Source organism: Macaca nemestrina, chromosome 16, assembly GCF_043159975.1.
Source record: "Macaca nemestrina isolate mMacNem1 chromosome 16, mMacNem.hap1, whole genome shotgun sequence".
In the NCBI taxonomy this organism is placed as follows: domain Eukaryota; kingdom Metazoa; phylum Chordata; class Mammalia; order Primates; family Cercopithecidae; genus Macaca; species Macaca nemestrina.
The window spans coordinates 84,375,377-84,519,555 of record NC_092140.1 but is presented as its reverse complement, the minus strand read 5'-3'; the positions used below and the strand labels follow the sequence as shown (position 1 = coordinate 84,519,555).

The window sequence follows — 144,179 nt, the reverse complement described above, 5'->3', positions numbered from 1 at the left end:
TGCTCGCACTTCCTGCTCGCACTTCCTGCTCGCACTTCCTGCTCTTCCATCTGCCCCAGTTTTCTTTAGAACTCACACCATTCCCTGTATTCCATTTCTTGCAATCTTTTTTGAACAGTTATTCAAATATTGTGCTAGACAGTGTGAAGGCAGTGGGGCAAATAATGGACAGATATTGTTCTTGTTCCCCTGGGACCTACATTTTGAGGGAGAGGTTAGGTCGGCGTTTTCACAATCTTCATTTTCTTCGTATTCTTTATTTGTGTTTGCCTTTCTATCGAGTGGACCGTTAAAGAAGCCCCAGAGGAGGGAGAGAAGAGCTTTGACGTAGATGACCAGGAGATTGTTCTTGTGGAAGGTGGAATTTGGTCGTGACCTTGAAGGACATCTAAGACTGTGATTGGCAGGAATGCTAGCTGGAAAGAACAGTTCTAACACAACAGAGCACAGGAGTGGGACCTGTCAGGGCTGGACCTCGGGGTCCCTGAGTAGTTCCACTGGAGAGCTGTGGCACCCGTGGGGAGGTGTGGAAATAGGAACGGGAAGGGACCTAGGGGTGATGCTGTTGGAGGCTTTTGCAGTAGGGGAGTGTTTTTCCAGTTATTACGGTGTTAACTATATAAAAAGTACTTTGTCTATATACATTAAAAATACCCAGCATAGTTCTTTTTCCAGTACAGCTGTCACTCACCACTATACTGCTCTTTCAATTTTAAGCTTTAAAGATGATGTGAGAAAAAAATAGTATCCTAGTACCTGTGTGGATTTTTTGTTCCTTCCTAAAATCAATAATTTCTTTCATTTTTAAAGTCAACTTTGCCTTTGTAAATGGCTTTATGCCCTTTATTTTTGTTTTGTGCTTGTAGCTTGTATATTTTGGAACTTTAAAAACAAACTCTGGGGCCAATCCACCTAGGTTTAAATCTCAGCTCTGTCGCTTCGCAGAAGTGCAATTTGGGCAAATTACTTAACTTGCCTGTTTTTCAGTTTTTTTATCCATAGAATGGAGATAATATTTGTATGTAACTTTCACAGAAAATAATCTGTGAGGATGAAGTGGAATTATATGTTACAAGCTCTCACTGCCTCGCATGGAGTAAACAGTGAGTGTTCACTATTGTTATTATGCTTTTAAAAATTAAATGAATTCATGTCGGTGTTGAAACAGGGTGATACGTACACATGGAGATGTGACAATCACAGTTACAGCCCTCTATTAATAACCAAGGGTGAATCGTAAATGAAACTCCCACCTGTAGCCTCCCAAGGCCTCCTCAGGCTAAGGCAGTCTCTGTTATGTTTCTTGAGTATCCTGCCAGAATCACTTTGAGTTTCTAGGGTGTATATATGTATATGCCTTCCTGTCTCTGAATCTGAAATTGTGTGTCAATCTGTGTGTGTGTGTATATATATATCTGCACACATATACATATATACATGTATATGTATAGTTTCACACCTCGTATTTTCCTATCTTAACATATCATAGTGATTATTTCATATCTGCAATATAGCTCTATATAATTCTTTTAAATGGCAGCATGGTATCTCATTTCGTAGATATGTAAAACCAGTCCCTTATAAACGGGCTATTAAGATGCTTCTAGCCTTTGCCTTACAAACGATGTTGCAATGATCCTTTCAGTACATTTTCATTTCGATGGGTATTACTCAGTTGTAAATTATGAAGTGAATTCTTCCCTGTCTTTCCATAAAATCAGTGCAATCTACATTTTTCCCTCATGCTTTATGAAGTGGATTTACTATAAGATGTGTATGCTGCTTCAAGGTGGTATGGAAAAATCAGAGGTTACTTACATGTGAGTTATAATAAGAACTATTTAAGTGAAGAAAATTCCTCTGCAGGAATACTACATTGCCCTTCAGATGTCTCTTTTGAAGAAAAAAAATATTTACCACTTTAGGCACAAAAAGCAGAATACACATCACTATTTATTACTGCAGCTATTGCCTTCCTCAGTATATTTTTTAAAATTCATAAGTTAAAAAAAGACAAAGGTGGAGTATCTGTGTATGAGTAGGTGAATATTCTTAAACTTTCCATATTTTTCAAGTCTTAGGGAATGGGCATGTGTTGTTTTCATAATTGAAAATAAAAAGGAAGAAGACACTTTTAAGAGTATCAAATTAAAAGAGGGAAATGAGTGCTGGAGGAAGACCTGGGGACAATTCTAAGAAAAAGGGACAAAAAGTGGAAAGGGACATATAAGAATCAAGAAACCCTGATAGTGGGGTCTACAGCTGAAATCCTAGGGACTCCAGGCAACTCTTGGATAAAACTGTACTACAGCTACCATGATAGATATTAATATTTGGGGATCTTGAGTCATTGAAATAAAGGCTTAGCAAAAACATATTGGCTCAAGTAAGCTAGCCAATAGCTACTTACATATTACACACATATACATATATATGTATAGATGTGTATAGCTAAGGGTGAATCGTAAATGAAACTCACACCCATGGCCTCCCAAGGCCTCCTCAGGCTGAATGTTAGGTTTCTTGAGTATCCTGCCAGAATCACTTTGAGTTTCCAGGGTGTATATATGTGTATGCCTTCCTGTCTCTGAATCTGAAATGTGTGTGTGTCAATCTGTGTGTTCAAAGAATTATATAGCTCTATATTGCAGATATGAAATAATCACTATGATATGTTAAGATAGGAAAATACAAGGTGTGAAACTATACATATACATGTATATATGTATATGTGTGCAGATATATAAGATATATATAAGATATACATCAGATATGTGTAATACATCTTAATCTCCATCAAGATAATTTCGAAGTGTTGTCATTTAAAGGGTAAATCAGCTGCTCTCTGGACAATGCACTTATACGGACAACCTCATTGCTTAACAATGCTGGATAAATGAGGCCTTTACCATATTTCGTTTTCTTAAAATTATACTGTTACTCTTAAAAATGCTATCTTCAGACAAATCTCTTTGCCGATTATTTGGTTAGCTATCTTTGATTATACTAGTCCCTCCTTGTTCAAGTTGTTTAAGAAAGTGTCACTATAAAATATTGAAAGTGGCCGTGGCATGACTCGGAAAAATGACCCACAGGTCTAATTCCATTCCAAAGAATTCAAGGGACTTTCCAGATACATTCATTTGGAGTCTACATGGAATTTGCAGCTCAGAAAGGAGCTGATAGAAGCTTATACTTTAACCATCTCTAAAGACAGGGTTTACAAAGCAGCTAACATGTTTAACTTTCAGGAAACAAACTCCTTAAGTATCATCAGGTTTTGTTGCAGATGTCTGTTCACAAACAAATGGTGTGTGGTATATGACATTCCTGATCAACCTCATTTTAAAATTTAACTTCCAAGAGATTTACTCGACAGCAATCTATGAATCTACTTGTAACAATGATATGTTTCATTTTGGGTTTTTTTGAGTCAGATTTCCCTCCCTAGCCCTCTGTCATTCCTTAAATGGCTTTGAATTATGAGGTTAATATCTCATTTTACTAACCTATTTTGTAAATTTATTGTATTGAATATTCTTGAAATTATGGGCCTTGAATTTCCATTTTTTTCAACTTTTATTTTAGAATTAGGGGGAACCTGTACAAGTTTGTTCCATGGACATATTGCATCATGCTGAGATTTGAAGTACAAATGAATCCATTACCCAGCTGGTGAGCATATACCCCAAAGGTAGCTTTTCAGCCCTTGCCCTTCTTCTTCTCCCCTCATCTAGTAGTCTCCAGAATCTACTGTTCCCATCTTTACATCCATGAGTACCTAATGTTTAGCTCACACTTATAAGTGAGAACGTGTGGTATTTTGTTTTGTTTCTGTGTTAGTTTGCTTAGGATAATGGCCTCCAGCTGCAGCCATGTTGCAGCAAAGGACAAGATTTCATTCTTTTTGAGGGCTGCATAGTATTCCACGGTATACAGGTACTACATTTTCTTTATCCATTCTACAGTTGATGGGCACCTTGATTGATTCCATGTTGTTGCTATTGTGACTAGCACTATGATGAAGATATGGGTACGTGTGTCTTTTGGTGGAACAATGTATTTTCAACTGGGTGCATACCCAGTAATGAGATTGCTGGGTCAAATGGGAGCTCAACTCTTGGTCCTTTGAGAAGTCTCCCAACTGCTCTCCACAGTGGCTGGACTTTTTTTTATGTGGAGAGTTTGTCACAATGATTTCTACTTTGATCTAAAAGGAGAATGTTATCCTTTTCTCCTTGTTCCCAATTTGTTTTTATCCCCAGTCTTAATGAAGGTTCTATTAGCCTTCCCCTACCCTACCATTTGTCCCCATTTTCCTAAAACCAGATACATAAGCTACTCAAGGAAAGAAAACCACTCTTGTCTCTCATAGAAATACATTTCTTACAATCTGCCAGTGAATGCCAAACAACTCCTTGAGGCTCTGATTCTTGTGATTCAAGTGATCCCTTCCAGATGTTGATGCCTCTGACATCAGGGCAGGTGATTCTTGCCTGAGTTGATGGGCCAGCCCAGCTGAGCAGCCAGTTGAGCCCTCCGTGCTGGATGACTACATTCCTCACTGAGACAGAGCTGAGCTTAATGAGCCATAGACTGGAGGCTGGGACTCCTGGATTTTTTGCCAACTCTTGACCTTAGGAAATACTTCACCTCTCTGGTCTTCAATTGCACCCTCTTTGATATAGGAGTGTGAACATTTTAGAAAGTCATTTCTGGATCTGAAATTCTTGATTCTAATGAAAGGAAAAGAAAAGCAATCACACGTTCCTCGCTACAGCTTAAATCAGGAGGTATTGTTCTCACTTACCAAGACTTTCTCTCTTTTCCCTCACCCATGCTCTGGGGTTCATCATTCCCTCCACTGGATTCCCACTGTGGTTTGCCCTTGAAGACTCGGTCCAAGAGTTTATCGCGTGATATTATAATTATCTGTTTGTATTATCTGTTCCTTTATGGGATTAAGACCTGCTAGAAGGCAGGAACTGTATCTCACTCCTCTTCCCATCTCCAGTCCCACACCCAGGACCTCTCACATCACAGTTATCCAAGAATGACTGTTGAACAATAAAACTAGAACAGTAGAGGTAAAAAGCAACAACTCTGAGATCCTGAGAGGGATTTTTTTCCTTATCAGAGCACTGGACTGGCAGGCAAGAGACACTGGTTTGGCACCTGATGGGCCCTTGGACAGCTCACTTAACCTGTAGTTTGCCAAAATCAACTTGAAGAATAGAGTCATTAATTGTCACAATTTATTGAACCCACATTAAGCCTATCATTACCATCCCCATTACCACTGATGAAAAAATCAAGTCCCAGAGAGTATTAGATGACTTGTTCAAGGCATGCCGGTTAATAAGTGGATGGGCTGGCATTCAAAGCTTACGCTCTTCTTACTACACCACACTGCCTCCTATTATGCAGTGTATATCACTAGATTGATATGTCAGCACTTAATGAATTCATAATATGTACAGTGTGCAGTGTATGTGCTTGGTGGTAGAGAGGAAGTTGTAAGAAACAATACTTAGTTGCTATATTCGTACCCAACGTGTAGTTTTTAGCCCTTATGCTATTTAATCTGTTCCCACTGTTTGATCCTATTGGCCACTTCTTCCTTGAAACGCATTTTTATCTTGGCTTTTGTGTCATATCCTTCTTTTTGTAGCTTTTTAGTCTCTTTTGAAGATTCTTCCTTCAAAGCCATTAAATATTGATGTTTCTTAAAGCTTGGCCCTAGACTCTCTGCTCTGTTCATTCCTTCTCCCTCCCAAGCATCCAGGGCTTTGGTGACTGCCTCTGTACTGATGACTCCTTAGTCATATCTCTGGGCTCCAGACTAGTATGCCTGCTAGACATCTCCACTTGAATGTCTCTAGGGCACTGAAAATTGAGGTCCAGCTAAATTCATGCTGTCCGTCCTCTTTCCAATGCCCCCTTCTGGTTTTCTTCCAGTTTTTCTGAATGCCCCATCATTTACGTAAGCCAGAACCCAGGAGCTATCCTTTGGACTGCCTTCTCCTTCACTTTTCTCCAGAAGCAAATTCATTACCAACCCCTGTTGGTGCTACCAATAAATGAGTTCTCATATCTGTCTCCTTCTATTTCCACTGCCACTGCTGTAGTTCAAGCCACCACAACCTCTCACTGAGATGCCTGCATTAGCAGCCTAATCCGGTCTTCCTCTATCCTCAGTGGCTCTCCTCCTTCTGTTTCTTTTTCACTCTGCAGAGTGACCTTTTAAAAATGCAAATGCATCCCTTTGCCCCTTCCCAACAGATTTGCATTTCTCTTCAGGAAAAGACCCAAATCTCTCACATGGCATTGGCTGAGTGCTCGGGTTCTCACTCATCCTCTGGCCCCGTCTCATCTGCCCCTCTGAGCTCTGTATGCTTCAGTCTCAGTGGCCTTGCAGCTCTCAGGTGTGCCTTCTCCAACAGGCAGTTGAGCTGTAACAGGCTGTTCCGTCTGTTTGGAGAGCTCATTCCACCCCAACACCTCTGTGGTAGGCTGAATTATGGTCCCCAAAGATATCCAGGTCCTAATCTCTGAGACCTGTGAATGTTACCTTAAATGATACCTTAAAGGGATTTTGCAGATATGGATCAAAGGACTCTCCTGAAATGGGGAGACTGTGCTGGATTATCTGGGTAGGCCCTGAGTGTAATCACCTTATAAGAGGGAAGCAGAGGGGGTCTGACTCAGAAGGCAGAAGGCGATGTGACAGTGGAAGCAGAGAGACTTGAGAATGCCATGACATTGGCTTTGAAGACAGAGGAAGGGGCTGTGGGCAAGGAATGCTCTCTAGAAGCTGGAAAAGGTAAAGGAACAAATTTTCCTCAGGAACTTCTGAGTGGATGTCGCCCTGCCTATATCTTGGTTTCTGCCCAGTGAAACCCATTTTGGACTTCTGGCCTCCAGTAAGAGAGCAGGTTTCTGGTGTTTTAACCCATGAAGTTTGTGGTAATTTGTTATCGCCCCCAAAGGAAACCAATACCATGACTTCACGTTTGGGCAAATGCTTTGCACTCCCCAGAGTAAAAGAGGAGAGCCCCGGCCCAGGGTCTAGAACAGTACTGCCCTTGGCCATTGGCCACAGGGGACTGCTGAGCACTTGAAAGCTGCACATTAACTAGGGCAACTGGGGTGAAGCTGTAAAAAATTTGGGTGATTTAGAAACGAGTCATGTAAATCCACTGGGGCTAGGGGAGAGCAATGCATTTGCATTTGGTGGGCCCTCCTTGCCCCAGCTTCAGTAATGGATGCATGATCCAGGTCTGGCCAATCATGTTATCCTATCCTTAGGGCCACCGCAATTGGCCTGATGGTCTAGTCCTGAGCCAGACCAATCAGGGTCCTCTCCAGAGATTTGATATGACCGCTGGGATGGCGGGCTACCACTCTCTCACCCGGAGTTGCTGAGCTGGGGATTAGAAAGACTGGAACCCTCTGTGACCTTGTGCTCCCTTTCCCTCTGCATAGGGGATGTGTGCTACAGCAGGGAGGGTAAGGCTGACACGCAGAGATAAGACTGAGACTGGCAGGCATGGGTATAGGGAGAGACACTGCCCTGATTACATTTTGGGAGTTGCTGGTGTCCCTAAGGCCAGATTTACCCCCAAGATCACAAGGGTAAAGGATCACCAGACCTGGAGTTGTAGGAGCCACTTTAGCCACCACATGGAGTGAGCTTGCTGGGAATGGAGCACGCAGAGTAAAGTGAGGCCGGGAGACTGGGAGAAAGAGCTGACATCCTGAAGGCGGCTTTCAAAATTCCAGGATCCAATGTGCCTGAGGCTAGCCTGACCTCTTTGCTGTCCCAATCATGGGAGCAAATAAGGTCCCCCTTTTTTTCTTACATATTTTGAGTTTGGCTTCTTCACTGGACCAGTCGAATTTTATTCATACAACTAGCAAAGCTACTGTGCATTATTTGAAATAAGATTTTTAAAAATTTACATTTGCACTAGGAAGAGAAAAAGAAATTATTCAGAGATTCTTGATTAGGCAGTAGGATAAAGAACCTATTTTGCAGAAGTCCTGTTAATTGCTGCAATAAATCCAGGCCCCAGAAAACCAATTGCCTCCTGTTAAGTTCCATTTCATCCGTCCTCCCCACCCTCCCATTCCTAGGGTTCAGTTGTGGTGACAAAGAAGGCACAGGGTCTGTGATCTCAGTGACTTTTTCTCCGTTATTATTTAATTGACAAATAAAAATTGTATTGTGAACACAGATTTTTTCTTTTTTTAGATGGAGTCTTGCTCTTGCCGCCCAGGCTGCGGTGCAGTGGCACAATCTCAGCTCACTGCAACCTCCGCCTCCCAGCTTCAAGCTGTTCTCCTGCCTCACTCTCCCAAGTAGCTGGGATTACAGGCCCCTGCCACCACGTCCGGCTAATTTTTTTGTATTTTTAGTAAAGACGGAGTTGCACCATGTTGGCCAGGCTGATCTTCAACTCCTGACCTCAGGTGATCCGCCCATCTTGGCCCCCCAAACTGTTGGGATTACAGGTGTGAGCCACCGCACCCGGCCACAACTTGATGTTTTGAAATATGTATACATTGTGGAATGGCTCAATCCGGGTAATTAATATAATCATTATCTCACATACTTAATTTTGTGATGAGAATACTTAAAATCTACTCTTAGCAATTTTCTAAAATACAATACTTTAACTATAGTCTCCATGTTGTACAATAGACTATTGAATTTATCTCTCCTGTCTACTTACATGTTGTATCCTTTGACCACCATCTACCCCTACCCCCACCTCTCCAGTGTCTGGTAACTAGCATTCTACTCTCTACTTCTATGGGTTCAACCTTTTTAAATTTCACACATAAGTGAACTCACGTAGTATTTGTCTTCCTGTACCTGGCTTATTTCACTTAACATAGTGTCCTCCAGGTTCAGCCATGTTGTTGTGGACGACAGGAGTTCCTTCTTTCTTAAAGCTGCATAGTATTCTGTTGTGTGTATATAGCACATTTCCTTTTTTTGAGGTATATACATTTAAAATATCTTTTTTATATTACAATAGTAAAATATACTCATTGAAAAAAAGATACCCAAACAACATAGGAGGAAATAAAGTGAAAAGTAAAAATAACCCCCTTCCCCAAGGCTTCTAAGCTTCTTTCAGAGTTCAAGGTCTATATGTTTAGACTTTTGTATATAGCATGTTTTCTTTATCTATTTATTCATTGATGAAGGTTGATTCCATGTCTTGGCTATTGTGAATAATGCTGCAGTGAACTTGGGAGTATAGATAACTCTTTGACGCGCTGATTTTATTTCCTTTGGCAATATACCCAGAAAGGGGATTGCTGGATAATACCGTAGTTCTATTTTCAATTTTTTAAGGGATCTCCACATTGTTTTTCATAGTGGCTGTCCTAATTTACACTCCCACCAACAGTGTGTAAGGATTCTGTTTTCTCCGCATTCTTGCCAGCCTCTGTTATGTTTTGTCTTTTGAGTACTAGCCATTCCAACAGTGCAAGGTGATAGCTCATTGTGGTTTTGATTTGCATTTCCCTTGTAAGTAGTAATATTGAGCATTTTTTCATATGCCTGTTGGCCACTTGTATGTCTTCTTTTGAGAAAAGTCTATTCGGGGATCTCAGTGACTTTATTGTTTTTTATTTGTCCTGCTGATGATCATTTGGAAAGTTTTAAAATAGGAAACCTATAAGGTGGGGAATTTTTTTTTTTTGTCTGTTTTGCTCCCTGTTATATCTATAGTGCCTAAAAGTGCTTGGCTTATAATAAGCACTCAAAAAACATTTTTGAATGAATGAATGAAGGCATAGCACCAACACTTATTTGCACCTGTTGTGTTAAGTATGTTAACAGATGCAAGGGAATCATTCCTGGGTCCTCACAGAAAGTATGGATTAGTTTTTATTCAAATCCTTTATTTTTAAATTTATTAAAGACTGATAGACTGAAAATCATTGAATTTGTTCTTTTATATTTGGAAAATATGCTTCCAAGAGCATTGGTGTTCTTAGAGAATCTCACATTATCTGGTTCAGGGATTTCCTTGGATACTGCGAATTTGTAAGGATCAAATGCTTTAAAATTATAGACTCCTTGGAAAGCCCCAAGCTGATGTTATAAAGTACAACCACCTTTTTGTTTTTAAGCATAGGAAGTATATGACTGAGAGAATAGGATGATTTAATTACACATCTGGGGTGAAAACATGGCAGTGTATTCTGTGTTACTCATGGAGCAAATGTAACTCATTCAAGCAAGCCATGGAAATTGTGAATACCATTACCATAATGACTTGGCGATGACGGTTTTCTGAAGGCCACCAGTCAGTCCGCCTTGGGAGACTCATCTGCCAGAGGCCTCTCCTTTCTATCTGTGCTTCTGAACTGGGCTTGAATCAAAGCCAACCTACTGCCACTGCTCTAACTTGACTGCGTTGTTTATGGTAATCCACGTGGACCCTGAAACCTGGTCGTCTGATGCACTACATGCATGCACAGACTGAGGGCAGCCTTCTCAGCATCAGCACACCCTCTGCGGGGAGTACTGCTCATAAGATCAGTGCAGGCAGCAGCAGATGTTTGCTCCAACCTTCTGCAGTACACATAGTAGCAATCGCAGGGCCGAGGCTCTGTAGATGAGCCCACGTGGGCAGTCTCCCAGTTTTCTCCTACGGAGAAATACACACACAGGCTTAGTACCACAGTTGGGTGCTGTTCACTTCTGTCTAGTTAAGGAGTCATTATTAGCCAGAAAGGAACTATGATGTCAGTCTAGTCTTTGTGGATTTCCTGACTCAGTGTTTATGAAGGAGACACACTAGTAATGGTCTAAGATATCTGGTCCAATTTGTATCAAAAAATAGTCATTTTTCATTTTCCATTGCTGTGGTATTTTAATGCATTCTCCTCTGTGAGGCAGTGGAAATAAATACTATGGAGGAAGATTCAAGAGGTGGTGCTTTTTTAGTCTTTTTTCCCTTCTAGCAACAGGATGAGGGTGTAAAAAAGGTCATGGACCAAGGCAATTTGGAGAATCATTGTTTTCAAAGTCTGTCTTGTAACAACAGAGCTGTGGCTTTGTGTGTCCTGTCTTCCCCAAGGACTCAGTGTCCAGAGTTAGGGGTGTTTCTGAGCCTGAGCACTCTGCAGCTCTCCGAGAGACCTGCACAGGAGCGCTGAGATCCTGCTGGCTTCCCTTTCTGATCTGTGAAGTGAAGATCTGAGAGCTGAGCCCTGCCTCCGTTCAAGGGGTGGGAGAGTATCTGTGAGGCTTTTAGGCCTTTGAAGGCAGGTGCTGTAAGAGTGTGAGATAAAAGTTTCCGGAGATGAAACAGTGATCAGGAGGCCTCTGGAGGGCCGCCACCACTGCAGCTGATTTTCCCCTCTCTCTCACCAAGCCCTTGGCTTTCGGTTTGTTGCCAGATAAGGACTTAAGCTGAGGGGGGAACGTGGTACTGTAATGGCCTATAAGGTCTCCTTCCTCATTCCCCCACTGGGGAAATGGGAAAGAAGAAAGGGGAGAAAGAAGGAAAGTTTGAGGGGGAGAGAAGGGGAGGACTTTGATGACATCTCTTCCTAAGAGCTCAGGAGGAGAGAGGCGTTAAAGCTGCCAAATGCTGGCTGCTTCCAGGATGTCTAACACTCCTTCAAGCCCTCCCGCAGTTGTGGTCCTCTGAGTGAGGGCTGCCCTTGTCTCCTTCTTCACCTGGGGACTGGCAAAGCTCTCACTGGTATCGGCCTGGTGGGGAGTCAGGCGTCTTGGCCTTGGTGAGTACCCCACTGTAGCACACGGTGTCATCCTGCACCATTCATTGTGTGTCTGACTATCCCACTAGGCTGAACCCTCTAAGGATAGGAGGCAGCTGGGATTTATCCATCTTTACACCACCTCCCCCAATTCTGAGTCCCAAGTGCCAAGCACAGAACCTGCCTAAGAAGGGAGATGGATGGTGCAAAAGGAACACCCCCATGTCAAGCCCAAGAGAGCACCTATGCTCCAGAAATGGAAAGTCCTCCTAGCACAGCCATGCTACAGGGCAGAGCTGGAACATGACAACTGTGAATCTGGTCAATTTTATATTTATCCCCCATCCTCCTCATCTCCATGTCTGTCTTTTGTACAGCTTCTGTACTATACATCTCTTTATAGGTGAAGCTACAGTCTCATTTATATTCACAAGCTCCATTTGTGCTTCCTGACATCCACTCCTCTCCTGCAGCCCAATACTCTGCACATAGTAGGTGCATCTAACATGTCTGTATAATCAAAGTTTTCTCAGCCTACATGAGCCGGGGTGGCTGTGATAGGCTGAATAATGGCTCCTAGATATGTTCCCTTCCTGTAAACATCATCTTTCTAAGGATCTTGAGATGGGGAGATTATCTTGGATGATCTGAGTGGGCCTGAGGTAATCTCAACAGTTCTTATAAGAGGAGTGAGTCAGAGGGGAAGGTGATGTGACCATAGACGCCTAGGTTGGAGTGATGAATATGAAGGAAGAGGCCACAAGCCAAAGAATATAGGTGGCCATTAGTAGCTGAAAAAGGCAAGCAAATAGATTCTCCTCTGGAGCCCAGAAGGAACTGATCCTGCCAACACCTTGACTTGCGCCTAGTGAGACTGATTTTGGATTTCTGACCTCCAGACCTGTAAGAGAATAAATGTTTTAAGCCACAAAGTTTGTGGTTAATTTGTTACAGCAGCAATAGGAAGTCATACAGTGGCACACCTGGTACCAGTACTCTAGGGCAACTTCAGGGTGGTACAAAAGTCATGCTGAACTGAGGAATGGAGGAAACAGGTACAGATGGATCTGCTGACTTGCAGCCTTCTTCTAGCTCTGAGGATGAGGGACACTGTGGCCTTCCAGGTTTGTGCCTCCCTAGGACTTAAATGAACCACTCTGGCTGGAGTAGTTCCTTGGTGAGGATGCAGCTGCTGGGAGTAGCCAACAATACTTCATGGTGCCTGGGGCTCCCTACCTTGAGGCTCATCCCGCTCTTCCTTAAAATTGCCCGCCGTGACACAGATCAGGGTCTAGCTTTTGGTTCTTCCCCAACACGTATTTCCAGAAAACAGGAACTAACACTCCTCGGGAAAATGAGCTTCCAGATCATAACTACCTTAAAAATAATAAACTGGACACCTTTAGCATTCAAAACAGTCACTGAACGTTAGAGTGCAATTAATATCCCCAGAGGGATAAGGGGCAATATTAGCGATGTGAAACAAGTTGAGAAGCAAAAAAAAAAAAAAAAAAAAAAAAACCAAAATGGAAATATGTATGAGAAATTTAATAGTTGAAATAAATAGCGCAGTGAAGTGATTAATACTTAGAAGAATACAGCTGAAACTAAGCTTGTGAGTTAGAATATCAGATTGAGACCAGGCATGGTGGCTTATGCTTGTAATCCTAGCACTTTGGGAGGGCAAGGTGGCAGGATCGCTTGAGCCCAGGAGTTAGAGACCATCCTGGGCAACATAGTGAGACCTTGTCCTTACAAAAACATTTAAAAATTAGGTGTGCTGATGTGAGCCTGTGGTCCCAGCAACTGGGGAGGCTGAGTTGGGAGGATCATTGAGCCTAGGAGGGTGAGGCTACAGTGAGCCGTGTTCATACCTAAGTGACCAAGTAAAACTGTGTCAAAAAAAAAAAAAAAAAAGAAAGAAAAGAAAAGAATATCAGATTGAGGGACTCTCCTAAAAGTCTGCAGGAAAGGATTAAGAGGTAGAAAATTGAGAAGAAAAGCCAAAATTAAGGACACAGATAGAAGTAGTAGAAATATTTATTATTCATCTAATAGGAGTCCCAGAAAGAAAAATATAAAAAAAGAAAAGAAGAAATATTTGGAGAAATAATGGAGATTAAATAATGGAGATTAACAGATGCAATTACAGATGGAAAAACATATTAAAAGACCCATAGCAAGATAATGAGAAACCTAGATAGATTACAGTGAAATATGAGAACATCAAAAATAAAGACAATAGACTGTTTATTAAGCCATAAAGGAAGTCACCATAAAGACCAAAGGATGAGTACGTAGAACATAGTATAGACTATGTTTTACAACTACAAAATAATATAGGCCTACTTCACTGTTGGATGTAGATGCATAACCCTTAAATAAAACATTAGCTAACTAAATCCAACAATGTTTTTATAAACCCATCATGATCACACAGGAGTATATTGATAAATGCAATAACAACATTAAATGGATCATAGCATTAAGAATAGATTTTAAAGGTATAAAGCTGGATAAAGTAATAAATAGGTGAGATATTCACAAAATACATTTTACATAAGTCAAAAGCACATGCACATGAAACATCAATATAACTTTTGCAGGAACTTGTAGAAACAAAAAGATGCACAATGAACAAGTCAGAATTGTTGCCTAGGCATAGGATGATAGAAGTGGGGACTGGGGATAAAAAGATATGGAAAAGATTGAAAGGACAATCTGAATGCAGCATGGAATATTGAAACTCAGTTATTCCTCCTCTCCTCTCCTAAGATAGATTTCCTACATGGCCACAGTACTTTGCAATTCCTCTTTTTAAGAGATGGGGTCTACTTTCCGATTTTTTTATTTTTTTATTTTTATTTTTTTTATTTTTTATTTTATTTTATTTTTTTTTGAGACGGAGTCTCGCTCTGCCGCTCAGGCTGGAGTGCAGTGGCCGGATCTCAGCTCACTGCAAGCTCCGCCTCCCGGGTTCACGCCATTCTCCGGCCTCAGCCTCCCGAGTAGCTGGGATTACAGGCGCCCGCCACCTCGCCCGGCTAGTTTTTTATATTTTTTAGTAGAGACGGGGTTTCACCGTGTCAGCCAGGATGGTCTCGATCTCCTGACCTCGTGATCCGCCCGTCTCGGCCTCCCAAAGTGCTGGGATTACAGGCTTGAGCCACCGCGCCCGGCCCGATTTTTTTATATTTCACCCTGTGACTGTCTTTGATCAGTTTTCCTTGTGGAAGTTCTGATACTAAGTCTCAAGAGGCCACATGGCTTCTGCTATTACTGCTGGGAACTCTGAAGCCATCAGATAATCATGCTTGAGCAGCCTTTTGGATGTTGAATAACTATGTGGATGATCATACATGAAACAATTCTCAGCAAATGCAATAGAACTGAAATTATACCAAACACACTCTGAGACCACAGCACAATAAAAATAGGAGTCAAGAATAAGAAAATCGCTCAAAACCATGCAATTACATGGGAATTAAACAACATGCTCCTAAATGACTTTTGGGTAAATAATGAAATTAAGGCAGAAATCAAGAAGTTATTTGAAACGAGTGAGAACAAAGATATAACATACCAGAATCCCTGGGACACAGCTAAGGCAGTATTAAGAGGGAAATTCATAGCATTAAATGTCTACATCAAAAAGTTAGAAGTATCTCAAATTAACACCCTAATGTCATAACTGAAAGAATTAGAGAAACAAGGGCAAATCAACCCCAAAGCTAGCAGAAGAAAAGAAATAACCAAAATCAGAGCCAAACTGATGGAAATAGAGACATGAAGAACCATTCAAAAGATCAACAAATCCAGTTGACTTCTTGAAAAAAATAGTACAATAGATAGGCTGCTAGTTAGACTAACAAAGAAAAGAGAGAAGATCTAAATAAACACACTTAGAAATGATGAAGATAATGTTACCACAGACCCCACAAAAATAAAAATAACTATCAGAAACTACTGTGAACATCTCTATGCACACAAACTAGAAAACCTAGAAACAATGGATAAATTTCTGGACATATACACCCTCCTAAGACTGAAACAGGAAGAAATTGATTCCTTGAACAGACCAATAATGAGCTCTGAAATTGAATCAGTAATAAATAGCCTACCAACCAAAAAAAGCCTAGGACTTGATGGATTTGCAGCCAACTTCTACCAGATGTACAAAGAAGAGTTGGTATAATTCCTACAGAAGCTATTCCAAAAAATTGAGGAGGAGGTACTCCTCCTCAACTTATTCTATGAGGCCTGTATCATCCTGATACCAAAACTTGGCAGAGTCAAAACAAAAAAAACACTTCAGACCAATATACTTGATGAACATTGATGGAAAAATCCCCAACAAATCAAATCCAGCAGCATATCAAGAAGCTAATCTATCACAATCAAGGAGGCTTCATCCCTGGGATGCAAGGTGGGTTCAACATATGCAAATCAATAAATGTGATCCATCACATAAACAGAACTAAAGATAAAAACCACATGACTACCTCAAAAGATGCAGAAAAGGCTTTCTATAAAATTCAGCATGACTTCATATTGAAAACTTTTCAATAAACTAAGTATTGAAGGAACATAACTCAAAATATTAAGAGCCATCTATGACAAACACACGACCAGCTGAATGGGCAAAAGCTAGAAGCATTCCCCTTGAAAACTGGCACAAAACAAGGATACTCTCTCTCACCACTCCTATTCAACATAGTACTGGAAGTCCTAGCCAGAGTGATCAGGTATGAGACAAAAATAAAGGGCATCCAAATAGGAAGAGAGGAAGTCAAACTATCCTTGTTTGCGGATGACATGATTCTATACATAGAAAACCCCATAGTCCTGGCCCACAAGCTCCTTCAACTGATAAACAACTCCAGCAAAGTTGCAGGATACAAAGTCAATTAGAAAAAATCATTAGCATTTCTTTTTTTTAATTTTAATTTTTTACACTTTAAGTTCCAGGATACAAGTGCAGAACGTATAGGTTTGTTACATAGGTATATGTGTGCTGTGGTCGTTTGCTGCACCTATCAACCTGTCATATAAGATTTAAGCCCTGCATGCATTAGCTATTTGCCCTAATGCTCTCCCTCTCCTCACCCCCAGCCCCCGAATGGCCCTGGTTTATGTTCTTCCCCTCCATGTGTCCATGTGTTCTCGTTGTTAACTCCCACTTATAAGTGAGAACATGTGGTGTTTGGTTTTGTGTTCCTGTGTTAGTTTGCTGAGGATGAAAGCTTCCTGCTTCATGAATGTTCCTGCAAAGGACATGATATCATGCCTTTTTATGGCTGCATAGTATTCCATGGTGTATACATATCACATTTTCTTTATTCAGTCTATCATTTATGGGCATTTGGGTTGGTTCCATGTCTTTGCTATTGTAAATAGTGCTGCAATAAATATACATGTGCATGTGTCTTTACAGTAGAATGATTTATGTTCCTTTGGGTATATATCCAGTAATGGGATTGCTGGGTCAAATGGTATTTCTGGTTCTAGATCCTTGAGGAATCACCACACTGTCTTCCACAATGGTTGAACTAATTTACATTCCCATCAACAGTGTAAAAGCATTCTTATTTCTCCACAGCCTCACCAGCATCTATTATTGTTTCTTGGCTTTTTAATAATTGCCATTTTGATTGGCATGAGATGGTATCTCATTGTGAGTTTGATCTGCATTTCTCAAATGATCAGTGATGTTGAGCTTTTTTTCATATCTTTGTTGGCCATGTAAATGTCTTCTTTTGAGAAGTGTCTATTCATATCCTTTGGCCACTTTTTGATGGGGTTGTTTCTTTTTTTCTTGTACATTTGTTTAAGTTCCTTACAGATTCTGGATATTAGGCCTTTGTCAGATGGTAGATTGCAAAAATTTTCTTCCATTTTGTAGGTTGCCTGTTCACTCTGATGATAGTTTCTTTTGCTGTGCAGAAGCTCTTTAGTTTAATTAGATCCCATCTATCAATTTTGGCTTTTGTTGCAATTGCTTTTGACATTTTCATCATGAAGTCTTTGCCCATGCCTATATCTTGAATGGTATTGCCTAGGTTTTCTTCTAGGGTTTTTATGGTTTTTGGGTCTTACATTTAAGTCTTTAATCTATTTTGAGTTGATTTATGTATAAGGTGTAAGGAAGGGGTCCAATTTCAGTTTTCTGCATATGACTAGCCTGTTTTTCCAGCACCACTTATTAAATAGAGAATTATTTCCCTATTGCTTGTTTTTGTCTGGTTTGTCAAAGATCAGATGGTTATAGATGTGTGGTTTTATTTCTGAGATCTCTATGCTGTCCCATTAGTCTATGTGTCTGTTTTCGTACCAGCACCATGCTGTTTTAGTTGCTGTAGTTTTGTAGTATAGTTTGAAGTTGGATAGCGTGATGCCTCCAGCTTTGTTCTTTTTGCTTAGGATTGTCTTAGCTATAAGGGCTCTTTTCTGTTTCCATAGGAATTTTAAAATAGTTTTTTCTAATTCTGTGAAGAATTTCAATGGTAGTTTAATGGGAATAGCATGGAATCTATAAGTTACTTTAGGCAGTATGGCCATTTTTGTTATATTGCTTCTTTCTATCCATGAGCATGGAATGTTTTTCATTTGTTTGTGTCCTCTCCTATTTCCTTGAGCATTGATTTGTAGTTCCCCTTGAAGAGATACTTCACATCCCTTGTTAACTGTATTCCTAAGTATTTTATTCTCTTTGTAGCAATTGTGAGTAGGAGTTCATTCATGATTTGGCTCTCAGCTTGTCTATTCTTGGTGTATAGGAATGCTTAAAATCACTAGCATTTCTAGATTTCAACAACAGCCAACCTGAGGGCCAAATCAGAAAGGCTGTCTTATTCACAATTGCCACAAAAAGATTAAAATACCTAGGAATACAGCTAACCAGATAACCAGGGAGGCAAAAGAGCTCTACAGTCAGAATTACAAAACACTGCTCATATAAATCAGAGGAGGCACAAACAAATGGAAAAAAATCCCATGCTAATGGATAGGAAGAATCAATGTCATTCTATTCCTATCAAACTACCAACAACATTCTTCACAGAACTTAAAAAAACTATTTAGAAATTTGTATGGAAACAAAAAAGAGCCTGAATAGACAAGGCAATCCTAAGCACAATGAACAAAGCTGGAGACATCACATTATATGACCTGAAACTATACTACAGGGCTACAGTAAACAAAACAGCATAGCACTGGCACAAAAACAGGCACATAAACCAATGGAAAAGAATAGAGAGCCCAGAAATAAGGCCATACACCTATGATCATCTGCTTTTTGACAAAGCTGACAAAAAGATGCCATGAAGAAAAGACTTCCCATACAATAAATGATGCTGGGATAACTGGCTAGCCATATGCACAAGATTGAAGCTGGACCTCTCCTTTATGCCATACACAAAAACTAACTCAAGATGGATTAAAGACTTAAATGTAAAACCTAAAACTATAAAAACCCTGGAAGACAACCTAGGCAATATGATCCCTGGCATAGGAGCAGGCAAATATTTCATCATAAAAACACCAAAAGCTATTGCAAAAAAAACAAAAATCGACAAATGGAATCTAATTAAACTTAAGAGCTTCTGCACAGCAAGATAAACTATCAACAGAGAAACAGAAAATCTATAGAATAGGAAAAAAATATTTGCATCTGACAAAGGTCTAATATCCAGCAGCTATAGGGGCCATAAACAAATTTACAAGAGAAAACCAACCCCATTAAAAAGTCATGGCCAAAGGACATGAACAGACAATTTTCAAAAGAAGACACACATGCAGCCACAAACATATATAAAAAGCTTACTATCATTGATCATTAGAGAAAATACAAATCAACCACAAATCTCACACCACTCAGAATTTAAAAGTCAAAAAACAACAGATGCTGGCAAGGTTGTGGAGAAAATGGAACATTTATACACTGTTGGTGGTAGTGTCAAATAGTCCAACCATTGTGGCAAGAAGTATGGTGATTCCTTAAAGAGCTAAAAGCAGAACTACCGTTTGGCCCAGCAATGTATAGACCCAGAGGAATACAAATCATTCTACCACAAAGACACATGCACATGAATGTTCATTGCAACATTATCTGCAATAGCAAAGACATGGAATCAACCTAAATACCTATCAATGACAGACTGGATAAAGACAATGTGGTACATATATACCATGGAATACTATGCAGACATAAAAAAAAGGAGATCATGTCTTCTCTGGAAGCATTGATGGAGCTGGAGGCTATTATCCTTAGCAAACTAACACAGGAACAGAAAACCAAATACAGCATGTTTTCACTTATAAGTGGGAGTTAAATATTGAGAACTCATGAATACAAAGAAAGGAACGACAGACACTGGGGTCTACTTGAAGGTGAAGGCTGGGAGGAGGCAGAGGAGCAGAAAAGGTAACTATTGGGTACTGGGTTTAATACATAGGTGACAAAATGAGCTGTACAACAGACCCCTGTGACACGAGTTCACCTATGTAACAAACCTTCACATATATACCCGAACCTAAAATAATGTTTTTTTAAAGAAAAACCACGTGGAGAGAGGCCCTCTGTGTCCCCACAGGCCTGCCAAGGCTATCATAAACCAGCTGGCCTTAGTCCACACACAGCTCTCAGTAGATGTCTAAATAAGCCCAGCTAAGGTCAGCTGAATCCATCTTAGACCAGAAAAAATGACCCAAATCAGTTCAGCTCAAATTGTGACCTGTAGAGCCATAGGCTAAATAAGTAATTGTTTTAAGTTACTGAGTATTGAAGCAGTTCGTTTCGCAGCCCAAAGTGACTTATACTACCTCCTATTCTTAGCCATTATCTTTGGTATAAGAGGAATACCTTCTCACTTTCACTCCTTATGTATGATTTCTTTCCCTTGATCTATCTATCCATCCATCCATCCATTTATCATTTATTAGGTACCCATTCATTGTGTTAAAAACAGAAGATACAGAGAGAAAAGATAAAGTACCAGCCCCCAAAGATTCAGATGCTGTGGTTGAGGAATTATGATGTGGTATAATGAGGACCCAGCAGGCAAACCTAATCCACACAAAGGGGATAAACTTTAGTTAATCCCCTTAAATTTTGAAGTAGGAGTAGGAGTTAGCTATGTAAAAAGTGATATGTGTGTGTGTATGTGTGTAAAAAAGAATCGAGGTGGTGTGCATTGGTGGAGGAACTGCAAGTAATTATGCAGGAAGCTGGAGAAGTCAATAGAGATCTTTCTTCAGGGGATGGCAGTCCTCATCCCCATTGGGTCTCCTTGTTATTCCCAGGAGGTTCCCTGGCCCTCATGCAAATGACCCATTTGGGTCCTGTCCCACTGGCCCTCAGGCAGGACTGTACACATTTGAATTCCTAGGAGCTATATCCTTGGCTATTTCAGGGTAGCCTTCAGAACAATTGCTAAGTTTAAAAATGTGGCTGGACACAGTGGCTCACTCCTGTAATCCCAGTACTTTGGGAGGCTGAGGTGGGTAGATCACCTAAGGTCAGGAGTTTGAGACCAGCCTGGCCAACATGGTAAAACCCTGTCTTTACTAAAAATACAAAAAATTAGCCAGGCGTGGTGGCGGCGCCTGTAATCCAGCTACTTGGGAGGCTGAGGCAGAAGAATCACTTGAACCCAGGAGGCAGAGATTGCAGTGAGCCGAGATTGTGCCATTGTGCTCCAGCTTGGATGAAAGAGCAAACATCCATCTCCAAAAACAAAAAAACCCAAAACAAACAAACAAAAAAACAAGTACGTAGATCACTGGCATAGACTGGAACTTTCTAAATTTCTATGAATTCACGAATGTATATTGCTTTACAATTATTGCAAACATTTAAAATGTACATCCCTTCTTCCTCCATTAGATAGATAGCTTTGCAGAGAGGCTGTTGGAGTGCTGAACTCAGAGTCTGGAGCTGACTGTTGTAGTCTTAGCTGTGCCGTTAACTTTGGAGGTATCATGGGTGAAGGAAACAGGCTTTGGTGCAAAGCATGCAGCTGGCCAGGGATGCTCTCATCTCTTAATGGCTTGTGATTACTTTGCAGTGCTGAGTACTTTAGAATACACAGAGAACCTCAAATGTATCAGCTGCTATCCACTACAGCAACTTCATGAGCCAGCCTGTTGTAAAAAAAATAAATAAATAAAACCAATGAGTTTGCCACATCCCAGAGGGAGGAGACCCCTTGAGCCTCCTTCACTACTTCCTTACACTCTTGTCTTGTGTTAGGTTGGACAGCCCTTTGTCTGTTGGGATATGATGCGTCGCATGCAGACTTGCCAACTCTCGCTCGATAAAGAGTTATTGAGCACCTCCGACGAGGCGGGCACTCATTGGCATTAGCAATACAGCAGTGAACACGAAAGGCAAGAATTCCTGACCTCATGGGAGAGAGAGAGACAATAAATAAGATGACTAGTTAAAACATACAAAATATGACGATGAGTGCTATGGAGAGAAAGAAAGCATGGAAGGGGAATGGGGATGTTGATGAGGGTGGGAGGAGGTTGTAATTTTGGACAGGATAGTAAGGGAACATGTCAGTTAGAAAGGAAGAATAGCTGGAGAGTTTTGAGCAGAGGAGTGACTTTGGGGGCTGTCTGGAGGAAGAATGTTCCAGGCAGAAGAAACGGCCAGTGCAAAGGCCCTGGGGTGGGGGCATGTGCAGTGAACTCAAAGGAAAAGCAAGGAGGCCAGTGTGGTGGGAGTGGAGAAAATGAAGGGGAGAGTAGGAAGGGGAAGGGAATGGAGGGAGATGAGGTCAGCGAGGGACAGGGAGCCCCACGCTATTGGGCTTTCTGCCTCCTAAGGACTTGGCTTTGACACTGAGCAAAATACAGAGCAAGTGGAAGATTTTAGCAAAGGCATGGTAAGGTTTGATTTATGTTCTAACAGGACGGCTCTGGCTGCTGAGCTGGGCACAGGTTTCTGCCTGCTGTATCTTGAACTCGGCATGCAATAATTTATCAGACCACGTTGGATCCAAAAGCCCTGGAATCTTCTTCATAACTTTGTTCAAACCTCTCCCTTTTGGTTTCCCTGGAATAAGCTTTCCTTTCTGTGCCTCTCCAGGAAGGTTAGCCATTCATTCATTCACTCATTCACTGACTCATTCATTCATTCATCACACATTTTGGGGGCCCCTGCTTTGTGACTGTTTTAGGTGCTAGGAATACAGAGATGCTATTACTGTCACTAAGCAGTCATCACCTATTAGAAGAGACAGCTAAGTGCGCTTGTGGTAGCAGATGACCAGTGCTATAAAACAGGTACATGGAGGGAAGCTGCTGCCAAGCAGAACTTCAGAAAGGACTATCATTTGATCTGGGCATTGAATTGGCTCTCAGATCAGAGGGAGAGAACATTCTAGGCAGAAGGAGCAGTAAGTCCAAAGACAGAGAAGCAGGAAGTGACATGGTTGGTTTGGAGGAAGGAGAAAAAAAGAGAATCTTTAAGGCCTTTGAGTAAAAGGAGTTGAGGCTGGGAAATTAGGTTCAAGTTTATTCCATGAGCAATGGGGAGTTACTGAAGGTTAGGCTTTTCACTTTGAACTGAGGGTCGTTGTTAGCATCAGTTCTCCCAATATGTGGAGGCAACATGCCTGAAACCTCCTAAATGGTGGGTGGATGAGGATGAGGAAACTTGCTGAAATTTGGAGACAGGTATCCCTCAGATACCTCTGAGTCTGCTGGAGAGATCATCCACACACCATCACATTAGATAATGTGCACTGAGAATGTAGCCTTTCCTTTCCTGTGTGTCCAGCTTCTATGTCCAGCTTACATCCAGCTGCCTAGTGCATATTTCTGCTGGGTTAACTGCATAGTTGCTTGAAATTTGACATGTACAAAACTGAGCTCTTCAGAGACTCTCTCAAGCCCCAGCACTTCTCTCTTCTTGTCTGGGTAATGGCATCACCAACCAGCGGCTTACCAAAGCCAGAAGCTGTAGGGTCCTCTTAGACTAGTCCCTTCCCTCTCACCTCCAACCCATCTCTAAGTTGTATGGATCCTAACTCTGCTCTTGCATCATCCCTGCCTCCCCAGTCCTCAGTGTGACTGCCTGATATGGTTTGGATAATTGCTGCTGCCCAAATCACATGGTGAATTGTAATCCCCAGTATTGGAGGTGGGGCCTGGTAGAAGGTGTTTGGATCATGGGACAGATCCCATGAATGGCTTGGGCCATCCCCTTGGTGATAAGTGAGCTCTTGCTCTGAGTTCACATGAGATCTGATCATTTGAAAGTGTGTGGCCCCTCCCCCTACACTCTCTTTCCTGCCTTTGCCATGTGACATGCCTGCTCCCACTTTTGTTCTCCCCGCCATGAGTAAAAAGCTCCCTGAGGCCTCCCCAGAAGCTGAGCAGATGCTGGTGCCATGTTTGTACATCCTGTAGAACCATGAGACGATTAAGTTTCTCTTCTTTGTAAATTACCCACTGTCAGGTATTTCTTTTTAGCAATGCAAGAACCACCTAACGCCCTGCCCTGCGGTCATCCTCATCGCCTCTCACTTGGGCTTCTGATAGACTCTGATCACGCCGCCCCCATCTCCCTTCACTGAATCCTTCTTCCATTGCAGCAGTCAAAGGCATTTTCCTAAAAATACAAATCAGATCCTAACTGGTTCTTGCTTAATATCCTCTTTCCTAATAGGATAAAGTCAACCCTTTTAGCAGGGCTCTCTAAGCCTCCTGTGATCTGGATCCTATCACCTCTCTGCCCTCACTCAGCTCGCCTGGAATCTTTTAACACTGTATACCTCCGTCCCTTTGTACACCTGCCTCCCTTTGTGCTTCTTCTTCTGGTTCTCCCAGCAGATTCCTATTCACTCACCAGGAGTCAGCTCACGTTCATTCCTCTGGCAAGCCTTTCCCACCTCCCCTTACTGAACCATTCTGGTGCCTCCACATGCCTCGAATCTCACATCTGTCATAGTCTCTGTATGATGGTGCTTTTCAACTAGACCTAAGCATCACCTCGTCTGTGCAGCTTTTAACATTTAATGATCCCTGGACCCTATTGCTAGGGAGTAAGTTCAGGGGTTTGCGGAGTAGAAAGTCCTCTGACATGGAATTTCTTTTCTATGTGTTGATTTCTTTTAACATTGGTGAAGAGCGAGGATTCTGGAGCAAGACTGCTTGAATTTGAATTCTGGCTCTGCTATCTGGCTGCTGAGTCATCTCTAGTTTTTTTCACATTGTCTATAAAACGAGAATAATAACACGTCTTAAATGTGGTGAGGATTAAATTAGTAATACATGGAAATCCCTTAGAACAATGCCTGGTAAATATTCAATACATATGAGCTATTATTTGCTGTTACCAAAAGTGTTCAGAGCAGAAACTGGGTTGTTAATTCTTTGAATTCTAAGGCCTAGCACCTTGCCTGACTCATGGGTTGGCATTTAGTAAAAGCTGAGGAGCTGAATTAAAAATTATAATAAATGTGGGAAGAAAATTCGAAGATAAGATGGGGGTAATTTTAGGCCGGTAACTTCCTGCTCTATCAGAAGGTCTTAGCACAGTAAAAGTCGGTAACCCATCTTGTCCAGAGATGAGCATTAGCAGACTGATAGGGAGTGAAAATAGCTCCAGCTAGGTAAGATGCAGAAACACGGAGGAGAAGCTGGGCAGCCTCTGGAAGATTTGTTGGAAAAGTTTTTGTATTTTTCCAAATATATAGGTTGGTAAATGAAACACTGAATAAATACATATTCATGTTAAGTAGTGGTTTTAAAAACTTACATGATTTTATCACCTTGCACGTTAGTGCTGAATGCAGTCTTAGACATCTTGACTCTTCAGATCTCTGTTTTTCCTTATTTATAAATGAAGGAAAATTGAAGTGGCTTCTCTAAAGTTGCAGGCCCACTTGTGCCAAAATCAGGACCCGTGTCGGTGCTGGGCCCACCGCAGCCTGCTGCCGCCGTCGTAATGAACTGTGATTATTATACAATCCAATACATTCCCTTCTGTCAGGCCTGCTCCTCCTCTGGTTATGATCAATGACATCGCCCCGGTCCCAGCTACCTTGAGTTGGTTAGTGTTGACCAGAATGCAAATCTATCATGTGGGAAGAGGAGAACAGAGCGGTTTAGTAGAAAGTATAAGGCAGTGAATCAGGAAAACATACATAGATTAGCACATGAGTGTGGGAGTGCAAACACAAAACCATGGAAGGCTGGTACTCTCTTCAGAGTGAGATTAGCCAAGAGGACTTTTTTTTTTTTTTTTTTCCTCTAGCCTGGTAAGTAGGCTTCAATTCTTCACAAACAGTGGACTTCAGAAATAGTATTTCCAGGTGCCCTCAATTGTGGTAATTTAGTTCATCATAATATGTTGATGTATATTTTAATGAACTGTTTTCAGTTTTATCCTTTGCAAGATTATAAAGCACATTGCCTCATACATAGAAGCAGGCAATAAGTGATATGTTGAATTGAATTCAATTGCACTGCAGAGCTGTGATCCAGCCCCATAAAAAATCAGAGAACTAGATAGTTTCTCTCCATGTCCCTTTCACTCAAATTTATCTGTACAAGTCAGTTGATTTCATTAGTATTAAATTTAATGAAACGACTGGGGGTAGGTGTGCATTTTGCTTTTCTCTGGTTTTTGGAAACTTCCAGGCCATCTCTAGCTGCGTGACCTTAGCCTGTGTGTGTTTTTGTTTGTTTGTTTAACTCTGGAAGCCTCATATTTCTCCTCTTTGAAAAAAGGGTAACAAAATTGGTAGCACAAGAGGGTTGTATATGTATTTTTTTTCTTTTTTTTCTTTTTTTTTTTTTGAGACAAAGTCTTGCTCTGTCACCCAGGCTGGAATGCAGTGGCGTGATCACAGCTCACTGCAACCTCTACTTCCCGGGTTCAAGCGATTCTCCTACCTCAGCCTCCTGAGTAGCTGGGACTATAGATGCAAGCCACCACGCTGCCTAATTTTTGTATTTTTAGTAGGGACAGGCTTTCACCATGTTGGCCAGGCTGGTCTCAAACTCCTAACCTTAAGTGATCCGTCCATCTCAGCCTCCCAAATGTATATGTATTTCTGAGTGTCTGAATGCGCCAGTAAAACATCTAGCATACAGCAAACACTCCAAATATTTTGCTCCCTACTGCTATTTCACCTTTTCCCTTACCTTTCTTTCTTCCTTTCAAGGATAGCAAATTATCCTTGCCTCGGACATTTAGATTATCTAGGGAGTTATTATTTACTTTCCAGGGAAGTAGCTAATCCTGATTAATACTAACTGAGCTAATCCCTCAGTTCCATCTCATCGTTCCTTTTTTTTTTTTTTTTGAGACAGGAGTCTGGCAGTGTTGCCCAGGCTGGAGTGCAGTGGCGCGATGTCGGCTCACTGCAAGCTCTGCCTCCCAGGTTCACACCATTCTCCTGCCTCAGCCTCCTGAGTAGCTGGGACTACAGGTGCCTGCCACCAGGCCCGGCTTATTTTTTTTGTATTTTTAGTAGAGACGGGGTTTCACCGTGTTAACCAGTATGGTCTCGATCTCCTAACCTCGTGATCCGCCCGTCTCGGCCTCCCAAAGTGCTGGGATTACAGGCGTGAGTCACCGCGCCCGGCCCATCTCAATGTTCTTAATGCAAATGGTTACAGGAATGGAAAGAAACGTATAAGTGGTTGGTTGTTGCAGCCTCCAAATAGAAGATGGCTATTGTACAAGTGGACGAGTGTGCCCTTAATGAAGCACTTTGACTATAGGCACCACCTCCTACATATGAGATGAGATCTAGACCCGAGATAGAGCTCTGAAAAAGGAAGTTAGAGTATGTAACAACTAATTTATTTCTGTAGATTTTCCATCCATTGGTCTGTCTGACAAGGCAGCTAGCTGTTCAGAGGCTCCTGCTGCATAAACAAAAGCCAGAGCCTTCCAGAAAGGGGCTGCTCAACTGCACGCCGTGACTTCCTGGATGTATTCCTCAAATTACATAATATTAAAAAAAAAAAACAACATGGCAAGAAATGATGGGGAATGGAAAGTGGAAACATGGCAATAAGGAGTTAAGTCACTGAATTCAGGTGATTCTTATTAGTATTTCTGGTGATTCTCTGTATTTAAATTTTTTCTCCAATTAACATGTATTAGGATTAGAATCACATTTTTTTTTTTTTTTTTTTTTTTTTTTTTTGAGACGGAGTCTAGCTCTGTTGCCCGGGCTGGAGTGCAGTGGCCGGATCTCAGCTCACTGCAAGCTCCGCCTCCCGGGTTCACGCCATTCTTCTGCCTCAGCCTCCCGAGTAGCTGGGACTACAGGCGCCCGCCACCACACCCGGCTAGTTTTTTTGTATTTTTTAGTAGAGACGGAGTTTCACCGTGTTAGCCCCGATGGTGTCGATCTCCTGACCTCGTGATCCACCCGTCTCGGCCTCCCAAAGTTTTTTTTTTTTGAGACAGAATCTCACTCTGTCACCCAGGCTGGAGTGCAAATGGTGCGATTTCAGCTCAATGCATCCTCCACCTCCTGGGTTCAAGCGATTATCCCGCTTCAGCCACCTGAGTAGTTGGGACTACAGGCACATGCCACCACACCCAGTTAATTTTTGTATTTTTAGTAGAGACGGGGTTCCACTATGTTGGCTAGGCTGGTCTCGAACTCCTGACCTCATGATCTGCCCACCTCGGCCTCCCAAAGTGCTGGGATTACAGACATAAGCCACCGCGCCCAGCCAGAATCACACTTTCTTAAGTGATCCTAACAAAGGCCTCATCTGAGAAGGGGTTGAAAGGACAAGTATCCTGCACCTCTAGAGAGAAACAAGTTTGAGTGCGATGGCTAAGCGGGATCTCCAAGAGACTGAGGAGGCAGGCCTGGAGATGGTCGATTGTGGAGGTTAAAGAAATGCCTTGTTTACAAAAAATTCCAAGCTTAAATATTTTTATGTTATACATGCTTAAGGTAAAAATTTAATTCAGGATAGAGGGGAACTTGATATCCAAACCTTTAGGAGTAAAGACTCTTAACAAATTGATAAATGTCCTTCCGGACATCTTTCTGTGTATTATTTAAAATATGTGTATATAATTTTACATAAATGGGATTATCCAACTTGTATTTTTACTCAACAACATCTCTTAGATTTCTGTGGTCAGATGATAGAGGTTTTCGTCATTATTGTTAATGGCCCCATTATTGTTAAACAAGTCTCCTTTGATTGGCTCTGATAAGCAATGCTGTAATGAACATTCTTGGGCGTGTGCTTCTGCATTTGGGTGATAATCACTTTAGGTAAGTTTCTAAAAAGTTAGTTTGTTGGGTCATTTAACATTTTGATACACATTATATAAATTTATGCTTCGATACATATTATATAAATTATACTTCCACAAGTGGTAACATGAATGCCTGTGCCTCACACCCTAATAGGGGTTATAAATTCCTTGTCTTTTGTATATGCTGCAGATATTTTCCTCTAGGTTAATTTTATTTCAGTTCTTTCTAATGATGTGGTGATGATTTAAACTTAAATTTATCAGTCTTAATTTCTGGTTTGGTGGTGGTGGTGGTGGTGTGTGTGTGTGTGAGAGAGAGAGAGAGAGAGAGAGAGAAAGAAAGAGATGCTTACTTTTATTCCCTCAGCTATGGAAATATTCTACCATATCATTTTATGGTACTTACTTAATTTTATTTTTCAGGTCTTCAAATCTTTGAGATATCTGGAATTTATTTTAATATAGAGAAAGGGGTATGGATCTTTTTGTATTTCTCGCCCCACTCCAAATAGCTACCTAAGTTTCCAACAACATCTTTCATTAAATGTATCATATTTTCCCCATCGATATTAAAATTGATCTTTATTTTCTACATGTTTGGACTTATTACGAGATTGTTTATTGTTTCTATTAAGTTTATCATTTGACCCATTCCTGCACTAGTGACTCATTTATAAAATTATTATTGTTATGTATTTTTAAATATATGATGGTAAGTTCCCTATTGCCAACCCCACCTCCAATTTTTCTTCTTTTTTTTTTTTTTGAGACGGAGTCTCGCTCTGTCACCCAGGCTGGAGTGCGGTGGCCGGATCTCAGTTCACTGCAAGCTCCGCTTCCTGGGTTTACGCCATTCTCCTGCCTCAGCCTCCCAAGTAGCTGGGACTACAGACGCCCGCCACCTCGCCCGGCTAGTTTTTTGTATTTTTTAGTAGAGACGGGGTTTCACCATGTTAGCCAGGATGGTCTTGATCTCCTGACCTCGTGATCAGCCCATCTCGGCCTCCCAAAGTGCTGGGATTACAGGCTTGAGCCACCGCACCCGGCCAATTTTTCTTATTTCTAAGATGGATATTTTTTCATGATTTTCTGCCAGCAATCTTTCAGAAGCATTTCTGATTGACTTTTGGATCATACCAAATGTATAGATTAATTAGGAGAGCTGAGATCTCCAAAATATTGATTTTTTTTATCCATCAATAACTTTCTTGTTTATTCATATTCTTTTTATGTCTATCAGTAACGTTTTATGTTGTATATGTTTTTTCCATATAAGTGCCGTGCATTGCTGATGTTTATTTTTAGTTATTCAGCAAAGTGTAATGTTTTGTACCATGTCAAGACAGCTAATCAGGAACCACTTTTTCCAGATTTTTTTCCCCTGTTGACGCAGGTTAGGGTTGGCTACAAGAGAAACTTGTATGAACTTTGAGAGTCAGAAATGAATCAGTAGTTGTCAGTCCGAGGTGGTGAAGGACAGATGCAGAGGTCCTGGTGAGTTTCAGTTTGCCTTGTTTCTCCCAATGCCTTATCTTCCTTCTCCTTCCTCTGCTGACCCCACTGACAAGCAGTGACTCCAGGTGCCTCCAGGTCACCCTACTGGCACTGATTCCAGGTTCACCCACAGATGCTTCCCTGAAGCTCACACAGTGGCAACCATGAGGAGGTACCAGCCTTCCATGGACTTCCACACCAGCCCCCTCTTGGGTTCCTCTGCAGCAGCTGCATGTACCTCACTTCCTGCAAGCTCTGATTCATGTACCCACCTCAGGGATAGGGAGTGACTTTTCTCTGATCCCTTTCAGATCTTCACTTTCCTAGTTTCTCTCGCAATTTTCTAAGGCCCAATTCTGATAATAAATATCTTATTCCTTAATATCTATAGTAGTTCTGCTTCCCTGATCAAATTCTAATTGGTTCACAAAGGGCGGAGAAGATGACACACAGGACAGGCTGATGCAGATCTGTGAGGAAGGCTTCAGACTCAGGGCCAGCAGGAGGCACGGCATCATTCACTCAAGAGCAGGATGCACCGGCTTTGAATCCAGGAGAGGAACCCTGATAATTCTACTGTCTTCTGTGCGTATAGAGGAGTTGGAAGGGGCAGAGTCAAAATCAAGTTAGCAGGACCTAAGTTTTGCAAAGTGAAATCACAGCTTTGATAGTGTGAGAAGAGATTGGTGGCCACTCACTAATTACTTGGGAAGTTGCCTGTAGGGGCTTAGAGCTTTCTGCTGAGCCAGAGTTGCTGATTCCCTGAGGGAGGGCAACTGAAGGCATCTAGGAGCTAACTGGCTCTTCTTCCCAAATAGCTATTTCATGATTTTGTTGCTATTGGAGACAGGCATATGCAACTCATACTAAAATTTTTAACTGTTATTTGTCTATAGGAAAGCAATTGATTTTCCACATATTGATTTAGTAAGCCTCCACTTTACTAAGCTCTGAATATTTCAACTGTAAATATAATTCTCCCACTTTCTTTCCAATATGGACTCATCGTGGGCTTCTGTGCAATTGCATTGATTAGATTGTTCAATGTTAAATGTAAATGGTGACTGAGGAAAACTTTCTGGTTCTTGATTAATTTGAAGCATGTTTGACTCTTGATTACAGGCACATACGTGCACACACACGTACACAGAGAGAGAGAGAGAAAGAAATAAGTATCGTATCTGATAAGGAGGTATTCATCTATTCTTATTTTACTGAATATTTTGATCAATAGAAATATTTATCAAAAGTATTTTTGGAATTTACAGAGATGCCAATTTTTTTTTCTCTTGACCAATTTACATGGTAACTTTTATAAATAGATTTTCTCAGTTTGAACCATCTTGGCATTCTTAAAATAAACCCTTTCAATTATATGCATTATCCTTTTATTGTACCACGAATATTTGCTTTTTTATTTTTGGCTAGTAAAATATTTGCCAATATTAAATTTTTCTCTTGGATAAATATTCAGGAACAAAATTATAAGGCAGTTATTTCTGTTTGTTGTCATGGTCGAATTTTGGGATCAGAGTTATGTAAGTCCTAAAAAAAGGGGAATGTTTCAGATTTTTTCTTTGTCTCTAAAACCAATAAATATCACAGGAATCATCTACTTCTTGAATGTTTGTTGTAACTTTTCTATAAAATTAATCAGGCCTTATCCACTTTCAGGGTGTAAATCTTTACCTAAGTTTTCAATTAAAAAATAGTTTTTCTATATCTTCTTGGATAAATTCTATTAATTTTAATTTCCTACAATTATTATAGTCATAAGTATTTTTACACAGTATTCCTTTACAAAAAAATCTGATCTTTATGTAGGGTTATAAACTCTTAAAAAAATTCCCAACATTGTGCAGCTGTGCTTTCTATTCTCACAGGTTAGTTTATTTTAGCATCTATTCAATGATATATCTTATTCATTCTGATGCTGTTATTTTTTTCTAAATAATTTATTTCTGATTATTTATTTTTACTCCTTTTTAATTTTTTTTGGTTTCTTAGGTTGAATGCTTTTTTGATTTAATTGAAATTTTTCTTATTTAATAACAATGTTAAAAGTAATGGATTTTCTATTGAAAGTGACGTTGGCTATATTTTTTGAGTTTTCTGTGGAGCATTCTTACTGCCATTAATTCTTAAAGAATGTATAATTCAAGTTTTACTTTCTTTTTGATGAAAGAATTATTTATAGATCAAATTTTTATTTCCAGGAAGATACTTTTTACATTTTATTTTGTTGTCAGTTTCTAGTTTTATTGTGTTGTGGTCAGAAAATTAATAAGTATCTCACTGGACTGTGAAAATAAGGTATATTATTTGGTTTGATGTATGTTTTATCAATATCTTGTTTATGCTACTGATATTTGTATTTCTACCCATGTCTTTTCCTGAAGTATATGTATACCTCAATTTCAAACTTTCTTGTCAATGTTGATATATTTCACATGTGTCTTATGAACTGTATACATCACATATATGAATTTTGCTTATATCTATTTTTATTTAAACAATCCTTTTACTTTAGAATAGTTTTAGATTTACAGAAAGCTTGTTAGTACAGAGTTTCCCATATATCCTTACCTAGTTTGCACTATGATCAACATCTTTTGTTGGTTTGGTATGTTTGTCACAAGGAAATTGTGTGGTTTCTTGAAAAAGTCAATAAAGTTGATAAAATTTCTAGCCAGACAAGTGAAGAAAAAGAGAGGAGATACAAAGTCCTTATATCAAAAATGAAAAAAGTGTCAGTACTACCTATCCCATGGACATTCAAATGGTGACAAAGGAATATTATAATTAATTCTATGCCCCTCCCCAAATTTGACACTTAAATATAATGGACCAATTTTTTGAAAGACACACAGTACAAGGGGAAATATATAGGAAACTCACACAAAGGGAAATAGATATTGTGAATATCTATTACAGAAATATATCTATTACAGAAATTAAGTCAATAATTAATAACCTTCCAAAAAAAAGAAAGCACCAACCCTAGATGGTTGTCCTGGTACATCTACCAAACATTTAACAAAGAAATAATAGCAATTTTCTATAATCTCTTGTAGATAATAGAAGCAAATGGAACACTTTCTGACTTATTCTTGAGTGCAGAATCACCCCAATACCAAAACCAGATAAAGACACAACGAGAAAAGAAACTATAGATCAATATCTCTCATGAAAATAGATAATAGATAAAAAATGCTCAACAAAATATCAGCAAATTGAATCCAACAATATATAAAAATTAGTATATGCCACAAGCAAGTGGAATTTATTCCAGGCATGTGAGGTTGGTTTAGCATTTGAAATACAGTTAATGTAATCCATCACATCAAGAGGCTAAAGAGACAGTAAAAAGATTAGTGGTTGCCAAGGGTTGGGAGGGTGGGGGGAAGAAGGATGAATACAGGTGAAACACAGGGGATTTTGAGAGTGGTGAAACTGTTTTATACAATATTATAGGAGTAGACACATGACATTCTGCATCTATCAAAACCCATGGAACTGTATGACATAAGGAGTAAATCTTAATGTAAACCATGAACTTTAGTTAATATGATACATCAATATTGAATCATTAATCGTAACAAAGGTACCACATTAGTGCAAGATGTTAATAATAGGAGAAACTGCATGGGTATGTGGGGGGCGGGGGGTATGTGTAAACTCTCTAAGCTATCTGCTTAAATCATAAACTTTTAAAAAAGGAAGTGCATTAATTTTTTTAAAGGAGCTCACTCTTTTATGATGCAATGTTGCTTTTCTATAGCTTTAACAAGGTGCAGGAAGATGCAAACTGGAATGAATAAGCACCAAGCCCAATGAACTCCTTTACCCTGAAGAGATCTTGGCCCCTTTCACAACCTACCATATCAACATCTTAGCCTATATATATATATTTGTCGGAAGTTTGTCTTTATAATGAAAATACTCAAGCTCTTTTGTTCCTGTGCAATAAAACATTTAGCAGTAGATTGCACTTTTTTCCCCCATACATTATGCCTAAAAACACTTATTGTACTGGGTATATTTGCAATATAAGAAAAAAGGCTATAGGGCTAAAAACCAAGTTAGAATCGCTTTCTGATATTTTTTTGTGTAAATCGCTGAATCACTTTCTGACGTCCTTGCTTTTAAATTAGTCTAAGTCAAGCACACAGGTATACTTGATAAAAGGCTTTAAAAGAGTCCTGACTGATGGGGCTGTGGCCTTTCTGACCTTATTAAGTGGGGTTGGGGACATTTAAGCCTCTTCTCTTTTTTTGATCACCACTGCAGAGTTTGCTGAAATCTGAAAAGCTAACTTGTCTTGCTAGTCATCCATTAGGGGTAATTTATAAGATGAAGGCCAGAAAATACTTTTGCCTTTAAGAATAAAAGAGAATTGGTAATGAGGCTTTTATTTTATTCTGGTACCTAACAATATCTGCGGTGGCCAATTGCAAACTACTGTGATTTTAATGGTACAGAAGCATTAATCTACAATCAGATGACATTAAATACATTACTCCATCCTTGAGTTAACAGTCACTGGTGCCGCTTATGAAGTTAAGGGACACTAAGAACCCTAAATCCTTAAATTATGATTAAATTAAATCCTTAAATTAGTGTGGTAGGTTCTTCTGCCTCAGCAGTTTTCAAAGTGGGATCCTGAAACCTTTTCAGTTGGACCTGAAAAGAGCTTTTGCTGTTTTCATAATAATTTAAAGACATGATTTGCCCATTTCATGAGGTTGGCTTTGCACTGATATTGGACAATTTTTCTTTTTTTTTGACCTTGGCTCTGCTTTGTTGACCTCAGAGCACACATTGAATGCCATTAAAAAACAAACAAACAAACAAACAAACAAACAAAAAAAACCATGTACACGACAGGAACTGGAACTGGATCTGAATTCTTCTGAGGCACGTGACCTCAGAATTCTTCAACAAGGTGGATTTATACAAAATGCAGAGGAAATAAATGAGGCAATGTGGTCCTGAGTCAAAGGGTAGCAGAGGAGCAGTCAGTGACAGCACAGGCAGGTGATACCTCTTTCTCGTAAGTGCAAGTGTAAACCGCAGTGCCCTGGGTGAGTGTCAGGATGAGTTTCCCATCACTTAGCTCTGGCACAAGTGTCCTCTCTTGCCCACTTCTGCAGGTGAACAAGTTTGCCTCCATCCAGTGTCACAATGGACTTGACCTGTTTGTCATCTGCTGTTGTCTCATCAAACTCCATCCCCAGCTGAAAGCTGACCTCTGTGTTCTTGAACGTGCTCTGTGTTTTTAAGGTGATAATGTCCCCATGCTTCTTGATGATTGTGGTAGGCTTTGTCATGCTAGCCACCTGCCTGGTAGCAAAACTCACACCGATTAACTTCATGTAATCATCAAAATTCTTGCTGTCTGAGAGTTTCCAGGTGCACAGGAAGGCATCCACCATGGTGATGCTGGCCTAGACTGAGAAAGAAGCTGTGAGAGAGCAGGTGTGCAAGGACTTGGACTGCCGATATTGGATGCAATTTTTGGTACCTTAGGACCAGTTGAGGCAGGGGCACTAAACTGTACTACTGATCATTGTATTTTTCCCCACCAGACAGTGGCAATATAATTTGTGAGTATCATCTTGCTTCAACCCATCTGTCCTGATTTTCTCAGTGATTAAAACATGTTTTACAAGTGGAAACTTACATTTTAGATGAATAAAGGCAGGCTCCTGAGGAAAGGCACTTTCGTGATTGTTTGAGCTTTGAGCTCAACTATCTGCTTTTCCACGGAACACCATATTTGTTTGAAAGGCCAACTGGTAGACACGCTGTGGCTATTCACACTTGTATATTTGGCAGGCATTTTGTCAAAAATGAGAAATCTGAGTCTGACTTTACAAGGAAAACAAATGACAGTATTTATAGCCAATGATAAAATTTGAGCTCTTAAGTGAAAATTAGAATTTTGGGATACTTGCATATGCCACCATGAGCTTGGCAGCTTTACAATACTTAAAGGCTTTTCTGATGAGAACAGTGGTGATATGAATGGATGTAATGTTTTGAAATTTATACTAGAAGTGTTACTCTTTCAAAGATCTGCTGATATTTTCCCAAAGACCAATGCATGATGTTGCAAAGTGACATGGTTTGGCTGTGTCCTCACCCACATCTCATCTTGAATTGTAACTTCCACAATTCTTGCGTGCCGTGGGAGGAACCCAGTGGGAGGTGATTCAATTACGTATGGGGGCGGGTCTTTCCTGCACTGTTCTTGTAATAGTAAATGAGTCTCGCAAGATCTGATGGTTTTAAAAATGGGAATTTCTCTGCATAAGCTTTCTTCTCTTGTCTGCTGCCATGTGAAACATGCCTTTCACCTTCCACCATGATTGTGAGGCCTCCTCAGTCACATGGAACTGTAAGTTCAATAAACCTCTTTCTTTTGTAAATTGCCCAGTCTCGGGTCTGTCTTTATCAGCAGCATGAAAATGGGCTAATACACAAACAAAATTCAAAATGTAAGGAAGACTACTGGATTTTAATGTGATGGTTTTAGATTCCACGTTGCATCCCATCTTTAAGAAACTTGTTCAGGTTTGGTGCAGTATCAGAGAAGAATATCCCAATGATCTGAAATGGCTATTTTACTACTTCTCCTCCTTTCAGCTGCATATCTGTGTGAGGCTGAATTTTCTTCATATACTTCAACCAAAAGCATACCTTGTAACAGATTGAATGCACAAGTGGATTTGAGAGTTCAGCTGTCCTCTATTAAGCCAGATATTAAGGAAATTTGCAAAAATATAAAGCAATGCCACTTTTCTCACTGATTTTTTAAATTAAAATTTGAAATTTGTGACACATGTCGATTTGCAGAAAATTGTAGAAAATAATGCAGTGTGTTGAGCACTGTGGCTCATGTCTGTAATTCCAGCTATTCAGGAGGCTGTGGCAGGAAGATCAGTTGAGCCCAGGAGTTCGAGGCTGTAGTGAGTTATGATTGCACCACTGCATTCTAGCCTGGGGAGAGAGTGACTCTATCTTTTTGTATGCATGTGTATATTTAGTTCTGTGCAATTTTAATGCGTGTATTGTTTCATGTTTCTTCTGCCACAGTAAAGATATTGAGAAGTTCCCTCTCTACAAAGGTCCCACCTGTTGTCCTTTCATGGCCATATGCACTTCCCTCCTCCCAATCCTTCTCTCTATGATATGTTGTTTTTTCTGTTTATGATTGTTCCATTTTATTATTAGTTGATGTTAATCTCTTTTTAATTTTTAATTGACACATAATAATTATACATCTCTGTGGTGTACAGTGTGATATTTCAATATCTTTATGCCATGTGTAATGATCAAATCAAAGTAATTAGCATATCCATCTCCTCAAACATTGATCATTTCTTTGTGCTGAAACATTCTAGTTATTTGAACACATAGAATAAATTATTATTAACTAGTCACCTTACAGCGCTAAAGAACACTAGAGTTTATTTCTCCTATCCAGCCATAATCCCGTATCCGCTAACCAATCTCTCATCTCTCCCTCCTTCCTCCCCAGCCTCTCCATCCCTCTGTTCTATCCTCTACTTCTATGAGAGCAACTTACTGAACTTCCACGAGTCTCACTATTTATTTTTTTGTTTTGAAAGATATAGTTCTTTTTTTACAAGAATATGCTATATATGTTAACATGCAATGGGTTTATTCTTATTTTATTTTATTTTTTTGAGATGGAATCTTGCTCTGTTGCCCAGGCTGGAGTTCAGTGGTGCCATCTTGGCTCACTGCAACCTCCAACTCCTGGGTTCAAGCGATCCTCCTGCCTCAGCCTCCTGAGTAGCTGCGATCATACCCAGCTAATTTTTTGTGTGTTTTTAGTAGACATGGCATTTCGCCATGTTGGCCAGGCTGGTCTCGAACTCCTGACCTCAAGTGATCCACTTGCCTCGGCCTCCCAAAGTGCTGGAATTGCAGGTGTGAGCCACCACACCTGGTCTATTCTTATTTTAAAATAAATTACTACATATTTAAAAATCTTTTAGTTTTAATTTCTAACCACTAAATATTGATAGATGTAACCACATAAATAGAGATCTTTGGAGTTCTCAGTAGCTTTTAAGAATTTAAAATGGTCCTAAGACTAGAAAGTTGGAAAACCACAAGAAACAAGTCCATAGACACCATTATCTTTTGGGTTAACTCTCTTGAATTGTTAGTAATGTCTTCTTCATAGAGTCTCATTGAATTTTTTTTTTTTTGAGATGGAGTCTCGCTCTCTCACCCAGGCTGGAGTGCAGTGGTGGGATCTCTGCTCACTGCAACCTCCGACTCCTTGCTTCAAGTAATTCTTCTGCCTCAGCCTCCTGAGTAGCTGGGACTACAGGCACATGCCACCACACCGGCTAATCTTTTGTATTTTTAGTAGAGATAGGGTTTCACCCTGTTGGCAAGGCTGGTCTTGAACTCCTGACCTCAGTGATCCACCAGCCTTGGCCTCCCAAAGTGCTGCGATTACAGGTGTGAGCCACTGTGCCCGGCTGAGTTTTTAATATTTCTCACAGTGCCCATGATAGTGCTGGACCTTGTATGCACTCAATAAATATAAACAGAATTGATGTGAATGTCTTCACCAAGTTTATAAGCTTCATCACTGCCGTTGTGGCTTTTTTGGCAACAATGGACCCTGCGTATATAGGCATTGCTCACCAATTCTAGATGTGACTTGGAAACTGTGTGTGACTGAAAATGTGAAGCATCTACCTATATACCTCGGTATTTATCACTTTAAATCATCTTCAGTTTGCTTATCAGCTGATGTGATCACTGACAGGTTCACTTTGGTCCCTGTTTCTTTTCATCAAAGTTAATGATCACTCCTCAAACCTAGAGAAGAAACTTCATAGTCACTAAGGAAAAAAGGATACAAAATCCTTCCCCCTAAGGAATTTATAAATTAAGGTGATTATTCTTTTTAGAAAAACTTGTGGGAATTTACAGGGGCTGTGGTAAAGTGGGTTAAATATAGCAAATCCTAAGACAGACCCTACCCTGTGTCCCCTCGAGTGGGTGGCCAGGCAAGTATGATGACAGACACATGCTGAGACATACAGGCTTAGAGTTAGAAACTGTCAGAATCTCTATTATTTGATTGAGCTTGCCATTGTGAGCTTCTGTAGAAGGGAGACAAAATTCTAATAGCCATTGCAACACTAAAAACTTCTCAGGGTTTAAAAATTGTTTTATTAAAGACATAAGATTCAAGTAAATACTAATACAACTGCTAATAGTAATAATGACAGTAATAAAACCCAGAAAGTTTATTTTAAACTCACTTATATCCAAAGTAATTAATAATAATTTGTGACTTTCATTATGCCTTCCTCCAGCCATTTGTCATGACTTTCTAAAAGCTACTAAAACATATTTTACAAATGGAAGTTTACATTTTAGATGAGTGGATGCAGGCACTTGCAAAAAAAAAACAAAAAACCAAAAACGAAAAACAAAAAACCCAATTTGTCAACAAGAGGGTCCTTATTTCTATCTATTTAATGGAAGAAAATCAAAACAGAAATCTACTGTTTAATCATGCAAGGTAGCATCACCTCAATTTAATCAGCTAACCAAAATCTCTTTGTTCAATTTACTAGTCATCAACCCAATTATTTAAAATTCGGAAAACAGATAAAGTGACCTGCATAGTTAATTCAGTTTTCCCCCTTAAAATACAATCAATTATTTATTGAGCACTGACAATTGGAAAGGCACTGAGCTAGATACTGGAAAGAATTATAAAATGATATGGAATCCCTTCCTGTGGTACTTGGTTCATGCTTCCTTTAATTTTTTCCTCCACTTTAAAGTATTTGAGGTGTCTTAGTCCATTTTGTGCTGCTGTAAGAAAATACCTGAGACTGGGTAATTTATATAGAATAGAAGTTTATTTCTCACAGTTCTGGAGGTTGGGAGTTTCAAGATCAAGGTGACTGCAGGTTCGGGCATCTGAGGGCTGCTGTCTGCTTCCAAGATAGCTCCTTGAATACTGCATCCTTCAGAGGGAGGAGCACCGTGTCCTCACATGGAGGAAGGCAGAAGGCAAAGAGGGACAAACTGCCATTGTCAAGTTATTTTCTAAGGGTGCCTGATCCCATTCTTGAGAAGTGCTCTCATGGCCTAATCACTTCTTAAAGGCCCCACCTCCTAATATTATTTTAAATTTTGGAGGGGACATGTTCAAACTATAGCAGTTGAGTATGGTATTCTGATCACCATTGTATTTATCTGCTTCAGACAAATTTGGAGAATTTGACTTAAAGCACAGCTGTTGATAGCCCCAAATTCCTTTCCAGCATTTCTTTGCTATAGCCTGGCCATCATCCATCCCCCTTAGACCAGATGTAATACATTTTAGGAGGAAGTAGGTGCTTCCTACCCATGTGATGGAATGGGTATTAACCATCCATATGGATTGGATTAATTTTAGAATGTCACATCACTTCAAGACTTGTTGGCATGCTCAGAACTCATGTTTCTGAGGCAACTTGAGTGGCTTCCTACAGCAGGATGAATCTTGTGGCTTGTGACAAACCTGGCTTCTGCCTGTGTCTATGAGACACCATAGCAAAGATGCCATGGCTCTGAATCCCAGCTTCACTGTGCTTAGTACATGGTCTGGAACAGAGAATGCACTTCATGTATCTTCGCTATCACCACTGCCACAACTACCAGATGAGCTTAGTCAACCTATTCACTGAGCCTTCCTGTGATGCCTATTTTATTTACCTTGCAATATTATTGTGAAAATTATAAGAAAGTTTGCATAAAAGTAATTTGCATAGTGTCCAATAAAGAGTAGAATTAAGGAAAATATAACTACTACTATTATTGATGTTGTTGTTACTATTATTATCACTACTGAGGCTGGAAGAATATCTACTTCTGCTATGCCATCAGTACAATACATCATGACAATGGATTATAGCAGTTATTGCTCTAAGGCATTGACATTTTCTAAACAGATAAAACATTGTATCAACTGCTGTTTTGATAATTTGGAACTGACATCATCATATGTTTGTTTGTAGGCACACCATAAAAATCTCTTCATTGACACCCTGATAGCATCTTTTCTTTTCCTTCACTCAATCAGAGGTTTTTTTTTCTGCCAACAATTAGTCATGCTTTCATCAAAAGCAATGACTACCTAAAGGAATATTGACATTCCACAGAACTTTGTCCTTCTTGCATTTTTGTAGTTGTCATGGGAAATTAAGATCGGATCAGAGTCATAGCGTATAGCATAGGAAATATATGGTTCAAAAACAGCACAAGGTATTTGATGTGGTCACCAGATAACTCTGAACTACAGACCGTTGCCAAACTGCAGAAATGCTTTGGGCTGAAGTATTCTTGCTTCACAGATTTCTTCATTTTGTGATTGCCAGAGTCATTGAAAATAAATTTTGGATTGTGCTAAAGGGAAATAACGAAGATACTATCTGGCATCAGTCTCTCAGATTTGACAGACAATATCATGCTTTTAACTGATTCCAATCTTTGCAAAAAAGTGGAAGTAAGTAATAGACAAAAATTAACAACAAAGATGCCAAAATTGACTATCATTGCATGAAACTTTTGCTGTGTTGTTTGCAAATTGTGTTCTAGTACTATATTCTCATTTGTTGAAAGATATTAGAAAAGAATCCAGTCCCCAAGTTGTGTAAAGGTTTTGATGTTGTGGCATAATATTGTAATTATATTCATTTCCCCCTTTATCCTTTTTGTATTATAATCTTCCAGGTTCTAGTTGGGCACACAAACTCCATTTCCTGGGGTAACTTAAGCTAGATATGTGATTAAATTCTGGCCAATGGGATGTGAGTTGCAACTTCTTACTAATACCCTTTAAAAAGAAACTGATTGCTCTGTACTCTCTTTTACCCTTCCTTTGGGGCAGAATAAAGAGGAGGTGCTGCAGATGAGAGCAACGTTCTAGGGAATGTTCCTAGGGCAACAAGTGGAAACACTTGGAAAAGTGTGTATTTGGCTCTATAGAAATTAGATTTAATTTTTTTAAGAAAAGAAGAAGATGATCCTGGGTCCCTGGAGGATCTCATGGAGCAGAGTCAGCTTCTTGGCCCTGTCCTACCCACAACCTATGTGCTCCTCTGTTAAAAGGAAATATGCTTCCATTCTGCTTGAGGCACTGTGTTTTGTGTAACTTTGCTATAGCAACTTGGGCTATGCCCTAATACTAGATGTGCTCTAAATTTTTCACACTAGCTGTTTTCCCATTGGGTGAAGGGCTTGTGAGACACAGCATTATGTTAAAAAAAAAAAAAAAAAAGAATGAAAAAAAAAAAAGACTTCTCTGTTACTCTTTTTCAAGGTGGCAGACAAAGCTCAAATTCACATTATGGGCTCTTTTAGTATATTACATGTCCTCAGCACTGGTACTTGGTTCCCTCTCTCCCTCCCTCCCTTCCTTTCTTCATTCCCTCCTTCCTTCCTTCCTTCCCCCCCCACCCACCTTTGTCTTTCCTTCTTGAGACAGGGTCTAGCTCTGTTACCCAGGCTGGAATAGTCCATCCTTGCTCACTGCAGCCTTGAACATCTGTGCTCAATCAATCCTCCTGCCTCAGTCTCCTGTGTAGCTAGGACTATAGATGCATGCCACCATGCCAAGCTAATTTTCTATTTTTGTAGGAATGGGGTCTTACTATGCTGCCTAAGCTGGTTTTGACCTCTCTTGACCTCCCAAAGTGTTGGGATTACACACGAGAGTCACTGTGCCCAGCCAGTACTCAATTTCATTTTGGAAATTTTATTTCTGTTTTATTTTTGTTAAATGGAATTAAAATGTCTGTTCAGTGTCTATCATAACCTAGTACAAAAGCAATAAAACTATTGTAACCACTAAGCAGTGTGGTCATTATTGACTTCTTTTTCTAGCAAAGGAAAGAGATAGGAAAATGGCTTTTGCATGGGAAATTTAATGTGTCACAGAAAATGATATAGAAGATAAAGTAGATTGTGATGATGTGGACATGAAGTAGTTTGTGTTGAGCATGATGGTCAATGGCAGCTAACTATGCCTTTCTGGAAAGAGATGCACCCCTTTGTGTATATCAAATCTCCAAGCTGCACTGCACCAAAAGAACCCTGTGCATCATGTTGCTTAGCTGGAAGGAAATGGGGAAGCTGTGGGAACCCCTATAAAACTCCCTCTGACATATTTAGCCTGTGGCTTGTGGGTATTCACTCAGACTCCAGGAGTGTGGGTTACCTTTAGTCAAATCCGAAGGAGTTTTGCATCTGTCACCCAATGCAGAGCTGAAGGAGAGGGAGCAGGTGTGAAATACAACCCAGACTTCCTTTTTAGTCCCAGTGGGAGTACATTTTTGTCTCAGTATTGCCCTTGGTACCTCTGGGACGGTAAATAGTGCGATGAGTAATTCAGAAAGTGGAAATGGAAAGTGTTACTATATCTGCTACTAAGCTTTGCTTCAGAAAAGTACTTCCTTTGCTTCTCGAGAGACTTGAAGAGTATCGGGCTTCTTCCTCTTCTCTCTAGGTAGCTCTTTATTATCTCATGTTATAGTTACTTACATAAATGTGTTGCTGGGAATTCTAGTAGCACATGGATTATAGGAGTTTCCTTTGATTTAACTAAATCATGGGTGTCTTCAATACCATGTCCATGCTTCCTCCACAAACATCAGAGAATGACTTCTTGGCATGGGAAGTTTATGAGTCCAGAAATAATCTATATTTATTATTTTTGGCATGGAGTCACTCCATACTCTGGCTCCAGGCTGCCTTATTCCTGATCTCTACCTATTCCCTCCATGTGATGCCATATCAGATGGTAGAGGCATTGGAACCATCAGACTAGATTGTGGTTTTGGGCCACAAAGCATGACCCGTCACTCTTTCAGATTCTTAGTAGACAGGATGACCCCTTGAGCCTCACCACCATAATTTTATTTTTACACCCACGAAAGTCGTGGGTACTAGTTGTTGGTGAGATCCAGAGGTCAATCTTCAGGTCCTGAGATGGTTCTCCAGGAGGGAGGTGGGTAGAAAGTGAGAGGTCACACTGTCCTCCTCACACCAGCCTCAGCCTCAGGGTGCGAGGCCAGCTTCAGAGGGGAGACCACAGTTCTGGGGCCCAGCCGTTTCAGCCACTGCCTTCTTTACTAAGGAAGGTCGTTAACAAGCATACTCATTAGTGGCAATTTCCCTGGTGGTTTTTGTGATGTGGGATTTGTTCGCTATGAAATGGCTGAATCTGCAAATCATTTAAAATAGTCAATCCTACTGGAGATAGAAATAACTCATTGCCTGTGTTGATCCTAGCAGTGACCAGTGTCCAGGAGGTGAAATCTTGGGAAGAAAGGCCTGGGCTTCTGACTCAGCAGAAACCGCTGTCTTGACGTTTTTAGTCTTTTCATTGGTCTTGTCCTACTACAGAGACTGTTCTTCCTACAGACCAAATTTGACAAAATGGCCCTACCAAATCATATTCAGAGATGCATCAGTCAGTCTCCACCAATACATTTGGCCTTATTTCTTGTTACCCTGATGATGCTCAGGATTCATCATACACATCTCTAAGGAATCTCCAGATTTGTATAATACGTGAAACAAAATATCCAAGAAGAGGAGAAAAAGATATGGCTACAATAGACCAGCCCTCCACCAGGAGTGGCTTGAATCTCAGGGGAGGTTTGACAATGTCTGGAGACATTTTTGGTTTTCAAGACAATGGGAAGGGGGTTTGTACTACTGGCGTCTAGTGGGAAGGGTCCCAGGAAGCTGCTAAATGTCTTACAACGTGCAGGACAGTCCCCTACAACAAAGAACTGTTCAGTCCAAAATGTCAATAAGGCTGAAACCCTGAAATAGATGAAGACAAAGAGGTCTTCATATATCCTGCAGTTTAAGAAATGGGTTTTAAATATTTACTGAGCATCTATCATGTATATAAATGGTGATTTTTTTATGAGATGGTCTAAGGAATAAAAGTCACATTCACTAACATCAAAAAGTTTCCAGTTTACTTGGAGATGGTACATACACAATGAAATTTTGTGTTATTTATTACAGCATTAGTTCACTTGCAAGGGAGATTGATACTTACATTGGTTTGCTAGGGCTGCCATAATAAAGTTGGCTTAAATAACAGAAATTTATCTTCTTTCAATTCTGGAGGCTATAAGTCCAAGATCAAGGTGTCAGCTGAGTTATTTTTGTTGAGGCCTCCCTCCTTAGCTTGTAGGTGGCTGTCTTCTCTCTGTGATTTCACATGGTCTTCCTTCTGTCTTTGTCTGTGTCCTTATCTCTTCTTCTTATAAGGATACCAGTTATTTTGGATTAGGGCCCACTCCATGTGCCCTCGTTTTAATGCAATGACCTTTTTAAATACCCTATCTCCAAATGCAATCACATTCCAAGGTACTGGGGATTAGGACTTCAACATGTAAATTTGGGGAAGATGCAATGTAGCCCAGAACAGTACTCTTGGGTTATAACTTGGTAGCCAATGGTAGAAAGATAAGCAGCAGCACAGAAATTCATTTTAGAGTGTTATGTAAGAGCTGTCACACTAAGAAAAATACTTAAATTTTTCTAAAACCAAAAGAAGGAATATGCTTAAGAGATCTGTTGTACAACATGGTGACTGCAAAAGTCACAGCAAGTTAGTAATGGAGTTACTTTATAATTTACTTTCATCCTACCCTCAATTAATTTACTGGAATTCAACTACTTGGTAAAAGAAAACAAACAGAGAGGGCTAGGGGCAGATATCATGGGTTCTGGACCATTAAGCCTGAAACAGTCCAGCCTTGCTGGAAAATTTAGGGGAAGAATTATGTGTTTAAAATAATCCTTAAAAAATTGAAGTATTATGATCATAAAGAAAAGTGCACAGTCACCGGTGTTCAGCTTGATGAATTATGACACAGTAAACACACCTGTATTAACCACAGCCAAGGTCAAGAAACAGAACTCCATCATAACCCCAGAGGTTCCCTTGTCCCACTCACTGCCAGCCTGGGTTTCTCTTCCTCACTCTTGTAAATGATTTTAATGATTTTTCCAGCCTCCAACAGAGAAGAGAAGCACTTTGTTCAGGAGACCTGGCCGAGGCTAGTGGAAGAGTGGAGGAATCAACTGAAGAATTAATTGAAAGTCATAGAGAAACAACGACCAACAAAGAATTGGGAGAGCAGACACAGAATTGTATACGTATAGCCTTTTATTCCAGGCAGTATTCTAAGAACAGTTTAAGATATTTTTAAGGGCATTTTCCACTCTTTACGGTTTTCACTTTAGTACTGTTTAGGTTTTAACCTAACTTCGCATCATCTTAAATCGCCCTGAGAACCGGCAGGGGTTCTCTGCTCAGCGGAGGCTGAGGCTCACAGCGGAGTCTGGGCCTACCGTGGGCGCAGGCTCACAGCTTTAGGGAAGGTGCTACTTCCTCCTACTCACCTGCCCATGAGCGCAGCGTGGGTGGAGGGGAGAGGGCAGAGAGCAAGACGATTGGGCCAACTCAGAGCCTGACAGTCCTACCTCAATTTACTCATTCTGTTTCAGGGATGAGAGATGGGGGAACAAGGTCCCTAGAAAAAGAGCGAGTTGATTCAGCTGCCCTGGGGAAGCAGCTCCATTCTGCTTATGGCCTCAGGCAACTGGAGTCCGCAGTGTCAGAGAACCTGACCCCAGTGTTGGGCTGCAGACCACGCCCCCTCGTGAGAGGTGAAGCCAGCTGGACTTCCTGTATGGAGTGGAACTTGGAGAACTTTTCTGTCTTACAAGAGGATTGTAAAATGCACCACTCAGTAGTCTGTAGCTAGGATTGTAAGATGCTCCAATCAGTGCTCTGTAAAAATGCATCAGTCAACAGTCTGTAGCTAGCTAGAAGTTTGTAAAATGCACCAATCAGTGTGCTGTAAAAAGGCACTAATCAACACTCTGTAGCTGGGTAGAAGTTTGTAAAATGGACCAATCAGCACCCTGCAAAATGGACCAATCAGCACTCTGTAAAATGGGCCAATCAGCAGGACACAGGCAGGAACAAATAAAGGAATAAAAGCCGCCCAACACGCCCCGCGTCGGCCGCGGAAACGTGTTTGGGTGTCTTTCCCAGGTTAGTTCTTTGGCTCTTCAAAGTAAATCTTGCTGCTGCTCCCTCTTTGGGTCCCTGCCACCTTTGAGAGCTGTAACACTCACCGGGAAGGTCCGCGGCTTCATTCTGGGAGTCAGTGAGACCGCGAATCCCCCAGAAGGAACAAACTCCTGGACGCACTCGCTCCTGCATTGGTGATAAAGCCCAATCAGATTAGCAACCTCTCCGCTTGGGGCAGAGCTAGGAGGGGTGTGTCCCTGTTATAGACAAGATTAGGAGCAGTCAAGGGAGAGCCACTGTGCTGAGGAGGGTGTGGTTGGGTTGGCTGGCTGTGGCTGAGCTGGGGAACAGGAGTGTGGGGTGCTGGGAGTTGGGTGGAGTGCTGAGTTCATGTCGAGAAGTGGCGAAAGTAGGAAAGGAGTGGCAGGCCAGTTGTTGAAGGTCTTGAATATTGGGAAACGGATTTTAACTGTGTTGTATCTTGTAGGTTACTGGGAAACCGTTGTTGGATCTTGAGCAGAACAGTGACAAGGTTGTATTTCACGAAAGTGGTAAATCGGTGGGAGGTGGGGGCCAGGGAGGATTGCAGGGGAGAGAATGGATCTAAGAGAGGAAGGGAGACCATTGAAGGACGTGTGATGCATGTTTAGACTAGCATGTGGCCTCGGGCAGTGAAGGGAATTGGATGAGGTTTAGAGAAGTACACAGTCCTAGCATCAGGCTTCAGACAAGGGGCAGGCTGGGGAGCTTCTGACAAATAAAGCCCTGAGAAACTTCTTTTCTTTTGGACCTAGGTGAGTAGAGCGTTGAGTTAATCATACTCTTCTGTGTATAACCACCATCATCATTGGTTCACTGGGCCCTCAGTTAGTTTATGTATTCATTTGCTTATTTATTCATTTTTTTAAATCCGCATTCTGCACTGTTTTTCTCCCGCCTTATATGCAGCTTGTCTAATGTTGGTGCCTTTTTGTTTGTGAGTGTTCTTTCAAACTGTTTGTTGTTTTCTTGTTTGTATGTTATTTTAAAAACTTTTTATTATGGAGGGGAATTTTGAACATATCCAAAAAGACATAGAAGAATATAATAAATCCGCTGTGCCCATCATTCATCCTTAACTACCATCAGGCCATGGCCAGTCCTACTTCATCTACATCCCATCCACTGCCTGCCTTCTACACATCAGATCATTTCTCCCATAAATATTTGAGTGTGTATTTCTGCAAGATAACATAACCACAATATTCTCATCAATAGCTTTAAAAGAACGATTTTTTGTTGAGAACAATATTTTCTTAATGTCAAAAAGCTAATCCTCAAATTTCCAGTCTTCTAATGAGTGTTATTTTTTCCACAGTTTGTTTATATGAATCCAAATTTAAATAAGACCCAAACATATTGATTGGTTTATATTTCTATAAGTCTCTTTTAATTAGTAGGTTTCTTATTGAATCTGCTTTTCCCCCCCTACAGTTTGTTTGTTGAGAAACCCAGGTGTTTTGTCCCATGGAATTTAACAAAGTGTAGATTTTGCTGATTGCATCCCTGTGATGTAGTTTAACGAGTTCCTCTATTCTTTTGTAGTTTTTTTGAGTTGGTAGCTGAATCTAGGGATCTCATCACGTTTGTATTTAATTTTTTTAAAAGACTGTTTCATGATTTGTCTTGTGTTCTTTCGTCAGGATGTGCATAATATGTGGTTGTCTCTTTTTAATGTGACATTAGCAGTCACTGATGACCAAAGCCTAGGACTATTTATTTTTGTATTACTTACCTATTGCTGTGTAACACTATTGATGCAAACTTAGTGGTTTATAGCAAAACGTATAAATTATCTCAGTGTTTGTGGATCAAAATCCAGGCATGAATCAGCTGAGTCCTCTGCTTCCAGATGTCTTAGAAGTCTACAAACAAGGTGTTGACCAGGGCTGGGGTGCCACCTGAGGCTTGACTAATATAGGATCCACTTTCAAGTTTATGTGACTGTTGGCAGGATTTCATTCTTTGGGGGTTGTCTAACTAAGGGCCTCAGTTCCTTGCTGGCTGTTGGTCAGAGGCCACTGTTAGTTGCTTGCCCTGTGAGCCTCCCCATATAGCAGCTTACTTCATCAAAGTCAGCAGGACAGACAATCCATAGAGAAAGTCTGCTAGCAAGAGAGAGGCTACAATTTTATGTAACATAATCATGGAAGTGACACCCATAGTTTTTACATATTGTGTTGGTTAGAAGTAAATCACAGGTCCCATCCACACTCAAGGGGAGGGGATTGCACAATGGTGTAAATATCAGGGATAATTGCAGGCTGTCTTAGAGTCTATTTGCCACAGTTGAGTTTGAAAACTGATGATATTGTAATTCTGGCATTTTTTCTTTGTTTACTAGCTGGAATACTTCTATAAAAAGAAACTTCTCTTTGTATTGTTTGACTATCCATGGTATATTTTAGAAAGGGATCAGAATAAATGCTTGATTCTTCCCTTTTACTTACCAGTTTTAAAAACTAATAAGTTGATTGATTCCCTTGCATTCTCCAATGGTGGTCAATTACATGGGCAGGTATTGTTAATTATATAAATACTATTGTGCTAAATATTGCATTCTGTTTATTTCCCTTTCAGAAACTCAGTACTGTGTTTTAAAGATCTATTCATAATGATGTGTGTACATCTGGTTCTTAGCTTCTGCTTGTTGAAGAGTCTTCATGGTGCGTATAACCCCTTTTACCTATCTACTCAGCCAGTGGACACCAGGACTGCCTCCAAGTTTCTGCCACGACGACCATTCTCATACAGCTTCCCTCGTGGACTCACACACCTGCAGTGGAATTGGTGAGTCATACAGTGTAACTAAGCAGTCAGTTTGCTTAAGTAGTGCCAGATTGCTTTCCGGAATGGCTACACAAAGCCATTCTCTCGTGAAAATGTTTTATTACCATATGTAGCTTAGCTTAAGATGGGAGCAGACACCTTAGTATCTTCATGAATTTTATGCGCTTCACTAAGCTGAACTAAATTTCTTAAGAAAGTTTCCTATCAGAAGCATCCAAGTTACTCCGTATCTCCAAAGCCATAGCCGTGCTGGGTGATGAAGGCTAAGAGACAGAATCTTATACTAGTATATCCCAACCTAGACGATTGCAACCTGGTAAACTATCCAAATTCTATTCCAGGCCTCAGAGATGAGGGAGAGGAAGACAGGAAGAAGAAAGTATGATGTATTAGGCCATTTTTGCATTTCTGTAAAGAAATAACTGAGGCTGGGTAATTTTATAAAGAAATTAGCTCATGGTTCAGCATTGCTCCAGGTGAAGGCCTCAGGAACCTTACAATCATGGCAGAAGGCAAAGGGAGAGCAGGTATCACATGGTGAGAGCAGGTGCAAAAGAGAGAGAGATTTTAAATGAACAGATTTTGTGAGAACTCATTCGCTATCTAGAGGACAGCACCAAGCCATGAGGGATCCACCCTGATAACCCAAACACCTCTTACCAGGCCCCCACCTCCAACATTGGGGATCATATTTCAACATGAGATTTGTTGGGGGACACACACACAAAGTGTACCAAAAAGATAAAGATTGGGAAACAGGTGGGGAAAATTGCTTCACTTATGTAGGAAGGAGCAATGGGGAATCATGCCCTACCATTCATTCACCAACTCAGCATCTTGTTTTATAGACATGGAAACCAAGACCTAGAGATGAAGCCATGTCTCCAAGGGTTATATGGGGAGTGTAAGACTGCTAGGCTAGTCTGCTGGCTTCCAAGTGAGGTCTGGGATGTGGGGAAGGTTACAGGGAGACATATGCAAAGAGTAGAGAAAGATGTACATTGGCTGATGGCTGAAGACTACAGCAAGTTAAGACTGAATCTTGGACAATGTTAATATTTAAAAGAGATGAAAATGTGAAGCAGAGAGGATCAGATCAGTCTACTGTCCCCTCATGGAGACTGTGTATCTTTTAAACACTTTATAAGCAGCTAACTCAGTCTTCACTACAACTCTTACAAAGAAGGGATTATCATTCATTTTTTTACAGATGTGGAAACAGAGACTCAAGAATTTTCAAGTAATTTCTTCAATGTCTTGCAGTTACAAAGCGTTAGACTGCAATTCATATTCAGGTTTTTGATGCCAGAATCTTTGCTCTTGACACACACACGCACACACACACACACAGAGAGAGAGAAAGAGAGATTGATTCAAGGAGGATGTGGTTAATAGAGTCAAATGCTGAAGAGAGATCAAGAAGAGTGAGGAGAGGAAATGGTTTCAGAAATTGTGGTCTTACATGGAGAAAGTCCTTCAGCAATGTCCTTAGGCTGCTGAGTGGGACGGTTAGGAGCTCATATCTACTGATTTGGGGAGCCTCTAAGACAAGTAGAATACTGGGACCACAGACAAGTGGAAATACGTGGTTGGATCTTGAAACCTTAAATTAGATGCAGTTTCAAACAGAATTTTGCTGGCTTAATCATCAACTTAAAGAAACCATAAGTGACCAGACTGACAATAGCTTTTGTCCAAGTCCAGGCAATGAAACGGAGAACATTGAAATGTTATGGATGATGCAGGGGCTATAAAGGAGACTGTAGAAAGACCGTTAAAGCGTTGTTCTCACATGCCTGTGTCAGCAGAAAGCAAAGGGGGTGTCAAGGAACATTTTTTTTTTAGTTTGTCTAACCTGAAGGTTCACTGAAAAATTAATGTGTTTGGTAGTAAGGAGCAATTAATGATCAATGAGCTTTTCCACCTGTGTTCTGTTCATTGGAAAAGGATGTTTCAATTTGGGCATCATAAATAGCAGTCTATTTTTTTTCAAACAGCGTTTTAATGAGTAGAACATAAATAAATTCATTGCTTCCAAAAACAATACAGAGATTGAAGTGGCAGAGCACCAGGCAAGTTGCCTTTTGGGTTTTAAAAAACCCGATGTTTCATGACTACTGCAAGACCACGGCAGGGTTACAGGACAGGCTCTTTATTGAAGCCAGGTGTAAGCTGTCTGCTCTTCCTGGCGGGGAGGCTGTTTGGGCTGAGTATTTCCTGTGGTGGCTGCGCATTCTGGCCCAAGTCCCTGGTGCCACTAGTCTTCCCCACTACTCCCACAATCTCTTCTTGCCTTTTCTCCCTTTCTCCCCTCCTTCCCCGCTTACTCTTTCCCTCCCTTCCCAAGTCTACTTTCTTGAGGCAGTTCCATTCACACACTCTACCCAAAATGTTTAAAAAATTATTCATAATTCCACAATTCACCTCGTGTTATTGGACCCATGGCATGTTATTTATGTTCAGCGTGGCTACAGTAGAACTTGGACCCTGGAGTGATGGCATCTGGAGTGTTTCTGTTCACCCTTAGCTGAAAAGAAGCAGTGTTTGTAATTTTTGTCTGAGAATTCCTTCTTCTGTAAAATGGAACAACAGTTCCTGCCTTACCACAAGCTTGTAAGGAGAAAATTAAATGTGGTGTGTGAAAACCCCTAGGTCAGTGCCTGGCACATGGAAGGTGCTTGGTAAATATTGGCTACTGTGAAGATAAACGTAAGACGGCTGATTCCCTCTACCCCTCCAAAACAAAAGAAGGTGCGTCCCTTCCTTAAAAGAAAAAAGTGAGAAAATCCTGAAACTAGGGGCAGAGAAATCAGGGAACTCAGAGCTCAAATATCTGTTATTGAAGCCAGCTGCTATGAAGCTGATATTATGGAAATTGGGAACTCTTGATTTTTTGGTAACAGCTTTAAGATATCATTGACATATGAAGGTTGTATATATTTAAGGCATACAACTTGATGTTTTGATATGTGTATACATTGTGAAATGATCACTGCTTTCCACGTAATTAACATATATTGCCTCTACAAAGTTATGCTTTTTTTTTTTTTTTTTTTTGCTCTGTTGCCCAGGCAGGAATGCAGTGGTGCAATCCTAGCTCACGCTAACCTCAAACTCCTGGGCTCAAGCAATTTTCCCACCTCAGCCTTATGCGTAGCTGGTACTACAAGTGCATGCCACCTTGACTGGCTAAGTGTGTATGTGTGTGTGTGTGTATGTGGAGATAGGGTCTTGCCCTGTTGCCCAGGCTAGTCTCAAACTCCTGGCTTCAAACAATCCTCCCACCTCGGCCTCCCAAAGTACTGGGACTACAGGTATGAGCCGCTGTGCCTGGGCTGTAGTTACCATTTTTATACTTCATGACCAGCATCGCCCCATTTCACCTTCCCCCAAACCCTTGGCAACCACCATCCTACTATGAATTTGATTATTTTAAGTTCCACATGTAAGTGAAATTGTTCAGTATTTCTCTTTCTATGTCTCAGTTAGCATAATGACCTCCAGCTCCATCCATGTTGTTACAAATGACAGGATTTTATTTATTTTAAAAGGCCGAATAATATTCCATTGTGTATATGTCTATTATGAGAATTTTGAAGAAGTCTCAAGAGTAGTCAAGGAGAATCCTGGCTACAAGAAGATGATGTTTAATTATGGGCATTAAAGGCCGGGCACGGTGGCTCAAGCCTGTAATCCCAGCACTTTGGGAGGCCGAGGCATGCGGATCACGAGGTCAGGAGATCAAGACCATCCTGGTGAACACGGTGAAACCCCGTCTGTACTAAAAATACAAAAAAATTAGCCGGGCGTGGTGGCAGGCGCCTGTAGTCCCAGCTTCCAGGGAGGCTGAGGCAGGAGAATGGCTTGAACCCGGGAGGCGGCGCAACTTGCAGTGAGCCAGGATCGCGCCACTGCACTCCAGCCTGGGCGACAGAGCGAGACTCCATCTCAAAAAAAAAAAAAAAAATTATGGGCATTAAATTGTCTAGTTAATTACCAAGGTCATCTGGAGAAAATCTGTGGGTAGATGGGATCAGGTTTTTGGGATTCAATCTGACACAAGACCCATTAATCAATGAGGCCAAAGCTCCCCAGTGACCTCCATATTGTCAAATCCACTATATGCTTCTTGGTTCTTGCTTTAACTTGACTTCTAGAATTAACTAATGTTGGTGACCCTCTACCCCCTTAAATCAGTGACTGATATGACAAAATTCTCTTTTGATCTTATCTGTTTTGGGGGTTCTTAGTTGAATCCTCTTCTGTATAGTTTTTAAGAGCTGGTGTTGCCAAGGATTTGGGTCTTAGTCCTCTCCCATCTGTGTGGGCAATTGGATCAGTATCTTCACTTTTTTTTTTTTTTTTTTTTTTGAGTTGGAGTCTCTCTCTGTCACCAGGCTGGAGTGCAGTGGTACGATCAAGGCTCACTGCAACCTCTGCCTCCTGGATTCAAGCGATTCTCCTGCCTCAGCCTCCCAAGTAACTGGGACTACAGGCACCCACCACCATGCCCGGTCAATTTTTGTGTTTTTAGTAGAGACGGGGTTTCACCATGTTGTCCAGGATGGTCTCGAACTCCTGACCTCAAGTGATCTGCCCACCTCGGCCTCCCAAAGTGTTGGGATTACAGGTGTGAGCCCCCCACCTGGCCGGTATCTTCACATTTAACCACCACCCATCTGTAGATGTTACCCAGCATAAAACTGTGCTGTCTTTGTAAGGAGGCTCTTTGAACTTAGCTCAGTCCAGTCGGCTGGTATGTCCACCCGTTCTTCCTGCTGTATGTCCTTTCAGCCCTTTCTCTTCTCTCCAGCCCCATGTAAGTGAGCCCCAGAGCTGCCTTAGGTAAGGTCTTCCTCATCTCATGTGTGGCAGAGCCAAGTATCCGTGTCTGAAACCCTGGCATCTACTTCGACTCCCTCTACCGCTTTGCCACCAATGTGCACTTTCTAAAATACGTGAGCTTTTAAAAAAATTCAACCTGATAGATTGTCCTCTAATACATGAATTTAATATGTTGATATTGTGATTATCACCATATTTGGACTTATTGTTAACATCTTAAAAATACATACATTTTAATTTCTTCCCAACTCTTTTTTTCTCTCCATTGCTTTGGAAACTATACATTAAACATTTTGGTAGATTACATCTTTACCATACATGAATTTTCTAATAACATCTAAAATTATTCATTCATTCTCCTTCCTCTATCTTCCTTATTTTTGTCACCTAGAATTTAAAATAAAAGAGTTATTTTTGGCAGTAGTTAAATTATCAATATAATTTACCAGTTTCTTTGCTCACCATTTTAAATAAATTTGTACTCCTTCTTTGTGATCCTTTTTCCTCTTGAGGAACTATTTTTCATTTAGTGAGTGTCCATAGGTGTTAAAAGTTCTTAGACTTCATATGTCTAAAAATATCTACCTCACCTTCTTCTTAACTGATAGTTTGAATAGGTAAAGAATAATTATTTTTCTTTAAGTTTTGATCACATCACTCTTCTGTCTTCTGATATTTATTGTTAATGATTGGAAGTCTGTTGCTGGTCTTACTGCTACTCTTGTGGATTGTCTTTTTCCCTGTTAGGTTTAACATTTTTTTCTCTATAGCAATGTTCTGTGGTTTCATTACAATGCGTCTAGTTAGGAATAGATATATTTGGTGCCCAGTGTTCACTATAAATCTGTGATTTTTTTCAATACTGGAAAATTATGAACTGTTAGTTCCTTCTATATATTTTTTCTTCACCAATTCTTCTATTCTTTCATTTTGGGGCTGCTGTCAGCCTTCTGTTGGGGTTCCTCAGTCTGTCCTCTGGGCTTCTGATGACCCTTTTCATGTCTTCCTTTTTATCTCCTGTGCTGTCTTCTGGGCAGTCTATGAGCTTTCAGTTTCAATGACGATTTATTTTATTTTCAGGACTAGTAGTTGGTTGCTTTTCAGAACCATATATTCTTTATTCATATCTGTTTTTTTTGGTTTGTTTCTCGTAGATGTAATTACTTCATCTCTTTGAGGGTTTTAAGCATGCTTCTTTTAAATAATTTTGAGATTGCTCAGGTGTTTCTATTTGGAGGGAGTAAATATTGCTGGTCTTTGAGATTGTTGTCTAACTTTCTTCCTGTTAAATTTTCTTTAAAATTTAGGTTTATGTGCTCTTCCTGAGCAGCTCACCGCTCCCTATAGCTCTGGGTTGTTTTCCTCCCCAGTTAGTGGTTTTGACATTGCCTCTCTCTGGTTCCCAGGAACTCTGTTCTGGATCCAGGTTGAATGTTGGTGGATGGGCTCTTACTTCATGTAGTGGGGATACATATATGCAGCCTCTCAGCTGGTGGGGGGCTTCCCCTAGGATAGGACTTCAGGACTGTGCCTGCTTCCTGCCGGTCCACTGGCCTATAGAAAGGCCAGTGTTCTAGCTTTTCCACCTCCTTTTACAAAGAAGGAAGCTCAGCACCATGCCTGGCTTCAGGTGGTGATCCTGACTTGGGTCCTCTGCCATATCTGGAAGGTTTTCTCGCTGTTACCCAAAAAGAATCAGACTTTGGCCATCAATGCCTTCTTGACCAAGAGAGCAAGAGGCCCATGGTTTTGACAGTTTATTACTCTTTCTTTTTCATGGAAGTATTTGTCTGATTTTTCAGTGTGATTTTATTTTTATTGCAAACAAAAATATGTTTTACATATTATTGCTGTGTTTGGAGTAGAGATGGGGGGCCCACAACTTGAGCCCACAATGCCATCTTGCCAGGGAATATCTCTCCCCATTAATCTTTGTGTTCCCATGCTTGTCACATAGCAAGAGCTCGATGAATTTTGGTGGTTTGCTGTTACTGAGACATAGGCCTATTGGAGGCACAGAGGCCTGATGGTGAGAAAACCCCAATTACCACAAAGTCAGGGAAAGATCTGTCTGAGGCCCTCTTCTGTGACTTGGAGGCCTATCTCAGAAAGCTCTACTTCCTGGAAAGACTATCAGGGTGTTGAAGTGTCCTTGCTACTAGAGAGAGGACTTAGCCTTTTAGTGCAGAAAAGCATCCTCATCCACTTATGAGCCTTTCGTGTAGTGTTTAAAGAAAGTGTTGTCATTTGAGCTGATTTGTGGCCCATCAGAAGATTCAATATCCCCAAATTTGGATTCCTGGGCCAGTGGGTCAGTGTTTCTCTTCAGCAGGCTGCCTCAGTGGTAGAGACAGGAGCTGCATTGATTGTTGACAGGACACCAACCTGTGTGAAAAGCAGGTCTCACATAATCCGTCCAGATGATAATCTGCTTTAGGATCGACAGATGCCCGCTACGGAGAAAATAAGTCAATAATGTGCTCCCAGCAGGAAACTTTGTCAGCGGGTTGTTAGAAGTAAAGGGTGTGATTACAATCTAACTTCAGTGTAACTCTGACTCTTCCGTGTGTTTTTGTCATTTATCTCATGAGTCATAAAAACATTTTGATGATTGCAGCAAAGTCTGTGGCTATTTAGCTCTACCACACTGGAAACGCTTTATCCAGTAATAGAAAGAGAGTGACACATTGTTATGTTCCAGAGATCCAGCCTCTGCTCTTTCTTTGTCTTTTATTGGAAACTTGTGAGATTTGGAAGACTGTTCCCTGGATGCATTTGGCATTCCAGTTTGCTGAGAGTTTCTACAGTTCTGGTTCACTGCTGGCTCAGGGTGGTGTGGGAGACCTTGGGTGTTTTTGCCTGTCCGGCATCCATTTCCATTCTTCTAGGAACTGGATGTTTCTGTCTGGTGGAGAACGTATTCCACAACAGGAGCCAGACCCACCCTGCCACAGAGGAGGCCACGTGACCCAGGAGTGGTTTAGATAGGGGCACATGACCCAAGCAGAGCCTTCCCAGGACCTTTCTGTTGGAACTGTTGGAAACTACTTTCATTCCACTGGAGTTCTGCGTTGGCAACCACCTTCCCACCTTTTGGAGAGCACCTGTCCAGCAGGTGCAGACAGAGGCACGTGTATGATGACATTGTCTGAGACCTTACGTCAGCCTTGCCCGAGGTCAAATGCATTCCAGTGAATAAACTCATGGATTTCTTTCTTGGTTTAAGCTAATTTGAGTTGAATTTCTGTCACTCAAGACTGAAAGTGTCCTGACCCTTATGTGTAGGAGTTAGGAGAAACCATTTAACAGAATTCTTGAGAGTATGCTCTATGTACCTCTTCACTCATTTCAAGCCCAGGCTACTTATGATGCATGCCTGGCCCTTAGGCACCCACAGGGTAGCTATTTATGTTGGGCAGTAGTTGACTTTTTGGGTGTCTAAGGTTTGAGTTTCTTTGATCAAGTAGTTTTGGAGGAACCAAATAGTCAAGACTGGGGAAAGGAGAGGAGGAAGAAGACCGTGAAGTAGGGCACCTACTGCTCCTAGGAGCCATCCAGGAACTGCAGTATTGTGTGCCTAAATGCAGGAAGGGCCAGCGACTGAGGATGTGCCTTCTGGATGCCTGCCACATTTCCTGCTCATTCACCCAAGCCTGCTGAAATATCAGTTTACCCAGAGAGTCAGCGTGCTTTTTCCAAAGTGACACCAATTGAGAACGCAAGTATCCCATTTTCCAGGCAAGTGCTCTATTTATCAGATCACACTTCCTTCCTGCCTTGAGAACAAAATAACCTAGCAGTCAGAAAGCACAACTGGGCTCAAGATTCTACAAACAACAGGAGAACATATCCTGTAGATAAACAGCACAGTGTGCGTGGTCTGTGTAGCTGGGAGCTCCTGTGGAACAGGTGGGCTTTCAGAAGTTCAAGAGAAGGAAGACAGGACAGAGAACCTCTGAGCTTGCCTCTTACCACCGAAAGTTGTAGAGGTTCTGACTCAGGGCACACAGGTGCAGTAAGACTGTGTGGGGCAGGAGGAACAGCAGGAGGAGAAGACATAGAAATCAGTAGAAGGCAAGGCTGAATGCGGGGACTGATTGCTGATTAGAATCTTGCTCTTCTCTTCTATGTGTTGTGTTCCAAGGGGACCCCTAAGTCTGAATATGGATTGGAATGGAAACCTTGAAACTGTCATTGAGGAGTTCAGCATGGCAGTGTTGGGGTGGGGGTTGCCAGGTGGATGGGATGGGGAGAGGAAGTGGTTTTGTGGGAGAACAAAAGAGAAGCAAGTGAAGATGGTTTCTTCACTAGAAGCTGCCCTCAAGGCGGGTAAGCGAAGCATGGAGCACTGGGCTTCTAGAAAGATCCTGGACCTTAGGCCCTGATCCAGGTGGAGCCCAGAGGGCTGAGATCAGAGGAAAGCTGCTGAGAAAGTGTGGGATTTCTTACCACAAGGCAGTCTCACTGCCCTGACCGGACCTGGCCACGATTGACATTTAGACAGAAAAGAGCACGCAGAGAACGCTGAGGAGCGTGGCCCACCCACGCCGTGTAGGAGGCAGACAGACACCTTTTGTCTGTGAGGCCGGTACACTCTGTGTGTCTTCCTCTAGTCTACAATCAAGTCCCTCAACCATCGCTGGCTTTTAATCCAAAAACTCATCTGTGGGAGATTGGTTCAGCGCCTACGTGCTGCCTGTCAGCTCAGGGCCAGGGCAAAGCCAAGCAGGGCACAGGCGTGGCTTCTGCTCCCACCTTTCTGGCTCCTCCATGCCCTTTAATTCGCTGCATCAGGTTCCCCTTTTTAAGAGCCTAATGACTGAGGTGTGTGCACATCTTGTATTCCTGACCAAGGAAAAACTCTGTGTTCTGTCTGTGGCACGTCAGCATCCTCCCCCGTCTCCTGTTGCCAGCCTCTGCCCTGCCCAGTGCAGTTCAGCTGGCTGGCCGGCGCCGACAGGAAGCCTTCTGGTTGCCCGCGGCTGATCAAGGTCTTCCCTCCACACCCCAGCCCTGCTCCCCAATGGGGAAAGTTTTTGGAGACCCTCAAAATAATTATTCACTCCATTAATTAGATGTGTAAAAAGGGTGGGGAATATTACTCTAGGAACGAGTTAGAGACCCTTGTGGTGTCAGAGAAAGGACTAAATGGACAACGAACCCACATTATAAATTATTTATTTCATCCATTTGGTCTGAACAACAGATATGTCCATGTGGAAACCAGAGCTCAAAAATCAGAATCAAAGGACTGACCACCATAGCCCACAAGTACCCTCTACATTGCTGACCCCCTAGTATGTCATTAAAATAATTAAAAATAAAGAGGCTGGGTGCAGTGGCTCATGCCTGCAGTCCTAGCAGTTTGAGAGGCCAAGGCCGGAGGATGACTTCAGGTCAGGAGTTCAAGACCAGCCTGGTCAACATAGTGAGACTCAAGCCCTATGATTTTTTTTTTTAGAGACAAGAAAATAAAGAAAAGAAAAGCCAGTTGATTCAGGTGCTCTAATGGGATCTGTAGACTTGTTCTTTAAACCCACGTTTATGTTAAACAGGAGCTTCCAGCTCTAGATTCTTGGGCACAGGCTGATGTGAGTTCATTGGGGATTCCTGTGAAATGTGTTACTGCAGGTGACCAAAACTGGACTTGGGCTGAGGTTTGAGGACTCTCCCTGAGATACGAGTGCTTTACTAGCTGCTTTGTTTTGTGTCAGGAGAAAGCTTGGCACCTCCTCCTCTATATTGTAGCCTCTCTCCGAACTGTTGTGTCTTGTCATCAGCCCTTTCTGGGTGGTGCCATCTCCTGCGTGGCCTTGCCATGAAGAGACTTCCTTTTGGATACCTGGGGCCGACGCTGCCACAACCGCAGGCGTCCTTTGCTGAGTGCTAGTTGTGGCGAGGAGCCGAGGCCAGCTGACATGAGTGTGCCAGTGCTCCAGGATTATGCTGGTTGACCAAATTGGTCAGCTGAAAAATTCCTTAAAATACCCCAGGGGCCTGTTTTTATTTTATATTGTTTCTGAAAGGAGAAATATTCGAAAACATGGATGCCAGAAAAGAGAGCTCTGTGACTTTTATGAAATTGGTCATGCTGCAAGTTTAACAAAAAACTAGTTAAAAGACTAGAAATTATGGTTACAAAATATCTTTGCTAATAGTTTACTGTCTGGCTTGGGTGAGTTTAACTTTAAGGTGTGGTAGCTCTGGAAATTTATTGTGAGTCACACATAATAACCGGCTACACCATCAGGCATCAGCCCACACACAATTTTCCAGCCCTGAACTTTGAGTGTTTCATACAAAATGAAAATAATACAGTTTTATATTTTATTCTAGGGATGAGGTGGTTGGCACCATTTTAGGCTTTGCTGAAGACTTGTGAATTTGATGTTTCCTACCAAATTAAAACATATTGAGGAAGTACTTAGTTTCTAGTTGACAAACATCAATCTCCTTTAAGAGAAGACCATGCCAAAAAACCATGGTATATTGTCTGTATGTTGATTTCCTTCTTTGTGGGTTACTTGTTTGACCTGGACCATCAGTTCTAAAAATGGCCAACTCAGCTCTTGAAATCATAATTACACATTTGAAGGAAGCCGAAACCAGCATACACAGATGGTTATCTGCCTGCATGCTTTCTTTTTCTTGCCTTCTGTTCTCTTTCTGAGATTGGAAAACCATTGATATACTTTCTCTTGTACTGAATCAAAGATGCCATCATGCAGGAGATGGTCAGTAGATGTTCTTTCTCTATATGCTGCGATTGGTCTTGAGTTTTAATAGTTATTAAATGCAACTATGCTGGGCCCTTGGAAAACCAACTTTTATTATGTAAATTCATGAGAGACAATTATTTTCCTGAAAGCCTGTCTCTGTCTGGAATGTCTCTCTATTCTGAAAGACTTTCTCCATCTGGGATATTTTCTGGTCTCATCAAAATCCTCCTTAACCTCTGTGGTTCTGCTAAAATATCTCCGTCCTTGACTTACTTTCTTCCCCTTGTCCTTTCTTCTTTGAGATTCCCTTGGCAGTTGTCATGTATATCCATGCTGGATGCTTGGTCATTGTTTTTTAATGTGTTCTCTTGCATGTGTTCATATTGTTCTCTTTTATGTGTTCATATTGTCTGTAAGTTCAGCAAAGGAAAAAAAATGCTTTGCTCATTTTTATAAATGTCACTGTCTAATACACGATAGGCACCCTGGAAATGATTCGTTAATGCAGTTTGTGTGTTCATTAACTTTCATGTAGGGCAAACCATGTGTGAGACCCTCTGTTAGGCATTTTCCCCTCCACTGTCTAATTGAATCTTACTAGGGACTCTAGGAGATAGGCATTATTGTAATTTTTAGGTGACAGAACTGAGCCACAAAGAGCTTCCCTGATGTCCTCACGCCAGGAAATGGCAGAGCCAAATTCAGTATTATTCCCAATCTAATACTTCCTTTGCAATACCATCTTCACATTAAGAATTATCAAGAAGGCTAGGAGGCAGGGATGCTTCCTTTTACAGGTAGGCAAGCCTGCTTAGGAAGTCAGCTCCTCAGGAGCTCTGGGACCTATTGGAGGTGTCCTCAGGGAATGACTATGCGAGCTGCTGGCAAACTCCCACAGCCCTGCTGGGGGCTAGAGACTCTTAAGAGTGTCTCTAAACTCTGCTCAGTTCTTCTGACTATAGCCTTGTTATGCTCACTGATATCCAGGGTCCTAATGACCATAGGCAAGGAGAGTGTCTCTGAAAGCTCTTTTATTTTCCCTGGCATGGGATTCTTTCCCCATGATGCACTCGTGTCCTGTGCATTGTTACGCTGTAAGCTTTCTTCTAGACAGAGCTTGTTGCAGGCAGAAAGGACAAAGAACACCTGGCCCTGAGGATAGGAAGACAGCTCTGCAGACACTGAACAGGGCTTTGAAATCCCTTGAGTCCATGGTGGGTGAGGAGTCTTGCTGCAAATATGCATGTCTGTGCACACAGAGCAACACTAAAGCCATGCAGCTGGGCTGCTGTGCCGTCAACCGAAGCAGTATAGTTTAACAGTCTTGCCTGGATGGGAATCCACATGACTGTACATAAGGAGAAATGTTGGTACCTAGCAAAGAAGCATTGTGACAAAAGAGAAAACTTGGCTAACATATTCTAGTGGTTTTAGATAATTTCCCTTTGTTGGTCAATAAACCAGCCTTTGGGGCAGGGGATGTGAAAAATTTCACCCATACACAGCAGAGTTTCTCAGTGTCAAATGTCTGTCACAAATTTTGCTTGCGGTCATCTCTAAAGCCTACAATTTAAAAAAAAAAAAAACAGCAGCAATTATCTCAACCAAAGTGCTATTGAGTGCACTTCCCAGTGGCTGATCCTCAGACTCCTTTCCCAACAATATTTTCCTCGTGCAAAAAGCCCAAAGGAGCGTGTGCGTGGTTCTGAAGCCGAGAAGTCAACTCTGCGGAAAATTTGCATGCTGTAATTGAGTTGCCAGGAATACTCAAGACATAATTCTTCAGGCTTGTAATGATTGTGATTCCCTGCAGCCTTCCAGGCTGGCAGTGGAAATGGTAGCTGGACTCCTTCGGGCTCTTGTAACCTGGTTGTAAGATTGGGCCTACGCCATCCAGCTCTGATCCCTTTGTTTTCAGGAGGTTGTAGCTGGTCAGCCCTCAGCCTTCCCCTTCTTTAAACTCCTCCAGTGTATTATGCATTTACAACTCCTTTGGACATGGGGTGATGTGGTTGCCAAGTGTGCTGGATTGAAATATTTAGTGTAGAGGCATCTTGTGACTGCAGGGTAAGTTCTTGGAGCACAAGAACCTTCTCATACTTCTTTAGACAAGCACTTAATAGATGCTGAGTACTTTTGAATGAATGAACAGAGATGGATTTTGCATTCCTCTGAAATATTTTGAGTGCCTGTTTGTGATGTGGCCCTGTGGACATGCATAACATAAAGGTGTGATTGGGATGAAGTTGAAGAAGGAACCAGTGTAGAACCCTTGTGGATAACTTTCAAGAAAATTAGTTGGTCAATCATTCCTCGTTGACAGATTGAACTTAATATGGGAATCATTTAATTGATATTGCATCTTTGAGCATTAGGACAGACAAGGAGCAGAGGCTCTTGTCTTTGCCCTAATGCTCAAAGATGCAATCTGAGGATTTGTTTGTGATTGTGTGTGTGTGCGCGTGTGTATATGTGTGGAAGTCTACATTGGATCTTGTCACTGCATTGCAGTGAAGCAGCACACAGTGGATTCCTAACTTGGAGGAAGCTTCCATCACTTCATCATTCCATTATGCTGTATCTTGGGGTACTTTCTTGTATATTGGGGCATCCTTTTCTCTGATTCTATTTTTGAACCCTAAAATACTTCCCTAGTGAAATATTTGACTATCCAAAGTTCAAGTATGCTCAGACAGTAAATCTTGAGATGTAGAGATGAAGAAGGGTTGGGGAACTGTTTCTTGGTATAATTTAGACTAAAACTTTGTTTTGGAGATTTTGGACTGACTGTCTCCATGATCCTGAATCCCGGGGCCAATCAGAGTCAAAACTGAAAAACTAAAATTTACCTCTGAAAGTTTCTCATCTCCCTTTCCATCTCCTGGCTGCTTTTCCCCATGGTGATAGTCTCTCCAAACAGGTGGCTCATTGCACAGATGACCTCCTTCCACAGCCTCCTGTCAAAATCTGTGTCCAAGCTGCTACAACTTTGGACACTTGAGGTTACCCCAAGCTCAGCTAGAGCCACTGGTGAGGCGTAGCTTTAACAACAGGAAGTGCTCTTCCAGAGCACACTATGGAAGTGCATATTGATTAAAGAGGTGGCAGCCCTAGGGTGTTCTTCATCGGTCGGATCACATTTGTTTAGTTCTGAGGAGCACCCTTTAAGAGGGACGTTGGTCAATGAGGGCATGTCTGGTTGAGGGTGGGACAACTAGGCTGATGAAATATGAAGACAGTCTTCTAGGAGTAATGATGGAAGAATTGACCCTTTGAAGCCTGACAGAAGAGGCCAGGATGGTCATAGAGGCTGAAGGTTAGGAGGTAAAGGTGATCCAGTTTAAATACCCTTTCTGGTGTTTGATTTTAAGTTTTACACTTTTCTGCCAGATGATCAACTGACTTGGTCTGAATACCTCTTATGGCAGAAAACTCACTATCCAGAACTCCAGAACGTGGCAGCTACCTTTAAATATTTCACACGGAATGGTGTAAAACCTCCGGAAGGCAGAATATCTGCCAGTGGGAAGGAATAAGAAAAAGTCATTCTTCTGGCTCAGAGTCCAGTGGACTCTGTCTTCTGCAGTATACATCCATATTTTTAAAATTTATATTTATGTATACATAGGTATTTTGAAAGACAGAACATTCAGAATTAGTTTCTGGCATCGTGTTCTATCTTTCAGGATGCATGATGTGCATTTTCTTTCAGCCTGGAGTGAAGAGCATGATGACAAATGAGAAGCAATCATTTCACACATCCTGGTAAAATAAATATTCTTTGTCGGAACAGCAGGTGATTAGATCTTCATTTTGATATATACTGCAGTGTCTTCAGAAATGAACTAGTAAGACCCAATTTCAAAAAGAATGCAAATTTGCAGCCCAGGAATACGTTGAGGAGATTAGAAGCCTGTGTAAAATAGTGTAGAGGTGAACCCACTCAAGGCACATGGTCTTGCATCAGTGAATCCCTTTAGTGCAGATTCAAGTCTGGGGACGTAGACTAAGGTGCCTGATTGAATACTCATTTCTACCACTTGTGGTACCATTATTAGCTGTGACTTTTGTTGAAGCATTAATATGCTCGAGCCATCTCCCAGGTGGAGTCATGGCTTGATTCCTATAAATGATTAATCTTGGGGAAGAAATGCTTGATTCAAAAATTAATTTGAGTAAACTTACTAGTTTACAAAGTAACTTATGTAAGTGGGACATCAGTTGTCATCTGATATGAATAAGAATGAACATAAAGTGCTTTGCCTGGGAAGCTTTTCCCCTGCCTTTCTCAGCAGAGCATTCCTTTCTGGGAGGAGAGGCAGAACAGTGTCTGACTGAGAGCATAGCATCTGGAGCCAGGTGGCTTATGCTTTGATACCAACTTTGCCACTTGTCACCAGCATTGCTTTGGGTGAAGTACTTCATCACTCTTTGCCTTGGCTTCCTAATCTGTAAAATGGGGATGTTGATAATAATACCTAACCTGGAGGATTGTGATGGGGCAAAACATATTCTTACCTTTATGGACAAGAAGACCCAGGCTCAGAAAGTCAAGTGTCTTCCAAGTTCATGGAGCTGGTGAGTGGATGGGTCTGGTTTCAAACTTTAGACTGTCAGCCCCTAATCTGTGCCATTCTTCACTAGCACTGCCTCCCAAACTTGCCAATCATGAGAGTCACCTGGAGGTGCCTGTTAAAAACACAGATTCCTGGGGACCAGGAATCTGAGATATTAACAAGGTCACAGGTGGTAAGATCTGGTGGTGGTGTACCAGAGCTCTCCAGCCTCTGAACTTTTTCAGCTGAATGTGTAGATTTGTGTGCAGAGGTGTTTTGTTCCCCCTTTCCCATTCTTGTGTTTCCACCTTCCCCCTCAACCAGTCTTTTCCTTCCCCACAACGTTCCCTGTGTTCTCCACTGTGCCTTTGAGAGTGCTGATTACTTAAATCATCTTCTCTCTCTCAGATTTTCCAGGCCCTCCGTGTGCCTCATCACTTTGTTCAAGCTGCCTGACAACCCAGCCTTCGCCTTTAAATGTCCTTGTTTCTTCCTCCAGCTGACCTTTTGTTCTTCTTTCATTGCTATTTTACCTCTCACTTTTCCTTTCCTTTAGGTTTCTCAGAACCCTTGAGATGACCGCAGATGGCATTTTGTGTGCCACATTGTAATGAAAGCTGTAGTATAAATTATTTTCAGAGTACAGTATGACATAATAAAGTCTATTATTTATATTAAATGTGTATAATTTTAGTAAAGAGAAAATAATGACTGCTATATATTTGTCTGAAAGTGATTATATTTTAATCTAAAAGCCAAAGTGAGTTCAGTGAGCCCTGCTAATAGCCAGCCGTGCCTGTGTAATTTGTAGAGGGTCACCTCTTTGACATGCTGTTTCAAGGCCTGTACTGTCTTCTTTTGGCAATGCTTGGATTTGGAACACGGAGTCATAGCTGCAAATCCTAATTTCCTACAAGGCCAAATGATGGTTCAAGAAGCAGTGTTCCATGGAGTAACCTTGATTTCCATAATTGTGTAGGTCAGAGTCAAACGCACTCATCTGATGTGACGACAAATTAGTTCAAAGACTTTGGCCCACAAGCTACCACTCAAGGAGCCAACCCTGAATTTGATGCACAAATGAGCAGTTGTGTGTGCTATTGCGGTCTGAATAAATGGCATTCAGAAGCACTAAATTGATTGCATACCCAGGAAAGGAGAAATAATTGGGCGAATGAAGTTTGTAGCTGGTTATTTACACACCAATGTGGATTTTTCAGTTGAGAGGCACATAATTATTACAGGTCCAGTGGAGGATTTCTTGGAGAATAGGAATTATACATATTCATGAATAATCATGTCAGTCTCTTATATTCCATTATCATTACACATTTCTTGCATTTATTATACTTCTCAAGGTATGTGTGAGCAAAGCTTGTAAAACAAACTACTTTCCTCAGGGATCTATAATGTTTTGGTATTTTGAGAATGTATTCATTCAATATTTTTATGGGTCCTAGGCATTGTAAGGAAAGATTCGGTTCAAAATAGTTTTGTTAGAATGACTGAGGAGGTGTAGTTCAAAAATTGAGGTTAAGTCCCATTAACTGTGTGACCTTGAGCAACTGAATCCCTTCAGCTGTCTAAGCACCATTCTCCTCACCTACAAAATGGAATGCTGCCTATCTCATTGGGTTGTTGAGATAATGATGTATCATTGCATCCAGGATTGCCTGGTGAACTTGAAAGCCCACTAGCACCGATTATCATTGTTTTATGTTTGGTGGAAAGGGACAGCCGGTTGTTTAACATCGCTTGATTCCTGTTGACTGTACCTGCACTGGGCTACCTCTGCTAAGGGTGTCTGTTGGGACTTGGGAAATTTTGATGTGATTGAATTGTGAGGTGATATTGTCACATATTGAGAACAGAGAACAGCACAGTCTTTATCACTTGGTGGGGATTGAGGCCCATGAGGGCGCTGGCTAGTTAGAATGTCAAAGCTAGAGTGATCTCCTGGGGCTTCAACCACCTAGCAGATAACTCATAGCCTAATCTTTCCCAAATGGTTTTACAAAGAATTCTAGTCCTTTGGAAGCAGAATTCTATGGCTCAACAAGTTTGGTAAATGCTGTATGTGCTGGCTGCCTCTTAGAGCTAGCATTGTAAATGCGTATGTGTGATGTAAGTTGTGCTTTCTGAAATACAGATACTAGCCCCATCTGGCTATTTAACGACAAACTGATTAATAAGATTAAAAATTCAGTCTCTCCATCACACTAGCTACATTTCAAATGCTTAATAGCCATATGTGGCTCGTGGCTGCCATATAGGAAAGTGCACACATAGAACATTTCCATCATTGCAGAGAGTTATGTTGGACAGTGCAGAAAAGGCTCTGAGACCTCCGGCAACAAAATTACTTATTTAACTTTGTTCATTTCTCAAGCCTTTTAGTACCCAGCACAGTTGCCATTCTGTAAGACACTGTCTAGAAAATATAGTTTGGCATCCTTGGAGAGATGAGTTTTTCTGCCTGAGTATGGTGTTCCTAGGAATCTGCTCTGCAACTCCTGTATCTTTGCAGCTTTTCAAATCCTGCTTCTGTTACAACCAGAGTCGTATTTATTTGTGTTTTGTCCATGTTGAAAGAGAATTATTTTGCTGTTATAGTACATATCCCCCTATGCTTCATATCTCTGTTAAATCTTCCAATAGCCAGTGTTCCCTCGGTTATAGACACAGAACTTCAGGGTTGGGAGAAATCTTAGAAAGCATATAGTTCAATCTTTTTTTAATTCTTATTTTTGAGATAGGGTCTCACTCTGTTGCCCAGGCTGGAGTGCAGTGGCATGATCATGGCTGACTGCAGCCTTGACCTCCTGGGCTCAAGTGATCCTCCCTCCCCAACCTCCCGAGTAGCTAGACCACAAGTATGCATCATCACATCCAGCTAATTGTTTTTTAAAAAAATTTTTGTAGAGACAAAGCCTCACTATTTTATCCAGGCTTATCTCGAACTCCTGGGCTCAAGCGATCCTCCCACCTCAGCTTCCCTATGTGATAGGATTACAGGTGTGAGCCACTGCACCTGGCCTAGTTCAATCTTATTTTACTTATGAAACAACTGAAGCCCAGAAAGATTATATGACTTTCACAAGGTCACTCAGTTAATAGGACAGTTCGTACTCCAGATACCTATTTCTTATTAAGGCTGTTGGTTCATCTTCTCTTCACAATATGAAAAAAAGCAATTGTTAATGGACTAGGATTGTGTCAATGGTTATATGAGTTTTATCTCTAGTTAGAAATCTTACCTATCTTTGTGAGAGTAGGCTCTGAATAAATGTACTCTGTATTTCTTAGCCTAATGTGCATTTGTAAGTTCTGACTCCATAGAACCCATCAGCGAATGCATCACTCTTCATTCAATTCCTTCGCACTGCTTTGTGAGAAAGTCTTTGATGATTTTCTGCAAACAGCTAATAGTATCTGCTTGAGTTTGCATCTACTTTTGCACCCACTTAGTGCTCCTTTGATTACAGATTCTAGCTACAGTGTCTGCTTTTCACTTTTGGGACATGGAATATAAAAGTGGGGGAAATTGCAATCTGCATAATGGAAGAAAAATTGCACTCCTACTAGTATATAGAAAGGTTGACATTTGCTGTGAAGGGTTCAGTTCCAAGGTTCTGGTCAGATATGCATTTCTGTGCTCACCACTATGGAGAGGAAGGTACCACATGGGGGTGTCATGTAGGTTGTAAAAGGAAGATGGTTGTCTGTTAGGGTAATGTCCCAGCAGAAACTGCCCTATTAGGGCTGTGATCTGGAATGAATATGCTTCTGGCACCTTCACTAGGATGTCAGTGGGAAAGTCCCATTAGTCATCTCTGCCAGATGGGGGCTTCCGGACACCTCCGCATGGCTGTACATGTCCGTATTAATAAAAACACGGAAGCCACATGGGTTGTGGCCACACATGTCTCATTCTGTCGACCTTCTGGCCCTGCAAGGATTACAAAGAGGGAAATAAGTCATGGAGCCTGATCTTTGAATGGTTTTACTTTTGAAATGTGGAAGATGTTATGTTCACTATTTCTCTTGGGATAAACCTCCAGAGAATTTTGAGCTTTAAGGGCAGAGCCCACTTTAGGCTACCCTAGGAGCTCTGAAAGAGGTGCCTTTCTGGGTGATTCTGATATGCTCTGATGTTTGAGAATCACTACTTTGAGGAAATCACTCATTTTCTCAGGATGTCATCAGCCCAATAAACAGTGATACAACTTAATTGACATCAAAAAGAATGATGCTGTTATCTTTGTTTTGACTTCACTGAATTCAAATTTTGCTCTTCTTCATATAGAAGCTGGTAAGAACATCCTGGTTAATGACCGCATACCATAGAAAGAAGCCCGTTTTGTTTTTCTGCTGCCTGCTTGTGGTGTCACTTTCTGTTCTACTACACGTAACCAGAGTCAGAGGAAATTCTGGTTCAAGATAGAACCCGGAGAGTAAAGTCCCCTGAACCTTTTCTTCCGCAGGGCACTCCACAGGCAATGAAATGATCAGGTGTTAGAGCAAGCCCTAAAATCATGCCCAGGACCAGACCCCTTGCTCTGTTCTCTCCTGCTCCATAGGAGCTGCTGTAGTTTGCACATGTCCCCCAGAGTTCATGAGTTAAAAACTGAATTGCTGACCGGGCACCGTGGCTCATGCCTGTAATCCCAGCACTTTGGGAGGCTGAGATGGGTGGATCACCTGAGGTCAGGAGTTCGAGACCAGCCTGGCCAACAGGGTGAAACCCCGTCTCTACTAAAAATATAAAAAATTAGCCAGGTGTGGTGGCAGACACCTGTAATCCCAGCTACTCGGGAGGCTGAGGCACGAGAATCGCTTGAACCTAGGAGGCAGAGGTTGCAGTGAGCCGAGATCATGCCATTGTACTCCAGCCTGGGCAACAAGAGTGAAACTCCGTCTCAAAAAAAAAAAAAAAAAAAAAAAAAGGAATTGCCATTTTAACAGCATTAAGAGGTGGAGTCTTTAAGAGGTGATGAAGTCATGAAGGCTGTGTCCTCATTAGTGGATTAATGCTGCTATCTGGGTTAATTATCTCCGGAGTGGGCTCCTGATAAAAACTTAAGTTTAGCCTCCACTATCTCTCTCTGTCTCTTGTGCTCTTACCATATGATGCCCTTCCATCAGTCATGGCATAGCAGAACGTCCTCACCAGATGCAGCCCCTCGATCTTGGACTTTCGGTGTCCAGAACTGTGGCCAAATAAATCTCTTTTCTTTGTAAATTACCCAACCTGTGGTATTTTATTATAGCCACAGACAATGGACTAAGAAAAGAGCCTATCTGATTGCCTGGATCCAGAGCTTTATCTGCAGTGGATGTAATCCTCTTCCAAGAGGAGAAGCTCAGTGTAGAGAAAACAACCCCAGGAAAAGAGCCAGGAGAAAGAGCCCTGCCTCTGACTCTCCAGTCAGCCAACTGGTGGTCCTGGACATGCGTGTTCAAGTCTCTAGGTCTCTGTATCTTTACCTGTAAAATGAAGTTGGTGGTAGTGGTGCAAGTTAAACTGGATTTACTAAATCCAGTGGCCTCTTTGTCACTGTATTCTATTTATCAGTGATAACATTTAATACTGTTGACCATTTTCTTCTTAAAATATTCACCTTTTCGGCTTTTGGGTCACCATTTTCATGTTGATTCATCGAACATTACTGGATTAGGCATTGTCTTGGGGAGTGAGAGTACATGTAAGACAGTTTTTGTCTTTGAGGTGCCCACAAGATATGTAAACATCATCTAACAATTTTTTTTTCTCTTTCTCTGACTGCTCCTTCCTTCAAATCTCTATTTACTTCTTTAATTATGTTTTTGTTCTATAACTATCTTCAACTTCCCTGTATATCCTCCTTGGAAAATGTTACTCATCACTCTGGTTTCAACTACTGTTTAGACGTTGTTGATTAAAAACTATTTATCTTTAACCGTGATTCACCCTCACTCACCCTTGAGTTATGAAGTTTTATTTCTATCTGCATCTTGGTCATTTTTACCTGGGAATCCCTCTGGGATCTCCCATTCAAAAAACCAGAAACCAAACCCATTTTACTTTATCCACTGCTTTCCTTCTGCTGTTAAAACCTACTCCTCCTGAGTTTCCAATCTTTATTCAGGGCATTTCCATCCATTAAGTCACGGAAACCTCCGAGTTGTGTACCTCTTCCCTTTCTCTGCATCTAGTTGGGCACACAACTTTTAGAATCCACCTCTGATGGATTCTGATTGGCCTCTGTCCCCTTCTTCCTGTTACGCCCATTACTGCCCTAGGAGAGGCCCAGGTAAGTGCTCATTGGGGTATCATCCGTTTTAAAATGTCCTTCACATCCCGCACTTGATCATCTGCAAAACCAGGAAGCACCTTACAGAGAGCAGTCATGAGGTGGACGTCATGGTCTGTGCGTGTGCATCCAGACTTGCAGAATGGGCATCTGGCACTTGGAAGAAAATCCCAGAAACAACAGTGGAGCTTTTTAAAAACACAGAGTGCTCCCTCCATTCACATTCTAGATAGCTTTTGAGTGGACAGTGCTTCAGAAGAGTCAGATTCTGAATAGAAAATAAATGTTAGAAATACCTTGACCAAATTATTTTACTTATATTTTCCCATTTATGTATGTGCAAGGGTGATGTATGATAAAAATCTGACAGTGTAAGTATAAAGGAGCCCTTTTAGTAAGCACAAAATACAAATTCCAAGTGATAAGAAACATTATATTATTGTTTAATTGGCAGACGTTTTCTTTCTAGAGGTGAATATAATAGTGGTGTGACATCATCAGTGTCATCTTAGACTTGAAAAAATACAGATAAAATGCAAAAATCTCCGATCAATACTCTCATTACTCTTTTCAGCCCCTCCCACCTTCAGTGTTTTCTCTTCTGATCCATTTTTCACGTTGCCATTGGTATGCCCAGTTCTGATTATAAATTCCAATACTTGGAAATACTCTGTATGGCAGAGGTGCGTCAGAGTCACCTGGGGGGCTTGTGAAAACATAGATGACTGTGCCTCAGCCCCAGAGTTGCTGATTCCGTGGGCCCAGGCTAGGGCTGGGCCATTTGCATTTCTAATAAGCTCCCAGGTGACACTGATGCTGCTGACTGCTCAGTGGCCACACTTCGAGAACCACTGCCCTTTGGTATAAAGTCCAAACTCCTTTATGCGTTCAAGGCTCTTTCCCAAGGGTCCCTGCTGTACATCTGCAGCATCATTTTTTGGAGTTCTCACACACTGTTCTCCATCATGCTTGGAATTCTCCATTCAGAGCATGGAGGGCACTTCTTGATTCTGTGATTTTTTTTTTAATACACTGCCTGATAACTCCTAAAAATTATTTGACTTTTAAGATACAGTCCAATAAACAAATTCTTCAGCAGAAAATATTTCTTTCAGCAGAAAATATTTCTTTTACTTATCTTTCCCAAAGAGGTAAATTTCAGGATGTTTATCTATGAAGATCAACTTCTAAGACAGCTAAGCTTACTGCTCAGGCTTTTCCAGTAATTAGAAAGATATTCTTTGGGGACCATCAGGTCACAAAGTTTGACGGGGTTTTCCAATTTTCTGGATTATCAATTTGGCAATCATCCCTACACTAAACACAGAATTTATTATGAGTCAATGGAGTCATTATTATGACAATTTTAAATATTTATAAGATGTTGTAAATATATATAGTACTGGAAAGCAATTTAAACTGCACCAAGCCAACAAAATCCTCCCTGTTTAAATGTATTTATAGTTCAGGTTCATAAATAATATAACAAGATAAGAACTGTGGGAAGTGCGAGCATAGGCATAGTGGGAACACAGGAGGGTGATGTTAAGGTGTGCTGTGAAGCAGAAACACCCTGAATTATGGCCTGCATTATGTGATGGCTTTTCCAGATGTGTGGCCTTTGACAATGGGCCTACATTTGAAGTCAAATAAGAGTTTAAGGTGTATTTTTTTAGGGGGAGTTTCCACTTTGTTGATTTGTTAAGTCATGGACTATTTCCTGAGTAGGAGTCTTTACCAGTTTTACATGCTGTGCATGTATGTTCATGTACATACATACACAGACACACCCAGACCCACACACACCCAGAGCCACACCCAGACGCAGACATATACACACACGCACGCGTGCGTACATACAAATTCCTAATACAGAACAACTGCAGAAATGCAGAGTTAGTGAAATTGTGATGTAAGTATTGTTCTCTGGTCTGCTCGAGTTTCATGAATACAATTTTCGTCCTTTCATTTATTCATTGAATGAACGCTGGAGTACATAGTGTATGCAAACCTCATGTTGACCCTTAACGTACAACAAAGAACAAGTTTACACAATAATAAATGAATAAACAAATGCCTTTATAGAACTCGGAATACAACAGGAACAACCTAGAATACAATTATTATACCTGTCTACATTTCCAGCATTTCCAGAACCCTTTCCATGTGCCAGGCCCATGCTACAATTTCCACACGTTTTATCAGTTGACACAACCATGTAAAGTTCAGTACAATTATTATTCCTGAGGATATGAATTCTTAGAAAGCCTAAGAACCTCATCCAATATTACATATCTTAACAGTTGTGGAGCCAATATTTAAAGTGAGCACAGCCTTATGCTCTGTAGTTTCCAGTCTACAGTGCTGTAGTCTCATCAGGGAGATAAATTAATAAGAAATTACAGTGCTATATGATAAATGCTATGGTAGGGAAATGCACAGGGTTGTGGGAATACGTAACTGGGGGGCAAGAAAAAACGTTTCAAGAAAATATGGTCGAGTAGCTGGCCAGAACTGGGGGAAGGGCATCTACAAAGGTCTGGAGGTTTGAGAGAGGTCCGCAATATGGGAGATTGGGGGAAGGTCAGCAAAGTTGCAGCAAGAAAGTCCCCTCAGCTAACATCAGCCATGCCTTGTGTGACTTCAGTTGCCAGCTGTGTCAGTCAGGGTTCTCCAAAAAAAACAGAACCAATAGGGCGTATACACAGATATATAAGAGGAGGTTGATTATGGGAATCAGCTCATGTGATTATGGAGCTCGAGAAGTCCCACGATCTGCCGTCTGCTAGCCAGAGAGCCAGGAAAGCTGTGATGTAATTCAGTCCAAACCCGAAGTAAGCAGCTCAGGGGGCTGCTCTTGTAAGTCCTGGAGTCTGAAGCCCCGAGTACTTGTAGTTCTGATGACCAGAAGAAGATGGAGATAGGAGAAGCCTCTGCTTCTCCACAGGAGAAGGAGAGAATTTTGCCCCTCCTGTGCCTTTTTAGAGGATGCCTGCCTACATTGATAAGGGTGACCTTCTTCACTTAGTTTACCAATTGAAATACGTTATCTCCTTCAGAAACATCCTCATAGACACACCCAGAAATATTTTACCAGCTGTTTGGACATTCGTTAGCTCAGTCAAGTTGACCCATAGAACTAATTAATATGCCAGCCGTACACTGATGACTCCCAGTCTATATCTCTTGTAGTTTGCTCATAGCCTGATTGGAGTTTTGATGTCAATGTTTCAGCCTCAACAAGGTTGCAAACATCTTGAGCACTGGGTATATGTCTCATAATGTGTGTACTATTCAATGTAGCCAGCACCATTCTGTGTTTCTGGTAGGCAAATTTCATTGAAATTTGTAGAATAAAGTGCATATTTTCTATTAAAAAGCATGCAAGGTTTAGTGCTCTTTTATATGGTTGCTGAGTTATTCTCTGCCTTTCTCCAAACAGAATTAAGTAGGACTGTAACTTCATTTCAGATTGTCCCTGGAGCAGCTCTGCAGATTTACCTGGGTCTAAGACAGGAGTGAGTTTTGCAAAGAGCTGGCTGCCTGCCTGCATGGTCTTGGATTGCATGCAGCCTGAAGGAACCATTGGAAATAAAGTACGTGAGGAGCTAGGGTGTGCTCATGACAAAAAGAAGAGGGAAGGAAATACCTAGAAAAAGCAGAAGTTTCTCCTATCCCTTTCTTGTCAGGGCCACAGTTACTTTCAGAAGCTGCATGATTGATCCTATTGGGTGTTTTAGCACCACTCCTAGAAGATGGCCAGGTGCATACTTGCACTTTAAATGTTGGCTTTCAAATGTAAATGTCAGAGTACCAAGACTGAATAGCATTCAGGGTCAGTTCCCACAGTTCCAGCCTGGCTTTCTCAAGGTAGTAGTCACTGCCTTAACCATTGCCATCCATGTCCCCACTCTTTCCGTTGGGAGAAATATAACTAAATTTTTTTCATCTACTCCCTGTAGACTTTGAACTGGTTTATGCTTTAAAGACCACCAGTGCCTAAATTTCACCTCATCATTGGCTCTTTTCCCATTTCCCAATGATTTTCATGTCAATGAAGTGTATCAAACATTCTTACATCACACACACACACACACACACACACACACGCACACACACACAACCTATACCCTGCATAAAGATGGCATTTTTTTCAGACTCAGCTCTCCGCGAAACGAAAGCAATAGTAGTACACTAACATTTAAATACATGTCTTTTCCCAACTATTTGGTAGTACTTCACATGAGGTTTCGGTTCTTTTTCTTCAGATATGTAACAATCTGACAAAATATCCATATTTCCTTCAAATATGTAACTACCTCGTTCAGGTGAGACTTAGGTTTTGGGGGTTTTGAAGCACAAATCATCTGTATAACCAAGAGAGAATGGCTTCAGGTGTCCTAAATATTTTTTCAAAATGCACACACAAAACACACAATGAAAGTCCTTTAATAACAATGAAAGATGCAGTTTTGGCCCTAGAAACTCCCTAATGCGTCAATACTTTCACTATGAATCAACTAAAAATAAATTTAAAATTAGTTCTAGGGCCTGCTCAAATTCATTTGAAAAAAGCTAATTTTGCACTCAGAAACCAATGTCCAATAGCTAGGTTTCAGCAGCCTCGATGGTGATTTGTGAATGTCAGTGGCAGCCCCGTAGTTCACTCGTGATGCTGTTCCATGTACTTCCCCTGGAATCCACTGCGGCAGATGAGTTTCATGAAGGTATCAGTGGCCTTGGCATCAGATTTTCATGACGCTTCTTCTGTGGTTGAAAACTGAGGTCACCTATGAAAGATAAATGCAATCACAAAATATAGCAAAAATCTACCCAATAAACGTGCAGCAAGAAGGCAGTCTTTATTTCTTGAATCTGGTGTATATATGACATGCCTATTTTGTTTTTCTCTGTTTGACTAAGCAATCATCTTGAAGTATAGCATTAACATATTGATGGACTGCTGGTAGTATGGAGAATAACTGACAATTTTGATAGATAAAAAAAAATGTTTTTTTTTTTTAAATTTTTGTTGTTGTGGAAGAAACAGATGTCTGAGAAACTTTAAGAAAGTATTTTCTTCTACTAGCCATTGGATTCCAGGAGCTGTAATGAACTCCCTTAAGGATTTCAGAGTCCTTTGTGATAGCCTGGTAACACTTCCGGAGCAGGGCCCAGCAAACTGGAAATGTTCCCATTCTGTGATCACTGAAGAAGCAGCCCTCTTTGTGTATCAGAATTTCTGTAGCTTGCTTTGAATTTATTTTTAAGAATGAAAGCAGCGCCCCAGCTCTTCAGTGAGTACAGATGAAGAAAGCAGACCTCTTTGTGCATATTAGCTGGGTTCTGCCATTGAAGATGAGCTTTTGGGACTTCATCCAGAGGCCAGGAGGTACCCTGTCTACTGCAGCACTCCAGGCCAGATGACAGCAGCCCTGCAAAACCTTAACATGAACTTTACAGATACTTCAGCCAAGCCCTCAAAGGCTCATAGCTCCTATGGATCCCAGCCTGGTTTGCATGGCTCTTACTGCTGGGCTCTTTTCCATCCACTTGGATTGTTTCTCTAAAGAGGCACTCTACTCCCCAAGCTGGCCCTAGCTATAAAGCAAGGTGGTCTAATGTATGGTTGAGAGTATGGCTCTGGGTCACACTATTTAGGTTCACATACCAATATCACAACTTACTAACTGGGCAAGTCAAGTTCTCTGTGCTTTAGTTTTGCATTGATAAGATGGGGGTGGGGAATTATAACACTACCTACCTCATAAGATTTCCAGAAGATGAAATGACTGTATTAGTCAGGGTTCTCCAGAGGGACAGAGCCAATAGAATGTATGTATATATGAAAGGGAGTTTCTTAGAGAGAATTAGCTCACATGATCACGGGTGAAGTTCCACAATAGGCCGTCTGCAAGCTGGGGAAGAAAGAAGCTGGTAGTGGCTCAGTCCAAGTCCAAAAGCCTCAAAACCATGGAAGCCAACAGTGCAGCCTTCAGTGTGTGGCCAAAGGCCTGAGAGATCCCCGCAAGCCACTGGTACAAGTCCCAGAGTCCAAAGGCCAAAGAACTTGGAGCCTGATGTCCAAGGGCAGGGGGAGCAAAAGGGAGCATCCTGCAATGGAAAAAGATGGAATCCAGAAGTCCCAGCAAGCCAGCTTGTCCCTCCTTCTAGCCACGCTGGCAGCTGATTGGATGGTGACCACCCACATTGAGGGTGAGTCTTCCTCTCCCAGTCCACTGACTCAAAGGTCAATCTCTGCTGGCAACACCCTCACAGACACACCCAGAAATAATACTTTACCAGCCCTCCAGGCATCCTTCAATCCAACCGAGTTGACACCTAGTATTAACCATTACATTGACCTAATACATGTTAAGCACTTAGAATGTTGCCTGATATACAGTAGATTCTAAGTAAATATTAGCTGTTACTATCATCACATCATTCACTTCATTTCACTCACAGCATTTACTAAAGCAGTGAAGGTGGAGGTGGGAAGATTGTTTCTCATGCAGATGCCAAGCCCCAGGGCCCTACGCACCTCTTGCCCTGTTGAGCTGTTGAGGCTTCACAGGAGGGAGGCACCTGCAGAATGAGCTTGATGGAGCCCATCCTGCCATATCTCTGAGCCGGGATGAGGCCCTTTCCAGTGGCTGAGCCCCAGAATTTCCCCCTGGGGGTGGCGTCACCTGGAAATGATGGCATTGGTCAGGTGAACTAGGACTTGCGGCTATTTCTGCAGCTTTCATGTACAACAATAGCTTGGGAATAAATTCACACTCAACTTGGCTTCTCAGACTATGCTATAGATTCATTATTTTAAAAGTATCATGAAATTTAAGATACCACTTTTATATTCATTTGGCTATAATATTTTCTTAAAAATTCCATTTGTGTGACCTCCCTGAATTAAAGCCATGTGGAAGCATTAATTCATAGCCCTTTAAACCCGTATTTGTGAACACCTTTGGTCAACAACTCTCTCTTTTGTTTTGACTCCGTGTCCTGGCAGCCAAAATGTGATTGCAGTTCCAAGGCGAACCTCATGTATGTATTCTGATTCTGATGGTGTTCAGCTCTTGAATATCCACTACCAAAATGCTGGTGGGCATGTCTCACTGTTTCAGTGTGATTTAGTTCTTCTGCCTGGCTGCAGCCAGGATAAAGAATAATAGAAAATGAGGCTCTGCATTCCAAATGAAATGTAAACAAATCCCTTTGCCTTTGGTTGTTCTCTGGTTCCTAGTTACAGTTGCTCCAACAATAGTCATCCCTCAGTATCTGCTGGGTATTGATTCTAAGACCCCCTTAGGTACCAAAATCCATGTTTGCTTTTAAGTCCTTTATATAAAATGTCATAATATTTGCATAAAATCCACCCAATCCTCCCGTATACTTTAAATCATCTCCAGATTACTTTTAATACCTAACACAATGTAAATGCTAAGTAAATAGTTGTTATACTATATTTTTATTTGTATTATTTTTTACTGTTTTTTAAAAAATATTTTTGATCCTTGGTTGGTCAAATCTGTGGATGTGGAACCCGTGGATAGGAAGGACTGGCTGTACTGTGAGCCTTTTGGGAATCATGTTTTATCTTTCTTTACATCTCCATGGTGCTCAGTACTTACAAAGTATTTCATAAAAACCTCTGATTGTGCTTTGATAAGTAAATGCTTGTTGAGTGCATGAATAAAAACCAGTAATCTTTTTGTACTCCTTTTTTGGGTGGTCACAAGACAGGTTCTCTGTACTCTGCTGTCCTTTTTCCTATCCAAGCTCATGTTCAACTTTAAACTGGCAAGAGGTTCATAACAATCATAGCTCAACTTTTGCAATTCATGGATAGTAAAGCTTAAAACAAAACAAAACTCCTGGGGACTAACATATGGTTTTCAACTTATTCCAGTAAGAAAGTTCATTAAAAATAACCAGCATTGTGCTATGCTGAATAATGGCCTTCAAAGATGTCCACGTCCTAATCCTTGGAACCTGAGAACATGTTACCCTTATGTAATAAAACTGACTTTGTAGATGCGATTTGGTTCAGGATCTTGAGATAGGGAGATGATCCTTGATTATCCAGATGGGCCCAATATAATCACAAAATATTTTTAAGAGGGAAGAAGGAGGTTGACAATCAGAGAGAGGTTGGAAGATGCTAAGCTGTTGGCTTTGAAAACGGAGGAAGGGTCCGTGAGCCAAGGATGCAGGCTACTTCTGTAGGCTAGGAAGGGTAAGGAAAGGGATTCTCCCCAGAGCCTCCCAAAGGAGCACACTCTTGCCCATCCATTTTGGAATTCTGACCTCCAGACCTGGAAAATAATACATTGTAATTTTTTGAGCTGTCTGTCACATTTGTGGTAATTTGTTGCAGTAGCAGTAGAAAATGAATACAGTCATCTATATGTTCCATCATTCCATTAAATGGAGAGTTTGTTTGTTTGTTTTGAGACAGGGTCTTTCTCTATCACCCAGGCTGGAGTGCAGTGGAATCATGGCTTACTACGCCTTAACCTCTAGGGCTCAAGTGATCCTCCCACCTCAGCCTCCTGAGTAGTTGTGACTACAGATGTGTGCCACTATGCCCAGCTGATTTTAAAATATTTTTTTTGTAGAGACAGGGTTTCACCGTGTTGCCCGGGCTGGTCTTGAACTCCTGGCTCAAGCAATCCTTCCCCTCAGTCTCCCAACGTGCTGGGATTACAGGCGTGAGTCACTGCATCCAGTCAATAAATCTTTAAGGTCAAAAAAGCAGGGAGATGAGATCTCCTAAAAGCACATTGGCAATTTTGCATGATATACAGACGTACAGAGAGGTACATGTATTTGGGGGCTATCAAGGCATGGATCTGTTGTTCTCAGCTGTTCTGAAGACAACAGGGGAAGATACCATTGTGGGTGTGTGAAGGAAGCCCAGAGCTACCAAGTGAATGTCAAGCAACGTAAAAAGTCAGCCCAGCCTCTATCCACAGGTGCAAAGCTGCTTGCCACAGCCTTCTCTCATGTGCGAAGGCATAGCTCTCCTACTTCTGAGCACTTTCCATTGACTTCCAGAAACATGCTTGATCCATCACTGGAGAATATGACTTGCTTTTTCAAGGGGAATTGAATTAGGTAAGTTCCATAAGTTTAATTTAAGTCTATATGAAATCTATTAAGCGTATTCAGATTCTATTCCAACACATTTTAGAGTTCATGGATAACAAGTAAATGTCTAGACTAGCTTTGCAGAAGCCCTCTACTTTCAGAGTCTATTCAGATTCTTTCTTTAAAATACCTACATTTTTCTCTTGCATAAATCTTTTTAAAGAGATTCTAGTGACAGGGCCTGAGTGCTTTGCTATATTCACTGTGAAATATCTTCATTCTTAACTGTCTTTTCAAATTGAAGACTGTAGAGGTGTGATCAACTTAGTGAGCCTAATTCTCCCTGGCAGTTCCTTGCACTGGGTGGAGAAGGGAAAATGAGGCTCATTCTTGTGGCAGGAAATAGTCACGCCTTCACCTAGCACTGCATAAGGCTGCTCCATGCTGATTTCCTCACAATGGCGATATGGACAGACAGCCCAAGAAACATATTATTTCTTTCATAAGCTTCAAGGTCATGGGAACAGTACTGTGCTGATGAACTTCAAAGTCATGGTAACAGTACCGTGCTGATGAGCTTGACCTCTGAAGTCAGACAGACCTGGGTTCCAATTCTGACTCTGCCACTGATTAGCTCTATGATATTGGTAAGTTGATGATCTCTCTAAGCATCAGTTTCCTTATTTGGGATGATATTAGCACGATCTATGTCATTGTGAAAGTTGAATGGACTGGGAGCCGTGGTGGCTCAGGCCAGTTGTCCTGGCACACAAGGAGGCAAGGCTACACGTTCAAGGCCAACCTGGACAACATTAAAAGCCTTACATCCTTAAAAAAAGAAAATTGAATGGAAAGCACTCAGCACAGAGTACTTAATATTAATGGTACTTAATGATCATTCAATAAACATTGCTTTAATATTGTCTAGGTATCATTTATACAAGTTTTGGAGATGTTGGATGGCTAATATTCTCTGTATGCTAAAACTCCAAACCTTTTCCCTTCCTTCTTGCATTGATATCTGAAGATTCATTTGATAGGAGGCAGTTGTTGCTCAAAGGAGTTAGCATCTAATGGATGTTCTCTGGCAACTTGGGTCCCTCTGGAATTACACATTAGATAGCTCGGGTGATGGGGGCATTGGCTGATAGTTTGATGTTTGCTTTAGAATGTGTGTGCTATTTCTGTGGAAATCCCCTTTATGTCTATGAAGCATCCACATGTCAAAAGTGATTTTCCTCTTCGTTCTTTCCCACTTCTCCTGCCATCCTTCTGACCCCCTTACAGGACAGCAGGACAAGAGCTTCATTATTCCTTTTTCTCAGGTTTACTTGAGAGACTTCTGTCTTTGCCACGCTTGGTACCCAGACCATCTGGAGGCTATTGAAAGGGAAGGATCAGTCCATGGTGAGAGTCATTCATTTCTCCCTCCAGCTCATTCCTATCTGGATATTGGCAGTCAGCACTCTACTAGGCTCACAGTTCTTGTTTTGTTTTTCAAACAGGCAGCTTGATGTCATGGGGCCCCATACACCTTTACCCTCACCTGCTGGCAAATGCTACTTGCCCATTAGTTCACCCTTAGATCAGCGTTGCACCATTTAATGAGATTTCTAAAAGTATCTTTTGCAGCAGAAACCTGTCTGTTGGAAACATATCCTGCATTTAGTTCTCTATCTCTCACTCTCACACTTTTTGTGTTCCCTGGATCATGATAGCATCAGCAAGTTGATATCTCGGCATCATCTTTGATCCCCTTCATCCTTACTCCTATAGCCACTCAACCTTCAGATTCTGTTGCATCTGCCTCCACAATCCTCCTTGACTTTACTTTCTTCTTTCCTTCTCCACAGGCATTGTCCTAGTTCAGGCTATCTTATCTTGCCACCCGCAGTGCTTCTGGATTGACCTCTCTGCCTCCAGTCTTTTTCCAGATATTGCAGAGTTATCTTTCTGAAACACACATCTGATCACCAATGATGCCTTGTTGTCCTGTGCGTAAACTGCATGCTCTTCAGTGGAATTTACAGCACTGTGCACCATGGCACAGTGGGTCACGGGGAGAACCTCGAAGTCAGGCATATGGGTTCAAAGGATGGCACCATCACTTACTAGCTATGTGATCTTGAATGAGTTGTTTTACCTTTCTGTGTCTCAAGTTATCTCAAAATAGAGATAATAATAGTACTTCATAAGATTGTTGTGAAGAGTAAATGTGATGATGCATGTAGATTTCTTTGACCGGAGTCTGATATATATTAAGCATTTCAAAATGTTAACTACTGTGACCACAACTGCTGCACTGCTAACTATAGATGCCCTAATAGCCCACTGCTGTTGTGGCTGGGGTACTGGCGAAAGGCTTAGGTTGTCTAGAAATCTTTCTTCCTTCAATATCTGCAATGAAAATGGAACTGAAGGATATTAAAGAACTGCATCATTTCTGATTCCCAATCTAGGAAAAATACTAAGGAGATGATACCAGCATCTGGAGTGGGTGTGCATGGGAGGGAAAGGAGGAGGTGAAGATATGACTTGATGTATCACTTCAGCTAGAGATGTAATGCAGTGGAGTGGTTTTTACCACAGCTGAAACCAAGAGTGAAAGATGAATTTAACGGGTTCTAGATCAGTATAAACCAGGCTGACTTTCTCTAAGTCCAGCAGTGCATAGGGGCACCAAGCCTGTAAAAACTGGCATGGTTTCTGGGCTGTACAGACACTAATATTTCACACATTTGTAGTCGCCACCTTGTTGCATCAAAACCTCATCATTTGGACTCTGCAGCTGTAAACAAAAATTCTATGACTTTAAAAAATGCAATATATAAACTGAGTATAGGGAAAGTAATTACGTTTCAAAGGATAGCTTTCAAAATTTTGTAATGTTTTCCATCTCTAAATTTTCTTAGCCTAAATAAAAGCCTTTATATTCCTAAGAGGGTCCATTATCTTATTCTTTTAAAGTGAGCTTTCTAGAACTATACCATTTTTGTATAAAAGTTAATTAGATAAGGCAGCCTCGACAGTTTTTTCTTATCTATTTATATGAATGAGACCATCCTTTGAAAAATGTGCGTTCTGTAGTGGCCCACTGAAGGGAAATTAGACAAATGCAGCCAAGAGAACCCTTGTCACACCGACCAGCCAAGGTGATAAGAATGCCAATTAAATGCTCACCTGGTTTGTTTCAAGATGGGAGTGTATTTATTTCATTCAAAGATTTCTTGGATTCACCTTCTAGAAGATTCCTGTGTTTGGGATTGCCCTAGATCAGTGGTTCTTAGCCAAGGAGGATTTTGCCTCCAGAAGACATTTGGCAATGTCTGAAGATGTTTTTAGTTTTCACAACTAGAGGGGTGGGTGTTATAGGCATCTACTGGGTAGAGGCCAGGGATGCGCTGAACATCCTACAATGCATGGGACAGGCCACCACAGTAGAGGACTGTCCAGCACCAAATGCAGTTGTGAGACCCTGGAATAGATGTTTTTGGCCTAGCAGGATAGTCTGGGTGAGGCTTCTTCTGGTGCTTATCCTGAATATCCATCCAGAATAGCTCTAGATAGGGCTTAGTCCTAAAAGGTCTCCAGTGAACTCTCGGGGCTAGGGAAATAAGTTTTCTTGTTATTCCCCTAAAATCTCCCTCACTTGTTTACTGAGTTCTAAAATTATATCAAAATTTGAAATGAGGTTTAAATTGTGACTATATCTGAGAAGGAGGACAGGTTGACTTCAGTTAAAAAAAAAATACATGGACAGTTACATTTTTTTTTCTTTTCTTTTCTTTTTTTTTTTTTTTGAGGCAGAATCTGGCTCTCTTAACTGGGCTGGTGCCATCTCACTGCAACCTCTGCCTCCCAGTTCAATTGATTCTCCTCCTGAGTAGCTGGGATTACAAGCACGAGCCACGTGCCTGACTAATTTTTGTACTTCTAGAAGAGATGGGGTTTCACCATGTTGGCCAGGCTGGTCTTGAACTCCTGACCTCAAGTGATCCACCCTCCTCAGCCTCCCAAAGTGCTGAGATTACTTGTGTGAACCACCACGCCCAGCCTATAATTTTCTTGACGAGCAATTTTGATGAGGTAGGGAGAACACAAAGTCCCTAGGCAGGGTTGCCAGATTTAGCAAATAAAAATACAGAACATCCAGGTAATTTGGATTTTAGATAGTCAAGAAATAATACTTTAGTGTATGTCCCAAACATAAGACGTATTTATACTAAAAAGTTATTTGCTGTTTATTGGAGCTTCACATTTAATTGGATATCCTGTGTTTTATCTGGTCACTCTGTGTCTGAGTGATTAGAGAAGGTGAAGGTAATTCTTGAAGAATAGAAAAGAAGCCCAAGAGTTGGGGGCCTATAACATGTATTGCAGCTGTGATCAACTTATTTAATCTCTCTGTTCTTGAGTTTTGTCAGGTGTTAAATGGGGGTAAAAATAGTACTCACTTTATAGAGAAGTTATGAGGATTGTTCGTTAATACATATAAAGTACTCAGAAAAATACCTGACTACGTAAAAACATTTTCCATGTTAGCTATTATTATTATTATTAGGACTGTAAGTATTATTCCAGGGCAACTGGGTGCATCTTGGTCTGGTCTTTTCTCTTTTGGACTACTGAAATTACTTTTATCATTTGGAAGGGTAGCAAGTGAGGAATCCCTTCCCCCAGCTTTTCCAAGGGAGTTATACATGTGGCTATTATTTGGTACTACTATTGGGTAACAGACAACCTCCAAACCAAGGCACCCATTTTGCCTTGAGAAAGATTAATTGCCAAGAAGAACCATCTGCATTTCAGAGTAGCCCCATGTTTGATTTCTGCCAGTTGCCAACCTGACAGTACTTGCTTTAATCCTGTCAGATATCAAAGGTGAGTTACAGTCACTGTGGAGAAAGAATCTGTGTCCGTACAAGATAATTTGTCACGCTGATTCTGCAGTGAAGAATGATTAGAGTTCTGGGTAGAGCAATTTTCCTGTGGATATCTGAATCTATATCTATAGCTGAATGTAGCAAAGAGTTTCTTCGATATAGGGTTTAAAAAAATCCTTTTCACAGAGATGTCTGAAGTATTCTATTCTTCTTTTCAAAAACCTTTAGTAACTTTTTCTTACCTACAGAATAATAGAATTGTATGAGATCACCCAACATCTGAAGGGAGACCAGGGTAAGATTAACCCGGAAGAAACCTAAGAAGGAGTACAGGAGAAGAGGGACAGAGTTTTATCTTGAAGCCAATGGAGAAGAGCATTTCAAAATAGAAGGATGGGTAAACAGTGCCAAATTCTTAGGGTTAGGAACCTGTTGGGAGGGAGTTTAAGAAGACTTTTGATCTAGATGATTACATAAATTGTTACTTTGACACACTTTTATCTGCTCCTAACACACAGTAATGACAGCTAAAATATAAAAGAAGAAAACTCAAAAGATACATTTAAGCTAAAAGATATAGTCACTGAAATGAAAAAAACAAAAGCAAAAATCCTCACTAGGTATAATGAGTTATAGTTTTAACACAGTTAAAAATAGCATTAGAAATTCGGAAGATAGTATAGAATAATTAACCCAGAAAACAGAACAAAAACATAAAGAGATTCAGAAATATGAAAAAGGCGTTAAGAGACACAGCAAGTAGATCTATGATTTTCCATATTTTTAAGAGGAGTTCCAAAGGAAGAGACTGAATAAAATGCTAGATATTTTAAGAGGTATTTTACATTTTTCCTGAATTAAAGACATGACTCCTCATAGCAAGTGTGCACTTATGAACTCAAAATTACAAGTAGGACTAGTAAAGATAAATTCACATTGTTGTGGGTTGAATTGTGTTCCACAAAAGATATGTTGAGGTCTTAACCTTTGGTACCTGTGAATCTATTTTTGCACATAGGATCTTTGGTGATGTAAGCAAATCATACTGGATTAGGATAAGCCCTAATTCTGTGAATGGTGACTTTGTAAGAGGAAGAAGAGGGATATTTGGACACACAGATACAAAGGAAACACAGGGAAGAAGTCCATGTTAAGGGAGAGACAGAGATTGAAGTGATGCAGCTGCAAGTCAATGAACACGAAAAATTGCCAACAACCATAAGAAGTTAGGAAAGAGGCAAGGAAGGATTCTTTTCCACAGCCTTCAGAGAGAGCATGGCCCTTCTGACAATGTGTGCTATAAAACCCTTTGAGAACAGTTTGACAATTTATTAAAAGACTAAAGATACACTTACCATACAACTCAGCCATTTTACTCCTAAGTATTTATGCAAGGTAAATGAAAACATGTACACACAGAGACTTGTACATGAATGTTCATAGCAGCTGTTTGTGTAATATTCAAAACCTCCCAAAGTGCAAATAGCCATCAACTGTTAAAATAAATAAATTATGGTATATCTATGCAGTGAAATAGTACTCAGTGATGAAAAGGAATGAACTATTGATATACACAATTGTCAGGATCCATCTCAAAGTCACTATGCTGAGTGAAAGAAGCTAGGTATAACAAAGAATACATATCAAATTATTCCATGTATTATATGTAACATTTTAAGAAATGCGAACTAATACACAGTGACAGGTAAGTAGTTGTGTGAGGACAGGGGTGGAGGGAGGTATGGATTATTAAAGGGCACCAGGAAATTTTGGGGATGATAGAAATGTTCATTATTTTGATTGTAGTGATGTTTTCAAAGGTGTATGCATGTGTCAAAGTTCATCAAATTGAACCCTTTCAACAGGTACAGTTTATTGTATGTCAATTACACTTCAATAAAAAAGCAAAAAAAAGTATACTCATTAAAAGATATATAAGAAATGAATCAAAACCATAGACTGGTGGGAAATATTTGTGATACCTGTATCTGACAAAATGCTTAGATCTGGACTGTATAAAGAACTCAACTCAAAAATAGAATGATTAGTGACACAAAAACAAATGAGTTATGAAAGGCCAGTAAGCTCATGTAAGGCTGCCCAACGTCATTAGACGTTAGGGAAATATAATAAAAATCACAAGGAAATACCACTTCATACTAAGTAAAATAGATAAAATAAAAAAGATACACAATAAGAAACGTAAGCAAGGATGTGAAGCAACTGTGATTCTCATACATTGCTGCTGAGAAAATAAAATTAGGTAATCTGAAAAACTGTTTTTCAGTTTCTTCTGAACTTTATTATGAAGTTAAGTATATACCTACTCCATGACTTATAGGTATTTACACAAGAGAAATGAACACATATGTCCATAGAAAGGCTTTTATGAGAATATCAATAGCGGCTCTATTCATAATAACCCGAACTTGAAACAAGTAAAATGTCTCTCGACAAGTAGAATAGATAAGCCAATTGTGGCATATTTAGGCATTAGAATAATACTCAGCAGTAAAAACGGAGGAACTACTGATACACGGAACAACATGAACACACTTCTAAGACATTATTTTGATTAAAAGAAGCCAGCTGCAAAAGATTCTATTACTACATTTAAGATGGAAATAAAAACAATGGCTGCCTATGGGATGCTGGCGATGCTGGTGTGGGGGGTAGGATTCAGCAAAGGGGCAGGAGGAAACCTTCTGAGGGATAGAAATGTCCTATATCTTGCTCTTAAAATCTATGTATTTTGTTGTAGGTAAGCTGTACCTCACTGAAAAAATATTTTAAAAAGCAAGGACCAAAGAGCTAATGCAAATGTGATGAAATGTTGGTAATTGTTGAATCTGGGGAATGGGCTTATGGGGATTTATCAAACCATTCTCTTGACATCCTAATCCCCAGAATCTGTGAATATGTTACCTTACATTGCAAAAGGGAATTTGTATTTGTGACAAAGGTTAAGGACCTTGAGATGGGGGAGATAATCCTGAATGAATCCTTAAAAATGGAGAACTTTTCTTGGCTATGGTCAGACGATGTACGACTATGGAAGAATGGTCAGAGATGAAACATTGCTGGGTTTTGAAGACGTAGGAAGGAGCCGCGAGCAGGGAACAGGGGTGGCCTCTAGAAGCTGGAAAAGGCAAGAAGAGGGATTCTTCCTTCTCTGCTCCATAAATGCACCCCAGTCAACACTATGATTTTAGTTCATTAAGACCCATGTCGAACTTCCAATCTACAGCAATGTAAAATAATAAATATGTGTTGTTCAAGCTACTAAGTTGGTCACAATTTGTTACAGTAGCAAAAGAAAAGCAATGTATGCATATAACTGATAAAATATTGATATCAATAATATATGAAATATATGAATAATTCCCACAAATCAATAAGAAAAATGCGCAATACAAAATGAAAACAGGATATAAATAGAACATTAACAAAAAATAAAATGCAGAAATGTCTATTCAATTCCTGTGCCCATTTAAAAATCAAGTTATTTGATTTTTTTTGTTGTTGTAGGAGTTCTTTATATATTTTGGACACCAACCCCTTATCGGATATATAATTTGTAAATATTTTTCCCATTCCATAGGTTGTCTTTTCACTGTGCTGATTGTGTCTACTGATGAACGAAAGTTTTTGAGTTTGAAAGAGTCTCATTTACCTATTTTGCATCTGTTGCCTATTTCATGTCATTTCTAAGAAATCATTGCCAAATTCAATATCATAAAGCTTTCCCCCCTTTTCTTCTAACAGTTTTGTAAGTTTGAGGTCTTACCTTTGGGTCGTTAGCCCAAGTTAATTTTTGAACATGGTGTAAGATAAGGGTTCAATTTCATTCTTTTGCATGAGGATATCTAGTTTTCCCAATACCATTTGTTGAAGGCACTGTCGATTTTTGGTATTTTCAAATAACTAACTCTTAATTTTATGTAGTTTTCTATTGTTTTCCTATTTTCTATTTCATTCGTCTCTGCTCTAATCTTTATTTTCTCCCTTCTGCTAGCATTAGGTTTAGTTTGTTTTCCTTTTTCGGGTTCCTTGAGGTGTACAGTTAGGTTTTTAATTTGAGATCTTTCTTCTTCTTTTAATTGCGTATGTTTATAGCTACAAACTCTCCTCTTAGCACTGCTTTTCCTACATCTCGTAAGCTTTGTTTTTATTTGTCTCAAGATATTTTCTAATTTCCCTTGTGACTTCCTCTTTGATCTATTGGTTGTTTAAGATGGTGTTTTTACTTTTTTTATTTTTTATTTATTTTTATTTTTTAAATTATTATACTTTAAGTTCTAGGGTACACGTGCATAACGTGCAGGTTTGTTACATACGTATGCTTGTGCCACGCTGGTGTGCTGCACCAAGGTGGTGTTTTTAAATTTCCACTTATCTGTGTATTTCCAGTTTTCCTTCTGCTATTGATTTCTAGTTTATTTTTACCACTTTTAGAAAAAGATAGTTTCTGTAATATTGATCTTTTAAAATTCGTTGAGCTTTGTTTTGTGGCTGTATTTTTTTTAAGGAAGGACAGCTTAATTGCTTTTAGGTCCTGCATATGAAAATTCAAATTATAGTTATGTGTGAATTCATGGACACAGCCATTGTTGTTACATCTCTCAATGGGGAATCTGGGAAGTATTACATAATCATGAATCACAAACACAAATCCTAAGTGAAGTCATCTATTTTACAACCATTCACTCAATGAAAATTACGTATGGAACCTACAATCATAGTCTCATAAAGTTATGTATTGGTCAAATTGGCCTTAGTGGTCACTTAATGTGTTCCCTTATGTTGCAGATGCAGAAAGAAGGAGTTCTGCTTCTTCCAAAGGAGTGACTCCCAAAGGAGCAAGAATTGACCATAGGTTATGGCTTGGATTATAACACACTAATGTTGTCTTTGAGGCCATCCACTGACGTCCTCACCCATGGCATAAGCAAGTTTTTCTGAAGGTATTATTGGATGTTTACAATTTCCGTAGTCTAAAATTCAGAACTGTTTTTTAACTAGATTTATTCTTTAGAGAAGTTTTAGGTTCACAGCAAAATTGATCAGAAAGTATGGAGAATTCCTATACCTTCTGCCCCCATACAAGCACAGCTTCCCCAGCTAGCAACATCCTGTACCAGAATGGTGCATTTGTTACAATCAATTAACCTAAACTGAAAAATCATTATCACCCAAAGTCCATAGTTTAAATTAGGGTTCACTCTTGGTGTTGGTATATTGTTTTAAAAAATATGATATTAATACTTATATAAAATTTACCACTTAGCCATCTATAGCATACAGTTCAGTAGTGTTAAGTATGTTCACATTGTCGTGAAACAGATCTCCAGAACTTTTTCATTTTGCAGAATTGAAACTCTATACCCTTTAAATAACAACTCCATTTTTCCTCTTCTCCTCAGCCCCTTAGTAACCACCATTCTACTTTCTGTTTCTATGAATTTGACTACTCTAGGTACCTCATATGAGTGGAATCATACAGTATTCATCTTTTTGTGACTAGATGATTTCATTTAGCGTGTCTTCAAGGTTCACCCATGTTGTAGTATGTGACAGGATTTTCTCCCTTTTTAAGGCTGAATCATATCCCGCTGTATATACAACATTTTGTTTATCCATTCATCCTTTGATGAACACTTGGGTTGCCTCTACCTTTTGGCTATTGTGGGAATAATGCTGCTGTGAGCATGTTGAGACCCTGCTTTCAATTCTTTTGGATATATACCCACAAATGGGATTGCTGGATCATATAGTAGTTCTATTTTTAATTTTTGAGGAATTACCACACTATTTTCCATAGCAATTGCACCATTTTACAGTCCTACCAACACTGGTTCCAATTCCTCCACATCCTTACCAACACTTGTTATTCTTTTTCTTTCTTTTTAAATAACAGACATTCTAACAGGTATGAGGTGTAGAATTTAAAACTTGTGAATCTCTCTCACGGACTTCTTTCTCGTGACTGAACTTCCACAGAATTTTGTTTTTTCATTGTGTTAGGGTTAACTGCCAACTTCCTATTTAGGATTAGGACAAAAATTCTACAGACAAAATATGGGGGAAATGACATGTTTCCTAAGGAAGAGAAATAGACTTGTGAGATATTATGTATCAATGACTTATTCCTAAAAAGCTTTAAATTAGGGCAATTATCCTGGATTAGCCAGGTGGGCCAGATGTAATCATATGAGCCCTTGAAATCATAAGAGGAAGGTACAGAGGAAGTCAGAGGGCTGTGAAGTATGAGAAGTGCTAAATCCACTATTGCTGGCTTCAAGACAGAGGGGAAACATGGGAACCATGAGAAGGAAATAAATTCTGTTGACAACATGAATGGACCAGAGAGTGGAGTCTCCCTTAGAGAGCCCTGATACCCTGAGTTTGGACTTGGGAGATCCTAAGCAGAATCCCAGCCAAGTCTGCTGGACATCTGACCTATAAAACTGTGAAATAATAAATGAGTATTGTTTTAAGCTGCCAGGTTTGTGGTAACTTATTGTGGCAGCAATAGAAAACCAAAGCACTAGATACTCATTATATGTGTTGAAAACAGTAGAATGTTTTCTCCAAATGAAATATTTGGATCACTGCAGAGCTTCTTTGGTCACATCTAGGGAGTGTGTGTGAGACTCCACTGAACATCTCTTCCAGGCATCCCCTGAAAGCATTTGAATAGATTCAGGTGTAGACATCCTATGAGTGGACCTGATCTCAATACTTAACTGCAGTGCACTGTGGCTTCTGTTACTTCATCATTCTCACTGGACTGTATAGTCCATAAGGGCAGGAGCCATTTCTTCTTAATTTTCCTTCCCCAAGAGCAAAACACAGTGCTGGCACAAGGTAGGCACTCAATAAACATTTTTATGAATGAATGTTAAGAGAGTTTGACAACTTATGTCTCCAGAGGACAATATTGGTTATGGGTAGAGGCAGAGCAAAGAACTAGAAGCACAGCAGTGAACAAGATAGGGAAGGATAGAATTTAATGGACAAAGGAATGTACAGTTTAATACATGCATAATTATTGTTTGTTTAAAAAATTTCCATGATATATTTCTCCTACCGCCACCACCAGCGGAATCAATTTCAGGAAGTAGGCTGACCATTGCATAAGTGGCTTGTGAAACATCACATCATAGCTCACATTCCCAACAACTTGAATAAATATGTGTATGTGTGTGTAGTTTACCCCCCAAGGACAATTCTCCTGGCTTCCCTGCAGCTGAAGTCAGATTCGTGTTTAGTAATCTCGTGGTGACTATGTTTTCCCTGCGGGAATAGAATACACCAGGGTTGATGCCCCCCATGTGGAGAGGAGCTGAGACTCCGTGCAGCTTGGTGAGGTGTGGATACCCAGACAGTCCAGGGAACTTGGTTCAAGCTCCAAGAACATGGAGATGGCCTGTGAGGCTGCGGCAGGAGAACACATACTACTAGTTATACCCCAAAGGCAAGCCAGAGGCAGGGGCTGTGAAGATGGCAAGCCACAGAGGTCTGTGAGGAAGGCAAGCCATAGGAGCATGCAGCAACTGGGAGGAACCCTAAGTACACACACCCCCAACTCATTTTTACGAAGACTGACTCTGTATTGAAAACTAATTAAATAAATGCCAGCCCATTCTCTTTTCTCAGTGCACTTCTTACTATTTTAGTCACTGTAATTGAGAGTAGAAACAATCTCCACTGTGCCTGAAAAACAGCTCTTGGCCACTCTATTTTACATGATGTAGAAAAACATGAGGTGAATGTGACAACTGGCCTTCAAGGAATGACAACTGGCTGTATATCCAGTTTCACTGGTTTCACTCTGCAGTTTGTGATTTGTGCAGTTAGTGAAGTAGATCGCCACATGCTTTCAGGGTTTTTGTTGCCCCTGGTGCTGGAGCAGAGAACTATTATCAGGAGTGCATTTTATGACTTCAATCTAGGTTGTGAATTTGGGTCAGCCATTTGACCATTTAAAGTCTCCACTTCTTGTTATTAAACAAAACAAAACAACACAACAAAACAGAATAAGTCAAAGAGGAGATGAGAGGTGGAGGAACTTGAAAGTGCTTGGTTTTAAAGCTAGCTTCTGGACTTTTCTTATTTGATCACTTGATGATTTTGTCTACTTTCCATGAAGTCTAAATTTTATGGTGGGTTTGGAAGAAACATGTCTTTTATATTTGGGCAGATCCACGTTTTGTGGAACTTGAGCCTTAAGCAATGTCAGAAACTGTCTTTAAGAAAAAGAATACAGGCCGGGCATGGTGGCTCATGCCTGTTATCCCAGGTCTTTAGGAAGCCGAGGAGGGAGGATCCCTTGAGGCCAAGAGTTTGAGACCAGCCTGGGAAACATAGAAAGACCTTATCTCTACAAAAATAAAAAGTAAAAAAATTTAACCAGGTATGGCAGAGCACACTTGTAGTCCCAGCTACTTGGGAAGCTGAGGCAGAAGGATGGCTTGAGCCCAGGAGTTAAAGGCTGCAGTGAGCTATGGTCAGGCCACTGCACTCCATCCTGGGTAAGAGAGAGAGCTCCTGTCTCAAAATAATAATAATAATAATAACAACAATAAGAGAAAGAAAGAAATAATTTTAAAAAACACAAAGGTGCCTACATTGGCAAATTTTACAAAAATATATGACCCTGTGAACACATCATCACCTCCAGGGCCCAGGAGTAGTCTGTGCAGTTGAGTGGCCCTGAATCTCGTGCTTTATGAATTCCTGGTCAATCCACATCTGCATCTACACATGAGAATCATGTTGCTTCCCTGAGAAGAATGCAGTGTGGCAAGAACAAAATACTGTATTAGTCCAATCAGACCTAAAATGAATCCCGCGCTTTTACAGATGAACAAAGGAGGAAACTGGGGTTCAGAGAGGACAAGTAACACCCAATATCACATATACAATCAGTATTAGAATCTGCTTCTTTTAACTTCAATTTTCAGACTGGTATTTCTGCTGTTTCCAGGAAAGCTTGTAAAACCAGAGAAAACAATAGGAGTAAATATGTTACAGTCTGTTTTTCCTTATAGAGGTACTGTATACACACAGCCAACAAGGAGGATATAGCCAACCCAGTAGAATCTGAGAAAGGACGAATGAGAGATTTTGCATCATCTGATCCCTTCCCTCTTTCCTGTTTTCAGAGGTTTACAAGGTGTGGCTGCATGCTTTTTTTTTTTTATTTTTTTGTCAAGTTCAAAAGGACATTCATATCCAAATGAATGTTATCTTCTTGTTCCTTTCAAAGAAGATTCTTATTCCAAATTGCTGCCATTTTTAGAAACTTCTTTTTGGACTAACATTTTGTCAGTTTGAGTCACCCAACAAAATCAGTCCTTCAGGCATTTTTGTGTCTTCTTCCTTTCTTCTCTCCCTTCTTTCCTTTTTAATGAAAAAAACATATTATCCAGTTTATTCACCAGGCTTGGTGCTAAAATGATTTTTAGATGTTTCCAAAAAAAATCATGGCCATGATTAAAGGTTTAAAATTTGGTGTCATAAAAATATTAAAAATAATTCGATATAGATTCTGAAGAGGACTATAGTTTTCACCTAAAACCTGCAGCAGGAAGGGAAAAATTTGTTTTAAGTTCAAGGTAGGTAGGATTTATATCTTCTTATATTAAAAAGACCTATGCAAGGTGGAAGAACATCTGACATGTGCCAGGCATTGTTCTAGATGGCTTCATGTGACACTTCTTACAATAATTTGCACTTATTCCTCCAACCTTAGGGAAACTGAGGCACTGAGAAGTTAGAAAACTTTCAGTGGTAGAGATGAGGTTAAAACCTAGTCTGCTAGTTCCCAAATCAGCGCTCTTTCTCCCAGTCAACATACTTTACCTTATGCAGTCATCTACATGAATGTCTGCCTTGAATTCACAGTGGGTCTGCCAGATCCTATGTACTCCCAGCATAGGTTATAACCAGGAAGGGAAGTCACAAAATCATCCTCAAAGAAGTTCAGGCCAAGGCCACCTGCCAGCCTTCAGGGAGAATTCATGAGTTAGAAATTACCCAAGGACAGCTCTGGGAAAAGATGTAAAGCCCTTGTTGGTTTTTTTTCCTCACACAGAATGGCTTGAAACCTGTTTATTTCTCTGATTTGTTTCTGTCTGTCTTTGCCACCACCCCCCTCAGGCATAGTTATTTTCACAATTATCCACATCCCTTCCAGCCCAACAAATCTCTTCTTCCAGAATAATTTTATGTTAACTCCTTTAGTCATTGCTTTGAACCTCATTTCAACATTGACTGTACCCTATTTTCCACCTTCTGCATTCCTAGTATTCTTTGTTTCATGGGAATAAGCAATATAAGCAATTATGTATATATAGCAAATTCGACTGGAGCCTTCTCTCAATAACCAAGCTCTTCCTCATCATACACTGAAGTGTGGTGATGGTGAAATTTAGAGAAAGACATTTGAATGTCAGCATAGTAGTACTGACAGAGATTAAACCCCAGACATTTAGGTCAACTTTTATCTTGAGGAGTAGTCCTTGTGCATTTTGTACATATTTTCTGATATTCACCCACATTATTTATCTTGGAATGACCCATATGCTGAAATAAAGGTCTTTTGAGAGGAGGGCATCTCTTCAACTCCTGCCAAGGGTCAACAAGTAGGAACATAGGACTTTATACCAAGGTGGACCTGAAATTGAGGAAACTAGGTTCATCACCAATTGGCTCTGTGACAAAGAGCAAATTACTTAACTTTTTTGAGTCTCAGTTTCCTCATCTGAAGAATGGGATTATTATAGCTGTCTTAGAGGACTGTGTTAAGGACACAGGTTTTGAAGTTAGATCAAAGTCTGACTCCTACTCTGCCACTGATTAGTTGCATAGTACTAGGCAAGTTAACTTCTCTAGCCTTGTTTCTGCCTAGTAAAATGGAAGATAATACTTATTTTGTAGGATTGTTAGTAGGATTCAAATAAGTAATATATTTAAAGTTCTTAGTCTAGAATATAGCACAAAGCAAGCACTTAACAAATGATAGCTATTCTTAGAACTAATGAGATTGTGAATATCAAGTTTCCAGCATAATAACTAGCCCACAGTTGAGTTTCAATAAATGTTAATTCCTTTTTTTCCTCCCAGGAAGAAGTAGCAAAATAAATTGGATACTTAATGATTATCTTCCCCTTCAAGCTAATGTGCATAAGATTAACACTTCTCCATTTCCCACTACTTTGCATCTGGTGACACTTCTTACAAGGATTCATATGCCATGAGGACTGGCATTATGTTCAGGTGGAATAAAGAGCTGGTTACATCCTATAATTTCAGAAGCACTGCAAGCTTTATTTGCCACAAATGCATATCCTCTAGCAGACTTCTTAGAGTTGGAATAGTGCTTTTTAAGAGGATTTTCTTTGGGTTACAACACTATTTCCAGAAAGTTTTTGTTAAAGTGCAGTTGTCTTACCTGAGTAGGATAACATATACCCTGTCATTCACACATCAGCATGGATTAGTCCAGTAAAGACCATGCAGGACTAGAATATGGGAATGGTGAATTTTAAGGAAGAAGAACTGTAAAATTGGGAGCTGTCTAGAGAAGCAGTAATAGGCTTAAGCAGCCAGGAGTTTCCTAAATCAGCCCAGGGTGGACTTGGTCCACTTCCACAATTTGCCTTGAGGGTTCTCCTGTAGGAAGGAGCAGAGATTGAGAAGACCCAGAGAACCTTTCTCTAGAGGCCTCTAAGGACTCTGTGGATGGTGGAGTTCAGTAACATGGACACTGCTCACTAAGCCTAAGGCAGTAGCAGATTATGATGACAGGTTCTGATGTGGCTCTGTCATGTCTTATCAAATGCAAATTGGAGAGTGCTTAGCTCTGGTGGAAGTTTGTGTGAAATGGGTCACAGAAAGAATAAAGAGCATGACAGAAATACCAAGTATAGCTAGATCAGGTCAAGTAGTCAAATAACTAAAACTCACAGAGACTGGAGTTCACATGTTGGGATTCAGACAACAAAGATAATGATGTAACTCCAATGTCACACTTAGAAGTGGCTGGAAAGTCAGGATGTCTGAGGATAGGTTGTTAGCAAATAAGAAATGGAAATACAAAGTTTTTTTTAAGCCTTAAGAAACACAGGGTTTGAGGAACAGCAAGCTATGCAGAAAGAGCTCTTTTTGTATTTAAACTCTGATGTTGAGCTTAAAGACTGGTCTTTTGAATTAATCCAGTTGGACAAAAATTAAGAAAAAAGAATTTAAGGAAATGGACAAAGTCTTTAAGAAATATGGGATTATGTAAAGCAACCAAATCTATGAATTATTGATATTCCTGAGAGAGAAGGAGAAAAAGTAAACAACCTGGAAAACATATTGAGGGAATAATTCAATGAAATTATCTTAATCTCACCAGAAAGGTAGACATCCAAATGTGAAAAATCCAGAGAACTCCTGTGAGATATTATACAAAACAAATATCACCAAGCCATATGGTCACCAGACTGTCCAGTAAAGAAAAAATCGTAAAAGCAGCTAGAGAAAAAGGTCAGATCTCATACAAAGGGAACCCCATCAGTCTAACAGCAGTCTTCTCTGCAGAAACCTTACAAGCCAGGAGAGATTGAAAACTTATTTTAAACATTCTTTACGGAAAGAAATTCCATTCAGGATTTTCATACCCTTCCAAACTAAGCTTCATAAACAAAGGGGAAATAAAATCTTTTGCAGACAAGCAAGCACTAAGGGAATTTGTTACCATTAGACCAGGCTTACAAGAGATCCTTAATGGCTGGTCCGAGTACAGTGGTGTTTACAACTAATTGATCACAAGAGACCCTTAAGAGTTCTAAACATAGAAATGAAAGAATGATACCTGCCGATACGGTTTGGCTTTGTGTCCCCACCCAAATCTCATCTGAATTGTAATCCCCGCATGTCAAGGGAGAGACCTGATGGGACGTGATTGGATCATAAGGGCTGTTTCCCCCAGGCTGTTTCTGTGGTTGTTAGTGAGTTCTCACAAGATCTGATGGTTTTATAAGAAGCTCTTCCCTCTTCACTCCCCCCTCTCTCTTGTCTGCTGCTATGTAAGATGTGCCTCTTCCCCTTCCAGCATTATTGTGAGTTTCCTGAGGTCTCCCCAGCTATGTGGAACTGTGAATCAATTAAACCTCTTTTCTTTATAAATTACCAAGTCTTGGGTAGTATCTTTATAGCAGTGTGAGAATGGACTAGTACAGTTAATTGCTACTGGTATAGTAGGTTACTGCTATAAAGATACCTGAAAATGTGGACATGACTTTGAAACTGAGAAATGAGCAGAGGTTGGAACAGTTTGGAGGGCTCAGAAGAAGATAAGAAGATGTGGGAAAGTTTGAAACTTCCTAGAGACTTGTTGAATGATTTTGAATAAAATGCTAATAATGATGTGGACAATGATGTTCAGGCTGATGTGGTCTCAGATGGAGATCAGAAACTTCTTGGGAACTGGAGCAAAGGTCATTCTTGCTATGCTTTAGCAAAGAGACTGGTGACATTTTGCCCCTGCCCTAGAGTTCTGGGGAACTTTGAACTTGAGAGAGATGATTTAAGGTATCTGGTGGAAGAAATTTCTAAGAGCAAAGCATTCAAGATGTGACCTGGACTCTTCTGGAATCATTCAGTTTTATGCATTCACAAAGAGATGGTTTGAAATTAGAACTTATGTTTAAAAGAGAAGCAGAGCATAAAAGTTTGAAAAATTTTCAGCCTGATGATGTAATAGAAAAGAAAAATCCATTTTCTGGGGAAAATTCAAGCCAGCTGCAGAAATTTGCATAAGTAATGAGGAGCCAAATGTTAATCACCAAACAATGGGGACGTTGTCTCTAGGGCATGTCAGAGACCTTCATGGCAACACCTCCCATCACAGGCCCAGAGTCCTAGGAGGAATAAATGGTTTCATGGGCTGGGTCCAGGGCCTTTCTGCTATGTGCAAACTTGGGGCTTGTGCCAGTCACCCCAGGCATGGCTAAAAGGGGCCAAGGTACAACTCAGGCCATTGCTTCTGAAGGTGCAAGCCCCAAGCCTTGGTAGCTTCCATGTGGTGTTGGTCCTGTGGGTGCACAGAAGATGAGAATTAAGGTTTGGGAAACTCTGCCTAGATTTCAGAGGATGTATGGAAATGCCCAGATGTCCAGGCAAAGGTGTGCTGCAGGGGTGGAGCCCTAATGGAGAACCTCTGCTAGTGCAGTGTGGAAGGGAAATGTGGGGTTGAAGCCCCCACAATAACTTGCTTTTGAGGACTAACTTGCTTTTGAGTCCCCACTGGAGTGGAGCACTATCTAGTTTAGCTGTGAGAAAAGGACCACCATCCTCAAGATCCCAGAATGGTAGATCCACTGACAGCTTGCATTACATGCCTGGAAAAGCTGCAGATGCTCCATGTCAGCCTTGAAAGTGGCTAGGATGGGGGACTGTATCCTGCAAAGCTACAGAGGCAGAACTGCCCAAGACCATGGGAGCCCACCTCTTGCATCAGCATGATCCAGATGTGAGATATGGAGTTAAAGGAGATAATTTTGGAGTTTTAAGATTTAATGACTTCCCTGTTTGATTTCAGACTTGCATGGGGTCTCTAACCCCTTTGTTTTGGTCAATTTCTCCCATTTGGAATGGGAGAATTTATCCAATGCCTATGTCCCCATTGTATATTACAAGGAACTATCTTGCTTGTGATTTTACAGGCTTCCTTCATCCTTTGGAACAGATTGCTTTACAGTCAAATTCCACAAGATGTGTAAAGAACATCTGGTACCAGTTCTACTGAAACTTTCCAAAAAATTGAGAAGGAGGTACTTCTCCTTAACTCATTCAATAAAGCCAGCATTACCCTGATACCAAAACCTGGCAAAGACGTAATGAAAAAAGGAAACTACAGGTCAATATCCCTGATGAACATGGACACAAAAATTCTCAACAAAATATTAGCAAACTGAATCCAGCAGCATGTTAAAAAAGAATTCACCATGATCAAGTAGGCTTCATTTCTGGGATGCAAGTTTGGTTAAAAATATGCAGAAGGAACTTCCTTGTTTCAGATGAGACTTTAGACTTGGACTTTTGAATTAATGTTGGAATGCATTAAGACATATTGGGAAGGCATGATTGGTTTTGAAATGTGAGGACATGAGATTTGAGAGGGACCAGGGGTGAAATGATATGGTTAGCTTTGTGTCCCCACCCAAATCTCATCTTGAATTATAATCCTCACATGTCAAGGGAGAGACCTAATGGGAGGTGACTGAATCATGGGGGTGGTTTCCTTCGTGCTGTTCTCATGATAGTGAGTGAGTTCTCATAAGATCTGATGGTTTTACAGGGGGCTCTTCCCCCTTCACTCACCCCTCTCTCTCTCCTGCTGCCATGTAAGACGTGCATCTTCCCCTTCTGCCATGATTGTAAGTTTCCTGAGGCCCACCCAACCATACAGAAATGAGTCAATTAAACCTCTTTTCTATATAAATTGCCCAGTCTTGGGTAGTATCTTTATAGCAGTGTGAGAATGGACTAATACACTTGCTTCTACAAAACACGCTTGAGTACATAGCCTACAGACCCTATAAAACAACTACACAGTAGAAACTACAAAAGCAACCAGCTAACGACTTCATGATAGGTTCAGTATCTCATATGTCAATATGAACATTGAATGTAAATGGTCTAAACACCCCACTTAAAAGGAACAGAGTGGCAAGTTGGGTAAGAAAAACAAGAACTATCTTTCTGCTGTTTTCAAGAGACCCACCTCACATGTAACTACACCCATAGGCTCAGCAATAAGGACTAGGGAAAGATCTATCATGCAGACAGAAAACAAAAAGAGGTAAAGATAAAATAGACTTTAAACCAGTAATAGTAAAAAAGGATAGAGAAGGGCATTACATAATGATAAAGAGTTCAATTCAACAAGAAGACTTAACTATCCTAAATATATATGCATCCAATATTGAAGCACACAGTTTCCAAAAGCAAATACTTCTGACCTACAAAAAGGCTTGAACAGCCACACAATAATATTCAGGGGCTGCAACACCCCACTGACAGCATTAGACAGATCATTCAGGCATAAAAGTAACAAAGAAATTTGGGACTTAAACTTGACATATGACTAACTGGACATAATAGACATCTACAGAATTCTCCACCCATCAACCACAGAATATAAATTCTTCTCATCTGCACATGGAACATGCTCCAAGATTGACTACAGGCTTGGCCATAAAAATGTCTGAATAATTTTTTTTAAATCTAAATTATACCAAGCACACTCTTGGATCACAGTGGAATAAAAATAGAAATATATATCAAGATCTTTCAAAATCACACAATTACATGGAAATTAAACAACTTGCTCCTGAATGACTTTTGAATAAACAACAAAATTAGGGCAGAAATCAAAAAATTATTTCAAATAAATAAAAACAGTGACACAACATACCAAAACCTCTGGGATGCAGAAAAAGCAGTGTTAAGAGGAAGGTTTACAGTGATAAGTGCTTACCTTAAAAAGTTAGAAAGATCTCAAAGTAATAATCTACCATCACACCTAGAGGAACTAGGAAAACAAGAACAAGCCAACTCCAAAGCTAGCAGAAGAAAAGAAGTAACAAAAATCAGAGCAGAACAGAATGAAACTGATACCCAAAAATCTGTATAAAGAGTCAATGAAAACAAAAGTCAGATTTTGAAAGGATAAACGAAATTGATAGACCACTAGATAGATTAACAAAGAGAGACAATCCAAATAAGCACAGTTAGAAACAAGAAAAGTGACATCATAACCAATTGCACAGAAATACAAATGATCCACAGTGACTATTATGAGTACCTCTATGCACAAAAACTAGAAAATATAGAGGAAATAGATAAGTTCCTGGAAACATACAGCCTCCCAATATTGAATCAGGAAGAAAATGAAACGCTGAACCCACCAATATTGAGTTCTGAAATTGAATCAGTAAAAAAACTTACCAACCAAAAAAGCCCTAGAACAGATGGATTCACAGTCAAATTCCACAAGATGTATAAAGAAGAGCTGGTACCAATTCTACTGAAACTTTCCAAAAAATTGAGAAAGATGGACTTTTCCCTAACTCATTCAATAAAGCCAGCATCACCATGATAGCAAAACCTGGCAAAGACACAATGAAAAAGGAAACTACAGGTCAACACTCCTGATGAACATAGACACAAAAATTCTCAGCAAAATATTAGCAAACTGAATTGAGCAGCACATAAAAAAAGAATTTGCCATGATTAAGTAGGCTTCATTTCTGGAATGCAAGGTTGGTTAAACATATACAAATCAATAAATGTGATTCATCACACAAACAGACCTAAAAAACCAAAACCACATGATCATCTCAATACATGCAGAAAAGGCTTCTGGTAGAATCCAACATCCCTTCAAGATAAAAACCATTAAAAAACTGAGAATTGATGGAACATACCCACAACAATGAGCCATCTATAATAAACCCACAGCCAACATTATACTGAATGGACAAAAGCTGGAAGTGTTCCCCCTGAGAGCTGGAAAAAGACAAGCATGACCACTGTCACCACTCCTGTTCAGTACAGCACTGGAAGTTCTAGCCAGAGCAACCAGGCAAAAGAAACATATAAAAATCATTCAAATAGGAAAAAAGTCATCAAACTATCTGTCTTTACTGATGATATGACTATACCTGCAGCACCTTGAAGACTCTGCTGGAAGGTTCTTGGAACTGTAAACAGCTTCAGTAAAGATTCAGAATACAAAATCAATGTACGAAAATCAGTAGCATTTCTATACATCAATAACACTCAAGAACCAAATCAAGAATGAAATCCTATTTACAATAGCCATACACAAAAATAAAATACCTAAAGATACATCTGAGGAGGTGAAAGATTTTTGCAAGGAGAACTGTAAAACACTGCAGAAAGAAATCATAAATGACACAAACAAATGACAGAACATTCCATGCTCATGGATTGGAAGAACCAATATTGTTAAAATGGCCATACTGCCCAAGGCAATCTACATATTCAACACTATTCCTATTGAACTACCAATGTCATTTTTCATAGATGAGAAAAACTTTTAAAATTCATGTGGAATCAAAAAGGAGCCTGAATAGCCAAAGCAATACTGAGCAAAAGACAAAGCTGAAAGCGTTACATTACCCACGTCAAACTGTAAGACTACAGTAACCAAAATAGCACGGTGCTGGTACAAAAACAGACACATAGACCAATGGAACAGAAGAGAGAATCCAGAAATAAAGCCACAAACCTACAACCATCTGATCTTGACAGGGCCGACAAAAACAAGCAATGGGGAAAGGACGACCTGTTTGATAAGTGGTGCTGAGATAACTGGCCAGCCATAGGCAGAAGAATGAAACTAGACCCCTGCCTTTCATCAGGTACAAAAATTAACTCAAGATGGATTAAAGATTTAAATGTAAGACCCCAAACAATAACAATCCTAGAAGAAAACCTAAGAAACACCATTTTGGACATTGGCTTTGGAAAAGAATTTATGGCAACATCCTCAAAAACAATTGCAACAAAAACAAAAATTGACAAGTGGGATCTATTTAAACTAGAGAGCTTCTACAAGACGAAACTATCAACAGAGTAAACAGACAACCTACAGAATGGGAGAAAATATTTGTAAACTATGCACCGACAAAGATCTAATATCCAGAACCAATAAGGAACTTAATTCAAGAAGCAAAAAACAAATAATCTCCTTAAAAAATTGACAAAACGGTTGCTCTTCTTGAGCAGTATGTTTATGGTTTCTCCATATTTCCTGAATTTGAATGTTGGCCTGTCTTGCTAGGTTGGAGAAGTTCTCCTGGATAATAGCCTGAAGAGTGTTTTCCAACTTGATTCCATTCTCCCTGTCACTTTCAGGTACACCAATCAAACATAGGTTTGGTTTTTCCACATAGTCCCATATTTCTTGGAGGCTTTGTTCATTCCTTTTCATTCTTTTTTCTCTAATCTTGTCTTCATACTTTATTTCAATATGTTGATCTTCAATCTCTGATATCCTTTCTTCTGCTTGATCGATTCAGCTATTGATACTTGTGTATGCTTCATGAAATTCTCGTGCTGTGTTTTTCAGTTCCATCAGGTCATTTATGTTCTTCTCTAAACTGGTTATTCTAGTTAGCAATTCCTCTAACATTTTCTCAAGGTTCTTAGCTTCCTTGCATTGGGTTAGAACATGCTCCTTTAGCTTGGAGGAGTTTGTTATTACCCACCTTCTGAAGCCTACTTCTGTCAATTCGTCAAACTAATTCTCCATCCAGTTTTGTTCCCTGGCTGGTGGGGAGTTGTGATCCTTTGGAGAAGAGGTGTTCTGGGTTTTGGAATTTTCAGCCTTTCTGCGCTGGTTTTTCCTCAACTTCATGGATTTATCTACTTTTGGTCTTTGATGTTGGTGACCTTCAGATGGAGTTTTTGTGTGGACGTCGTTTTTGTTAATGTTGATGCTATTCCTTTCTGTTTGTTAGTTTTCCTTCTAACAGTGAAACCCCTCTGCTGCAGATCTGCTGGAGTTTGCTGGAGGTCCACTCCTGACTCTTTGTGCCTGGGTATCATAGGCAAAGGCTGCAGAACAGCAAAGATTGCTGTCTGTTCCTTCCTCTGGAAGCTTTGTCCCAGAGAAGCACCCACCTGATGCCAGCCAGAGCTCTCCTGTATGAGGTGTCTGTTGACCCCTGCTGGGAGGTGTCTCCCAGTCAGAAGGCACGGGGTCAGGGACCCACTTGAGGAGGCAGTCTGTCCCTTAGCAGAGCTCAAGCGCTGTGCTGGGAGATCTGCTGTTTTCTTCAGAGCTGGCACGCAGGAACGTTTCAGTCTGCTGAAGCTGCGCCCACAGCCGCCCTTTCCTCCAGGTGCTCTGTCCCAGGGAAATGGGAGTTTTATCTATAAGCCCCTGACTGGGGCTGCTGGCTTTCTTTCAGAGATGCCCTGCCCAGAGGGGAGGAATCTAGAGAGGCAGTCTGGCTACAGTGGCTTTGTGGCACTGCAGTGGGCTCTGCCCAGTCTGAACTTTCAGGTGACTTTATTTACACTGTGAGGGGAAAACCGCCTACTCAAGCCTCAGTAATGGCAGATGCCCCTTCCCCCACCAAGCTCCAGCATCTCAGGTTAACTTCAGACTGCTGTGCTGGCAGCGAGAATTTCAAGCCAGTGGATCTTAGCTTGCTGGGCTCTGTGGGGATGGGATCCACTGAGCAAGACCACTTGGCTCCCTGGCTTCAGCCCCCTATCCAGGGGAGTAAACGGTTCTGTCTTGCTGGTGTTCCAGGTGCCACTGGGGGTATGAAAAAAAAACTCCTGCAGCTAGCTTGGGGTCTGCCCAAACATGACCGTCCAGTTTTGTGCTTGAAAAACAGGGCCCTGCTGGTGTAGGCACCTGAGGGAATCTCCTGGTCTGTGGGTTGCAAAGACCATGTGAAAAACGTAGTATCTGGGCCAGAGTGCACTGTTCCTCGTGGCACAGTGCCTCATGGCTTCGCTTGGAACTCCCTCCCTGACTCCTTGTGCTTCCTGGGTGAGGCGATGTGCCACCCTGGTCCTGCTGGCCCTCCGTGGTCCCAATGAGATGAGCCCACTACTGGAGTTGGAAATGCAGCAATCACTCACCTTCTGTGTTGATCTCACTGGGAGCTGTAGACTGGAGCTGTTTCTATTTGGCCATCTCAGCCACCGCCCATTGCAGTATTTTTAATTCCAAAGCTATAAACAATGTAAATAGTCCAAAACAGAGTTGTGATTAATATAACTATTCTGTGGCATCATTAAAAATCATGTAAGGACATGGGTCAGTGCTCACAGTATACTTAGAGGGAAACTATAAGGTTAAAAACAATGTATGAATTATGATCCCACTTACTTTTAAGCACGTATACATTAATTTATTTAAAAAAGAAAAAGTATTCCAAAATGTTAAATATGTCATAATTTCTGGATGATTCCAGTCCAAGTAATTTTTATCTGCTTTATATTATTATTATTATTTTGAGATGGAGTGTTAATCTTGTTGCCCAGGCTAGAGTGCAGTGGTAAGATCTCAGCTCACTACAACCTCCACCTCCCAGATTCAAGGGATTCTCCTGCCTTGGCCTCGTGAGTTGCTGAGATTACAGGTGCTGGCCACCACACCTGGCTAATTTTTGTATTTTTAGTAGAGATGGGGTTTTGCCATGTTGGTCAGGCTGGTCTTGAACTCCTGAACTCAAGTGATCCTCCCACCTCAACCTCCCAAAGTGCTGGGATTACAGGCGTGAGCCACTGTGGCTGGCCTATTTTTCTGTATTTTACAAAATGTTTGGAATCACTATATATTACTTTTAGAATTAGGAAAAAGAGGATCCTTTTTTTTTTTTCCTTAATTTTTAAGTTCCAACCAGCCAAACACCGCTAAAGAGCTAGTTGTGTTCTGTAACTCTGCAACAGGCTAATGGGTTACAATGGTTAAGTCAGTCTGTGTGGGGCTAGGTTTTCCTGTTCATCACGAAGAGAAGTAAATGTCTCTGTCTCCATCATAGCTAAAGTAAGAGAGCTTCTACTGAGGCTCCTAGTCTTCCAGGCTGTTTGGCTTCTCTAACTCCCCTGGATAAGGGACAATTTTCCCCTCCCAAAGCCTTTGCTCTCCATCTTCTTCCTGGACCAGGCAGACAGAAAGAAAACACGCATGCCTGCTGCCCATTCACCTCTGAGGTTGTCTTAAAGGCGGAGGGCACCACCACCCAGCCACCTTCACTGCAAGGTAACAGACCAACATGTTCCAGGCAAAAACCCAAGGTCTAGAGAGATTATGTGGTCAGAGTTCTCCTGCGTCTCCAATGCTGCACACTCCCACTTTCCTTTGCTTAAGGAAACCAGGAATCTTGGAGTGAGAAAATGGCATCTGAGAATTTTCTATGATAGTGAATTCAGGTTTCCTACCTACTTTCTTTCCAAGGTAGTGACTAAGTCAATGTTCCAGAACTTGAATTTTAACACACTAGATGTATTCACCCTCATCGGCAAATTCTCATTGGGTACTATTGTGCCCTGCACTGGGCAAAGTCGTACGTATAAAGAAGTGACTGCAGTTTTCCTGCCCTTAGGAACTAGAATCAAGGGAAAGTCACATAACACTATGGAAGCATGAACTTATTGTTGCTAGAATAATATATCTTGGGAATTTCCAGCTTTTTATTTTAAGTCTCCCTGTGCTATAAGTAAAAAAGAATGGCCAGAGGAACCTGTTTTATTGTACAAAATTAACATTTAAAAACTTTTGTGTATTCTCCGCCCCAAATCTCAGTGTTTCAAGAGACTAGAATTTAATTAATGTAGCTATTTAGAGATACAAATCAGCCATTACTGTCCTTTTTTTCATAAGGATATTGAGTTTAATGATATCATTATCTTCACTAGCTTCTAACACTAGAGAACATAAGATTGATCCATTTTCCCCAAAGCTTTTGTGTAGTAAGTTTTTATGTAAGTGGAAAACTTAATGCTAACAGAAACAAATTCAACCACACTTTTAAAATTACAGGATAATTGCTAATTCTGTGGTCATTCATTCCCATGCCATACTCCAACACGGGAAACTATGAGAAATGTAACCACTGGTAAAATTAAACCTGCAATTATAGCACCAATTTCTAGGATATGTTGATTTTTCTCTATTTTGCAACATGTGCACAAATATATAAAATTTTCTCATTTATTTATCATTCATGTTGACCTTTTAAATTCAGAGTCTGTCATATCACGATTAATATACTTAAGAAAGGCTTTTTGTTTTATGTTTTTTTGAGATGGAGTCTCGCTCTGTTGCATAGGCTAGAGTGCAGTGGCACTATCTTGGCTCACTGCAGCCTCTGCCTCCCAGGTTCAAGTGATTCTCCTGCCTCAGCCTCCCAAGTAGCTGGGATTACAGGCACCTTCTACCATGCCCAGCTAATTTTTGTATTTTTAGTAGAGACAGGGTTTCACCATGTTGGCCAGGCTGGTCTCGAACTCCTGACTTCAAGTGATCAGCTTACCTCATCCTCCCAAAGTGCTGGGATTACAGGTGTGAGGCACCGCACCCAGCCTTAAGACAGGTTTGGATACTGCTTATAGTCTTCTTTATTAGTTAAATTTTTAAATTGTCATCAAAGTCAAGGGCAATAATATACTCGGTGAATTAGCATAAGCTACCTTTGAAAATATGAATCAGAAAAAAAAAGAAACAGGCATGTAGCAAATCCATGCTTTATTCTAATCCACCATCCTTCTAGATAATGATTATCTTTGTCACCTAGCATTTGGATCAGTCTCCCTATTTGCAATAAAGTCTCAATGCACCCCGTATCTTTACTAATATCTACCATCGACTTCCAGAACTTTTTCTAAGTACCCTCTATTTCTCTCATCCCCTACCCTCAGCCTTTCCTAGTTCTTGGAACAGTGCATCCAATGCTTCACTGTACCCTAATCTAGAATTATTCACACAACTCCCACATTTTCCTCATTGGTTGAAGCTTTCTCTAACCAGAATCCTCCTTCCATCACCATTAGATGCATCATTAGTTTTTGATCTTTTTCTTTTTCCATGGCCTTAGTAAACTGTTAGTTTGTCATTTTTCATCCAGTTCTACGTATGTGTTGTATGCCTCTCTGGAGCATCAATTCTATTGGAAGGGGCCCTGGCTAATTCCAACGACACACCAGCACATCTGGTATATTGGGAGTGGGGACGAGGGCAATTCTAGAAACAGTAAATATTGAGCTCTCAGTGTTTTGCACGTACTATCTGGATTCAAACCCAGACAGTCTGAATGTAGAGCCAGCACTTTTCACGCCGCACTATGCTGCTGTGATGAAGAGGACAGGAAGTAAGATGCAGAGGAGGAGGAGGAGGAGGCAGGAAGTGGAATTCCAGTGGTGAAATCTCTGGATCCACAAAAGTACTGTAATAGAATCCTCACTGTGGCACTTCCTGCTATATGGCTGCATATATGGTGTATGGGCCACATGTATTGATATTAGATAATGATTATCTCTGTCATTATCTAATATCAATGTATTGGGCCACATGTATTGAACAAATACAAAGTCTCATGTACCGGGTCGTGTGCTGTGTGCTGCATACTGCCTATTGAGCAAACAGTCGTATGGTCCCTGCTCTTCCACAGCTGGCAGCTTCGTAATCCAGAAAGATAAGGGGACATAGAAGGACATGGAGACAGGGTGGTCTTTTCAGAGGACGTAATGTCTGATGAGTGGCAGGATGGGTTAGTATTAATTAGATGGGTTAAGGATGGGCTAGTGGGCATCAGAAAGGGGCCAGGAAGGGCATTCCAAGCAAAGGAACTAGCCTGTGCAAAGGCCCCCACCTAATAGGGAAGTGAGGTTTATTGAGACACTACAAGGAAAGAACTCAGCATAGTTCCTGGCACATGGTAATAGCTGGTAATGTTTCCAGTGATGACAATGATAAAAATGATGGTTGTGGTGACCAAAGTTGTGATAGAGGAACATATCCTTCTCAAATTATTGCCATTATGGTTTTTGTTTTGCTTTGTTTTGTTTTTTAGTGACAAGGTCTTGCTCTGTTACCCAGGCTGGAGTAATCAAAGTTCACTGCATAGTGAAGTAATCAAAGCTCACTGCAGCCTCAACCTCCTGGGCTCAAGCGATTCTCCCACATCAGCCTCCCAGGTAGGTAGCATTGTGGCCCTGAGCCACAATTCCTGGCTAATAATTTTTTCAAAAAAATGTTGGTAGAGATGGAGACCTGCTTTGTTGTCCAGGTTGGTCTCAAACACCTAGGCTCAAGTGATACTTCTGCCTTGGCCTCCCAAAGTGCTGAGATTACAGACATGAGACACCATGCCCATAATCAGCACAGCTGATTCACTGAGATTTATTTTTCCCAGCTTCCATCTCACCCTTTAATGAGGGCATTTTTTAAGATACATTTCCCTAAGGATAGGCAAGAAAGGGAAAAAGAAGAGAACTGGAAGCCCAAATCATGGACGTGTGACTAATCTTTCTCTTATTTGTAAATTTGTTTAAGTGGAGCGTTATAGGGTTAGTTGGTTTAATCTTTACAAATGGAGAAAAGTATAGAGATAATGTGTTGTGTTCATTATAGTATAGGTGATCAGTTTTTCCAGAGAAAAATCTAACTAGAACAATTAGATGAGACATATACCTAATGATTCAAGTTTCTCAGTAGCAGCAGAACAAAAAACAAAACAAAACAAAAACAAAAAAGCAATTTTTTTCCAAGGTAAACCAGACCACATCTTTTTCAGACCACTTCCAAGAGATGAATGTTAATGGCAGTAGGGATTTTTGAACAGTCTTGCAGAGCGTATGGAAATCATGGTCCATGTAGCATCCTTGTTCATCTTCATATTTACCAGGCAATTCAAATAGATAGATACTTCCTACAAAAACTTCTGAAATGCTACGATAACATATGCCATGAAATATAATTTGCATGGACGATTAAGATCCTATTTACAGCCTTCACCTCTTTTTACAGCTGCTGTACAAATAACAAAGTTCAAAGGATGGAAAATCTAACAGTTATAAACACTGAATTCCCACACCCAAAAGATTTTCATAAAAGCCAAATAGAAACATAGAGAAAGGTGCGGTTGCTCACTCTCATTTTCCTTTAAGTAGAGTGACTGTTTCCTATTAGACTTCACCTGGTTTGTTTATTTAATGATTCTTTCCAGTAGACTATTATTACCTGAAGGAGTATAAAATAGAAACTACAAGCATGAGTTAGAGAAAACTACAATCTTCCTACCAGAGCTTGGGGAATAATGAATACTCTAGGAACATTTTTCCACCCAAATCCTGAAATTATGCTCGGAATTGTGGTTCATATGCATAGGTGCACTGTGTCCCCTTTAGGGGAGGAGCCATAGCTTTTTATAAGGTCTTCAATAAGTCTGTAGCTTCAAAGAATTGTTAAAACACATTGTTCAACAGTGTTTTCCTTTTGCTATACTTTCACTCAGTAACATTTCCACACCTAGAAAGGTACTTTAAAAAGGAAACACTTTTGCTTACCTGCTCATAAATTAAGCCTGAGCAACATAATGTACAATAAATATAAAAATAATATGGATGTTAAACGGTGTGGTAAAGTGGTCATTAGTCCAATCATCAGAAAATGTCAAGAGAGATCACAGATTAATTAGAATATATAACCTATTCAATTTTTTTTCAATTGTTGTTTTAAAAGTTTCAAAACCTCAGGGTGTGAGTAGATTATTGTGTGATGTCCTTCTGACAAAATTCTTTTAAGTTGACATGCAGGACAGGAATTTGAGTGCTGTGGAAAAATCACCACATTTGCTGATACTGTCTTTTTTGCAATTGTCATGGTCTGTGAATTTTTGGAGTCATAGTTTCTTTTCCCCAACTTGGTCCTTCTGTGTCTTGCTCATTTTTTCCGATGATCCTCATCCTTTAATGGTTATAATCCTAAATATCCTCAAAGGTGGGATACTATGGATGATAACTGAGTTCATGTCTACCTATAACCAATCATTTATACTGGGGAACTAAACTAGCCGTTCTGCAACAACACGAAATGCTGGGTCAGGGGGTGGGCAGTTTGGATGAAGTGATACTATTCACTCATCAGCAGGGACATAATAAATACTTTGAATTCTTTTCCTATAAAAGTAAAAGATTCCACTGAGCTTGTATTACTTTTGTGATGTCCTTTATAAGATACCTTTTCAGGCACATTATCATTAATGATGCATGTTTATAAAATATTTTTTTAAAAGGTTGGTTTTTAAAAGAAGAAGGAGGAGGTGGAGCAGGAGAAATAGAAGTAACAGCAGTAGTTGAGGTGAATCAGAGGCAGAGGAGGAAGAGGAGATGAGAAGTAGGTTGGGAAGAGAAGTGAATGTCCAGAGAATTGCAGGTGCAATATAGCTTTCAAAGAATAAGCTGGGCCAAGAAATACTAGTGTCTTGGAGTTAAATTTTTGTCTTTCTGTCTGTTGAGAGGAGAAGACCAAAAATGAAGAAAGAGGCAGGAAGACCCAGCCCTTTCTGTAAGCCTCAGATGGAGTCATCCTGGTGAAGCATTCTGAGGAAACATGGACAGTGCCCCCATAGTGCCAGGCAGTATTTCTCTAAAGCAGAGATTCTGGGAGGAACATTCCCCATCCATATCCTAAAATTATATTTGAATTGATGGATTCATATGCAGAGATGCATTTTTTTCTCCTAAGGGGAGGAGACATCTTTCTTTAGATACTCAGCATAGTCTATAACCTCAAAAAACCTGATGAAACATATTGTTCAAGGTTAGGGATTCCCCGAACCTCTCTTTCCAAAAGCATCCAAGTCGTCCTGCATCTAGCTCCTAAGCCTATTTCCCTAGGGGGAATAACTAACCCCTAAGGGTATTGCAACAACTTTTTCCAGAGGATAAAGCCTAAGTAGCTTGAACCATTGAGTAACTTCAGCCTCCTTAAGCTCATGGGCTAAATTGGTTAACCGCCCAGATTTCAGACGATCTGCCACAGCTATTTATGACCAGTATTCTGTAGTTTTTCATCATCTTCTCCCATTTGCTATGTCATTTGTTACTCACAACACTTTTGTAGTTAAGTAGGACACCTCCAATTAGTTCCCATTTACAGAACAAGAAATTGAGAGAGGAAAAAAAGTGACTTGCCCAAGTTCCCAAGTAGCAGCCTGCCAGGCTGAGAATCTAGGCATGGACTCCAGGGAGGGTAAGGCATGTCTGTCTGCAAGGAAGTTAGTCTAAATACAGTTTTGTTGTCATTTTCCTCCAGTGGCAAAATGTTTTAATTCCCCTAACCCAACCCGACACACATTCTTCCACCACACCTTGGCCTTTCTCAGAGAGAAACTGAATCAAAATCACTCAAAGAGAGTCAGTGCTTTTCTCAGACAACAAAAAAATAGCCAGAGCATATCATGCTGCCAGCAAACTGCAGGCACATCAGAAAAGCAAACAAACAAACAATGTTCCTCATTATTTTTGAAGATATATTTTGTTTAGAAGTACAGAGCCAGAAACTGCCTCATAGGGAAAATCATCTCCCTTTTGTAAACATGTATTGTGCACATTAATTTTTAAGAAATATGTTTGTTTACTAGAATCTTCTATAGACAGTGTTATTGGCTCTAATATTTTCCTCCTTCCTGTATCTACATTGTTCTTCACATAACTCTGAAATGCACCCACAATGTGCGAAAGATGTACTTCTTTGGGTTTGGACATAGGACTTGCTTTTGCCAACAGAATTAGGCCAAAGTCATACTGTGCTCATTCTGGGCAAAACCATAAAAGCCTTGTGTTTCCTCTCCCCTCTTGTACTTCTGCCATTACCTTGAGAAGACTATGCCAGACTAACCCATTGGTATCAGGAAGGGAAGAACAGACATTTAGGACAAACCTGCATCAACCAAGTCACCCCCACTCATCATAGGCTGCATTAGCCAATGCCGAAAAGATACCTCTCTGAAGATGGCATGAAGACCAAACTATCAGCTGTGTTTGTTACAAAGTGAAGTTCTCTTGGCAATAAACCATGTATTTTTTGTCCAAATGTTGCAGATAAGGCAGTATTACTTGATCTCTGCTGCTGAGTTTTTGTAAAGAATTTTAGGACTCCTTGGTTCCCTTTCATGAGTTCTTTTTATGTAGGAATGACCAGATGTACCTAAGGAGTTTGGCCCAATTGCTAACTGGACTGTTCACAAGTATCTCATCTTCCACACCCACCCATTGTTCTTATATACATGAAAGTTTGTAGTTGGGAAGACAGAAATACAAAGAGAATAAATTACTGAATTGATAAGTAGCCTGTGATAAAAATTTAGATTCCATCGCAATGTCTTGAAAATTCTAAGGGAAAATGATTTGTAACCTGAAGTTCTATAACCAGCTAAACTATTATGCAAGTATATGAGTAGACAAGAACTACCTGAGAGAATCTCTGGGACAGAGCTAAAGCAGTGCTTAGAGGGAAATTTATAGCACTAAATGCCCACAGGAGAAAGTAAGAAAGATCTAAAATTAACACCCTAACACCATAATTGAAAGAACTAGAAAAGCAAAACCAAACAAATTCAAAAGCTAGCCGAAGACAAGAAATAGCTAAGATCAGAGCAGAACTGAAGGAGATAGAGACACTAAAAACCCTTCAAAACATCAGTGAATCCAGGATCTGGTTTTTCGAAAAGATCAACAAAATAGATAGACTGCTAGCCAGACTAGTAAAGAAGAAAAGAGAGAAGAATCAAATAGACACAATAAAAAATGATAAAAATGATACCACCACTGATCCCACACAAATACAAACTGCCCTCAGAGAATACTATAAATACCTCTACGCAAATAAATTAGAAAATCTAGAAGAAATGGATAAATTCCTGGACTCATATGCCCTCCCAAGACTAAACCAGGAAGAAGTCAAAACCCTGAATAGACCAATAACAAGTTCTGAAACTGAGGCAGTAATTAATAGGCTACCAACCAAGAAAAGCCCAGGACCAGACAGATTTCCAGCCAGATTGTACCAGAGGTACAAAGAGGAGCTGGTACCATTCCTTCTGAAACTATTCCAAACAATTGAAAAAGAGGGAATCCTCCCTAACTCATTTTATGAGGCCAGCATCATCCTGATACCAAAACCTGGCAGAGACGTAACAAAAAAAGAAAATTTCAGGCCTATATCACTGATGTACATCAATGGAAAATCCTCAATAAAATACTGGCAAACTGAATCCAGCAGCACATTAAAAAGCTTATCCACCACGATCAAGTTGGCTTCATCCCTGGGATATAAGGCTGATTCAACATATGTAAATCAATAAACAGAATCCATCACATAAACAGAACCAATGACAAAAACCACATGATATGTCAATAGATGCAGAAAAGACCTATGATAAAATTCAACACCCCTTCATCCTAAAAACTCTCAATAAACTAGGTATTGATTGAATGTATCTCAAGATAATAAGAGCTATTTATGACAGACCCACAGCTAATATCACACTGAATGGGCAAAAACTAGACACATTTTTGAAAATCAGCACAAGGCAAGGATACCCTCTTTCAGCACTCCTAATCAACATAGTATTGGAAGTTCTTGCCAGGGCAATCAGGCAAGAGAAAGAAAGAAAGGTATTCAAATAGGAAGAGCAAAAGTCAAGTTGTCTCTGTTTGCAGATGACATGATTATGTATTTAGAAAACCCCATCATCTCAGCCCAAAATCTCCTTAACCTGATAAACAACTTCAGAAAAGTCTCCAGGTACCAAATCAATGTGCAAAAATCACAACCATTCCTAGACACCAAAAATAGGCAAACAGAGAGCCAGATCATGAGTGAACTCCCATTCACAATTGCTACAAAGAGAATAAAATACCTAGGAATACAATTTACAAGGGATGTGAAGGACCTCTTCAAGGAGGACTACAAACCACTGCTCAAGGAAATCAGAGATGACACAAACAAATGGAAAAACATTCCATACTCATGGATAGGAAGAATCAATATCGTGAAAATGGCCATACTCCCCAAAGTAATTTATACATGCAATGCTATCCCCATCAAGCTACCATTGACTTTCTTCACAGAATTAGAAAAACTACTTTAAATTTCATGTGGAACCAAAAAAGAGCCCGTATAGCCAAGACAATCCTAAGCAAATGAACAAAGTTGGAGGCATCACACTACCTGACTTCAAACTATACTATGAGGCTATAGTAACCAAAACAGCATGGTACTGGTACCAAAACAGATATATAGACCAATGGAACAGAACAGAGGCCTCAGAAATAGCACTACACATCTACGAGTCAGGAAAGAATAGATGCTGGAGAGGATGTGGAGAAATAGGAATGCTTTACTCTGTGGTGGGAGTAGAAGTTAGTTCAACCATTGTGGAAGACAGTGTGGTGATTCCTCAAGGATCTAGAACCAGAAATACCATTTGTCCCAGCAATCCCATTACTGTGTATATACCCTAAGGATTATAAATCATTCTACTATGAAGACACATGTGCACATATGTTTTTGCAGCACTGTTCACAATAGCAAAGACTTGGAACCAACCCAAATGCCCATAAATGACAGACTGGAGAAAGAAAATGTGGCACATATACATCATGGAATACTATACAGCAATAAAAAAAGAATGAGTTTATGTCCTTTGCAGTGACATGAATGAAGCTGTAAGCCATCATTCTCTGCAAACTAACACAGGAAGAGAAAACCAAACACAGCATGTTCTCGTTCATAAGTGGGAGTTGAACAATGAGAACACATGGACACAGGGAGGGGAACATCACACACTGGGGCCTCTCGGGGGGTGGGGGGCTAGGTGAAGGAGAGCATTAGGAGAAATACCTAATGTAGATGACGGGTCGATGGTGCAGTAAATCACCATGGCACGTGTATACCTATGTAACAAACCTGCACGTTCTACACATGTATACCAGAACTTATAGTATGATTAAAAAAAGGGCAAAAGACATAAACAGACACTTCTCAAAATAAGACATACAAGTGGTCAAGAAACATGTGAAAAGATGTTCAATGTCACTAATCACCAGAGAAATGCAAATAAAAACCACAATGAGATACCATCTTATACTAGTCAGAATGACTACTATTGAAAAGTCAAAAAAACAACAGATGCTGGCAAAGATGTAGAGGAAAGGTAACACACACGTTGGTAGGAATGTTTTTAGCTCAGCCATGTAGAAAGCAGTTTGAAGATTTCTCAAAGAACTTAAAGCAGAACTATCATTTGACCCAGCAATGCTGTTACTGGGTATATATACATAAGAAAATAAATCATTCTACCAAAAAGACACACTCATATGTCATCAAAAAGATTCACTCATATGTTTATCACAACACTATTCCCAATAGACATGGAAGCAACCTAGGTGTCCACCAGTGGAGGCTTGGATTAAAAAAATTGGTACACATTATATAATACTATGCAGCCATATGAAAAATAAAATCATGTCCTTTGCAGCAATATGGATGCATCTGGAGGCCAATATCCAAAGTGCATTAACGCAGGAACAGAAAACCAAATATCGCATGTTCTTATTTTTAACTGGGAGCTAAACAATAGATACTCATGGGCATAAAGATGGCAATAATAGCCACTAGGGGCTACTAGAGTGGAGAGAGAGGAAGAGGGGCATGGGTTGAAAAACTAACTGTTGGGTACTAGGCTCAATACCTCGGTGACAGGATCATCCTTATGCCAAACCTCAGCGTTATGCAATATACTCACGTCACAAACCTACATGTGTACTCCCTGAATCTAAAATGAAATTTGAAATTATTAAAAAAAAAACCCTCTGGTGTCTAAATACTATAGTAGCAAAACCAACACTACTTTAATAAGTGAGTTTACATACTTTAGCACTTCTTTTTGAAAGCTCTTTATTCATCAGAGCGTAATTATTGTCATTTAAATATTTTCATATTTGTCACATAATTAGGAATGTTGCAAATACTTTGTCATTTCCAGTTCACAAACGGGATGATGAAGGAACAGCTAGACTATGACTTGTGTAACATACACATATTCCTTGTGTGTCTGTCTGTCCGAAATCCAATTTTCTGTTCAGATGTGTAAAATATACATACATATCATTATGATTAATGTTCTATAGAAGGGGTCTGGTGGAGCAGAAGAAAGGTTGCCTCTTAAGTGTAATTATAGCTGCTAGGGAGGGCTATTGTGAGAATGAGAAATATAGAGAAAGTAAATAACACTACACAATGGAAAGGTTAAAATCTTTCAGGTACTACACAGATTAGAAATTGATCCTGTCTGGCCAAAAGCTAATGGAGGCTTTAAAACCCTTCCTCCTCCCACAGTGAGACATTTGACAGTAGTCTTTCTCTAGACTCATAGGAGACTTGTATTTACAGCATTCATATAGATAATAGAAACCAATAACTCTTATTGAGTAATTGCTATGTGCCACGCTGAGTCCTCCATATAGTTTGTCTCATTATATAATTAGAATCTATAAAGTAGCAAATGACAGACATGCTTAGAACCAAGGAAATAGCGTGGTTAGAACCAAGGAAGTAGCAAATAAAAATAGACGTGGTTAGAACTAAGGAAATGAAGATTCTGCACTTAAAAATAAAAAGGCAACTTTTGAGTAATTGCAGAAAGGCCTGGGATTCTCTACAATTTGTAGATAAATCCTGATACCATCTAATGATGTTTACTGTGGTTTCTGGGCCCAGGTAGGATGTAACAAGGACCAGCAAATAACCTCCTAAATAGGTCCAGGTCGATAACCAGAACAGAAAACTTGCTTTTGGCCACACTTCTTAAGGAGGGGCTCTTACTAGTTAAGAGAGTTCAATATTAAATAAATAATAAATAAATAAATGTTCTGGATGTGGGTTGTTTAATGCAAATTCCTATTCAGTTCATCTGATAATAAACTGTATTTAATTCATGATGTAATTCTATGTTCTGTCATGGTTTTTACAAAGCCGCAACTTGAAAAAACTTTTTTGGGTATTGCTTTTTAGTGGATGCAGCTGTTGAGAAGGGGCAAGGTTTTGGCTTTATATTGTAGTTCGTGGTCACTGATGCAGAGAGGTGTTTATAATGTATTGTGAGTGACTTAAGCAGAGTATAAAACATATTATCCCATTTTGTAAAAAAAAAAAAACAGGCAAATGAAACACTAAACAACATTGTTTATTAATGTTAGAAAATTTGAAACATCAAAACGTACCTCAGAGCAAAGAAAAAAAAGAAAATGAGGAACAACTAAATGTTTAACTATAAAGCACCGCTTAATAAATTGAGGTAGATATATATGCTGCCTTGAAATATGGCTGTATAAAGGAGTACTAAGAGGGAACTTTGTAGCTCTAAGTGCCTACATTAGAAAAGAAGAAAAACTTCATTAAAAAAGAAAGATACATCTCAAAGAATTAGAAAAGCAAGAGCAAACCAAAGCTAAAATTAGTAGAAGAAAAGAAACAATAAAGATCAGACAAAAATGAAATTAAAATAAAGAAAATAATACAAAAGATCAGTGAAACAAAAAGTTGGTTTTTGAAAAGTTAAACGTAATTGGTAAATTTTTAGCCAGACTGAGAAAAAAAATAAGCAGATCCAAATAAATAAACTCAGAGTTGAAAAAGGAGACATTACAACTGATACTGCAGAAACTCAAAGGACCATTACTGGTTACTCTGAGCAACTGTATGCCAATAAATTGGAAAATTTAGAAGAAATGGACAAATTCCTACACACATACAACCTACCAAGACTGAACCATGAAGAAATCCAAAACCTGAACAGACCAATAACAAGTAATGAGATCAAAGCTGTAATAAAAAGTCTCCCAGTAAAGAAAAGTTCAGGACCTGATGACTTCACTGCTGAATTCTATCACACGTTTTAAAAAGAACTAATATGAATTCCACTCAAATTATTTCAAAAAATAGAGGAGGAGGGACTACTTCCAAACTTATGCTGTGAGGCCAGTATTATCCTGATGCCAAAACCAGACAAAGACACATAAAAAAAAAAAAAAATTGCAGGCCAATATCTCTGATGAATATTGATGCAAAAATCCTTAACAAAATACTAGCAAACCAACAACACATTAAAAAAAAGTCATTCCTCATGACCAAGTGACATTTATCCTTGGGATGCAACGATAGTTCAACATATGCAAATCATTCAGTATGATATATTAACAGAATGAAGGACAAAAACCATGTGATAATTTCAATTGATGCTGAAAAAGCATTTGATAAAAGTTAACCCCTTCATAGTGAAAACCCTAAAAAAACTGGGTGTAGAAGAAACATACCTCAACATTATAAAAGCCATATATGACAGACCCACAGCTAATATAATACTGAATGGAGAAAAACTGAAAGCCTTTCCTCTAAGATTTGGAACACGACAAGGATGCCCACTTTCACCACTGTTATTCAGCATAGTACTGGAAGTCCTAGCTAGAGCAATCAGACAAGAGAAAGAAATAAAGGGCATCCAAATTGGAAAGTAAGAAGTCAAATTATCCTTGTTTACAGATAATATGATCTTAATTTGGGAGAACCTAAAGACTCCACCAAAAAGCTATTAGAACAAATAAACAAATTCAGCAAGCTTGCAGGATACAAAACCAACACACAAAAATTTGGCATTTCTACATGCCAATAGTGAACAACCTGAAAAATAAAAAGTAATCCCATTTACAGTAGTCACACATAAAATTAAATACCTAGGAATTAATTTAACCAAAGAAGTGAAAGATCTCGATAATGAAAACTATAAAACACCAATGAAAGAAATGCAAACACTAAAAAATGGAAAGATACTCCATGTTCATGAATTGTAAGAATCAATGTTGTAAAAATGTTCAGACTACCCAAAGCAATCTACAGATTCAATGCAATCCTTATCAAAGTACCAATGATATTTTTCACAGATATAGAAAAAATTCTAAAATTTATATGGAACCACAAAAGACCCATAATAACAAAAGCTATCCTAAGCGAAAAGAACAAAACTGAAGGAATCACGTTACCTGGCTTCAAATTATACTACAGAGCTGTAGTAACCACAATAGCATGGTATTGGTATGAAAACACACATGTAGACAGATGAAACAGAATAGAGAACCCAGAAAGAAATCCATACACCTACAGTGAACTCATTTTTGACAAAGGTGTCAAAAACGTACACTGGGGAAAAGAAAGTCTCTTCAATAAATAATGCTGGGAAAACTGGATATCCATATGCAGAAGAATGAAACTAGATCTGTATCTCTTGCCATATACAAAAATCAAGTCAAAATGGATTAAAGGTCAGGCATGGTGGCTTACGCCTGTAATCCAAGCACTCTGGGAGGCCAAGGCAGGTGGATCACCTGAGGTCAGGAGCTCGAGACCAGCCTGGCCAACGTGGTGAAACCCCGTCTCTAATAAAAATACAAAAATTAGCTGGATGTGGTGGCGGGAACCTGTAATCTCAGCTACTTGGAAGGCTGAGGCAGGAGAATCACTTGAACTCAGGAGGCAGAGGTTGCAGTGAGCCAAGATCGTGCCATTGCACTCCAGCCTGGGCGTCAGAGAGAGACTCTGTCTCAAAAAAAAAAAAAAAAAAAAAGGATTGAAGACTGAAATGTAAGACCCCAAACTTTGAAACTACTACAAGGAAACATCAAGTAAACTCTCCAGGACATTGGTCTGGGCAAAGATTTCTTGAGTAACACCCCACAAGCACAGGCAACCAAGGCAAAAATGGACAAATGGGGTCACATAGAGTTAAAAGGCTTCTGCACAGCAAAGAAAACAATCAACAAAGTGAAGAGACAGCCTACAGAGTGGGAGAAAATATTTGCAAACTACCCGTCTGACAAGGGATTAATAACTAGAATATATAAGGAGCCCAAACAACCCTATAGAAAAAAAAAATCTGATTAAAAACCGACAAAATATTTGAAGAGACATTTATCAAAAGAAGACATACATAAGGCAAACAGATATATGAAAAGATAACCAACATTACTGATCATCAGAGAAATGCAAATCAAAACTACAATGAGATATTATCTCACCCCAGTTAAAATGGCTTATATCCAAAAGACAGCAATAACAAAGGCTGCTGAGGATGTGGAGAAAAGGGAACACATGTACACTGTTGGTGGGAATTTAAATGAGCACAACCACTATGGAGAACAGTTTGGAGGTTCCTCAAAAAACTAAAAATAGAACTACCATATGATCCAACAATCTTACTGCTGGGCATATACCCTAAAGAAAGCATATCAGTATATTGATGAGATATCTGCACTCCCATGTTTGTTTTAGCACTGTTTGCAAGAATCAAAATTTGGAGGCAACCTAAGTGTTTATCAAAGATGAACAGATAAAGAAAATGTCCTGTATACACACAATGGAGTACTATTCAGCCATAAAAAAGAATGAGATCCTGTCATTTGCACAAGATGGATGAAGCTAGAGGTCATTATGCTAAGTGAAATAAGCCAGGCACATAAAGACAAACATAGCATATTCTCATTTATTTGTGGGATCCAAAAATCAAAACAATTGAACTCATGGAACTAAAGAGCAGAAGGATGGTTACCAGAGGCTGGGAAGGGTAGTGGGAGGGTTGGGGTTGGGGCACGATGGGGATGGTTAATGGGTACAAAAAAAGTAGAAAGAATGAATAATTCGCAGCATTTGATAGCATAACAGGGTGACTATAGTCAATAAGAATTTAATAGTACATTTAAAAATAACTAAAAGAGTATAATGGGATTGTTTATAACACAAAGGATAAATATGTGAGGGGATGAAAGCCCCATTTTACATGATGTGATTATTACACATTGGATGCCTGTATCAAAACATCTCATGTACCACATAAATATACCTACTATGAACTCACAGAAATATAAAATTAAAAATTTAAAAAACAAAAGTAACCGTGGACAATATATAAACAAATGGATTTCATGTGTTCCCATAAAACTTTATTCAGAAAAAATATAGTTGTAGACCCAGCCATCCCATTACTGGGTATATACCCAAAGGATTATAAATCATGCTGCTATAAAGACACATGCACACGTATGTTTACTGCGGCACTATTCACAATAGCAAAGACTTGGAATCAACCCAAATGTCCATCAGTGACAGACTGGATTAAGAAAATGTGGCACATATACACCATGGAATACTATGCAGCCATAGAAAAGGATGAGTTTGTGTCCTTTGTAGGGAAATGGATGCAGCTGGAAACCATCATTCTTAGCAAACTATCACAAGAACAAAAAACCAAACACCGCATGTTCTCACTCATAGGTGGGAACTGAACAATGAGATCACTTGGACTCGGGAAGGGGAACATCACACACCTGGGCCTATCATGGGGAGGGGGTAGGGGGGAGGGATTGCATTGGGAGTTATACCTGATGTAAATGACGAGTTGATGGGTGCTGACGAGTTGATGGGTGCAGCACAGCAACATGGCACAAGTATACATATGTAACAAACCTGCACGTTATGCACATGTACCCTAGAACTTAAAGTATAATAATAATAAAAAAATAAAATTTAAAAAAAATAAAAAAATAAAAAAATAAATAAGAAAAATTTATTGACACTGACAATATTCATAACTTATTGTTAAAAGCAGTAAAACATAATCCAAAATATTTCAATTTATTTTTATAAAAAAAGTACACATAGATAAAACATTTAGAAATATAGATACTAACATGTTAACATGTTTACTTTGAATAGTGAGATTACAATTGTTTTTACATAATTTAAATAGACTTTTTTTTTAGAATGGTTGTAGATTTACAGAAAGTTGAGGAGGTAATAGAGTTACCATATATCCCATATCCAGTTTCCCCTATTATTGCCATCCTATATCAGTAGAATACGTTTGTTACATTAATAAACCAATATTGAAATATCATTAACTAAAATTCATGTTTTGTTTGAATTTCTTTAGTTTCTATTTAATGTCTTTTTCCCTGTTCCAGGATCCCATCTAGGATACCACATTACATTTAGCATCATGTCTTCTTTTAACTAAAATTCGTACTTTGTTTGAATTTCTTTAGTTTCTATTTAATGTCTTTCCCTGTTCCAGGATCCCATCTAGGATACCACATTACATTCAGCATCATGTCTCCTTAGGAACCTCTTGGCTGTGACAGTTTCTCAGACATTTGTTTTTGTTGACAGTTTTGAGGAGTATTGGTCAGGTATTTTGTAGGATGCCCCACTATTGGAATTTGTCTATGTTTTTGTTATGATTAGGCTGGGGTTATGGGTTTGGGGAGGAACAGCTGATTTTTGTATTCTTTTAATTAATTATTTACTAAAATGAACATGTTTTACTTTTGTACTAAAACAGTTATGATGAAATCATGTGCGCATGCACACACACACACACACGTATATGCATTCATCATTGCTAGCCATCAGCTATATGGATGGTTGCCTGGGTTGGCACTGGGTGAAACTGCGATTAGCAAATTTTCTCCTCAGTAAGTTTCAGCTGCTCTTTTCAGCATCCTCTCATTCCTGTTTTAATGTGTCTGACAGTTGGTAAAGGTTTAAGATACAAGCTTTTTTATGAAGACTCTTGCATTGTAATATAAGATTCTAAAAATCTGATAAGTTTTCAATACCCAAAGGAATTAGACTCTAACAGCAGAGTTGCAGGGACCTGGTGGAGAAGTTGCAAGTGGATAGAGAAGGAACTGTTCTCCTCACCTCTATTCCTAAGTTTGCTCAGGAATAGCAAACTAGTGATTATTGTCTATGTGAGATGCTCATCAGAGATGAGCAAAGACTCATCAGAGACAAGCAATGTACAGGTTAGCAAAGGAATCAAACTATCTGTCAGAAATTGAATTAGGACCTTAGAATAGTTTTTTCCCTGATCCTAGGAATCTGTTGTTTTTGTCTTCAAAACCCTATTTCTTCCTTCCTTTTATAATAAGAGTCTTATTTTCCTTTAGCGACTCCCTTTCTCCCACTCTCTCCTACTATTCCAGAAATGACTGTCTGACCAGATCTAGAGTCCAATAGCTCCTTCCCTTCCCATGGTGATTGGTGGATCTGGAATAAACATGTGACTCTAAGTGAGCCAATGGGAGCTTGTCCTGAGACTTTTGCCAAAGCTATTAGGAAAGAGGAGCTTTGTTTCTGTGATGGATGTTAAGCTGATAGGGTGTAAGCCGGGAGTTGCTAAGGATTATCCAGACTACCACAGAGAAACAATCTGTCTGAGAGGGAAGTCAACACAAGAGGAATAGATTCTTGAAGATAACGCGTGATTTTTCTGACAAGCCAGATTTATCTCCTAGACTTTATAGTTACATAAGCCAGTAAAGCTTTGTTGTTGTTGTTGTTGTTGTTGTTGGTTTTTTTTGGTTAATTCACTTCAGGTTGTGTTTTTGTGGCTGCAACTAAAAGATTCTTCATCAAAAGGCCCTCTTAAGATCCTATTCTTTTAAATAAATTAACTATCTTTTTACTCAAGTGTCTGACTTCAGCATATTTTCCTACTTCTTAATTTTTTTTTTAATCTTTGGACTCTTGTATCTTGTTTCTTATAAAAAAAAAATAAAGATAACCTGTTAAAAATTCAGTCAGGCTTATTATTTAGTTTCATGTAGTCTATACAGTTTATCTCCACTGGTGATGAAATCAAATTCAGAACACACTAAAATATCGAACATAGTGAAAATATCTCTGTGATTAGGACATAGCTACAACTGTGACTTTAAAAGATTTTGGGCTCGACACGGTGCTTACGCCTGTAATCCCAGCACTTTGGGAGGCTGAGGCCGGTGGATCACTTGAGGACAAGAGTTGGAGACCAGCCTGGGCCACATAACAAAACCCCATCTGTACTAAAAATACAAAAATTAGCCAGGAATGGTGGTGCACACCTATAATTCCAGCTACTTAGGGGGCTGAGGTAGGAGAATTGCTTAAACCTGGGAGGCAGGGGTTGCAATGAGTCAGGATTGGGCCACTGCACTCCAGCCTGAGCTACTAAGTGAGATTCTGTCTCAACAACAACAACAAAAAAAACTGTAAAATATATTGTTTAATTTTATTTTTTGAAATGGAGTCTCACTCTGTTGCCCAGGCTGGAGTGCAGTGGTACAATCTCGGCTCACTGCAACCTCTGCCTCCTGGGTTCAAGCGATTCTCCTGCCTCAGCCTCCTGAGTAGCTGGGATTACAGGCACGCGCCACCACACTTTGTGTGTGTGTGTGTATTTTTAGTAGAGACTGGGTTTCACCATGTTGGTCAGGCTGGTCTCGAACTCCTGACCTTGTGATCTGCCTGCCTCAGCCTCCCAAAGTGCTGAGATTACAGGCATGAGCCATCGCACCCGACTTATTTTGTTTAATTTTAAGCAAGCCTGTTAACCAGTGGCCACCTGTCTCTTGCCCCAGTAGTTTCTCAGCTATCAGAAAATTCTTCTGGTCAGTTTACATGGCACCAACACCACCTCAGGTTTCCTGTTTTTATAGCGTCATTTGGCAAATGATCAATCAGCCTCTTTCTACCACCCTTCAATCACTGGCCAACGTGAAATGAGTTAAACAGAGTAAAATAGTATTCTTTGCACTGGAAGAAATGTGAAGGTGATATAGTTGCTCTCAAGAATTCTTTCATACAAGGTAAGGGTTGAATGCTTGGACATTTCACAGCCACTAAAAACTGGATCTCAACCCCAACTCTGCTGTTTACTTGCTATCTGACTGCAGAGAGGTAACGAAAATCTCTATAACTCAGTCTCATCATCTAAGAAGCAAGAATAATAATAGAAAAATAACCTAAAATAATATATCATACAATATTATATAAAACAATAGGGCTGGTGTGAGATTAAGAAATGTGGTCCATAAAGCACTAAACACAGTGGCTGACACAGAGGAAATAGTCAGCATCAGGTGGCTCTTTAGATATGTAGTTGATCACATCTGGAATTCACTATGTGCTTAAAATGGATTCTTTATATAAGGCTTGTCTATTTGACATATCCCAAAAAATTAAAAATCAAGCTGACTGGTCTTTTGAGAATGAAAGATGTGGGGGAAAATGCAATGAAGATCTAATTTGGGTCAATTACTCACTGTCTTGCTTGTTCGGGAATTATGACTAGAAGTGTTAATAAAAGAATTAAGCCATGAAGTGTTGCTGTAAATATTTGACCTCTGCTACCATCCCTGTTGTAAGGACTCATTGAGCACTCTTATATGTTGCATGGTGCATGCTCATTAATTTTCCTATTGCACTAAGGTTAACATTTTACATAGATATCAAAATTATTCATACTTCACGAGTCTATCAGAAAATGATTTTCAAGAAAAGTGCCATTGCTTATGACTTTTCTGAACACAGGTCATGGGAAATCTAAACAGCATTAAAACTATGCTAGCATTTCTCATATTTCATTTTGAAAGGACAGCAAATGATTTCAGGATGGTACTGGCCCATCTCTCCAAACCCTCTCTGTAGTTGCATGATAGAAGAGTGTGTGAGAATTCAAACGATAATTCATAATGGATTTGACAGATGTCTTCTTTCTTGGTGATGAGGTGCTAGCATAAAGGGAACTTGGTTGACTTCCAATCCTTGAAGCTATTGGTTCTGATTCACTTCTGTTAAGCAGATATTTTCGGATAATGATACTATAGGATAAATGCTGATTAGGTCCATTGTTAGCAGAGGGGAGCTGAGCTAAAGCAGTTTGCAAGTTGTGACTGTAGTTGCTTGATGAACTATTGATCTAATTGCCTACATTGCTGAACTAACTGAAGGATTTCTTTAAGTTAGAGGATGATGACAGGGAGGAGACTATTTACAAATAGTGTTTCTTGTACAGCTGGGTAGAATTTAGGGTCATTCATTTATGTTCAGCATTTCCAAAGGTTAACGATATGAATCATACAACTGAAACTGGCATCACATGGCTTTAGAATGTCACCACATCAAACACCCAGCTGGCGTCAGGGAAGGAGGCCTGATGTCATTGTATGTTTGGCCTATATGTTTTCTTAACCCAACAGCTAGCTTCCTGTGAAACAGTACATCCGCATGGAATGTCTCCATGGACTGCACGTAGAGTTCAGGATACTTCTGCCATCTTAGTTGTGTGAGTGAGCCAAATCACACAGCCAAATGCCCATTTGGAAAATAGGTTCTGAATTTATAGGTTCTGAATTTCAGGTTCTGAAAAACCAAGGGAAAAAGATTTGCCTATAGAGAGATCACACCAAGGATACCGAGCTGGGGATAATTAAAATAAAAGTGACGTTGACCAGGTTAAATTCCGTTTTAGGTGATCATCACTGTCACACAGACAGTTCTGGCGATACATTTGCAGCAGCCAACTTTGCAAGCTACAAAGGATCAGCCTTGTGATCCAGATTTGGTCTTTGATTTGGGGGATGCCATTTGCATTCTGACACTCTTCCTGTGATGAGTTTTATGACTTCTTATTACCCAGTACATAAAACTCTGCTTTTGCATTGTGATGGCTATCCATTTTAATCTTCAAGAATTTATAACCTGATCTGAGTTGAGTGATTTAAAATAGAAAAACAAGCAAAGACATATGTTAGAAATACTAGTGCTTCCCCTGAGTTCTCTGAGGCTAGTGTTGGGCTGTCTTGAGGCCAGCATGGTCATGGTTTCTGCTCTACCACCTCCATGCATCATGAACCTGGAGCCTCTATACCTTCCCCACGTTTAGAATGTACAGATTTGATGGAAGAAGAATCTCCCGCTAAATTCTTAAGTTTCCTGAGGGAAGGTTCTGTCTCTTATGCAGCATTATATACATCTAGTGTCTGGCATGGTGCCTAATGTATAGTGGGAATTTCAGTATTTTGATTGAATAAATAAACAAATGTAGATGTGCCCATGTGAAGTAGACCACACAGGAAAAGTTACTGTGTAATTTATTCATTGGCTGACTAGCAAATAGGATGTTTTGGAAATAAATTGGTCATATTGCTATTACCCTCCAAATAATCACATTATTTTTACAGATTACAATATAAGCATAAGCATCGTGTGAAGTAGGTGTCCATTTTGATTCTAAAAATAAGATGGTGCATCAAATGGCAAAGTGATTAGGAATCCCTTTGGACGGTTCATTGGTAAGGAATTTGATTCTGAACTTTAAATTCCTTCCGGTAACTTTAAATTCCTAAAGCTAACTTGCTTTAGCTAACACTTGCTCCGCCTGATTCTTACGTATCTTGATGGCTCTGTTAGAAAGCAGAGTAGTGACTAAATCAGTAGAAAATACTGCAGCCACTGCATGGGTCGGGGGCTGGAGGGGATGATACTTAAGGACCCTTCTGTCCCTGAATTGTTCTAAGCCTATTAAAAAACCAACAAAATAAGACAACAAAAAAGGAAAAAACCCACTTCCAGAAGCAGTCTTTTCTATGGGGGAAAAAAAAAATCATCAAGCTGTTATTTGGCATCTTGTTGAAAAGGCACAGTTAAAAAAAAAAAACATTATGGGACAAGTTTTTTTAATTTGCATTTCTACGAGTTGCTTTGCTGTCATCTAGAAATGGCTCAAGCCTTGTGTTTAGGATCTTAGCATGAGTCAGGAGGGACTGAGCTTCTGCCGCCAACCCTTACCCACCTGCTGATGGTGATGGGGAGGCTTTTGCATTCGTTTCCATGTCAGCTGACCCTTCGGCTTGGGTTCTGGAGCTTGCAATGTCCCTCACAGGGACGGGGACTGATCCTGGAAATGGCCTGGCAGTTTACTCACCCAGCGGGGGTGAACTCAGGCAACCAACAACTTGGTGACTTCGACAGATGTTTTTGTCTCAAAGCCTCGGGCACCTTGCCCTGCTGTCTCGCATGCAGAGGGTGATGCCTGGCACCCTGCCTGGTGCCACCAGGAATGAGTGTAGCCCCAGGGAGTACTGCCAAGTCATGTTGGTGAGCTGCTTTCTGGGGGCCAACTGGCCGCTGGATAAATGTGTTGGTCGGCGTGTTCACAATAGTCAGGGGTCACACTAGCTAAAGTATCTCACTGCTTTCTGTGGCTGTAACTTCTGAGTCTGTGTTCTATGTTTCAAGCCATTTTGTTTATATATTTCCTTTGCCTCATTGTGCAATTGTGGTGACTGAGGGGGTTCATTGGACAGAAGCCATAGGTTTCACGGTTGTGTCTGTAGCAAAATATTAGTGGGAAAACATGCTGCCCCAAGTGTATTCTGGTTCAACCCTGAAGATTGAAGTCACCTAAACAATAAATAAGAGATAAGCCCTGCCAGTCAACACAGATTCCATAGACCCACTTTTGGTAAAGCATGGTGCAGTTGAAAAGCACTGAGCTTGTAGTCAGGAAGCCTCTGCATATTCTCCTTCACCATTTATAAGCTGGGCCCTTGAAATGTTTTCAATGTATTTTAAATTTGATCCTGTTCCTATTTTAATAACTTTATTTTGTGTTGAAGTATCCCTCAAATTAAAAAGAAAATATGAGTGAACAGGTTGCAAATGTATCAGGTTAGTTAAGTCTTTGTGCCTCAATTTCCTTACCTGTATAATCATTTATTCATTCAATACACAGCAGTCGAGTATTTTCCCTCTGCTGGGCACTGGCCTGGGTCCTGGGGGTACAATGGGGAAGAAGACTGGGTCCTGCTCCTGTTCCAGGAAACAGAGTCATTATTCAGGGATGAATCCCAGAGCAAAGAACAAGGTGCTCTTGCAGAGAAAAGAACCCAGAGTCATTGGAAGATGGAGGTCAAAGCAAGTTATTCTGCTGGGACCTTAAGCTCCATCTAGAGGTGATGTTTTGAGCTGAGCTGAAAAGAGGAGCTGGGATCCTGTCAAGGCTTGGAGCAGGAGCAGGCTGAGTGCATTCTGAACAAAAGAGAAAGTGTGTTTGGTAACACGAGGCAATAAAAGAGTATCTGGAAACAGGGAGAGGCTGCTGCTGGAGAAAGACAGAGTGGCAGACGTGTGAAGGGCCGCAGCAGTGGGGCACTGTGCCTGCTCTACCTCATTTCACAGAGGTGCTAGGACCATCGACTGGAACAACACTCTGCAGGCTAGGAAAATGATTAACAGAGGGTTTGTTTGTTTGTTTGTTTCTGATTGTGAAAACAACCTAGTTTTATGGTAGTTAATTTAGGAAATACACGTTAGTATTTAAAAAAAAAAAAACAAACCCTCCAGAATCTCTCCCCAGAGAAAGAACTGTAACATTTTGATGTGTTTCTTAACACCTAGGTGTGATTCCATGTTACTCTCTGTGATGTTTAAACTGAGACCTAAAGAATAAGAAGGAATCTTTATAAAATGGGTATTGTCCTGCACATTCTCAAATCACAGCCCAGAAGGAACGAACAAAGAGTGTTTGGTTTACTTATCTTTTGTGACTTATTATATTTATCCTCCTCACTTATGAACTGCATATTAATTAAACAGCAATTAAGTGAAATAGAAACTTTACATTTTTTGAAAGGGTGTGCCAGAAGAACCATGTGATTAAAAATAAAAACGGTAAACCCCGTCTCTACTAAAAATACAAAAAAATTAGCTGGGCGTGGTGGCGAGTGCCTGTAGTCCCAGCTACTCAGGAGGCTGAGGCAGGAGAATGGCATGAACCCAGGAGTTGTAACTTGCAGTGAACTGAGATGGGGCCACTGCACTCGAGCCTGGGCAACTGAGCGAGACTCCGTCTCCAAAAAAAAAAGAAAAAAAAGTAAAAATAAAAATGGTATAAAGGTGTAAAAAAAAAAAAAAGAGTAAGAAGGGAGTGGTGGCAGATACACGGGAGGTGCCTCCAGGCAGAGATGAGCTTGTAGAAGGCCCCGAGAGGGGAGAGACTGGCCTGTGGAAGGAACTAGAAGAAGATCAGGGAGCTGGAGTTGGAGGTGAGAGCAGGAGCAGTGAGGTGAAGTTGCAGGTCGGCATGCAGATCATGGGACCTTGTGGGGCATGCCCGGAAGTTGGGCAACTGGGAAGTTTGATGAGCTTTGACCATGAAACTGATATGCCGTGGTCTTCCTTTTTCCAAAGACCACCTAGCAGCCAGAGGAGAACTGATTGTGGGAGGCAGGTGTGGAAGCAGGGAGACCAGATAAATTCGTGTGAAAGATTATGGTGGCAGTGGAGATAGAAAGCATTACTTTCAAGGCCGACTTGGGGATGTGATTGACAGGATTTGGTGATAGAGTGCCATGGGAGCTGAGGAAGGAGAAACTGAGGATGAGTAATCATGGATTCACAGACATTAAGGTGCAGACAGTTTTATTATACTCAGATAATAGAAGTTAACTGTAGTTATGATGTTTCTGATTTCCCCATATTTTATCAATTATCTATCATCCCTTATCACCGATTCTTGTGTTTTTCCACTTTAGGCCTTGAAGAAATGCATGTTGGTAGAGAAGATTGCTTTACTTATCTCTTTTGTTTTCTGCGCTTCTACCCCTAATTCCAGGAGTTTCCATCCCTTTCTGGGTGCTGGTCAGAACTCATACATAGCTCAGCCACACCCATGATATGGCCTAAAGGGGAGGCAGAGGAGACTTGGATGAGCAGACACAACACATCCCAAAATGTGCTGGACAGGCAGGGGAAGGAAAGTGCTGCCCTTCCTTCTGATGTGGAACCTGCCCTCCCCACTCCCACACTCTGGACAAATCTCTCGCCTCTCTTGATCAATCTCTCGCCTCTCTTGATCTTGTGGGTTAAACCAATATCTGGAGGTAAAGCTGAGTTGCTGAAGGTCTCGTGAGTAGATGAGTCTTAGTGAGTGAGAATGAACTCCAGTCAGCTTTGGAACACTGACAAAAGTCAAAGCTGATGGTGTGACATGGAGTTAATGTTAGCTGGTTAGGATGACTGGCTGGTGGTGAACTAGAATGTTAGCGGTGGGTATCTTTAACTCCTGAGGTTACAGGTGGCATTAATTTTCTTCTTTGTATGTCTGTGTATTTTACAAGTTTTCTGCGATGAGCATGTGGTCTTTAAAAAACCTGATGAAAATTCAGTTTTATTATTGCCATTGCTGTAAAATTATATATACTTCTCAAATTCACCAGTTTTAATAACTATGTGAAATGCATTTAATTTTAGGGAAAAGATGGCTTAGCTTTTATTGAAAGGAATTACTGTTCTGTTTCTTTTGAGTGACAGAGCTGAGAGCCCCTAAAAATAGATTGCCTGTTTGTAAATCTGCCTTGTATACTTGGAAATTTCTAAGAAAATACAAACTGAGATTTCACTCAAAATGTTTAAAAATATAAGTAGTATATCTAAGAACTTTAACCATATGATTATCATATATAAGCTGTGGCATATGTGTGTATGTGTATACACACATACATCATATATATACACACATAATATACATTTACATACATAAAATTTACATATATACATTTACACATATATGAAATCTTTGTATCACCCACAGAATTTAACTTAGTACCAGAATATTCATTTTAGTATCTCACTATTTGGTAAGTAAGTGTTGGAAGTATGTGCTATTCTGGATTTTACTTATTAAAAACGGTAAGAAATGCAAATGACAGGAGGGGCAGGTCTCCTTTGTAATGTAGCTTACTTTTTTAAAAGTTTTTAAGCTTTTTAAAAACAGATTTATATTGAGAGGCTGAGGCGAGCGGATCACGGAGTCAGGAGATCGAGACCATCCTGGCTAACGTGGTGAAACCCCGTCTCTACTAAAAATACAAAAAAATTAGCCAGGCGAGGTGGCGGGCGCCTGTAGTCCCAGCAACTCGGGAGGCTGAGGCAGGAGAATGGCTTGAACCCGGGAGGCGGAGCTTGCAGTGAGCTGAGATTGTGCCACTGCACTCCAGCCTGGGCGACAGAGTGAGACTCTGTCTCAAAAAAACAAAACAAAACAAAACAGATTTATATTTGGATGAAAAAAATCAAGTAAGTACAAATAAAGGGACTTGATATAAGAGCAGTACATCTAGAAAGGAGATAGAGGCTTTAGTTTACTAAGATCTCAATATGATGTAAGATTAAAAATAAATATAATTTTAGGTTGCATTAATATAAATACAGTATCTTCAACAAGAGATATAGTACTTTTCACTTAAAAACAAGCCCTGTGTAGGCCTGGCATGGTGGCTCAGGCCTGCAATCCCAGCACTTTGGGAGGCCGAGGCAGGCAGATAGATCACTTGAGGTCAGGAGTTCAAGACCAGTCTGGTCAACAAAGAGAAACTCTCTCTACTAAAAATACAAAAATTGGTCAGGTATGGTGAAACATTCTTGTAGTCCCAGCTACTCAGGAGGCTGAGGCAGGAGAGTCACTTGAGCCTGGGAGGTGGAGGTTGCAGTGAGCTGAGATTATACCACTGCACTCCAGCCTGGGCAACAGAGCGAGAATCTGACTCAAAAACAAAAAAACAATAACCAAAAAAACCACCAAACCCTGTGTAATTTTCTTTGAAGAGAAAATACCTTCACATGGTTCAAATATAAAAAAGTATAAAAATATGTTTATTGAAAAATGTACACTCCTTTTCTCTCCTGTGTCAGCCTGGTTCCCATCTCCCCCAAGAGGTAAGCACTGGTGTCAACGTGTTTGCTCTTCTAACGATTTTGTGTAGTTTCAAACATTCTCTTCCTTTTAAACGAATGGCAGCATTATGCACAGTGTTCTATATCTCTATACCTTTTTAAATTAAAAGAGTATTTCAGAAATTATTTTAATATAGATTCTTCTTTATAGCTATATAATATTCCATTGTGTGATGTACTATGTTTAACAAATCCCCTACTAATAAACAGTTAGGTTTTCCCCTCTTTTCCCTTGGCCAAACAATGCTTCAGAAAATAATCTTTCTCTTTTTTATTTTTAATTAATTAATTATTATTATTATACTTTAAGTTCTAGGGTACATGTACATAACGTGCAGGTTTGTTACATATGTATACTTGTGCCATGTTGGTGTGCTGCACCCATCAACTCGTCAGCACCCATCAACTCGTCATTTACATCAGGTATAACTCCCAATGCAATCCCTCCCCAGAAAATAATCTTAAAGCATCATGTGTATAAATATATTAGTAGGATAAATTTCTAGAAATGGAATTATTAACTCAAAGGGTATATACTTCTTCTTTTTTTTTTTTTTTTTGAGGTGGAGTCTTGCTCAGTCGCCCAGACTGGAGTGCAGTGGCGCGATCTTGGCTCACTGAAACCTCCGCCTCCCAGGTTCATACCATTCTCCTGCCTCAGCCTTCTGAGGAGCTGGGACTACAGGCGCCCACCACCACGCCCGGCTAATGTTTGTATTTTTTAGTAAAGACAGGGTTTCACCATGTTAGCCAGGATGGTCTTAATCTCCTGACCTCGTGATCTGCCCGCCTCGGCCTCCCAAACTGCTGCAATTACAGGTGTGAGCCACCAGGCCCGGCCCCTCAAAGGGATATATATTTTTAAAATTACACAGTTCCTGATAATTTTTCTCTAGGATTAAACAATTTATAGTCCTATTAGCAGTGAATAAGAGTAACTGTCTACATTCTCACGAACAATGTGTTATCAAACATATAATTCTATAAGTGAAAAGTGGTATTTGATGTAGTTTTTGATTTCTATTTCTTCAATGGAGGGAGGACACACATGTTTCTAGGTTTATAGGTCATTCATATTTCCTTTTCTGTGAACTCATTCATACATTTTGTCTAGTCTTCTGTTATGTTGGTTATATTACCCTGTTAAAGCTAAACCCTTACCAGGGTCCACGATGATCTGGTACCTAGGTGTGTAAAATTTTCTGTGGATTAGAAAATACAGGAGAAAATTTGTGAGAGATGATAAAAATGGAAAAATGATGCTAAAACATTCCAAAGGCTATGGCCTGGGTGCTTGCTTTTGCTTTAAAAACGTCCACATACTGGGAGTATTTCCTTGGGAAAATAATTGGGTTTCATAGTGGAAATTAGAAGAAAATATTTGTGTTAAGAAAATTCATGTTATCTTCTACTTTGATGGAAATCAACTTTTTCCCAATTAAAAAATATAAATTGTGTTACAGATTCAAGTGCAAGTGGTTTTTAAAGTGACATAGCAAAGTGAAATGGAGGATTGAAGCAGTTTTCTGGAGAGCCCAGGCTACCACCTGATTACCTCGTCTGGTATGTACATGTAATTAACAATTTTTTGTGAGAAGTTTAAATCACTATAGCAGTCAACTGTTTTCCAAAATTCATTCTTCTTTTCTTCTACTCTACTAGGTTGTTTTCCTGAGTGCAAAGAATTTTGCCACAGCTAAAGTCAGTATTTCTCAGCTCCTTATTGCAGCTAGATGTGGCCATGTGATTATGTTTTGGCAATGGGATATGAACAAAAATGATATGTGGCACATTCAAGTCCTGACCTAAAAGGATTGTTATGTGAATATCCATTGTGTCTTCTCCCTTTCTGCTGGCTGAGATGTAGTTGTGATGGCAGGAGCTGGAGGAGCCACTTTGGACTCAGAGATGGAAAACTTGTGTTGAGGAGTCCTGGACTTTTATGTAAAAACTTCTTATTTAAACTCTTGTATGTCTGAGTCCTTTGATCATAGCATCTTAGGCTGTATTCCCATAAGTACAATATCTGCTTCATAATAAACTGCCTCCAAATGCAGTGACTTATAAAACAATCATTTATTAGCTCCTGATACTGTTGTTTGTCAATATGGGCTATGCTCATCTGGGCAGTTCTCTGGGTTCACTCACATGGCTGCAGGTAGCTGGTGGGTGTGCTAAGCGATAATTGGTTCTGGATGGCCTCATTCATGTGACTGACAGGGGCAGTGGGAGCAACTGAGTTCCATGTCTCTAGCATTTAACAAGTTCAGGCTTTTTCTCATGGTGGCTGGATTCCAAATGTAACCAGAGATAGCAAACCCCAGTGAGCAATCACTTTTTACACCCCTGCTTGTATTATACTTGGTAATGCCACATTGGCCAAAAAAAATAACATGGCCAAACCAAGAGTGAATGTGGGAAGGTGTATATTTACAGCAGGGTTTCTGAACAGCAACACTCCTGATATTGGGGCTGGAAAATTCTTTGTCCTGTGGGCTGTCCTGTGCACTGTAGGACATTCAACAGCATCCGTGGCTTCTACCCCTCAGATACCAGTAACAGTTCAGACCATAACCTTCACACACCCCAGACCATAACACCCAAACAGGTCTCTAACATTGCCAATGAACTTTGCATGGAAAAATTGCCTTCAGTAGAAAATAACTGGTTTGCAGGGAGATGTGAACCTGGTGTGAAACTTTGAGGGCTATTAATGCGACAGTCTGCCACGTACAACAATTGATAGAGTCAGCTTATTTTTCTTTGCTGTGTTGTTACTCTTAAATTCGGACACTGTTGCTAATTATCTCCACTGATATATATGTTTTTGAAAGGCTGTTATTTAGTTCAAGGACTCTGCCCTTGTGTTTAGAGCTTGATGTTGTTTGTGATTCTGACTTTTATACTTGGACTACTAGCACAAAACTGGTCTTAGTTATTAGAAAATATTAGTATTGTGATGTATTGGATTATTATACTCAAATCTTTGCTTCTTCTCTGTAATAATACATTTCTTCCTGTTGTCAGGTGACTTACCATGCCTCACAGGAGGCAGAATATACATCCTTGCTCCATTGTCTTTGGGCTTGGCCGTGTGACTTGTTTTGACGGACAGAGGGTGGGCATATGTGAATGCCAATTCTGACAGAGGTTTTAAAAGGCTTTGCATGTTTCTGCGGGTCTCTCTTGTGCTCCTGTCTCCTGCCATGAGAACAGCATGTCCCAGGTAAGAACGAATCCTTCTGCCTAACTCTCCATAGGGGAAGATCTGAACCTGACCTACAGTCTGTAACAGAGCCACCCAGGTGACCCACAGACACTGGCAGAGAAATGAAGACTTACTGTTTTTAGACTTTGATATTCTGGAATTGATTGCAGCACCATTACAGCAAAAGCTGACTAATACAATTCCATTTTTTATTCTATTAAGTTCTTTTTATTAAAAAAGTATATAACCATTGTTGAAACATTAGAAAATCAAAATGAAGAAAAAAGTTGGGTAGGAAGACAGGCTCAAACAACTATGATGCAATTACATGTTTATTTACAATTGTGATAAGTGCTGTAAAGGGAAAGTCTGTATTCTAGGATAATATTAATATTTAAAAAGAGGGGCATAGGCTGGGCATGGTGGCTCACGCCTGTAATCCCAGTCCTTTGGGAGGCCGAGGCGGGCAGATAACCTGAGGTTAGGAGTTTGAGACCAGCCTGGCCAACGTGGTGAAATCCCGCTTCTACTAAAAATACAATTAGCTGGGCGTGGTGGCACACACTTGTAATCCCAGCTGCTCAGGAGGCTGAGGCAGGAGAACCACTTGAACCCAGGCGGTGGAGGTTGCAGTGAGCCAAGAGCACACCACTGCACTCCAGCCTGGGCGACAGAGCAAGACTCCATCTCAAAAAAAAAAAAAAAAAGACAGAAAAAAAGAGGGCATGATATAATCTGGGATCAGGAAAAATGTTCCAAAAGAAATAATGTTACACATATCATGTATTAAATACATAAAAACTGTAATGTTGCATCTATTATAATATACACACACTTTTATATTACAAATAGGTCAGTTCTCATATATATGTATTTCTTACACATATTTCTCATACATATTTCTCTCATACATAATGTAACATATGTATAAGAGAACATATTATTGAATATGTTCTCTTCAATGGACAATATAAAATTAATATCTTTCCACATTAACAAATATGTTCTCACATCATTATTTATTTCAATGTGTGCCTCATATTCCAGTGATATGTGTGGGCCATGTTTTATTCAACCAATCCTCTGATGTTGGACATTTGAATTGATTTTCATTTTTTGTCACTCTGAACAATCTTGTAATGAACATTCTAGCAAGGAACATTCTAGCAAGGACTCTAACCTGTTTGCTGAAGAGAAATAATTGTGGTGAAAATGAGAAAATTACGTGCTGTGAAGCAAAATTCTATGACATATCCTGACCTTATGTATCCCCTCAGGAAGCATAATGGAAATATTTATGTTTGAAATAAAATTTCTCATGTACTTCCAGCTACACTCGGTGAGTCATTCCTGAAGATCCTAGGGGAAAATTTAGACTATGTTTCTTGGATGAAGATTGATTGGTGGCAGACAGGGGCAGAACGTTGAGGGAGATGATATATATGTATCAAGTGGAGAAAGCTAGACTATCACTTCTGCTTTTTCCAGTCAAGATGTGATCTGCTGTCATAATATTATATTGCTGGCTTGGCTTTTTTTTTTTGTTTTTTCCGTCAGTGTGGTTATTGTTACTTCATCTGTGGCCTGTTTCCAAAAGCAACGAGTGAGCCCCCACAAGATAATCACTCGATTATCTGGTTCTTTCATGACTAATAGGCTGGGGGAATGTACTAAACAAACAGTTCAGCTTAGACGTGTTGCAGGGGATTGAAACTGTCTGAATGAAAATAAAATATGATAAAATAATATAATTCACATGATTCATCTGCAAGACAACCAAGTCTGACATTCCTATTTCGTTTAAGAAGTGGTAATTTCAGTACATTCAGTACTGAATTTTGTATATTCAGTAAGGATATGAAATGTGATTTTGGCAGGTTTCATGGTGTAAAGTTATAATATGGTTTTGGGGGTTTATAATATGGATGACTCTATTTACCTTGTGGCTGACTATGAGGTAAACTTGCAAATATGTGTCCATATTACATTCATCTACTATGAGAAAATACTTTTGGGTTGTGAACCCAAGGGAAGAAAGTGGTAAAATGACTTATTTTGCCTCATGAATTTCAGTTTACTCGGGTAATACGAACATTGCAGGGGCACATTTGTAATTTAGGGAGTTATAACATCAGTGGTTACATTTAATTAAATGACTATCAAAAATGGGATTATTTAGGAAGCATTTCTTCTTCTTTTTGGTTAAACCTGGATTGACTCACATTTTAAAGCATTTTTGTCCAGAAGAGTAATGGAATCCAACAACTCTCTATTTTAAGTCAATGACTTTGAATCAGTGAGTGGTACTCATAAGAAAAAATACAAGCTAGTTTTTCAGGGGAAATTATTTCTTTCCTTTACTCAGATATTAGACTCTCGCTCTCAGATGACACATGGGGATATATTTCTTATCTTCCAATTTTCTTTGGAAAGGATCAGATCAGAAGATGAGAAAACAAATGTTCACTGTCCACAGAAATCCTGTTCCTTTTAAACAGTGAAATTATGGCTATAATGCTTTATTCTGTGTTCAGTGCAAGTTTAACCCAGCTTTCTAAATGGCAATTTGGTGACATTCAAACCGACAGCCGTGACAGGGGCTCAGGAAGCCTGAATGACTTCTTGGTCCTCTAAAAGGAAACGTTTATATACCCAAATTTACTGTCCTCTCAGAAAGTTGTCAACCAAACGCACTTTATTCTTTCAACAAATGTGTACTGAGTTTCCCCCAAGTGTCTTTGTAGTCTCTGACTTTTTGAAGCTTAAGGTGTGATGAGAGAGACAGAAAATATTCAGGTTTAAAAAAAAAATGAAAAGTAAGTCTATGAAAGCAGTAAAAGTAGAATAGAGGAATGGAGAATGGGGCGGGGATTGGCATAAGAGGAAGAACAAATTTAGACAGGGTGAGGAGGAAGGTCTCTCAGCTAAAGGCTGAGAAGGCATCAGCCATGAGCATCAATTGCTGTATCCATAGTACCTGTAACAGGACCCAACACAGAGTAGGATCTTAATAAATACATGTAGAATGCACGAACAGACAGATGTGTGAGTGAACAGCGCTCAGGCAGAGGAACTGGGCTGGAGAGCAGACAGGCGGCCCGTGACACTGGGGCACTGTGGACAAGCAGGGAACATGCTGAGAGGGGAGGGCAGACAGGAAGGCTGCACACAGGTTATGCAGCAGGTTGTGGGACCTCTTGGTAAGTTTGAGTTGTACATGCCATAGGAAGATATTGGAGACTTTTAAGATGAGAGAAATCTGAATTTTGGTTTAAAAGATTGTCTAATATCCCAAATAGCCAAAACAATCTTCAAAAAGAAGAACAAAGCTGCAGGCCTCGTATTTCTTTATTTGTCTTACCACAAAATTACAGTAATCAAGACAGGGTAGTGCTGACATAAAGACAGACAGGTAGAACAGCAGAATGAAGTAGAGCCCAGAAATAAACCCTCCTCTATATGATCGAATGATTTTCAATAAGGGTGCTAAGACAGTAGGGTAAAGAATAGTCTTTTCAAGAAACGTTGGGAAAACTAGATCTCCCTGCAAAAGAATAAATTTGGACCTGTCTTACACTATATTCAAAACTTGACTCAAAATGAATCAAAGACCTAAGCATAAAACCTAAAATTATAAAACTCTTAGAAGAAAACATAGGGAAAAATCTTCTTTGGATTTTGCAACGTTTTCTTGGATATTACCCAAATGTACAGGCAACAAAAGTAAATTGGACTACATCAAATAAAGAAAAAAAACTTCTGTGTATCAAAGGATACAATCAACAGAGTGAAAAGGCTACCTATGGAATGGGAGAAAACATTTGTAAATCATATATCTGATATGGGGTTACTGTATAGAATATGTAAAGAACTCTTACAGTTCAGTCAGGTGTGGTGGTATGTACCTCTAATCCTAGCTACTTGGGAGGTTGAGGCAGAGGATCCTTTGAGCCCAGGAGTTCAAGGCTTAAGTGAACTATGATCATGTCACTGCACTCTAGCCTGGGTGACAGAGTGAGACCCTGTCTCTAAACCCCGCCCCCCCTCCAAAAAATTATACACACGCATACAAACACACACACACACACACACACACACACACACACACACTCCTTGCTCCTTCTCGCTATCCCCATTTCCTCTGCCTTAGTTTAAAAAATTAAGAGAGAGAAATCTGATATTTGGTTTAAAAGATTGCCTAATGTTATCCCAAATAGCCAAAACAATCTTCAAAAAGAAGAACAAAGCTTGGGGTCTCATATTTCTTGATTTATCTTATTCCAAAATTATAGTAATCAAGACAGGGTAGTGCTGGCATAAAGACAAGCATGCAGAACAATGGAATGAAATAGAGCCCGGAAATAAACCCTCCTCTATACGATCAAGCAATTTTCAATAAAGGTGCCAAAACTAACTCCTACAACATAATAACAAAAAAAATATAACAACATAATAACATAATAACACCCCCCCCACACACACACACACTATTTAAAAGTGGGTAAAGGACTTGAATAGACATTATTCCAAAAAAGATATACAAATGGCCAGCAAATAAGCATATGATAATGCTGAACATCACTAATCATTAGGAAAATGCAAATCAAAACCACAATGAGATATCACCTCATACCCATTAGGATGGCTACTATCAAAACAGAAGAAAATACCAAGTGTTGACAAGGATGTGGAGAAATTAGAAAACTTGTGCACTGTTGGGAAAGGAAAATGGTGCAGCCGCCGTGGAAAACAGAATGACAGATCCTCAAAAAATTACAAGTAGCATTACCATATCATCCAAACAGTTCACTTCTGGGTATGTAACTATTGAAAGCAGGGTTTCAAAGAGGTATTTGTACATCCGTGTTCATGGCAGCATTATTCACAATAGCCAAAACGTGGAAGCAACACAA

General features: G+C 40.1%; 1 long non-coding RNA gene and 1 pseudogene across 2 annotated transcripts; one reads left to right on the top strand and one right to left on the bottom strand.

Moving 5' to 3' along the window:
- Positions 1–35,495: 35,495 nt before the first annotated feature.
- On the bottom strand, positions 35,496–36,090 carry LOC105491767 (fatty acid-binding protein, heart pseudogene; annotated as a pseudogene).
- Positions 36,091–47,276: 11,186 nt separating this feature from the next.
- LOC139359118 (uncharacterized) lies at positions 47,277–140,964 on the top strand. Of its 2 annotated transcripts, XR_011614869.1 has the most exons (8): positions 47,277–47,639; positions 48,106–48,150; positions 50,238–50,447; positions 91,649–91,803; positions 111,457–111,580; positions 137,522–137,621; positions 139,086–139,284; positions 140,597–140,964. It is a non-coding gene; the product is annotated as an uncharacterized lncRNA (long non-coding RNA). The 2 variants fall into 2 exon arrangements; XR_011614868.1 differs by lacking the exons at positions 139,086–139,284; positions 140,597–140,964 and adding an exon at positions 137,721–139,040 and having other exon boundaries at positions 47,280–47,639.
- Positions 140,965–144,179: the final 3,215 nt, after the last annotated feature.